At 52.4% G+C, this 125,815-nt stretch overlaps 2 protein-coding genes across 11 annotated transcripts; both read left to right on the top strand.

Annotated features, from left to right (window-relative positions):
• The first annotated feature begins 12,157 nt into the window (after positions 1–12,157).
• DGKZ (diacylglycerol kinase zeta) lies at positions 12,158–101,410 on the top strand. Of its 9 annotated transcripts, none has more exons than XM_089778560.1 (34): positions 12,438–12,571; positions 55,282–56,158; positions 57,408–57,516; positions 58,563–58,658; positions 59,618–59,695; positions 60,027–60,083; positions 65,921–65,989; positions 66,597–66,668; positions 67,270–67,386; positions 67,474–67,545; positions 67,933–68,028; positions 68,314–68,396; positions 68,970–69,030; positions 70,250–70,363; positions 71,102–71,242; positions 72,017–72,095; positions 72,510–72,565; positions 73,454–73,516; positions 73,690–73,763; positions 73,876–73,987; positions 78,903–79,102; positions 79,596–79,696; positions 79,999–80,078; positions 82,170–82,214; positions 82,504–82,573; positions 85,994–86,034; positions 87,404–87,594; positions 90,787–90,818; positions 92,530–92,573; positions 93,113–93,233; positions 93,998–94,034; positions 94,309–94,408; positions 96,939–97,216; positions 98,000–101,410. In XM_089778560.1, exons 2-34 carry the CDS (start codon positions 55,308–55,310, stop codon positions 98,082–98,084), a joined length of 3,825 nt encoding a protein of 1,274 aa, XP_089634686.1. In that variant the 5' UTR covers positions 12,438–12,571; positions 55,282–55,307; the 3' UTR covers positions 98,085–101,410. The 9 variants fall into 9 exon arrangements, with proteins under 9 accessions (XP_075783704.1, XP_089634688.1, XP_075783705.1 ...); XM_089778559.1 differs by lacking the exon at positions 12,438–12,571 and adding an exon at positions 37,933–38,166; XM_089778561.1 differs by lacking the exon at positions 12,438–12,571 and adding an exon at positions 37,942–38,166 and having other exon boundaries at positions 55,282–55,771.
• Positions 101,411–105,688: 4,278 nt separating this feature from the next.
• MDK (midkine) lies at positions 105,689–120,022 on the top strand. 2 transcript variants are annotated; one of them, XM_075927591.2, is made up of 5 exons: positions 105,689–105,879; positions 114,952–115,031; positions 115,421–115,582; positions 116,985–117,146; positions 119,000–120,022. In XM_075927591.2, the coding sequence occupies exons 2-5, from the start codon at positions 114,953–114,955 to the stop codon at positions 119,023–119,025; spliced, it is 429 nt and encodes a 142-aa protein (XP_075783706.1). In that variant the 5' UTR covers positions 105,689–105,879; position 114,952; the 3' UTR covers positions 119,026–120,022. The 2 variants fall into 2 exon arrangements, with proteins under 2 accessions (XP_075783706.1, XP_006117348.2); XM_006117286.5 differs by having other exon boundaries at positions 105,689–105,875.
• Positions 120,023–125,815: the final 5,793 nt, after the last annotated feature.

The following is a 125,815-nucleotide window of genomic DNA, read 5'->3' on the forward strand; positions in this document are numbered from 1 at the left end:
GAGCTGGGGACAGGAGGCAGTGGATGTGGGGCCGGGATTCTCTCCAGATGCTGCAAGGCCTGTGGCAGACCAAGTGCCTCCCGTTTACCCAATGCCAGGCTGTGTGCTGCCGGAATGTGCCAGCAGTCAACTCCTATAGATGCTGTGTACTTGCAGGTGACACCGTCTGCCTCTGGAGGAGACCTGAAGTAAGGCCTGGGCTGAAGTCAGAATAGGAGCTTCATCTGCATGGTCAACATACTAATTCCTGTAGTTACTGTAGTAACAAATGCTGTTACTGCTCCCTGTATGGGTAACAGGCTGGTGAAGACTCTGCTAGACCATTGACTGTTATAAGTGCCTGGAGTGTGGGGGATTGGGTTGTATTCATTCACGCAGTTAAAGTCAGCACTACTTGGTCTTTTTTAAAGTATCCCATGCTTACACTGAGCTCAGGGAACTGCCTTCCCTAGGAACATGGGCATTGGGTGACCCCATGGCTTGGGGAGGCAAGACCCCTCCATTCTGCCTGAGGGCCCACCGATTCTGTGCCCACCAGAGCTCATCTTCACCCACTGTGCCTTCTGCTGGCCCCTGTCCATACCCCTGACCCCCATGTGGCTGCTGGCCCTTTCCCCTACCCAGGGTAGTGCCCCGAGCCGGGGATAGTGCAGCCCCAGCTTTCCCCAGCTCTAGAGCTCTGGGGTGCCAGCCTCCTCGGATTATTTCTTCAAACCAGACCCCTAACCAGGAAGCCCCCTCCTCCACAGCTGAGCCACTAGCCCCAGCACCAGGAGGACCGGGGGAATGACAAGCTGGCACCACAACAGCAGGATGTGGGAGAGAGTCTGGGGGACTCTGGTGGAACATGGGCAGGGCCGGGTGAGGCAGTTTGGGAAAGCAGTGTCTTCACCTAGCTGTGATACCCGCCACCTATGGCCAGTAATTACACGGTGGTCTAAATCTCTCTCCTTGATTCTGCTGGCTGCATTAGCAACATAATATAACAGCTGTCTGGGTAAGGGGGTGCACACCACTGCCATCATGTGGGTGGAAAGATAGCTGCTCAGTTGTGTGTCAGAGATCCTGTACTTCTCAACAGGTGATGGAGATTCTTCTTTAACTCACATGACTTATGGAGCAGGAGCTCCTGAGCTCTGTCCCTGCTGCTCTTTGAGAGGCTCTGAATCACTAGTGGGCAACCTGTGGCCCATTGGGGTTCTATGTGTGGCCCAAGAGACATTTTCCTAATTGTTTCTCATGCGCAGGGTCACTGGATTCCACTGGTTTCCATCCACACACATTTTTTTTTCTACCGATATTACTAAAGAGACACAGACGTAACGCAAGAGCACGTGAAATGAGGTGCATGCTGATTGCACACAATGCTGACTGAGTGCCTTGTGCTCCCTCTCCAGCCAGTTAAACCGCTGCTACAATTCAGTAGGCACACTCCACAATTCTAAGTAGGCATATGCAGTTAATGAAATTACGTAATCCCAGGAGATTGTCTTGATAACAACAATCTTGCAGCCCACTATGGCCTCTCACATGGCCTACTCACTAGCCTGGGTTCTCAACACTGCTCTGAGTAGTCTTGCTGTGCAGCTCCTGGTCTGCTGTTAAGTCCAGAGTAGTGCAACATGGAGCAAATGCTGGCACTGCTATCATTGAATGTGGGTGTGAGGAAATGAGGTGAAAGAGTACCAGTTCCCAGTGCACCAGCTCCCTGCATGAGGCCTGTGCACGGAAGGGTGAACGGCTTCTTCCAGCTCAGCCTTTCCTTCGACTGCTGTGTGCTTGCCTTTTCATCACATTAATCAGGCTGCACAGAACCACGTAATCACATTCCCAATTGTTCCCACCAAGCTGTGCCTGCAGCTCTTTGACAGACCCATCCATCTCCGCCTCCCTCTGTGCAACAGGGAGAAAGGGAGCCCTGATGCTCACAGGCACAGCTCACGCTCCTGGAGTCCCAACAGGGTACTGCTGCGGGGACATGCACTCTGCCAGACTCTCAGCTAGACTCTGACAGGAAGCCCTTGGTAAACTGTTTGCTTGCCGTTCCGATCTCTGAAGAATTTGGGGAGGTGTCCCTGGGTTTCCCTTGTTCCATAGGGATGGATGAGTTCACTTGCCAATGTGTTCTCCTCCCACTTGCCCTGCTCTAGTTGCAATCCTGCCTGAGGGGCTGAGGGAGCTGACAAAACATCCAGCAAGTGCTATGTGCTGGAGCTCAGGTGGGCACACTTACTGCCACGCCTGCTCTGGGGCTCAGCTTTTTGCCCAAGAGTTTGTTCCCCTCCCAGGAGTAGCACAGAGCTAGGCAGGTATTTACTTCTTGGGCTCAGCATTTTAAGAACTCCCAAGGAGCAGCATTTTTGAAAAAAATCATGGCTAAGCTGTGTCAGAACACAGTGACATTATATCCTGGAAAGCTGGGGCGGGGAGAAGTGGAAGACCTAATGGAGCATATAGACTTATGAAAAGTCTGGGAGTGGGCAAATCCTATAGGAAATGAGGCCCCTGCTCCTACATGTATGGGGTAGGAACTGACTGCCCCTTTTCCTCCATGCTGTTTTGAGTGTAGCCCAGGGCCTGGATTGGGAAGTGCAGTCATGAGTGAATTAAGTTGCTCTCGGAGGCAGGTGTGAACCAAAGCATTCACCCTGCCCTCAGACCTCCCTGCTGCTGGTCACTGTAGCCCACCTTTGGGAGTGCAGCTGGTTCAGGCTGATGAGAGCAGGGGCAGTGAGTCTGGGTCAGCCTTTCTCAAGGGCTCTCTTCTTTCTAGAAGCACCATCTGCTCTGTGCCCATGGAGTGAAGGGCTGTTGGATTTTCATGAGCGATTCCCCCTTCCACACTAGGCTGTAGCCTGCCTCGGGCATGGTGATTGCTAGCACTAGGGGCTCAGCTCCCAGGCAGGGATGCAACTTTGGGGAGGGGCAAGTGGGGCTTCAGAGGTGGTGGGCTATGATGGAGCCTGGCTGCATTGAAGGCAGACATGTGCCATTCCCACTGTCCTGCTCTAGTCCTGTCTGCCTCCATCCTCCCTCTGTGACACGTTCTCTGAGCATGCTTTAGTACTCATGCAGCATAGAGGAGAACCTGCTGGCCGGCTCCTGGAAGCACACAGTAACACAGGAGCTGGCCAGGGAGCCCTGGGGCAAAGAGATCCCATGTCAGGGATGCTGTGCCCTTGGGTCTGTTGCCTGCCTGCCTGCCTGACAAGTTAGGTGCAGACACAAACAACTGCATGGTAGGGAGGAGTCAGCAATGTCAGGTCCTCTCATATGGATGTTAAGACAGACTGGCTTGCTGAGTCTTGTAGTATGAACGGGAGCCAATGAGGTACCTTTTCTGGGATGTGTCTGTAATAGTGTCTCCATTTACCTGGCCATAGTTCTGTAGGAACAGGTCCTCAAAATGCCCACCATTTTCCTGAAGTTATGTGGCCTAAGTAACTGGAGGCTATAAAGGGTACAGGAAAAGTTGGCTTGTGTTAGCCCTACCAGTCCATTTTGTAATGAAGGAAGGGGCATAGAAGGGAGGGGTTACAGAAATGTGGAAATCTCGAAGAATAATGGGTTCTTTTGTGTGGCAAAGTCTTGATCAGTGGAAATGGACTAAGAGGGCCACAATTCCCTGCATATTGTCTGGTGGAATTATCATCCCAAATTCTGGTTCAGAGACTGACATTCTGTGCTTGGCTCTTCTAACTTGTAACTGTGCTCAGCAAGTATGGGCTATGTTGAGCCTCTGCAGGTATATGATAAGAGCTAAAGGTTTCCTGACTCCTGAGCAGATTCATACTAAGATGAGTACTAGGGATCTAAGCGACTAATCGATTAGTCAACTAGTCAATAAGCAAAAGCTTATCAGATAGGTGACACACTAGTTGACTAGGCGCTTCCCCCGCCCGCCCCCCTTGCTGCCTCTATCATAAAGAGGAAGCAAGGGGGAAAGAAGAGCGGGTGCTGGGTGGGGACCTGGCTTAAAAGTCGGTTCACTTCCAACTTTGAAATGTACAAGAGTCCCTGCTGGGGCTCTGGGACTTTTCAAGTTGGAACACGTGAGCAGCCCAGGACTCTGAGTCCCTTGCTGTCTCCAGACTCCTTGCCGTACTTCCTCTTTGAAATGTACAAGAGCCTCAATAGGAGCTCTTGTGCATTTCAAAGATTGAAATGCTGCATGGAGCCCTGGGGCCACTGAGGAGTCCCACTGAGCCCAGGCTCCACACAGCATTTCAATCTTTGACATGCACAAGGCCAAATGCACTAGTCCTCATCAATTAACCAAATAGTCAATGGAAATCTCATCAACTATTCAAATGTAACATTCCTATGAAATGTCTATGTGTGTGGGTAACCACTTAGAGGCAGGTTTGAACCTGTGATCTTTGGAGCTTAATGTAGGGGCCTGTACAGCTTGAGCTATAAAGCCAGTGCTGTCTTAGTTTAGGCTGTAGAGCTCACTCATTCTTATCTCTCATTGTAAGTGGTCTGAGTGCCACTTCATGGGACAGTGAACCACACACACGGGGGCTACGTCTACATTGCAGGCTTCTTGTGCAGGAACTTTTTGTGGACGAGAGCTTCCGCAAAAAGTTCTTGTGCAAGAGCGTGTCCACACTGCCATGTGCTTTTGCGCAAGAGACGTGCCTTTGCTCAAGAAAGCGTCCACACTGTCATGGATGCTCTTGCACAAAGAAAGCTCTGATGGCCATTCACAGAATGGCCACCCGAGCACTAGAGCTTTTTCCAATAGGGGTTTCTTGTTGTCCGTCCACACACGCCTTTTTACGCAAGAATTCGTGCACAAAAAAGGCTTATTCCTCGTAGAAAGAGGAATAACTCTTGTGCAAAAGCCCTGTCTTCTGACGATCTACTGTACTTTTTCTTGCGCAAATACATGCTTGTAGTGTGGACGTTCCGTGAGTTTTTGTGCAAAACTGGCTGTTTTTGTGCAAAAACTCTGCAGTGTAGATGTAGCCTAGGTGAGTGAGTTACATACTTCCCCTAGCTGAGGGCTTCAGAGACCCAGTTGAAATCCCAGATGAGCCCCCCGCTTGTAACAGCCACCAGGCAGATTTGAACCTGGGACCTTGGGAGCGTTGTGTAGGAGCCTCTACCACTTGAGCTAAAAAGCCAGCTGGCTCTCAGCTTAGACTGTGGAATTCACTCATTCTTATCTCTCATTGTAAGTGGCCTGTGCCACTACATAGGACAGTGAACCACACCCACTAGATATGTGGGTTACATTTGTAAAAGTGCTCATTCTTGTCTAGCTCTCTCCATGTTACAGTGGACAGTCCCAGAGGGTGGCTGTGAGTTTCAAGTATGAACATTCCTCATAAGAAACATGTTCATATTTCCTCATAGTCGAATGTGTGTTTGCCATTTCTACAAAGCCTGTAGCTTGTTTGCCGCACTGCCTTCTGAACTGCCGCTGCCAGAGACTGGCTCAGTGTTAGCTGGTGCCATTTTGAGTGAGAACAAACCAGCTGTAATAACAGACTGAGTAGCTGTAAATGTGACTGCTGAGAGTTTTATTGTGTACTGTCCCTTTAAATAGCTCAGGTCTTTCTCTGCCTGTCTTGGGCAGCTGCCATTTTATGTGACTGTGATGGGGGGAGAGGCCTACTCTGTGTTCTGCCATGGTGACTTTACTTTTGTGCTTTCTTGTTTTGTTGGTCTGTTAATCTGTGGTGAAAGTTTTTGTCTCTGAAAGGTGCTGGGGTCCCGAGGGAAGGTAGGATATAAGAACCTGGAGAGATAAAGCATGGTACAACTGTCCCTACAGTATGTATTGTGTGCTGCTTGCTGTGTCTGGCTCAGTCCTGAGTCCAGGCAAGCACTGAGTTCCATTCAGTGCATTTGCTACTGAGGCTGCCTCTTTTAGAGTGTCAGGCTGATCTGAGGTGCTTTGCCCCTGCGGGACTGATTTCTCTGTCCTAGAGTCCTGAGCACCGAGGCTTTTTTCCTCTTGCCTCGGCTGAAGCAGGGGTTTCTCTGGAAAGGCATGTGGGTATCTATCTCACCTCTGCAAAGGAGCCTGGCTTGTGATTTGGGCTGCCCAGAACTAGAGCATTGTTTAGCACGGTGCAGCAACAGCTGTGCTTTCAGGAAGTGCAGAAAGAGGAACCAAGTGGAGAGAATGAACAAAGCCTCTAGTCTCCTCCGATTCTGATGGTGCAGAGCTGGCAAGGACCTGCCCGTGGAATGACACTAAAACAAAGCCCCAAGGGGAAGCAGGAGAGTGGATCCAGGGCGCAGTGAGGAAGGAGCAACCACCTGCACTACAGTAGATGTGGCGGCACCAGTCATGGGACGTCCCTCAGCACTCATCAGAGGCCACAAATATACGGTACCCACTGTGCCTGGTCTGTGTTAGATTTCTCTTGCTTGCTGAGCTGATGTCCTCTGCTTCTAGTGCTGACGGCAGCCACTTACATCTTTCCACCTTGAGGGAGAAGGTTTCCTTGGGGCTTGCCATGTTCCAGATCCTTGCTGGAATCCCCTTCCCTTTTCCCATTGTCTGTGGTAGGGTACTGAGCTTTCCTGGCTCTAGCACTCAAAGGGCGTCTATGTAAGCAGCCAGTTTGTTCCTGCATCTGATCCCGTTAGGAGAGTGTAGTCTGTGGGAACAAGCTGACAGGGAAGGACATAAGACTGTCTGCCCCTTCACTCCCCACCTGCTTGAGTCTGCTAGAAATGGGTTGTGGGTGAGACTCTTTAACTCCTGCCAAGAAAAGGTTGTGGGGACATCCAGGCCTAAGCATATCTGAATGGTGCCTGGCCCACAACAACAAACCCCCAGATCTCCAGCAGGGGAGCTTCCCCCTCCCAGTCTGTATGCACTCAGTCTGAGAGAATGGTAATATCTGAGGCAGCTGTCAGATGAGCTGGTTTAACCCACATCTCCTTGGAATATGCATTAGCTAGGCTGCTCTCTCATTCCCAGCCATCAAGGAGATGGGATGGGATTTTTGACTCTGAACAAAATGCCGTGACCTGAAATCAGTTATAATGGAGAATGTGGTGGGTGGGTGGAGTTTCCAGCAAGTTCCTGAGCTGCAGTGAGATCCTGCTCCCACACACTCAGGTGCAGAACAGGAGGAAGCCTCATTGGCTACCAGCCCATCCTGTGTGTGTGTGTGTGGTGTTGCTGCCCATTCTTCAACCAAAAACAGAGGGATGTGGCTAGAGCTGGCCAAGCAGCAGGTGCCCATCCTGCATGTGCAAGGCTGGAGTAGGTGATTTCACCGGTCTTTCTAGCCGTACAGAATATGAGATACTGCTATTCAGAACTTTTGCACAGAATATTGCTAGAGCTTGGTGCAAAGAGGGGGAAATTGTACTGGAGAGCAGAGCTTGGTGAGTGATACACTTTTATAGCTCCATGCTTCTTGCACATGTCTCGCCATTTAGCAAGTATGATATGGCCCACAGCATGCTGCTAAGATGGAGAATCTGGTGTTGAGGGACCAGTGCTCACTGTTGGTCACAGGAACATATTGCTGGAACAACTTGTATGGTGGTTTGGGCAGGGAGATAAGCAACTCACCTGATTTAGCAGGCTGCTGCCTTTGGCAGGATCATCTATCTGCTGAGGAACTCGAGAACTAGTGTCCAGGTCGCTCTGTGGCATATGGGGGATAAAGAGAGAAGCGGACATGGGGTAGCTTTTAACTTGAAAGCTCCTAAACAGTCCCTCCCATATCCCTGGGGCTTTCCTGAATTGATGTGCACGAAGGGAGCTGATTCTAAGGCAGGGGTGTCCAAACTTTTTTCAAAGAGGGCCAGATTTGATGAAGTGAACATGCGTGAGGGCCGACCATTTTGCCTGACATTCTTTGAACCATTAAAATTAAATGCAAATTAACTATTTTGTGCAAAGTTTATTGCAAACGGCATACTTTTCATTTAGTCACATGGATGACAAATCTAAACAGGTGTTAAATCACTCTGCCTTTCATATCTGAAGGCCAGATGGAAAAAAAAAATCCAGGAAGCTGAAATATATGTCAGGAACATTGTAAAGTACATTACATATTATTGGTAATAAAGGTTGTCTGTCAACTTTTAAGTTCAAAAAATATGAACAGGAACATAACACCAAGTATACATGTTGTGTCAAATATATTTATAACTGATTTAGACCAACTGACATTAACTGAGATTTTACAATGTATTCATCTCAATACATATGGATTCGTTGGGGGCCAAATAGATATTGCCAAATTACCTGGGGGGCCGTATTAAACCGGAACACGGGCCGCAATTGGCCCGCGGGCCGGACTTTGGACATGCCTGTTCTAAGGCCTAAGCAGCTGTTCCATGGGTCACAGCCATGGAAAATTCAGATGGTTCCTTTGGGGAGATGCACAGTCAAGAATCTGGCCTCACTTTCACCTTGCCTTGATTTTTTTTATCATCATTATCTGTATCCAGAGGCCCTAATCGGTACTGGGCACCATTGAACTGGACACTGCATTAATACAACCCTTCCCAGAAAGACTCACAGTCCAATTTTAAACAGGATGCTACAGTGAGTGTAACAATAGAGGGGAGGGAAAGCTCTCTTGTTTTTGAGGTTGGGCAGCAGCTTCCTGCTAGTAGTGACAGGAGTGTGAGTGATGCTGCTTTACTTCCTGAGCTGTCTGGCTGAACTGGGAGAGGGCTCAGTGCATAACAGGCCCTTGCACTCTAAGATGCTGAACACACAGGTGAGGGGCTGAATCACTTGTGTTTTAATTCTGGCTCTGATCATGATGCCCTATGTGATCTTGGGCAGGTCTTTTCCCTCTCTACCTCTGTTTTCCTAGCTGTAACATGGGAGAGATGATCCTGGTCAGGGCCGGCTCTACTAAGCGTGGGGCCCGATTCCGGGGGCGAGTCCACACATGCGCGGGGCCCCAGGCAGCATGGCGCATGCGTCGTGCGCCAGAGGCACGACACATACACTGTGCGTCCCGGACGTCACGACGCATGCGCTGTGTGCCCGGGGGCCCACGCATGCACCGTGCCCCATGAGCACAACGCATGCGTGGCCCCATGCGCCCAGGACGTCACGACACATGTGCTGTGCACCTGGGGGGCCCCGCGCAAGCATCATGCTCCTGGCGCATGGCACATGCGTCGCTTCCGTGGGTGCGGGGCCCCCTCAGGCGTGGGGCCCCATGCTGGGGAATTGGGGGAATCGGTCTAAGGCCAGCCCTGGTCCTGGTCCTCTTGGCAGAGGGCTAATGAGGCTTTAGGACAGTGGTCTCCAACCTTTTTAACCACAAGATCACTTTTTCAATTTAAGTGGAATGTAAGAGCTACCTCACACCCAAATACCCTTGTCCCGCTTTCTTTGCGCCCCTTCTCTGAGGCCCCACCCCTGCTCCACCCCTTCTGTGAGGCCTCACCCTGCTCACTCCATCCCCCTTCCTCCCCGATCTCATTCACTTTCACCAGGCTGGGGTAGGAGGTGGGGATGCAGTTTCTGGTCTTGGGCCAAAGGGTTCAGAGTGTTGGTGGGGCTCCGGGCTTAGCCCAGGGTGGAGGATTGGGGTCTGGGGGGGGGGGGGATCACGGTGCAAATTCTAAGGCAGCAGGTTGGGTTCAGGGCAGCAGGTTGGGTTCAGGAGGAGGGTCAGAGCTGGGACAGGGGTTCAGGAAGCAGGCTCTGGCTGGGCACCATTTAACTGAGATGGCTTTCAGGTGGTGGAGCAGTGGAGTTAAGGCAGGCTTACTCCTGCCCTGGCCCTGCACCACTCCTGAAAGCAGCTGGAATGTACAGCAATGGCTCCTTGGCACCATGTGCTGCCCCTCATCTACAGGCACAGAGTCCACAGCTTCTACTGGTCATGGCTCCCCATTACTGATCAATGGGAGCGGCAGGAGTGGTGTTTGCAGATAAGGACAGCCTGTGGAGACCCCCTGCTCTGCCTTTCTCAGCGGTTGCAGGGACATGCCAGCCCCTTCCAGGAGCAACTATTACCACAGGGGTAATTACTCCAGTCATGACAGGTTCACCATTTTAGAACTCACTACTTAAAGAATTAAATGTAAGCATAAGCGAGAAAGGAAAACTATGAAATGCACAGACCTATCAAAAACCAAAAATAGCACACTTTGCAAGCAATAAAAGAAGTAACAACAACCCGGCACGAATGTGTTGGGTTGGGAGATGAGCGTGAAAGGACAGCGCTTGAGAATGACAGAGACATACATAGTGTGAGAGAGTGACAGATATTTGCATTACCAAGCTCCCTCCATCTTTCTAATAAAGGCAGCGGGGGGGGGAGGGGGGGGGGAAGAGAAGCGACTAGTCAACTAGCCTGTCAACTATTCAATGAGCATTTGCTTATCGGATAGTTGACTAGTCGCTCACATCCCTACCTCAGACAGTCTTCAAAGTTCATTGTCTTGTTTGTGCTACTCCCAAAGTGACTGGTAGGGGACCCAGGCCCATCTTCTACACTGGGTTCCAGCCTAGGGACCCTACAAGCAGCAGCTAAGGTCCAGATGGTTTCAGCCTTCCGTTTGTTTCCCCTAGGCTTCTTCCCACTCCTTCCTCTCATCCCTGAGAGTGACTGCTAACTCTCTCCCCATGGAGCATGTCCTTTCTGCTCATCTCTTCGTGCCTTGCTGGGCTTCAGATTCAATTAGGGCTGTGTATCCAGTGTATATCTCATCCAGTGCAGCCCATCCTGTCAAGCAAGTCCTTCTGAGCCATTTTAACTCCTGCAGAGGTGGTTTGGAGTGAATACCTCCTCACAGAAGTACTGGATAAATGTTAAGCATTAGTCCTTCTCCTCCCTTTGTTGTATAAACACTTTGGCGTTTCCACAGACCTTGCTGTGGTCCACAGGCCAGTAATAGTAGTAGACACAGGCATCAGGCATGGGGTGGCCCACTGAGAAGCAATGGGTTCGTTTCAAAGCTACCTTTTCCAATTGATACCACTCCCATTCTAGCAAGGCCTCACCATTCAAGGTGGCTAACAGCTTCTTGCTATGTGAGTTGCTTGCAGGTTACAATGCTCCAAAGGTGAGTAGCAGCAGCGGTTTCCACTTGGGGAACCAAGTTAACTGTCTTGAAGACTGTCCATGGATAATACTTTCTTCCTGTTTGGTAACTTGTTAAGGCATTTCTGGGACATGTCTGACATTTAGACAGAGAATGGATGAGATTGGAGCTGAGCCTCTGATGATCCTTGGGATGATGGGGACCAGGTAGCCTGAAATCTAGGATAAAAACAAAGCACTACTGCAAGGAAGTTCACACAGCTAGAGTCACAGATGGTGCGGACTGGCAGTGCTGTGCGGAAGCTTGTGCAACGGGAGTCTTAGTTAGCTCTTACTTAACCAGAACAACACCATCCTCATTCTAATGAGGATCAGTGGGGTTGAGTGTTGTCCCTGTGAGGCAACTTTTCGTCTCTGAGGTGTTAACTGTTGTCATGTGAGGCTGATTTTGTGTCAGATAAGGCTTCTTTAATGGGTTAAGACAAACAAGGTGTTGAGACAATTGCATGAAAGTGAAAGGGCTGGCAGGATGTGGCTTTGCTGTGATGAGCTAACCCAAATATGACAGAGGCACTGCTGAGAAGTCTTTGTGCTGGCCTGGCACCAACGAGACACTGCTCTCAGGAAGTTCAGGGCAACAGACGCTTAATTCAAGCTCAAGAGGGTCAGTGCTGGGTGGCATGTAGCTGTCAGGCCTACACGGAACACGTTCAGTTGTGTTGGCGCTACAGCAGGTGGCACTATTTGCACAGTCAGCACCACACTAGCTGCCCTGCGCTGTGCAGGAGTCATAGTTTTGATGAGCCAGCGGAGCAGCGAGGTCTTGTCCACCTGTGGGGGGGAGGGGGCCCGCAGCGCTCCTTGCCCGGGGTTTCACTCAGCTCCCCGGGGGCCGCCTTAAGATCCCCCCCCCCCTGCAGCTTCCGCTGACTGATCGGTCTCCCTCGCGGCCTGACCCCTGCTCGGAGTAGGATGCGGCGCCCCGGCCTTGGGAACTGTCCAGCGTGGGGGCGGTTCCGAGCTCCCTCCCCGCAGCCTCTCCCCTGCGGCCCAGAGCGGGGAGGCGAGAACCCTGCACCGGCCGCCCCGCTTGCAGCCCGGGGCCGCCGGGGGGCGCTGGCCGGCGGGCGCGCGGCGGGAGGCAGTGGCGCGGGCAGCTATCGGGGTCCTCGGGCGCTACCTTGCGCCGCTCACCGCTGCCTCTTCCTGCCTCGCTCCGGCCGCCCGCCCGCTGGGACGCGCCCGCGGCCGGGGCATGAGCCAGGCTGGCGGCGGGGCGCGCGGCGGGGGCGGGCCCTGCGTTCCTAGCCCCGGCGCGAGGCTCTCCGCGGCGCGCTCCCGCCGCATGGGCAGGTGGCCCCCGCTGAGCGCCGGGGCATGACAGGGGCGCCCGGCGGCGGCTGAGCGCAGCCCGCGCGGGTCATGGAGCCGCAGGAGGGGTGCGCGGAGGCCGGCGCCTCCAGCTCCCCGTCCTCCACCGGCTCGGAGATCTCGCTGGAGCCGGAGAAGGGCCCGGCGCCGGGGCGAAGGCACAGCAACAAGAGGTTCACGGGGCTCCGGCTCTTCGGGCGCAGGTGAGGGGCCAGCGTGGCCCTGTGGGCAGTGGGGCAGGCGGGCAGGGGCTCCTGCGTTCCCGGCCAGGCTGAGCACACAGCCCCTCGCCTGCCTGCTGTGTCTTAATGTGGACTCTGGCTCAGGGTCCTGCGGACGCTCTGACACAGCCGCCCGCTGTGCTGGTGCCCGGAGCTGGCTCCTTCTCAGCGCTGGTCTTAAGGTCTACACTTAAGTGTTGTGGGGATAGCTGTGTGGCTTGGGAGGGGAAATGAATCATGCCCCCAATGCCCGCAAAAGCCCTAGCCAAGTTGTAGCTGCAAGAAAGTACTTTTGCCTTAGTTCACGTGGGGAACTGGCATGAGCTATACTGGCAAAAGGACTCTCTTGCTGGGTAAGCTGCATCTCTGCCAGAAATGTTTGTCAGTATAGCTGTGGCTTTGTTAGTGCAGACAAGGCCTGAGCCTTTATTGTCATACTCCTTATGCTACAGCTTGTCTCCTGCAGAATGTAGAGTTTATCTCCAAATGCCAATTTAGCACTTCATAAATCGAGGCCCAACATTTCTTCCCCTTCCCATGCTCTTGCCATTGGATTCCTTTACTTTGCTGCTTACCATATGCTTACACTTTGGAACGCACTGCTGCAATATACTGTTGGTCAGGAAAGGCAAAGACTTCTTAGTACAACATCAATGAAACTAACTTTTGTGCAAGTGATATTGATCCTCCTACTTCAGGGCATCAGTTGATCACAAGGTAGGGTCAGCAAGAAATCCTAGCGTACAGTGTCATCAAATTGGCATCTACTGTTGGAAATAAAAGAGGAGGCTAGATGGACCATTGGTTTGTTCTGCTGTAGTGGGAGGTGATATAAGGAAAGACTATTATTCCATCACCCCTAGACATACCTTTCCATTACTCCTGAGACTCTCAGGTTGTATTGCATATCCTCTGGTGAGAGAACTTGATCCAGTGTGGTTGCTGGTTCTCACTTCCTGCTCTTTGCTGATTCCTATAGAATTTAGACTATATGCTCTTTGGGACAGGGACCATATCTTTGTATTATTTGTGTATGTACAGTGCCAAGCACTGTGTATACCCAGTCCTCACTGAGGCCTCTGGCTGCCCATATAATAGAAATGCTAAATAATTAGATTGGGAATTCTCTTCACAAAAGTAGTGGAAGAGGTTCCATGTGTGGGTTTAGGTGGAGAGTCCAGCAGCTCCTAGATATAAAGCCCCTGTCTCTTCCTCTCCTTAAATTGTGAAAGGAATTCCCTCCCATCTTTGCACTGAATCAGCCTGCCCTGGAGTCCTGAGAGGAAGCAGGACTGTTTATAGACTATAAGGCCAGAAGGGACCATTGTGACTATCTCACCTGACCTTCTCTGAAACACAGACTATAGACTTTCCCCTGAAATCATTCCTGGAACATAGCTTTTAGAGAGAAACAGACAGATTTTAAAATGTTTGGGATTGGTGAACCCACCATGACCTTTTGTTAAAAACAATTTTTAATGGGGTAATTAACCATTAGAACAATTTATTTCCATTCTCTTGCCCAGTTAGAGATAAGAGCATGGCTGAAATGGAGACAGCTTGGCTATTGAAGAGATGTGTTAGGAGTGATATCCCAGGAGCTGGAATTCGAGATGGTACGCTTGACTTGTTTTGAGACCTACAGCACAAGCCCAACACTGTAGATACCTATTATATACTGCTATTTTGATCCCTGTGGTCAGTTGTCCTGGGCTCTGAGATTTGCTGCCACAAGTTATGTTGGGTTGTTTTGTTCAGCAATGTAGTTGTAGCCATAAGAGCAGGCGTCATGTCTTCCTCTGTATCTTGTACTACTTTCTAGCTCATTTCACTGGGCCACAATCTTTCCTTGGACTGAGGAGCTGCATTTCAGAAAAAGAAATTTGACCTTTCTGCTTCCTCCTTGACCAAGTAGCATCATTACAGCTCGCTCTGATGGGGTATGTACGGAAGGTTTGAGTGGGTCTGTGCACCTGGCAAGTAGGATGAAACTGCTGTCCTTAGACCCATGGATTCTGTGTTACACAGATGTATCCTTGCTGGGCTGAGTAGGGAGCTCTGCGTAGGAGGATTATGGTGTGGATAGGAGCAGACCATAATTTCAATCCTAGAGATGTAATTAGAGGCTCCTGCCCATAAGACAGTGGCCTGGTGTCTGATTAGGTAGTAAACAATGTGCAGTGATGAAAGGCTGGGCCAGATGTTGTGGTTAAAGTTGGTTGGATCCTTGTGTTATCACACAGGTCACTTTGGAAGATGCACTTAGCTTTAGGTATACCAAGGAAATCCTACCTGTATGATACATGTTGCTATGCTGTTGTCAGCTTGGTTGCAGTTTGCAAATAAAAGTGTGATTCAAATGCACCTTGTTCATTCCCTCCTGGCCTTTGCTATTGCAGTCCTGGGCAGGTCATACACAGCTTTGACAGTGCTTCTTGATCCTGACATACCAGCCACACCCCCGCCCCCACTCCAATATTCTAGGCCCGGTATAGCTACACAAATGAAACTGTCGTCTGGGTGAGGGTGAGTATGTGAGAGTTATTTTCCCTGGTAATGTCAGAAGTTTTGAGACAGGTGGCGAACCGTACAGGTGAAAAGCCTAGCTAAGCTGTGAAATGGCCTGGAGGTGAGCTGGACATAAGGGAGATGAAGATGGAGATATTTGGGCTCTGACTGAGCACTGTTTCCTTTGACTCACTGAATGTAATTTGAGTAAAGGGAAACAGAATCATCCCTCCTTCCCTGATTTGTTTCTGCGCGTAGAGCTGAGTAACGTCTCTTTTTCCTCTCCAGCTGTCACAGGACATTCCTGCAGCCCTTGGGAAACAGGTGAAAAATGAGTGCCATCTACCCCCTGCATAGCCAGCCTGCAACCTACCAGGCCCTTCAGGCAATGATCATGATGTCCCCTGGGCTGCAAGGAGCTTGTTTTTTACCCTACGTTCCCGTGTGCTGCTTCCTCCCTCATTGTCCACCTGAATTTGCCAGATTTTGTGTTTGCCCCATTCCTCCTTAATGCTCTGGAGCACTAAATTATTGTTCAATGATCTGATTCTTCCGTCAGGGCCTCAGGCTGAGGTTCCATGCAGGACAAAGAGGCATACACCCATTTTGTGATTCACATGCTATAGTTAGGAGCCCCCTCTCTACCCCCCTTTGCTTGCTCTCTCCCATTCCAGCCCTTATATTGCTGTGAGCAGGCCTGATGTGTTGCCAAGGTTACTCCATCAGAGTCTGGCTCTAAGCAGAGGCTGAGTGACAGAATGGGGCTGCTTCCTTCTGCTCTGGTTTCAGATTTGGCGGCAGCGGATGGCATAGTGCATGACACCGTGTCTTGTCTTACTCCCAAGATTAGAAAATGTCTCTCCGCCTTTAAAACTGCAGTATAGTCTGTACGGCGACAATTATGATGTGTGCGAACCTGTTGGTGAGAGAAAGGTGGGGTGTGTCTTGCAGGACAGTATAGGAGAAGGTGCAGTGGGTAAAGGGGGTATCCTCCGTGTTCATGACATTGTGCTGTTCATCATTGCTGGAATCACTAACCTCTCTCAGCAGAAGCACTGTGCTGGAGGAGTAGATTGTTCCTGACTGGCTGGGGATGATTTAGAGACATCACTTAAGAACATCAGTCATGGGCACTGCAGAAAAAATGTGTGTGTGGGGTAGACATCTTGATGTGCCTTGGAGAAAGGGGAAAGTCCTTGTACAATGATCCTTGAGGTGGGATGTAGGACATCAGCTTTGAGCTGCTTCACTTGCTATACAGATGGCTCCCCTCTGAATTTCAGAGTGGAAAGTGGGTTTGAATCCCACGTAATTATAAGTGAGGTGGGGTGGCAATTTAGTGTATTAGGAGCAGGATTTTGGGGAAGATTATGCTAGACAGCCCTTCTTCCTGGGATGTTCTTCCTTCTAATGGGGATTGCCTGAGAAGCATACACCTCGTTTAGGCTGGAATGTGGCCAGTACATTGGGTTTAAATCCACGAGGCCCTTTCATGACCACCAGTGATCAGGAATTTGGATTTTTATCCTATCTGAAAGATGTCTCTTCTCCCCCCCCCCCCCCCCAGTAGCACAGTGCCCTTAAGCATTTGGGTCAGTCCTCACTTAGACAGGAGGGCACTCACTGCTGATTCACCCACACCACTCTCAAAAGCTCCTGATTGTGCCTTGAAAGTTTCCCATCCTAGCACTGCCCAGACCTGACACTGGTCATTTTTTTAGATTATCTTGTAGTCTCAGGTAACATGGTTACAGCTTTCCTGGGCTCAGTCAGGTAAGCACTGAGTGCAAAGAACTTCAAGCAATACTGTATAGGAAAGACTGATCCAATGCCAGTCCTTCTGCCCCACAGCTATGCACGTATGCCCCAGATATCCGCCCACTCACATAGCTGACACCTGATTTGTCAACACCACTACCTCACTGAAATGGAATCCTGCGGGTGGATTGCAGCATAGAGCAAGCTGTTTACAATCCCACTCGGAGCGCTCAGAAAAATGTGGTGTCACTGGAGGGGCAACAAATCCAAGTTGTAAGGGTATTCCCCTGACTTCTCACTCTTTTCTCTGAGATCCAGAGCAGGCTTTGGTGGCACACAATACCTGTTAACCTGGCGCCACCTCTAATAAAGTGTAGCCTGCTCTCTGTGGAGCGCTGGGTATGGGCCTGTTAGATGGAAGAGGCAGTGGCACCAATTTTCTCTGAAGGCCAGAACTGCAGCAAGTGAGGTTGATGTGTTCTGAGAACAGGTTTATTTCTGTAACTTGTAATTTCCTTAAAGGGAGGGTGGAGTAATTGGCTCCGGAACGGATAAAGACAAATGCACAGTGCATGATCTGGACCCAGAATGGACAATTCTTTTAATTGGGTTGATGCAGAGATTGGAGCCGAGGTGATAAGGAATTTAATCCCCACCACCTTTCAGGCCACCTCACTCGTGCTGTAAGTGAGCAGCGAGAAGTCCCTCCCACAGTGGATGAGTGTGTACATCTGATGGGGATTAAATCTTTTCCTGACCCTCCTTGCCCTAAAGATGAGCAATTGAAATAGCCTATCCATGGGGTGTAATGGGTTCCTTGTGAAAGGAGATAAATAACATGATCAGACCAAAATGCTTACAAGCGGTGGGGATGTTACTGATCAGCAGTGATGGTGTACAAGCCCCACAGTGGAGCTGCCAGCTGGCTTGTGGTTTGAATCTGGCTGACCTCCCTCGGCACTATGCTGTTGCACTGTGACCCTGGGGATGGGGTAGGGAGAGGAGCAGCTACACTACAGAGCATTTCTGAGGTGAGGCAATGTGTGGGCAAAAAATGAAACCAAAACGAGCTCCTGCCTACGCCTCTCTGAGGTGTTACTCAGTTTGGGGACTTGGTGTCTCTTTGTTCCATGTATGTGTTAATGTGTGTACAGAGGTGGGAGAGAGGAGTTGATGTAGCCCTCATGTGCAGTTGTCTGTACTCTGCTGGGCTGTCTCCTTGTTTCCTTTTCCCATTGCACAAACTGTATTGTTCACTGTGTTTCTGTGTATATGAATTTATCTAAATCCATTACCGAATTTTCAGGCTGTAGCTCTTGTGTCAAAACAAAGGGCCTTGCCACAGAACATGGGCCCATTTTGCTGCAGAATACATAGGGCCTTGTATATACATCTCCATGCTGTGGCAGGGAGAGGCAGCTAAAGGTGCAGGGGTCTTGCAGTGGAATGGATCCAGGAACCAAGAGACCTGTACAGCAGTGAGGGGCAACCTAGGTTAGTGAATGGGCCACATGAGTGGCCCTCCTTCATCTCAGTGGGCCACAAGATTGTTGTAACCAAGATGGTTCCCTGGGATAGGGGTAGTTTTGCTAACTGCACTTGCATACCCAGAATTTGCAGGGTGTGCCGATTGAACCGTGGCAGCACTTGCTTGGTTGCAGAGGGAGCACATGGCTCTCTGTTGTGTGCAGTCAGCACACACCTCACTTTGTGTGCCCTTGCCTTAAGTGCATGTCACTTTAGTAATACCAGCAGAATCTGGCAACCTTTTGTTCATGGGCAACGGTAAACAAAATGTCTCGGGGGCCAAACAAACCCCAGTGGGCTGTAGGTTGCCCCCCCCCCCATTGCTGTACAGAGGCCAGACCCCAGACCATGGGGGTGACCTAGAATTTAAAGATTAAAGTCTGCAAACTGCTGTGGTCCAAGCACAGTTTACTTGAAAAATTCAACACCGAAGTCCTATTAGAGACTTCAAAGATGACTGCACCTGGCAGTGGCTCTGGAGCAGGCGGGTGGGAAAGGATTACTGCTCCCCCCCCCCCCACCCATCCACATGCACTAGCTGGGGCCCATGGTGAAACCTCCAACCCTCCTTTTCTTCCCTTTCCTTTCACTTCACAGATAATGAGCATGAGCAAGTCAAAGTGAAGAAGGGCTTTGGCTGCAGCTGCTTCTGCTGACACTTCTGTTTGTTTGTGGGGGAGGTGGCAAACTACAGCTCCTGCTTTGGCTGCCCTGCAGAGCTCAGAGAAGTTGCCTGCCTGGGTCTCTGTGCTCACAGCTGTAGAGAATGGGGAAGGTCTCCTAATCTGATTAGGGGCAGAGTGCCCCTTCCAGGAAGATGTAATCCAATCAATGGGACAGGAAACCTAGGGGTAGGCTGGACAACAAACCCCTTGGTCCTGGAGGAGTGGGCTCTTCATTAGAGGCAGGAGGGGGACATTTCTGCCTGAGCCTGTTTCTCATTCCAGGGGGCATTGGCATTATCTATTGGTGATGTGGGCATAGGGTGCAGCCCCTCTGGGAGCTAGAGGTGCTTGGGTTGGTGCAGGCCATGTCAGGATGGCGAGGTGTCTGTAATGAACTCGGGCTGGGCATTGGGGGTGTGGGAATGGGTCCTATGAACTCAGGGGCTGGGCATTGGGGGTGTGGGAATGGGTCCTATTGGGGCAGAAATGCTGGGTGTCAGGGTACGTAAAATGCTGTATAATCAGGCTGGATCTCAGACTCAGACTTTAAGGTCAGAAGGGACCATTATGATCATCTAGTCTGACCCCCTGCACAGTACAGGCCACAGAATCTCACCCACCCCTCCTAGAATAATCCTCTCACCTGTATCTCAGATATTGATGCCTTCAAATACTTTGAAGACACCACGATGCAGAGAATCCTCCAGCTGTGATCTGTACCCCATGCTACAGAGGAAGGCAAAAAACCTCCAGGGCCTCTGCCAATCTACCCTGGAGGAAAATTCCTTCCCGACCCCAAATATGGCGATCAGCTAAACCCTGGGCATGTGGGCAAGACTCACCAGCCAGACACCCAGAAAGTTCTCTATAATAACTCCTATTTCCCACTGATAATGAATGGTCAATTAGTTACCAAGATCATGCAGTGGACAAGGGGCTGCTTCAGCCCCCGCCAGTTAACCATAACCGATAAGCATCACTGGGTGATGCTTACTGGTTATCCATTCACATCTGTAGTAGGGATCTGAATTTTAACTGGTTAATGGGTAAGTCTCACATTTAATGGGTCAGGCTTACCAGTTAAGGGTTAACCAGTGGGGGCCTGGAGCAGCTCCCTGCCCACCACAGGCAGGGGGCTGCTCTGGCGGGCTCAGGTGCCCCATGATCAGGGGCTGCTCCAACTGGGACCCCTGATCTCCCTTCCTTTTAACTGGTTAACCAATTAAATGGGATTTTACATCACATGCCTAGTTAGGGGTAGGCCTGGCAAGGAGCACAGGATCTTGGATAATGCAGGGGGCAAAAGTGCCAGGAACAGGAATTGTTGGAGTGATTATGGGTCCCTTAGAAGGGGATTAGAGAGATGCTGGGACTGTGGGAGCAGAGGCATTGGCAATAGTGTGGAGGGGATAGGGAGTAGTACTGGGTGCTGGTGGAGAGGATGTAGGTCAGGTAGAAGTTCTGAGGATTAGCAAAATGGACACAGGCCCTAGCAAGACAGCAGAAGTGCTTGGTATCAGCCAGGCAGGGGAAGAAGCTCTGGGGACAGTAGTGGGGTTGATTGCAGGTGGTGAGGTGTTGTGAACTGGCTGGGCAGGCCTGGGCCTGTGAAAAAGTAAAGGCACCAAGCCATGGTGAGGTGGGCAGGTGAAGAACAGGGAGGTGCTGTCAGTGTGATTTGGCTGTGGAAGGAGGGCAGAGACCTGAGTTAGGACTGGTCTCTCTTGGTGTAATGCAGAGGAGCAGTCAGTCTCTTTGGAGGCTTCTGAGCCCCCTAAATATCGTTTCCAGTTCTGCTCTTTTTGGTGCTCGTTTCATTTGTTGCTGTTCCCAGGTCCCCCTCAGAGCTGACTCTCGGGAGCCTGTTCGAGCCCGCACTTGCTCGCTTCTGTGGTGAGAGATGGAGTCTGTTACCTCCTTCAGGTGATTGATTTTAGTGCCAGCCTGCTGAGTGAACGTCCTTGCCGTCTGACAGTCAGGTTCTCAGTCCAACTCTAATGGGCAAGTGTCAGCATTGCTCTGGCCAGCACCTCTGGGAGGACTCGTTAGCCCCAGTCCATAGCCTTAGCAAAGAAACCAGATACGTTTGGGGACTTGAATGCCCTTCTCACCTCTGTAACTGACCCATCCCAGCCATGACGGAAGCATGTAGGCAGGATGCAATGTGTCCCACAATTCTGTGGCTGTCAAATTCACTTCTTGCCACAGACCTGTTTCCCGAAATCTCAGCTGTAAATAGTTTCTAGCCCTCATGCTGGTGAAGGAAACCTCAGTAAGGTGAACCCAGGGTAACCAATAGTGTTGTTTTACTGAGCTTGTGGCGAGGCTGAAACAATTGCTCAGAGGTGCAAACTGCTCTTTCATCTGATGAGCTTGTCATTAGGTAATCCTGCCCAGAGCATCCTCCTTTAGCAGGCCACTGCATGATAGGCATGCCTGCCTCTGTTTTCCCCCTCAGGTGACCCTATACCTTCACTTCAGGCTTTTTTGTCTCAGTGCTAGACATCCACGGTGTTGGTTTATTACAAGAACATAGTTCAAATAATCCATAACAAAAGCCCCAGACACACAATCTGTTTCTCACCCTGCTACAAGCTGTCATTAACACTCAGGACATATTGTTGCTCATTGCTGTATGTAATAGGGATGTAAGCGACTAATTGACTAGTAGACTATGCAATAAGCTAAAGCTTATCAGATAGTCGACTAGTCGCTCCCCACCTCCCCCAAAGCCAGGGAAGAGGAAAGGGTGCTAGGGGCAGCCGGCTTAAAAGCCCTGCTGGGGCTCTTGTATATTTCAAAGGCAGAACAAATGGCGGCACTTCCACCTTTGAAATGTAGCAACAGCCAGGTGGGCTCTTGCTAAATTTAATATTGGAAGTGCCCTTATCGACTAATCAAATAGTCAATGAAATTCCATCAACTATTCAATTAGTTGATTAATTTTAACATCCCTACTATGTACCCCACACTAGTGCCTCCAACCACAGACTGTCAGTCATCTCTTGTCCTTATGAGGATGCCCCTGTCCCCACCCCCATTCTAAGGAGAGTGCAATATGCGGTTTGCAGGAGACATCCCCAGAGCATCCTCCCTCATTTTGTTGTACCAAATAAAAGCAAGCAGGATCTTATGAGGGGGATAAGGCAAAAAGCCACATTTATTGTAAAGATAATAAAAAAAAAAGAAAAGATAGAAGCAAACAACATTGTTTAACTACTTAACCCTTATACATATAAACATTCATTCATCCATTCATTCAGGTTCTGTGTATTTGTTATAGTTACCAGCCTGGAAGTTGCTTGTGACAGAATACTGGCCAGGTATTCTGTACACAAGTGATGGTAGTGGGGAGCAAAGTCCTGATCAGATGTGCATCTGAAGCTCCTGGTAGGCTGGCAGCAGAACCTTGGACTCTGATTCCATAGTTTTTTAGTCCAGTTCTTATAGGAATTTCTTCCCATGCCACTCTATGGAAATTGCTGCATCATGCTGATGTCTCCAGGGTGGCTGCCAGGTGCTTGTCGGTGATCTCATGGGGTGGACCTCCAGTACTTGGGTTTCTCCACTTGACACCTTTTGGTTGCACTGGCACCTGATGCCTTCTTCAGCCCTTTGTTGCTGTATTCTCAGGCTGGCACCTCTCAGAACCATTCATTCATCATCCAAGCACACTCTCTCTCTTACATACATTCCCTAATTAATGTTTCCCATACAGTATTTTGTATAATAATAAAGTTGTAGTTACAAAAGTTTCTGGGTGGTATTGCTTAAAACATTCTCTGAGTGCTGAGTAAAGTTACAATGTTTTAAAGAGAACAGGCGTCAATTATGTAACAATGCCCTTAGTCAATTACAGGGCTTGGCTCCCATAGCAGAGTTAGTGGCTTGACAATGCATTGTTACAATGTATCTCTGCAATGTCAATTTCAAGCAGCCCCTTGCACAAGCTTGAGCATGCCCTGGGACAGAGGGGGGGGGGGCTGTTTCTGGCTACATAGGATTATATTCTTAACAGTTCTAAGTTACATGACCTAATACGTTATATTCTAAAGGGGCAATAATAATAAATCTAAACATTTAACAATCTTAAATAATAATAATAATAAGAAGAATTAATAAATCTAAACACTAAGTTGTGGGGAACAAATTATGGGGAGTCACTTCCATTTGGGGGAATCATTTTCAATACATTAATATGTTATCCCTACAATTTTACCTTTTCCAAGTCCTCTAGGTCCAGCTGTCTGGCTCCAAGAGTCAGCAGGCATCTCGCTGCTGCTCCCAGCTTTCATTCCTTTCCAGCTTATTCTGGCCTTGGTTTTCTTGCTTGGAAGGACAGCTGGCTAGCCTCTCTCTGGCTTCCTAGTCCATGGCCCTTTTCAGCCTCCCAGCACTGCCTTTGGGTCTGTAAGATCAGTCAGTAAGCCCCCCTGCTGAATTCCTGACAATTCCTTCTTTGCAGGGAGCACCTGTAAAACTTTCTCTTTCTTTAGTCTCCTCCCACTGCTCTGATTCACCAGGTGCAATCACTCCTGACCTTTTTAGCCCCCAGGTGCTGCGTCACTCTCTTAATTGACCAAATTGGGAGCACCTGTTTACAGGGGCATCAAAATGAGTCTTTGAGGACAGTGTAAATCAGGGCCACCTGATTTTGGAAGCTCCAGGGGCCACAATGATACTCACAGCACATGCCGAGGGCTGCAACTTAATTGTGGTTGCATATACATGCAAATATATATGCAAATAGCTTATTTCACACTGGCGGGCATGAATACAAAGATTAAGGCAAGACTACACAACATGCAGGCCCCATTTAAGTCAGTTCTGCTGATATTAATAAATGCAATATTTACCCGGTTTCCGCCCATATGACAGCACTTTTAATGAGTAATGACATTCCAGGAATTTAACTACTGAAACACACATTAACAGAAGACCATCATATTGACTACTTTTTTGTTTTGGCATCACAATTTTAAAAAAATCAAACAAACTGCTTCTTATTAAAAAGAAAATTGTATACCAGTGTTTTGGGTGTTTAGCTTGAAGCTTCAGGTTGTGCATTTCTTGGAGTGATTTTACCGTAAAAAGAAAAGTTTCCAAGCCAGCCACAGGTGGGGAGCTGGGCAAGTCAGGCCAGACAGGAAAAAAAGGACAGATGCCTAGATTCCCAGCAGGGCAGATGTCCCCACATGGTAGTCGGTTGTGCCGTGTGGGATGGGAACCTCTCCGGCTCTGCTCACAAAGCTAAGCAGCCTGCACTTCCCACAATGCTCCAGTGCTCCTGACACCTCTTTCCTGGGGGCTAGAAGCACTGACACGCTGTACCCGTTTATTCCAGCCAGTCCGTCTGCTTGCGTCTTTCATTGTTCACCCTGCCTGGGAGACACCTCGCCATTGTGATGCGTGTTCCCAGTGGAGGCCATGTTCAAAGGATCCCTACCTGGGGGCCACGTGTTGAGCTCCATGTAAATCCAAACCACACTGTGCATGCAGCCTGCGGGCCACATAGCCCTGGTGTAAATTATACTGAATTCAGCATCAAAACAAGCAACTTGGATGGCTGCAGTGATTGTTTAGACACTTCTCAACATGGATCAGAAGCAGCTGTAGAATGCTGAGTCTTTCCACTGATGGATCTAGGGCTCTTGCTTCAGCATTGAGATCTAGCTAAGAGGAAGGTTGAGTGTGTAGGAAGTATGCTGCTTGTGCTGTCCCCAGTCTGGGAGGAGAGGCCTCCATTTCCTGGGCTCTGAGTCAGGCACCCTTCACCAAGCCAAAATTCAGCACTTTTACTTAAAAAAAAAAAAAAAAAAAAGGGGGGGGGGGGAGAATTCTGCCTGGTCTTGCTGTGCAGGTGGCCACTGTCTCATGCAGGGGAGCTGAAAGCCCAGAAGAGAGAGAGGAATGGGGAATGGAGGCTCTTCTCTCTCTACCTCTACTGGGTATATTCAGTGAGACACTGCTGTGAAATGCCTGCACTCAGCTTATATTTCATTGGCATGGCAAGCTTTATAAACACAGCCCGGTCTATGCCTTCAGCAGAGCTTCCCCTCTGTTGGGGGTTAATGCCCAGTGGTAGGTAGCTCTGTAGCTCCCTGACGGTTCCTTAACTCTCCCGTACCCAGGCCCAACTCCTCCTTGTTGCTTTTTGATTAAAAGCCTCCTCTTGTCCTGGATCATGTGGACTTTTTGGTTCCTTCGTGCGTGGACCCTCGAGGAGAAAGGGCCCACGACTTGCCTCTCCTGTTACTGCTTGCTGGTTTTGGATTGTGTTTTGTGACTGTTTCCACCTTTGGTTTATGACCACTGGTTCTGCATCTGATGAGAGCCTGCCTTAGGTTTGCACATCTCCCTGCTATGAGAGATCTGCTGGGAGAAGAGAGCCTCGCAGGCCTCTCTAGTTGTTTGTCTATCCCTATGATTGGGATGTTGGTCCAATAGGTTGAGCATCCTTCACCTTTGGCAGAGGTTGTAAGCTTTCCGGGAGGGAGGGGGGGCCAGGAGGTAAGACCTGATTGTGATGCTGTAGGACTGGAACATGGCCTTGTTAGAATTTATTCAAACATCCCAGATTAACCCGCACCAGCTGTCTTGAGCAGTCACATGTGCATGCATGTGCCTGCTGCATCATGCTTATAAAGGCAACTGAAAATACCTTCTGTGGGCCCTGCAGACCATTCCCTGCTGTCACTAATGGTCATTGCTGAGCTATTAATGCAGCTCTGCCCAAATGACTTATGGAGCAGCAGCTAATGCCAGACCTGAGTCACAGTGCAAAGGTGATCACAACCCCACGTTTAGATGTGTTCTGGTAAATGCTGCCCAGATGCCATTCCCTTGGAGCACGGAAATACAGTCCAGGTTTGTTTTCTCCTCGCTCCAAAGGGGCTTTACCCAGGTCCATTTTGGGGGGGAGGGGCACCCAATGCTAGCCTGCAATCATCTCTTCCCAGGGCAGCTGCACTGGGCTGGAAGTCACAGGAGTCCATGGCCTTCTATCCCAGGAAGTCCATGAAGCTAACAGTGCACCTCACTGCAAAGGGGTTTCCCCTCCTGTGGTGCAGCGAGACTCCACAGGAAATGCTGGTGCCACAAACAGCCTGTTGCTCACCCGCTGCTGAAGCTCTGCTGTGACAGATGGCCCAGGTGCAGTTCAACTGTGTGTATCCAGTAGAGTTGATGCTCCAGCGTGTGGAGCCTTCCTCCCTTCCCCTAGGTCCCATCTGCTTTCCTTCCCTCTCCCGATGTCTGGCTCCGGAGCCCAGGGAGCCTGGTGCTGCATGCTCTACTGCGCGTTGGGGAGCTCATTCTTCACACTACCCACACAGCCGAATCTCAAGCCTCAACAGATATTAGGCCTGAAGTACTCAAGGAGCAGGGGTCTGTGCAGATGCTGGTTGGGACCCCTCCCCTTCCCTGTGTAGCCCTCAGGAGAAGGGGAATGTGCTGGACCACTATGTGTGAAAGTTCTTGTCCATCAGATTATTTGGTATCTTATCTTCTAGTCAGTGCCGTCAATGACCAGTGCCTTGAGCTGACCTGATGCTGCTTTATGCCTCTTACTGCATAATCTGGGGTCACCATTAAAAAGCACATCACACCTGGGAGCATTGCTGCAGGCACTCAGCTGACTGTTGAAACATAGGAAATTCTCCATGGATTTTGCTCCCCTTAGGGCAGTGGTTCTCAAACTTTTTAGCCTGCAGTCCGCCCCGCTCAATGCAGACCTTTTTGTGGCCCACCAGCCAACCATCCATGGTGACAAAATGGGTGCAGGAGGAGGTGTGGAGTCTGGGAGGGAGGAAGGTTGGGTGCTGGAGCAGGTGTGATCTGTGTGTGAAGTTGGATGTAGGAGCAGGCTGAGGGGATGGGGATCTGTATGGGAGGGTGCAGGAGCAAGGTGGAGATAGGGGGTCTGGGAAGGAGGGAGTGTGCAGGAGCAGGGTGGAGGTGGGTCTTGGCGGGAGGGGTGCGTGAGGGGAATGGGGATGTAGGGTCTGGGCATGAGTAGGATGGGGGACACTTGCTTGGCTTCATGCTTCCTGCTGCTCCCATTGGTCATGATTCCAGCCAATGGGAGCAGCAGCGAAAGCCTCCAGGTGAGCGGTTTCCTGTGCTGCTCTTCCCCCAGCCAGTGAGGAGGGGGAGCAGCAGCAGCCGCAGAGCCAATTCCTTCCCCACAAACTGAATCAGGCTCACAAGGCTCCCCATCCCCCCACAGCGGGAGCCGGTACTGGTGCGCCAATCTTGCAAGGGGATGTGTATGGCTGGAGTGCGATTGTATGCTCCACGTTGTGGTGGGAGAGCAAACCCGGGGCCCACCTGTGAGATGACTGCCAGCCACACTTCAAGAACCACTGCCTTATTGGTTAGGGGCTATCCCACTGTCATGACCAGCTAACTCCACTTGTAAATCCATCTGCCTTTCTACCTACCTATCTACTTATGCAGTCCTTGCAACTGCAGGAATCCCTCTCCCCCAGCACACACACACTGAGCCTGTCTTGCTGTTCCATGTTTTCCAGGGGCATGTGACACGGGTTCTTTTCTGTGCTTTTAACCCATGAGCGTCCTCCTTTCTCCTTCAGTAGGGGACATAGTAACTGGGGGTACAGTGCCTTCAGATAGGTGACCATGTGCTCATCAGATCAGTGGGAAAGGCACACAGGTTCCTGGGCTGTGGAGTCTCTGTGGGATAGGCATGGTGCTGGCTCCACAGCACAGGAACCTGTGTGCCTTTCCCACTGATCTGATGAGCACGTGGTCACCTATCTGACGGCACTGTACCCCCAGTTACCGTGCCCCACCCTGAGGGCTGCCAGGCTGCCCGAGAGAGTCTGAAATGTATCTCTGGCCTGGCCTGTGTGGTACATGGTGGGAGAGGGAGGAGCAGCAGAGCAATGTGTTTCACATTTAAGATGGGGAACACTGTGGTCCTGCAGCTGCCTCATGCTGTGCTGGAGGCTGCCTTGTAAACCTTGCTTTCAAGGGTATGTCGTTCAGGCTTAGAGCTTGGAATTGGAGCTGTCAGCCCAGGTAGGGGCTTTTTATAGACACTATTGTTCATTGGTGACTTGTGTTTCTGTGTACACCTCAACCCTGCCCGCCCGCCCCCCCCACCGCCCCGGAAAACAAAGGGGTCAGGAAGACGTCACAATCCTTGACTGAGGCTACCAGAAATGACTCAGTTGTACAACTGCGTTATGTGAGGCCATCACGTGCCTGAAAACTTGGACTCTAATTTGAATGTTGTGGGGAGCAAGCAGCAGGCTAAGTGGGACCTAAGAAGGCTTTTCCACCTTGTTTCTGTGGTGACGAGCCCACTTCACTCACAGGCTGCTCATTTGGTTAGGATATGCACTGCTCACCAAAGGCTCAGCATGCTGTTCCCACTGCCCCTTCGCTAGGGTGGAAGTGTAACTGCTTTTCCCGAGGGCTGGTTGAGCTGTCATGGAGTGTGGGGAGCAGCTATCTTGGCTCCTGCTTTCCCAGCTGTCCTCACTAAACAAGGCTTCATTCTGGTTCATGCAAAGTTTGTCAGGTGCCTTTATCCATTGATTTGAAATTCAAATCCATAGCTGTGACTAGCAGCCAAAGTGCTGGAGTGAAGGCTGCCAAGGGACAGGAGCCTGTGTGGTGCTGTGGGTGGCGGTGGGGGGAGGAGCCAGCTGTCAGATCAACCACCTGACTTTCCTCCCTCAGCATTGTCAAAGTATCTGGGTCACACACTGGGGAAGCAGTTTGAAGCACATTGACACAGGCCCCTGCACTCTTGCTGCTCTGAGGGCTCTGCTGCCACCTGGTGGTGAAAGTCATTCACTGCGTCTACTCTGTTATCAGAGCTGTGCCTACAGGAGCTGTGAAGCAACGGAGCAGCATGTAGAAGAAATACGGTCTAATCCCTCCCCTGCCCCCCGCCTCCCTGTTCCTAAGGTCCCCACAGTGTTTCCAGGAGTGCATGCATTCAGTACATGTGGGACCTGAAGCGCATCTTGTCACCCTGGCTAGAGGTGATGGGATCACATGCAGAGGGTCAGTGGTGCAGACATTCAGACTTCACCCCCTGTGTTTGGTTGCGGTGAGCACAAGGCAGCTCTGCTGCCCACACCTTCCTGGATAGTCCTGGCTGATGGCGGCAGTGGCCTGACTGAATTCTGTGTTTGGCCTGGGCTGGCTCTACAATGGAAACAGGGACCTTTCCCTTCCTACCTCGATGTAGCCTTTCGCAGTATCTACAGTGAATTTAGTAATGTGGTATAACAGCAGGGTAGCGGTATGGGCTCCAGTGACATGCTGCGGGAATGACTCATCGATTCCAAGGCCAGAAGGCACCAGTGTGATGGTCTCCTCTGACTTTCTGTGTAACACAGGCCATGGAGCTTCCTCCACATAGCTTCCCAGGAGTGGTGGTACAGGCAGTGAGGGGAGTGCAATCAGAGTGAGCCCTGAGCATGCTGGCTGTTAAGGATTGGAGTGACAGGGCAAGGTAGCTGTTGTGGTGGGAGGGAAAGCTGTGCAGGTGCGGGAATGTGGAGTTTGCTGACCACTCTCTTTGTGTCCCTAGACTCCACCTGCCCCACAAAGGGGCTCTCCCTTGCCTCCAGGGCAGCCTGCCCAGCCGTTGGGGATCCAGGAGGATAAAGCACAGGCCAGCAGTGTATAAGTATGTGGCATTTTTATTAGCTTGTCTGGGCTGTGTAGTTTTGTCAGATGTAGCAGCATCGCTGATCAAGAGCTCTCCTCCCTCCCGCCTGTTTCTTGCCTAACATAACCTTCTTGTGTCTGCACTAAACAAAGCCCCTGAAGACTAGGGGCTGCCTTTCTACCTTGTGTGTCACTAACCTTGGTCCAGAGATCAGCAATCGGTGCTGCACTTAAATTTGCTTATGTGGCAGCCTTGTCCTGGGTATTCTGTTACACTGAAGCTTGTGTCCTGACACATCATTGTCTGTGAGCATTTCTTCTGCCTGCTGCAGAAGTGGGGGACAGCAGAGTAGTCGATGGCTTTACTTCCAATGTCAGCCTGGGCTAATTGGTTAATCTTGTCAGCTACACACACTGTGGGGTAAGGGAGCAGGAGCCAGTGCCCCGAGAAGCTGGCTCCCCACAAGCTCTGAATCTGCCTCCCCCTGCTGGAGCCAATACACAGCCGATAAGCAGGCTCCCTGCACATGCCGGCTCTGCAGACCCGCCTACCCTCCCCCATTTGCTACTACCTATGGAGGTTTAAAAGCAAGTTCCCCCAGTACCAGCTCTCCAGTGTCACTTCCCCCCTCACCCCCATCAGAGGCAGCAGCACAGTGGTTGGAGGGAACAGAGGAAGCTGCTATGAAGTAGCCTGTCTGTGGCGAACCTGGGCCCACTGCAGACAGAGGCTGGTCTGCAGTAGCAGCAGCCCCTGTCTGCGGGGGGGATTAACCTCCCTGTGGGCAGGGGCTGTTCCACCTCCTATGAAGCAGCCTCTGTCAGCAGCAAGCCTGAACCTGCTGTGGACAGAGGCTGGTCTGCAGTAGCAGCTTTTGTCCACAGGGAGCTCAGACCCCTGCGGACAGGGGCTGCTGTCTGTCAGAGGCAGCAGTGCAGGGCAGCAGCAGCTGGTCTGCATGAGAAGCTAGTTTTTAAACTGGCTCCCCTCATGGCCTGGCTCCCACCAGCCACCCCGTGCTTCTGCCTCGGATACAGAGGCAGCAGCAAGGGTGTCAGGGAGCTCCCTTGGGAGGGGGCCGGGAGTGCACTGGCTGCCGGCCCCACCCCTGGGGACTATCAAATAGTCATGTAACTGCTAAGATTTCATGCAGTTACATGACTATTCAATTACATGATAGCTAACATCCCTGCTTCTCACTCCCCTTCCTAAAAGTCCTAGGTGCATGATCCATAGTGCCTAGAACCATGCCAACCAGAGCTCTAAAAACACCCAAGACTGGTAGATGATCTAAACTGGTGGTTGTCAACCAGGTCTTCCAGAGGGTACATTAGTTCTTCTAGATTTTTGCCTAGTTTTATAATAAGCTACATAAAAGCACTACTAAAGTCATTATGAACTAACATTTCATACAGTGACACATTTATGCTGCTCTGTAGACTATTCACTGAAATGTAAGTACAGTGTTTATATTTTGATTGATTTATAATTATATGGTAAAAACAAGACAGCAATATTTCAGTCATAATATGCTGTGACACTTCTGCGTTTTTGTCAGACTTTGAAAGCAAGTAGCTTTTAAGTGAGGGGAAACTTGGGGCTATGCAAGACAAACCAGATTCCTAAAAGGGATACAGTAGGAGGAAAGGTTGTGAGCTACTGATCTAAACAAGACTGTCCCAGGGGTTGTGGGAGGGCATTTCGGTCATGCCAACCTTCAGGAGAGCCTGAGCATGTCAGATGGATGGGTCAGGCCATGTCTGGTGTTAGGCAGGCTGGCCCCAGGAGTGAGACTCCAAACATCTCCCCTCGTTAAAGAGGGACAGGACCTATTTAGGTGAGTTCTGAGGGCAGATGCCATGGGTGAGCTAATGGGGTGTATTCAGGTCCTGGTCACACATTCTCTTTAATTGTTCTGTATTATTGTAGCACTCAGCGGCTGCCATTGTGCCTGCTGTGCTGGGTGCTGCAGACTCACTGGAGAGTGTAGCGGCTGCTCTGACTGTCTGTTTTCTGGTTTTTGTGCTTGTGCCACCCTCTCTGCACAATGATCCCTGGTGTCCATGTTTCCTGCTCTTTCCTCAATGCCTTGCCTGGTGGGCGATAGATCAGTGGTAAGTGGAGATACCAAAGGCTTAATCGGGCAGAGATGTAAGCAATTCACTGCTCAGTTTGAGGCTTCTTGAAAAACTTTTGGGTAGAGCAGTGTGGCCAGGATACGCTGGGGGACAGTGGAGTGAGCCCCAAATCTCTGTGAGGTGGAGTGAAGAGGTTTGGAAGGAAATGGAAGTGCTACCGGATGTGGGCACTCTTCTGTGTGGAAGTCTTAGAGGAATTTGAAATGGAGGATAGCTCTCCTGGGCTCAGTGCAGCTTTACTCCCACAGCACAGTTTTCTGGTGCTTTGTGCAGCCCAACTCTGCCATCTCTGGCCAGTGATGGACTCTCACCAGATGAGTCCCTGGACTTGCCCATCTTGCTATTGGGACATTTCTCCAGAGCTCAGTCTAGTTAGTAGACCAGGCAAATTTGATTTGACTTTATTTTTCATTATTTTGGTTCCTGACGTGAATGTTTGTTTTTAAGCATTTTCCTTAATTTTTATTAATCTAAATGTTCACAGTTACAGGAAGTTACGGATGATGGGTGGGAGGCACCAGGCAGATATCATGCAATGATAGTAAATGTTGAGTTCAGAAAGTTAAAGCTGTATTACCATTAAATCACACCGCCCATAGCATATATCCAAATGTTAGCCTTAAATCAAACTATGCTAAGCTCTCCTGTTGCATTTTTCTTCGCCTCGGTATGTTTTGATTATTATCAGTGAAAATATTTTTGATCGGTTTGTGTGTATACAGTGAAATCAACATTTACTAACAAAAATCGAAGCTTTCCAAGCCAACCCATTGTCCTTTCGTCTCATGCTCCAAAATCTGCCCCAGGTTTCTCCTAAGTCATCTCCCTCCTTGGAAATCTACCCCTCCAAATGTTTGGAGACTGTTCTAACACATGCTCATCTTAGTCCAGTTAAAGAGGCAGATTATTTAGCTTTTTAAAATGACTCCTCTGAGAGGAGGCTCAGCAGAGTCTGCACAAAGGATTATTTAGTTCTGGCATGGAGTGGAATGAGTGAGATCGATAGCATTTCCCCATTAGCTCTGGCCCCATTCCCTGACACTCAGGCCTGCCCCCTCTGGGCAAATACATAGCCAAAAGAAGCCATTAGCTAGCTAACTGGCTTCCATGCTGACAGAGGTTTTTGGGTCCCATTAATGTGTACATTAACTCTTTAGTAACTGTACTTGCAACATCCACGCAGCCACTGAGACACTGATGCCTGATGTTTGGATTGCTCTCCTAGACTGGGGCTCCCAGAATGCTTTTCCCCAGCAGTGCTGGAAACGAGTGAACAAAGGCAGCAGTCTGGGTTTGGAGGCACTAGCTAAGTCATCTTACTGTGGGCAAAGGCAGTATCCACAAGTGGTAGGCAAAAACCTGAGCCAGTAGCCAAGTGTCTTTATGCCATTCTACAAATGAGTGTTACCTCCTTGCTTGGAATTCTGGTCACCTAGTCTCCAAAAGAACAGCACAGCAAGAGAGACAGGCTAGAGAGAGTGTCCGTAAAAAGACTAGTGGCCTGGGGAAAGTTGTATGTGAAGAGAGACTGAGAATGAGGGTTTGCCTACACTGGCAAGTTACTGTGCTGTAACTTTCTCACTCAGGAGTACATACGCACCCCGATCCCCTCCCAAGCGTAGCTAGTTGCAGTGTTATAAAGCGGCAGTGTGGACAGTGCTATATCAGCTGCTTCCCCCTTGTGGAGTTGGCTTCCCTTCAGCGCTGGGAGATAGGATTGCCAGGTATCCAGTATTGAACCAGATAGTCTGGTATTTTTGCCTCCTGTCCAGTTAAAAAAGGGAAAAAAAGGCAGAAAATACTGGACACCTAAAATGATCGGTACTTTCTGATTTATTTTTTTTTCCCAGACAGGCGGTGAAAATCGCAGGCTGTCCAGCTCAATACGGAGGCAGCCTGGCAACCCTAGTGCTTACTGGGTTCTGCAGGGGAGCTGTCCAGCCCCGCGCAGGGAGGCAAGATGGTGGGTGGCCGCCGGCAGCCTGTGAGGGCTCACCACGCAGTTTTTTAAAGGGGCCATGTTGGTTTTTTTCCCTAACAACTCTCAGGGGTGTTTTTTCAGTATTTTTTTCTGAAACCATCTGGCAACCCTACTGGGAGAGCTCTTACTGTGACCATGCTGCTGTGGCTGCATTTTGGAGTTTAATGTATAGACAAAGCTTGGCAAGTTTAAAGAGGAGAAAAATAAGAGGGGCATGACACAGGTACACAGAATAATGAACAGTCTGGAGAAGGGAAATTGTTCCTATTGACCCTTTCTCATAATGTAAGAACAAGTGGATGCTTTGGGAAAGGCAGCAAATTCAAACCTGCTAAAAGGAATTAATATTTATGCTTTACCTGCTGACCTCACTGCCACAAGTTATAAGTGACACCAAAGATTAAAAATAGGGTTAGATGCTTACGTGCATAACATCCACAGTTACATTAACCAGGATGGAAACTCCTCCTGGGCATGGGCCAACGCATGCTGTGCTTAGGCTTGTGGTTAAAGCATGGGACTGGGACCCGGGAAGCCTGAGTTTCATTTCCTGGCTCTGCCATGGACTTCCCGTATGGCTTTGGGCAAGTTGCTTTGGGGCCTGATTTTTCAGAAGTGCCATTGATTTCTAGCTCTCCATGTCCTCTTTCCTTTTCACAACCCACCCTGCCAGCTGTCTGGGCACCTGCAGGAACTGCTGCTGGCTCTGTGGTTACAGGCACATTTCCCCGAACGGAGCCCAAGCTCAGTTGCTTGGAAAACTTGAGTCAGGGCTGTGCGACGGTGGTGCAGGGGGAACAGCCTTTTGGAGGATCATTGCTGAGATCTGTGGCTTCTGCTTGAATGCATCAGACTGAAACTGGTGACAGCAAGATAGAAGGCGAGAGAGCCCTTTAGTTTCCCCTCTCCATGCTGCACGTGGGGTTAGTCTTTCATATATGTGGACTTCAGAAAGAGATTTGCATTGTTGAGTCAGTGCAAGAGTTCTCTTTTTCCTTTGGAACCGCACTGGAGAGGGATGCTCAGTCTTTGTGGCTCTTTCAGTCCTTGCTCTGTGTTGCAATGTGAACGAGACCCTCAGTTATTCCACAATGGCCTCTGAGAATCCCCTGACTATGAAGGAACTTTGGAGCACTAGATGGGTCCACGTAGTAGGCTTTGGCTCCTTGGCTTTTTCCTGGTACCTAGGAAGTGGAACACGGTTTGTTCTTACCTCAGCAGGGGTTGGGCAGAACCCACATGGAGCTGAGCATCCCCTCCTAGGGCAGATGTATTTTCATCTGCATGCCCAGCTCCTGCAGGCCCAAAACAGGAAGTTTGCTCATGACATAGTTGAGAAACAGGAATTGATGTCACAAGGAGCCTCTGTTCTCCCCAAAGGCTTTCAGAGCCGCTGGGCCTGGAGATGTGCAGTGTGTCAGCAGGACACAAGTGCCTCTGGCTGATCTCTGCAGGGTGAACATCACTGCGTAAGTTGGAGACCTAGAATGATCTGTGCTGCTGCTGCACCCAAGCCCCCTGACCTGGCATCTCACTGACATTTGAGAACAATGAAGGCCAAATACATCTCCGTTTTTATGTCTTAAAAAATACATTGAAAAAAATAATCCTCCCTTCCCCCTCCCACTAGGTGAATCAAGAAGGGTCAGCAAGTGGCTTGGTTCAGGAAATGGCCAGGAGCCTGAAATGGACTGGGGGTGAACTGTCAGGAAAAGGGGTTGTAGGGGAGTGGAGTGGACCTCTGTGTGTGATCAAGGCCTGCTTTCTGTGAGGCCCTTCCTTGCAAGAGCTCTCTGCAAATGCCTTTTGGCATCAGAAGGGCAGATGTAAGTGATTGCGTTTATGCAGCAATTAGGAGGAAGACCAATCCCTCCCTTGTGTGCGAGCTGGGCTTTAGTGGAGAGGGAGTTGAGCACAGGTTCCCTGCTGTTTTTCCCCTCCCTCCTTGGGGCTTCTTCACAACTCTGTTTCACTTCCGGGCCAGCAAAGCAAAAACAGAGCTGAAAACAGCCTAATTCGCTGCAAAAGCGGCAGTTGTGTACTGCCGAGTTGAAGAATGGCTAATGTTTCATCCTACCAGCATCTCCTGCTGCTGCTTTAAGAGTGTTTGTTCCCTTTGCAGTGACTAAGCTCTTGTCAGGATATGTAGTTGCATGTAACCGTAGCTGCTGCTCAGCCTTTGGTCCCCGGCTCTCCTCTGGTTAATGGTTTCCTGTGAGCTGCTTTCTAGATACCCATCAGCAGTAAGGCAGCTGGCCCAGTACTTGACACTGTTGCTCTGGCAGAAAGCACATTTGACATTTAGTAGTTATGAATATGTCAGCCCCCAAAGTGTGCTGAGTGCCGTTCAAACAAGTGCAGAAAGCTCTCTCTCTAATTTTAGATATGACATGGTGAGGTGAGGGGACAAACCGAGAAAAGAAACAAGGTATGAGTGGACATGGTCTCAACAGCAGGATCACACACAGACTCAGTACAACTGTGGGCATTTCCAGAGGCTCTTGTAATAAGTGGTTTTATCTTAAATAACAGCAACCACTAACTCACTTCTTACAGCTATCGTGGGGAGAGTGAGTCCTCAGTGCCACTCTGTTCTGCAAAACGACTGCTGAAATGGCCCCTTCTTATCCCAGTGGTCTGTTGCTCTTGTATGTCAGTGACAGTGGGTCAGATGAAAATTGGGAGGGAGCCCTGTAGGTAGAGAGCAGCATGAAGGAGCTTGCGGAGGGTGTGTGTGTACAAAATGTCAATAACAGGTAACTTCATGCAGCCCTTGCATTCTCTATACTCTCTCCCAGAGTACTTTCTGGATGTTGCGGGTGGACATATTCAGCATATAGGCAAAGCACAATCACACTTCTACAGGCCACAAGAGAGAATCCTGAAGAACTGATAGGCTCGAGTGAACACTGATGGATGAAGGGCTGTCACCCTGGAGGACACTGATTCCAGTCTGGACCCTGATCAAGGAGACAGGCAGGCTCAGGGACTGGTGAATTGGATACATGGAGCCTTTTGCCTCTAGGCTACTGGTTCTAGTTCAGTAAATGTCAGTAGTGACCAAAGGCTGTTCCCATCTGATGCTTGCTCTTTAGCTGATGTCTGAAATGCTGTTTCAATCCACAGCACACCTCATACCACCCTAGCCGGGACACTAGTTTCCCTCCTTGTTGATAGACCCAGCAGAACCGAGAATCGAATGAGCTGTGGCACTGCTTGCGCCTAACGGGGGTGTCTCAGGTGGGGATGCAGGATGCTGTACTTGACCAGCGGTAAAACATAGGCCTCTGTCTACAGGGCTGCCAATTTGACACCTTTCAGGAAAACTGCATTTAGTGTTGTAAAAAACGATTAAATCCTAAGTGAGCAGGAAATCTCTTCCACATCATCCCCCACTCCCACCTGTCTGTGTCACTGCCTGGGCTCAAGAAGATCCCTGCCCTCCGCCAGCCTCTACCCCAACGTAATGCCTGAGGGCGGCGGGGGGATGTTACTCCATGAAATCACATCTGAATGCAACAGCAACTTCACTGCACACAGGGAAGGCAGCACAGTCACTGAATGCAGGGGTAGGGGCTCTCCCTATGAATGGAGTGTGCCTATAACTGGAAGCCAATGTGACTAAGTCTGTTTAACTAGAAAAGCTATAAACAAAGGGAAGGAAATGAACTGGGAGGGTGACATTTACCGGAGTGATTGGCTGCAGGCATGTCAGTGCTCTGGCCAAATGGCATGAACACATGGGAGAGAGAAATGAGGGTTACTGGGGAAATGAGGGTTACTGGGGAAATGAGGACAGTTATCCAAGCTGGTACTGGGGTGTCTGCAACCTTTTGCTATGTGTATTTTCAGGGGATGCTTGGAGCACGTAGCAGCTTGCAATTGGGTCAGAAATAGATGCTAATGAGAGTGGGCATGAATTGGGGAGGAACCTTGAACATGGGGAGTAGTCGTGCCCAGGCAGCTTGTCCCCACCTTAGATACAGAGCTCTGAGAGATCATTCTCTACCTTGAGCTTGAGTTTCAGCCCAGTAAAGTATCTTTGCACTCCTGTGTGTGTGTGGCGGGGGGGGGGGTCCTGAGAGTTACAAGGCAGTGAGAGTCTCTCTCTCCCCCCGCCCCCTCCCTGGAGAGCTTGCCTTCGGGGCTGCTTGAAGAGGAAGTGTGCAGTCAGTTATTTTAACAGGCACTGTCACTGTTTGCAGCATGGGGAGGAGGCGGAGGGATAAACAGAGCCCTCGCTCTCCAAACTAGGACTTAATCTGTGCAGCAGGGCTGGCTCTGCTCCTCCACTGCCACCGCCGCTGGCTCTTCACCTGCAGAAACGCGACTCCTCTGCGTCGGATCAGGTCACAAGGGCTTTTCCCATCCGTTCCCCTTCCTCCTCCTCTCCCCTAGTTTCATGTCTTCCCTCTGTGTGGTGGTGTTTGGGGGAGGGGGAGGAAACGAGGACTTTGGGGAAGGGAGTGAATATCTGGCACACTGGGTATAATCTGAGCGTGTATCTCACCCCACCATGCTGGTTAAAAGGCAGGGAGGACAGGTCATGGACAAGGGGAGGCAACAAGATCCCAGGGTGAACTCTTAGTCCTTCAGCTGAATCCTTGCTGAGCTGTTGCACTGGGGAATGGAGCAGGTCAGAGCTGCTCTGTTGTGCTAGCAAAGTTTGCTTGCTGTTGATATGGAGCCTCTTAGAGCTGAAGCTTCTAGTGCATGCAACTTTCGTCACAATGCCACCCTGCTGCACACAAGTGTAAACTGACCTCTGGGGGGAAGGAAGCGGTGTCCAGGGGGACATGAGCCTCTGGCTGCATGACCTGCCTGGTGGTTTATTATTGCCTGTGTGCCATCAGTGCATCCAGTATGCTAATGGGTCCCAGGAAATAACAAAGTGAAAGTCGTTCCGTGCAGCCGGGAATTCCTTTTTCCTTTTTAAAAAAAAAAAAAAAAAAAAGCCCCTGCCATGAAGAGCTGATAATCTCACAGGGAATTCATCCGATGGGAGTGCGGGACAAAGACATCTAGGCTCTCTGAAGCTCCCTTTTCTTTGGCATTCTTGAGCCGTTTCCTTGTACTGTGGTTCAACTAGGAGCCGTAGCAGGGGTTGTCACTATGCCATGTCACAGGGAGACCCATTGCTTTTGTGTTGGTCTCTATTTTCAGTTGCTTGTGAGTTGACCAGCTGAATGACTAGGGCTCTGTTACCTTTCCTTCATGCTCTCAGCTAGTCCTTCCAGTGTCCCTCATGGGAAACATGGCTGTTCATACACAGCCTTTGTCCAGCTATAATGTTCTAGGCAAAGCTATACTGCTCTGTTGCTCTTTATCCTGGTCATATTGCATCCATACTAGGCAGTTGTCACAGTGGTACAAACAGCTCTCCAGATGGAATTGCGCCAGGAATTTTTCCCTCTTGTTCCTGTCCGGCTAGGGGAAAATGCTGGAGCCCAGCCAGGAAGCTGCAAATCAAATGGCTGGGCTGTAGGACAAAGTTTTTGTGAACAGTGACTGTTGAAATCCCAGTGTGCGCGCTATAGAGCTACACAGCAAGCCATTATTTCAAAATAAATGTCGAGCTGGAAGTCTTCTTACTCTGAAATGAGGGTTACAGAAGTCATAAGGAGTAAGGGAAGTCAAAGGAAGAGTGTTCTTCCTCCAGCTACATAGCAGGAAGTTGTACCCTGAGATGGGATGGCCCTGAGGCATAACACAGGAGGCTGCTACAAAACATCAGCTCAGGTCCATTTTAGCTTCCCTATGTCCTGCATCTCAGGCCTGGCAGTACACCCAACATGCTGAGGGAACTGGTCTAACTTCCACCATGCCTGCCTTTGCTCTTTTGCATGGAATTCTGTAGGGGGCATTTTGATAGCTAAGAAACAAGACTGTCCTTCCCTCCCTGCGTCTCTAGTAACTACTAAAACAGTAGTTTTCATCCTTTTTTCTTTGCGGAGCCCTTTGAAAATCTTAGCCATAGTCTGCAGACCCCAGTGGATTCACAGGTCACAAGTTGAAAACCACTGCCCTAAGATGACTAAAACAGAAACTAAATGGTCATCTTCCCCCACCTCTGCTGCCTACCCAGTTTTTACACTTCACACCACTTGAAGAGTGGAATTGGATCAGTCGTTCTTGCTTTTTGGATCTCGCACACCAGCCCAAAGCAGCAAAGTTGGTGTTGCAAACACAACAGGCGATTGTTTCAATTCATACAAAACACTTATTTTTGGACTTTGTTTAAAGAAATCCAATATTGTACCAGAACATTTCCATTGATCTTGGGGTTGTCAAACCCTTCATTTTACAAGACTTAAATGTAAGGACTAAGTCGGTTTGGGATCCCTTTAAACAGGCTGAGAACTGATCTTGGGCTGCTGGCAGAGCATTGAAAAGAGCATAGCTGATAGGAGAGGACTGAGAGGCTGAGGCAGCCTGACTATCTGAGCTGCATCATCTGGGGTTGGTGCATAGCTATGGGGACAGTGGAATGCTCTGCTCTTTGGCGCCAGCCTGTGTCTTGCATTGCATGCGGGACACCTAGGCAGAAGGGAGTGAGGACGTTCTTATCTGATGACTCTTTACAAGCACACATGCTGAAGTTGGTGAGGATGACTGTGTGCGCTGGGGGTGCAATGGAGAAGATGGCCAGTAGAGTTTCTGAGGCATTGCAGTGTAGTTTGACAGGGAGCAAGAAGTGATCAGTAAAATTCCCAGCTAGTTTCTGACTCTTTCTCCCCCACTATCCTACAGATAGAACCATGAAAGTGTTCAGTTCCTGTGCAGACTAGTGGGGAGAGTAATCGCCCGTTGAGCAGTAACCCAGCCCCACGGCTCTTACTCTGTGTTGCCCGTAGAAGGAACTCCCTATAAGAACCACAAAGCCCCTGTAACCTGCTCCTCAAAACTGGCTTCTGCTGTGATGCCTGTAATGCTCAGTGATGGCTAGGCAGGCAGTGTGCTGTGACTGCTGTTTATTACTCCAACCCTCGTCTCGCTGTCACCTTCAGCTCCCCACATCTGGTGTCTCCACCTGTTGTTTTTTTGTCTTGGACTCACCAGAAAAATGTGAGCGACTTTGTGTTCATTGGTTTAAAAAAAAAGTGTGTGTGTTTGCGTGGAGTTGGGCCTTTCAGTGTAAAGTCACAGTGAGAACAAGTCACAGGTGGCTTTGTTTTGATGTAGATAGTGGAAGTAACGCTTTACTACCCCCACACACCTGAAATTTACTTCACATGATTCTATCCAGGTAAAAACTAACCATCCATTGGGATTTGACAGTGAAAAAGCTGTCTCGGTGGTAAAAGGGTGCATTTTTATACTGAAGACACAGCCAGAGTGCTGTGGGTGAGTGTTGGGTTGAGGGGATTGGTAGCAGGGGTTGGGGGAGTTAGGCAGAAGGTCTTACCAGCACTCCTATGAGTCAGATCCTTACTGCATGAGAGCGGGAGGGAGCCTGTCAGTCGGGTGTGCAGGTCTGGGTGGTGGGTGTCTGGAGATGTTATGTGGCAGGAGGTGATTGGAGGGAGTCAGCAATGTTTGTTCAGCTTCTCTTCTGGCCTCCTCTTGATTAGGAAGGTGTTTGTTTGCTTGTCATATTAACCCTAGGCTGCCCCTTGGTATAGCAGGCCAACTAATGTGTTTTTTCAGTAGCTCCTCATTAAAATGTCATCCAGCATTATTTTAAACCAATATTTGTGCTGAGATTGGGTGGTGGGAGGGAGGGAGAGATTGTCAGTCTTCTGCCCAATCCTAGATGTCTGAAATGGGCCTCTAATCCCTGGAACAGAGAAGCCACAAAGACAATATGGGGCAAGGAGGGAGCTCAGTCTGCTGAGCCAAGTGTTTCCCTTTCCTCCCTGATTCTCTGAGCGCATGAACACCTGATGAGTAACTTCCTCATAGGCCCCCAGGTGTGTGTAGGAGGCAGTGTTGCCAACCAGCTCTTTTAAGAGGTAGATTGCAAAATACTTTACAAGGGAGGCTGGTATCAACCCCCATTTACAGACTGGAAAACTGAAGTGCAGGGAGTTGAAGTGAGTTGCTCAGGGTCAATTGCAGGCCATTGGTAGTACTAGGAATATAACCCAGGCCTCATTCATCACAGCCCTGTGTCTCGTCCATTGGCTTTTTGTGATCTGGAACTCTTAAGAGGCCATTCTGATCTCTGTTTGTCCCACCCCAAAGAAAGCAAGGAAGGATGCCCAAGGACCCCCAGCCACTGATGCGAGCCCTGGGCCCTTTTAAATCACCCAGGCAAGCTGCAGAGCCCCTAGAAATGGCCCTGCACAGCCACCTAAGGGTGTGTGGGACCCGGGATATATTCTAATCTGCTGGGGCATGCACCCCCTGGCTCTGCCCTGGTGCCATCCCCACTTCCCCCAAGGCTCCACCCCTCACTCAGCCCCATCCCTGCCTCTTGCCTTCCCAGTTCTGCCTCCTCCAAGCACTGTGCGCCTCTTCCCCCTCTTCCTCCCAATGCCTCCTGACACTGCAAAACATCTATCCAGGCAGGTAGGAGGCACTGAGGGGAGGGAGAGTTGTTAAGGGGGGCTGCCAGTGGGTGCTCAGTAGCCACCATTTTTTCTCATGCCTCCTCTCCCTTTCCCACCTGCTTACCTGTCGCTAGTCTCCCCATTCATCTTCCAGTGTGTGCACATGGGGGGGCCCAGCACTGCTGTTGGCAAGCCTGGTCTGGATGAAAATTTTGTACAGACCAGGGCTTTCTCACTGAGCTGCATTTGATAGTGGAAGCCTTACTTAGTGGTTTGCTCCTTTTTTCCTGGGAGTCCACATGGTGCCCTGTGGCACAAAAAACGTAAAGGTGCATGAGGAACTGGGACCACAGAGATGTCAGCAGAGCTGTGTTGTTCCTGGATCTTTACCCCTGTGTAAGGTGTCCTGGACTTCAAAATCACAAGTTATTTTGTAATGCAGCCTTTTCACTGCTATGGGCCAGGGATGTTCATTAGGTGTGCTCGCTGTGCCACGAAATTCCTGTCCTGTGAAGTAAATTGTGTGAGTTAGCAGCTTCTGCACTGACAGTGCATGTCCCTGCTCTCCAGTCTGTTCCATTCTTGGAGTGACAGTGAGAGTGATACAGTGAGAGTGACAAGATTACCTGTCTCAGGAGAATGTCATTGTCTCTGCCCTTTTTCCTTATTAGGTGGACTGGGCTGTAGAAAACATCAGGAACTAGGTGGGAGATGTAAGCAGGGTGTGGGAGAGATGGGGAAAGAGGAGGAGTGGCAGACTGGGATGGGAAGAAGAGCCAGACAAAAAAGGCAGTCCCTGGTTATTGTGTCCAATGTAATCACAGCAAATCTGGGGATGAATCTGCTCCACTGATCATGCTGCTTAAGACCCTAGAGCAAGTGTATTTTTATTTCAGAACTAGCGTGAGTATCTTGTGCCTAGTGCTGCATATTTAGCAGACAACCTACATCTGCAGCTAGGAACCATTGACTACCTATGACTAGCAAGAGAGGAGGATTCCTGTGACCAGTGAAATGTTGTCTAGAGCAATGGTTCTCAATTATGGGTGCATGTACCCCGGGGAGGTGGAGTACACAAAGTCTTCCAATGGGTACATTGACGTCCCTAGATATTTGCCTATTTTACAATGGACATAAAAAGCACTAGTGAAGTCAGTGCAATCTAAAATCTCATTCAGATAGTGACTTAGTTTCTACTATGTACTATATACTGAAATGGAAGTCCAATATTTATATTCCAATTGATTTATAATTATGTGCAGGGCTTGACAAGCGGTGGTGAGCCCTGCTCGCCAGTCACGTGGTTTGGTGTGCTGCGCATGCACTGATCGCACTGCAGCGCCATGCCGGGCTAAAATCTACTCGCCACAGGCAAGTAGATTGCCCTAATTGTCAAGCCCTGATTATGTGGTTAAAAATGAGACTATTACCCAAGGGTGGCTAACCTGCGGCTCTCGAGCCATAGGCGGCTCTTTGCTCATAGAAATGCGGCTCTTATTAGAGTTACCATATCTCCAGCTTTTCCTGGAAATGTCCTTGTTTTCCCATGTTAAATGGCCATCCGGCTGGCTTTTTTAAAACAAAAAATGTCCGGGATTCGGGGAGGGGGCGGCGGCACCTGCCTTCAAGGGAACATTCGACTGTTTTTCAGAGCCGCGCACCTGGACAGTTCACAGCTGCTCTGTGCACATGCCCCAGCGCCTGGAGGGAAAAGTGCGTGGCAGCAGCTCCAGTGAGACCCAGGGTGTTGTTAAAAGAATCTGGGGCTGCCTGGTTCTGGGGGAAGGTGGGGTGCGTTGGGTTAGAGCGGGGAGGACTGGGGGTGTCTTCGGGTTATAGATATATTTAAATAAATATATAATACATAGCTTTTTGCATCATTGTCCTCCACTATTTTGGCTCCTAGTCGCTAACTGGTTGGCCACTCCTGCTATAACCAATTTTTCAGTAATGATGTGCTGAGACACTCTTGCATTTTATATCTGGTTTTGTAAGTAGTTTTTAGGTGAGGTGAAACTTGGGGTACAAGTAGTCTAGAAAGACTGACAGCCACGGGTCCAGAGCATCAGGAAGGAGTGCCTGTGATGGGCTGGCATATTGGTATGTGGCGGAGTTGGTTTCAGTGGTTACAGCTGGGTGTCTGAAAGGCCTTCACTGGGTACTATGAACCATGGGGAAGTTATTTGCTGCTTATGTGGCTTCAGAGTCCTCTGGATTAAACCAACTGGAACCGAGGATTGTCTAGAGGATCTTGCTCACCCCCTTCTTTTCATAGGAAAGAGGGGGATCATACCACTGAGAGCACCCTGGTCACTGCCAGCCTGAGGGATGGCAAAAGGCGTCTGCATATTATAATTTCATGGCACTCTGTGACTAGGCACTGAGCTTGAAGGGCAGCAGCTGCACCCATTCCTCTCACAGACGTTGGCACTTGTTGCAGTTCATCAATTGAATGAAACTTAAAATAGAAAACAACCACTGCCAGGAGCCAGCCCCCTCAGCAGTTGCTCCCTGTGCATTAATTCAGCATCTCAGTTGTGGAGGCGGGGAAACCGGAAGGGGTTGAGACCTCTCGTCTGTCAGCTCCAGTGTATTCCACAATCCTCTGTCCTAGCAGCCCTTCCCCTTGGGTCAAATGGCAGATAAGGAGAGGCAGTTGTGTCTCTTTAAGGGCCTCATCCTGCAAATGCTGAGGGCTCATTTCAAGGTCTCAGGGTCTGTGTATGTTGTGTTATTCATGCACTGTCTGTGATGATGAATGGCAGGGGTAACGAAGAGCTGGCTGGTGTACACAAGGCAAGCTCTCAGCTAAATTTTTGATCCCTCCATGAAAATGGCTGAAGAACTCAGTAGCGTGGAGATTTTCATCTGCTGTCTTAGAATCGTTGTGGAGTTATGCGCTGTGTGTTTACACTAGGGATGTGAAAGTGTAACCGTGTACACTGTTAACTGATGAGCCTGGGCTCATCAGTTAATCTTCATGGTTACACATGGGCTCCCAGTATGCACAGGGAGCTGGCTTAAAAGCCGATTCCCCACATGCACTGGCTCCCAGGGAGCTGCCTGCTCCCCACACCTCTAGGTGGCTGCCTCTGTATCAGAAGCAGCAATGGTGGGGGCAGGTCAGAGCTGATTGCTGCTCTGCGTGAAACCAGATAACCGCTGAAAGTTTGGTGGTTACACGGTTACTTAATTACATGCATTTTTAATATCCCTAGTTTAAACTGCTGCTACATCCTGCCCCAGAAGTATGTGCAGTTCAGTGCTGTGTGAGGTAGTTCTTGTACACTCAGTATAAAGTTGTTAGTGCTTGTGTCCCCTCGCGTGACCAGAGCTGTATATGGAAATGTCAGTTGATGCTCAGATTATTTTCAGACTTTGCTGTCCTGGGGCCTTTATTCTGACTGAACTTCCCCCGCAGGCAGCTTCTGGCTCCCTTTAACAGATGATGGGAAGCAGATTATTTTTACTGGAGATTTTCCCTAGCACTAACCCACAGAGTGCGGTGTCTCCCTACAAGCTCCATACCCTTCTTCCTGCACGCTGGCTTTCCTGCACCATATCAGACTTCTGGCTCATCTAATTGGGTATCTGGCCTCTCATAATGACCAGTGTGTGGTACTTGGAAGGAAAATAAATCTCCCCTGATGCACCTGTGTCGTTGTGCAGCACTGCACGTGGACTGACGAAGTCGTGGAGGAGGGAGTTGGAATGGCTTGGGACAGGAAAGGATCTCAGCAAAGGGGAACTAAGGCAGCATTGTACATGAGGAAATGAAATCCTCCTGTGATTAGAGGGGAATAGGAGATTCCCATGGAAACTGAAGCTGAAGGAAAGTGGTGGTATGTAAACTAAGCGGGAGTCAGAATGGCCTCCCTGGACAAGCTCTCTGGCCTGTGCCCCTGGTTCCTTCAGCATCCTGATGGCAAGGAGACAGCAGAACCCAGATGGTAGTGTGTGCTATTAATAGCACTCATCATACTTTGTATTTTCCTGAGTTGAGGAGGCTGGCAACCCCCCTCAGAGACAAGCCACATCTAGCAAACTGGACAGGGGTTTTTATGCACCCAGCCACCCCATTACTCATAGACTCATAGACTTTAAGGTCAGAAGGGACCATTATGATCATCTAGTCTGACCCCCTGCACAGTGCAGGCCACAAAATCTCACCCACCCCTCCTAGAATAATCCTCTCACCTATATCTCAGATATTGAAGCCTTCAAATACTTTGAAGACCCCAAGATGCAGAGAATCCTCTAGCTGTGATCTGTACCCCATGCTACAGAGGAAGGCGAAAAACCTCCAGGGCCTCTGCCAATCTACCCTGGAGGAAAATTCCTTCCCGACCCCAAATATGGCGATCAGCTAAACCCTGAGCATGTGGGCAAGACTCATCAGCCAGACACCCAGAAAGTTCTCTATAGTAAAATCATCAATCTTCTAGAAGGGCATTACCACCCTGCCCTCCTCTCTGTTTGAAACAAATTCTTGTCAGATCACTAACTGGTGGGGAGGAGATCACAGGAACCCACACACGCCCAAAGACAGGTGTGTCCTGTGGGTGCTGCTGGTCTGAGCCTCTGGAGTGCTGTTTCCTGGCAGATTTAGTGGTGGGAGGAAGGGTGCCAGGACTGGCAGGGTGTGTAAAGTGGAATGCCATTTCCTCAGGTTCTGGGCAGCTCAGTACCAGGAACACATCGAGAAAGTGGAAGGAGCTCAAAGAATAACACAACTCAAGTAGTGCTAGAGGGATAGCAAAGGGTGTGCAAAGTAGCAATCTGCTAGCTCAGAAAGGCGTACAGGGATCCTTCAGTTTCATGTGCAGGGCTTGTAACTAGGGAGGGAAGGAAGGCAGGGAAACTCAAGCTGAAACTCAGGCAGCATTTCTGGACAGAGATGTGCTCAGCCCTGGAAAATGTGCGGGAGGGACCCATCGTGCCTGAACTCCAGGAAATGGAAAGGCTGATTTCCCAGGCCCTTTCCGTCTCTCTCTCTCTCTCTCTCTCTCTCTCTCTCTCTCACACACACACTCACACCCACCCCCAATGGTCTTGTATTAAGTGAATGATTTGCACTTGTGTATGTTGTCTTCTGCTGAAGTCTGCTTGAACAAAAGGCAGTTGTAGTTCAGTAACTTCGTTGGTGCACATCAGAGTCATCCTTCAGTAAGCTTGTATGGGACACAGAGGAGAAAGTTGGGTTGACAGCTTTTGGGATCTTCCAGTAGTTTTCCTGGTTTCGGAATAGCAATGACCTTTGCCCTGCATGAAACTTTTGAGATGTACTTTTCCTGGAAACATCGGTTGAAGAGCCAAAGCAGCCAACTTTTGGGCCTGGGTGAAGTAGGAACTCTGTGGATATAATCCAGACCTGAAGTCTTTCTGGTTTTGTAGCCTGATGCCATTTTGCCTGAAAAAAAGAGCCCTCAGATTAGAGTCTACAATAGGAGCCTGCTACCTCTCTGTAAGATCAGTTTTGCCTGCATGGTGGAAAACTTATCCAAGTTCTGTGTGTGAACCACTAGCTGGGATGCATTTGTGGTGACTGAAAACTCCTTTTTTGGAAAGGGTAGAATCTCTTAAAAAATCTTGTGATGATTTTCTAGGCTCCCTGGCGAGAGTGAGTAAAGTCAATCTTAGTCACTCATCCCCCTCGCTATCGCTCACTCCTGATTTGATCTAGCAGTTGAATGAATTTCTGTTTATTACTAGCTGATTTTAATTCCTGATAGAGCTTAATTGCCTCTGATGACCACCTATACCGTGGACAATAGCCTCTAGGGTTCTATTTGCAACAGCTACCCAAACTAATTCACAGAAAATGTAATAAGTGTAATTTATATTGGTTGTACCTGTCAATTCCAACCTCAGCCAGCACGCTGACATATGCGTCTACATTTATTGTTGATATCTGCACTCCTGTGGTGATCAAAGATGGCTGATGTAAAGACTTTGGAAAAGCTTTAAGCACCGTCTGCTGTATGGCTCAGTGGTTCTCAAACTCTGGGTTGGAACCCCAAAGTGGGTTGTGATTTTTTTTTTAATGGGGCCGCCAGGGCTGGAGCTTGGGGCTAAACCCCACTCCCTGGACCCGAAGCAACTGGGCTCAGGTTATAGGTCTCCTGCCTGAGGCTGAAGTCTTTGGGCTTTGCTTTCCCCTTGCCAGGGCAAAGGAGCTTGGTCTTGGGCTTTGGGGACCCTTTGTCTGGGTAGCAGTGGTGCACATTGGCGTTATCTTCCAATAAGTCTGTATGGGACACAGAGGAGAGAGATGAATTGACAGCTCTTGGGATCTTCCAGTGGTTCTCCTGGTTTTGAAATAAGTGACCTTGGCCCTGCATGAGACTTTGGGGATTAACCAGCCTGCAGCATTGTGAGGCAAGCGGGGGAGTGGCGCTGGAGCAGATGCATGTCACAGTGGGCCGGGGGGGGCTGCTTCAGCTGGGCTGGGCACCAGTTACTCCGATAAACATGCCAGTAAGGCAGTACTTACTGGATAACTAGTTAACCCTTTACAACCCTAGCTTGGACTTGGTTGCCTCAAGCCCCTGTTTAGGCCTGCAGCCCAGGAGTTGGGTTAGGCCACAGCTCCCCAGCTCTGCCTGCCCTTCCCCAGCACTGGTTTGTCTCCAGTCTCCTCTCTAGACTACCAGGCAGTCAGGCCCTTCCTGTTCCACAGCTGAAGCAAGAGCATGCACCACCTCTCCAGGAGCCCTTCTTATAGTGCCTAGTCAGGCTATGATTGGCTGTCTCTAGCGCTCTCCTGATTGGGTCCCAGCCCCGGCCTTCAGCCAGGGCTGTTTTAATCTTTTCTGTATCCATGCAAGGCAGTCACCTGTTACAGGTGGGCTCAGGCTTCAGTCCCCCTCCTGGAGTTGGGTAATAATTGGTGTTGTCAGAAGAGGGTTGTGGTGCAGTGAAGCTTGAGAACTCCTGCCCTAGAAAGTGTCAGGTGAAGAACCTGTGGCCCATTTGTTATCGTGGAGGCTTGGCACTTGCTGGGGTCACAGAGGGGTCCTAGGTCAGCAACTAAGAGCTCTCCACTGGACTCTCTCATCTGCATTGTTGTCAAGGAATCCCCAGTTGTAACTGCAGTAGGGTCAACAGCCTAGGTTAATGTTTAGGATTCGTGATGTTTTTCCTTATTCCTCCTAGTGCCCAGGCAGCCTGGTGTGCCCCTCCATTGGCTGTCCCTACAGATCCATGTCCAGGGTGTGTGTAGGAGGGGAGGGCTTTGAATCTGAAGCTGCTTCTCTTTATGTAAACCTGGGCAGGAAACTCTCTAGGCCGGACTGTGGAAGTGGGTTGCCTAGGGGAAAAGACTCTTCCGAAGCTTACTCTATTCATGATCTCTTCCTGCAAGACGAGCCAGAGGACCCTGCCTGCATGACTCCACCAGCCATTTTATTATGCTGGGCCCCCATCTGCCTTTTGTCAGAGCGATATGGTCCCCATTAGGAAAGCTCATCACAACCCTGATCACAGATCATTAGCAGATCAAAGCCACCATGTTGTGGGCACAGAAGGATTATGAGAACGCAGGACGGTTTGAGACAAGAGCCAGGACCCTGGCATATGCCACATTATCCCCCCCCCCTACCCCCACTCCCTGTGAATGTCTGATTGCCTCTGCAAGGACCCTTTATCTAATATGTCCCGGTGATGTTTGCTCTGGAATAGTTACAGGCAGGCAATGAATGTTCCTTCCTATCTTGCCATCAAAGAATATTTTAAAAGGCTTCCAGACCACAGCAAAATCATATACATCTGAAAGGGTGAGACCGATGGCTCTTGTGGGGTCTCTCTCAGTGCTGTTAATGCCCCTCACTGCCAACAAACACACTTCTTCCAGCTACAGGCTCTGCCCACGGCTCTGCCCTTCAGACTTGGGCTGCAGCACCCCCTTGCTAGTCCTCCCCATCCGTCCTGGCCCTCGTGGTAGGACTACATATTTTGGAGCAAGCCTTCCAGCACAGGCTGAGAGATTTGGGCTAGCAGGGCTAGCACTCTAGTCATCTAAAACTAACCGTGCAGCCAGTGTTTTGAAATCATGGTTTGGGCTGGAGCTTGGTCTCTCAAGCCTGGTGCTAGGGTGGGCTTCAGAGTCTGCGCTGCAACCCAAGCTGTGAGACTGAAGCGCTAACAACACAGCTAGTTTTATACTGCAGGCCTGGTTAGCCAGAGTCCCTCAACTTGGGTTGAGGGAAAGCTTATTCCCACAGGCTCCAGTCAAGGACGCCATTTCAGAAGAGTAGGGGGGGAGGGGGGTGCAGCAGCCATGCGCTCCGGGACGTGGCTAGCTTTTCATCCCATTCCCCGGACGCTAAAGGAGTGAGGGGAAAGTGCTTGCATTCTATGCATGCCTCTCTCCTGGCTGGTGAAGGGAGCTCACCCCCACTCTCCCGAAATGGCGCCCTTGGCTCCAGCATGCTGTGTAGACAATCCCTGGAAAAAGCCATGACATGGTTTGGAAGATTTCTTCTGTTCTGCCATCCAGCTTTAAAATCCCCTGCAATTTCCACAGGATGTGGGATTCTTCTTCCTTCTAAGGATGTTAAAAAGACCCTGCATGTGACCGCACACCAGGATGCTAGCAACTCTGTAAGGCTGATCTGAGCTGCTCTAGATTCTGCTGGTTAAAATTCTGTTGGCTGGCTTACACTAGCCCTGCCATTGCTGCTAACTGTGATGGAGCTGCAGTGATGCTATTGCAATGGTAGGATAATATAAAAAAATTTGCCATATAGACAAGGCCTTTAGTATTCACTTTCAGTTTTGCAGGACTGCAGCCCACAAGACACCCATCCTAGAACTTCAAAGACCTCTGCTGTGCACAGTCATGCCTCCTACTTCCAACACAACACTATTGTAATATAATTATATTTATCTTAAAATTACAGGTCTAGGATTTTCACATGCCATATGCCAGGTGGAGGGGAAAGAAGAGGTAATCATATGCTCACTATCTCTTACTTACCAAAAATACAAGCACTTTATTTATAGTTAGTTACTTGATGGTTTTCCGAAATAGTTCATTAATACCAGTATTTAAAAGGAAAGGAGATATACAAGGCTGTGGTAACTACCACAGCATTAAACTCGTGAGTCACATGATGATGTGGGAGAAAGTTATTGATAAGAGACAGTGAAAAAAATAAAAGGTCAGTGGCAGTCAGTTTGGATTCATGACAGGCAGGTCTTCAGCGGATGCTGTCTTTGCATTAAGCTTGATTGTGGAAAACATAGAAGAAAGAGGAAAAGATTGCACACACAGTATTGATGGATCTTAGGGAGGCTTCTAGCCATGTTTTGAGAGAGCTTGCCTGAAGGTGTATGAGACTGAATGCCTACAGACGAGAGCAGGTTTGCCTAGTAGCTGGGCATTTGCGAGGGTGCTATCTTCTCAGTTAGAAGGCCATGTGGAAGAACTGAAGAGTTTCATTTAAGAGTTGGACTACGTCACAGCTCGTTGCTGAGCCGTTTTGTTTGCCTTGGTGCTAGATGCATTTACAAAAAACATCCAGGTGCATGTTTTTGCAGATGATGTGCTTGTCAGGGAGAGCAAAGGGGAAGTGGAAGAAGATTGAAAGAGATGGAGATGCATACTTGAAAGAAACAGCATGAAAATCTGCAGAAATAAAACCAAATGTATGGTCTGTAGATTTGATTATATCTTAAAGAAAACAATGGAACTGTAAGTCTGGGGGCCTAGCCACTATCAAAAACACAGTGCAAGTGCCTAGATTCAGCTAATACAGGATCACAGTGAACTCAACAACGAACTTTTAAGCAGACCTGGACCAGTGGGGACTAACTGGAGAGAAGTGAGCAGAGCTGTTTGTGATAGGAGAGTTCCTATCAAATTGAAAAGTAATTAGGCTTGCACTTTAATATGGCTCTGAATGCTGGAGACTGATAAAGAGATAGGGGTAAATCTTGAATATGCTGGAAAATAAAATATTACGGTAGAAACGTAGAGTATAAGGATGGACCATGTTTGGAATGAACACATTAAGGAAAGTGAGAGCGGTAGCACTTACAGAAAAGCTGAAGGATTCGAGGCTTAGATGGTTAGGGCATGGAAAAAGATGATTATATAGGAAACAGAGTGTCAAACTTAGAAGTGGAGAATGAGAGAGGTTGAAAAAACAAAAACTAGGTTGATGAATGTCATACAAAAGGTTTTTGTCTCTGGCAACCTAGCTGAGGAACTACTGTGGAATGGAGAAAGGCCCAACCTTCTAGCTGGGACTAAGGCTAGAAGAAATAAGTTAAAGCTCTCTCCCGCAGAAGAGTGACATTTCGAGCAGAGCGGATACAGATTATTTTCTCCGCCTTGTTCCAAGCCTCCTCATTTCTCCGCCTCAGCTTGTTAGCCAGTCCCCACTCTCTTTAAGTCCTAAGCAGGCACCTTCTGCCCTAAGTTTACTGTCAGTTTCTGTTTGTAAGCTAAGAGTGCTTAGATCTGGTATGTCTAGAATTTCTGTAACATCAGAAATGTCAGTGGTTAGTATTTACAAGTAGAAAACATGATGGGGGCGGTAAGGGAGGAAGGAAATTGAATAACTGAGGGCAGTGAGCAAAGGCGGGGATCTTCCCAAGATCTCCTGGAAGGGAGCTGGTGTCACCGGCGTACATCCATAGATGGTACCTACGAGGGTAGCTGTTCTCCTGCAGACTTTGGGAAACCCAGCAGGAATTACTGTGTAACTGAAGCAGAGAGTTCCCGGATGCCTGCACTGAAAGCATCCTGTGCCGTATGCCATCAGACGCTGCATGTTACCACCTCCTCATGTAGGTGGATGTCAGTTTGATTTACAGGGACTCTACTTTCAGCAGCACTAAGTCCAACATTTACCTGGCTTTAAAAAAGGTCACTTGGGTTTTTTTTTTTTACCATTTTTTATTTTCTGCAGAGAAATGGTTCTAGGAACCAGCTGTAAACTCAGTACTGTCAGGGCAGTTGCGTTTAAACAGAGATATAATTCAGCTTCCTCCAGGGTGACAACCAGATTAGTAGCAGCCTCAGCTACTTCCTGAGAAATAGAAATGGAAAATTAGAGCACGAGAGAGACTACAGAGGGGCACTCAGCTCCCATGCACTTTATACTGTATAAATGTTTGGGTCCTACCCAAGGGGTGAGTGACGTTTCCTGGCTGCATCTCTTTAAGGCCATCTCTATATGACAGGCACTACAGTAGCACAGCTATAGTGCTGTACCATTGTCACTCTAGTGCTGTAGTGTAGACACTTCTTAGAGCGACAGACAAGTTCTTCCTGGCATTTTAGATCAGCAGTGCCCAACCCGTGGGTTGCGACCCCCAAGCGGGTGGTGGCTGTCTTCTTGGGGGGGTCGCAGTGCTTTGATCGAGCCAGCTGGCATTTTGTTTTCCTGGCTCTGTGCCCGATGTACACGTGGTGGGGGCGGAGGGAATGGCAGGGGAGCGGATCAGCGCTTTAAATTAAAGGGGCCACAATACAATGTTCCCGGCGTGGGTTTTTTTCCCCCCCCTCAATAAAAATTTTCCCAGCTTCGGGGGTCACGAATGAAAAAAGGTTGAGCACCACTGTTGTAGATAATCCACCTTCTCCAGGGGTGGTTGATGAGATGACAGAAGCATTCTTCCACTGGATTTAGCACATCTGCCTGGGGGGGGCGGGATAGCTCAGCTCAGCTCAGCTGCTGTGCTTGTGGGTGGGAGTTGTTCACTCCCTGAGTGTTGTCGCTTTTAAGCATAGACTGGGCCAGAGAAAAGCACGTGGTTTGCAGAGTGGCATTGTGACTCTCCCTGAGGTGCTCTGTCATTGCACAACTGCTCCCAGGTGTCCCTTTAACCAGCATGTGGGGGGCTAAGTTTGCACCCAGGCCCAGGGTTCCCAGGGACTAGGGGGTATTAACTGGTTTTGGTTAATCGGTGAGGCCTCTCCACCTCCTCTGCCTAATCAGTTAGCCAGTTATATGGGATTTTATATCCCTGACGGCTCTGTTGGGGCTGAAGTTGGAGTCCTGTGCTCAAGAGGGTGCAGTGGGTCTCGATCTGTGGAAAGCTGCTGAAGGAGCATACATTGTTATTAACTAGGAGTGGGGGTCCCCTGTGCAGAGGCCTTGCTGCTCATTCCCTTTTCCAGCACCATCAGACATGCACTTTCTTTAATAGTCAAGACGAGTGGGAGCTTAGAATCTGTTCATCGCTCAGTGGATCTGCTTCATGGGGTGGGAGCTGTGCATCTTTGGTTTGGCCCCAGCTCTGCTCCCTGTGGTAGGCTGCTCATCTCTGCAGGGAGATGGAGTGCTCCAGATGGACACCGGCTCATAGCCAACAGCTTTCCCTCCATCCTGTCTTTGCCGTAGCCAGCAACCCCAGGCAGGGAGCAATGTTGTACACCCCTCAGATGGGCTGATTATGGTGCTTAGTCGGCTCCCTGCAGCTGCCTTAGAAATCAGAAGCTGGCTGCAAATCCAAGCTGTTGTCTCCTGCATGGAGAGAACTCACCATGGCTGTCTTCAGGTGCATGGTTGGGGCTCGTCTACAATTTGCCAGCTGGTCTGGTATGAAAGCTCCTCAAATCCAGGTGTTCTTCCTCATCGCTCATGGCCAACTCCTGAGCCACCAGAAAAGGCCTTTGGGCCTCTTACCTTCCTCTTCTCCTTTTTGGCCTTGCACAGGGATTTCATTGCCCTGCGTTGGCCTCAAATGTTGTAGTGTCCAAGATAGGTCTCTGGGCAGCAGCGCCCTGTGTTAGCTTTCCCCTGTGTCCCCGTCCCTTTCCATCCCTTCTCTCTCTGATGCCCCTCACGGCAATGCCCTTTGAGTGCCTCCAGAGCTCCCTCACACAGCCTTCAGCGAGCTCCTTCTTCCCCGCCTCTCCGGAGAGTGGTAGCACCTATCCTTCACTGGGGGCTTTGCAGACCTGGTAGGAGGCTTGGCGAGAGTCCCTCCCCCTTTAATTGCTGGTTTCTGTGTTAACAGCCACTGCTCGGGGCACCCCCGTCACTATGGAAACCTTTTTTAAAAGGCACTTCCGGAGGAATGCAGCGTCATTGGGCTCCCAGCGTGCCAGCGTCGTGTCCGTGCCCACTAGCAAGGCCCGGCGGCGCTCCACGGCAGGCCTGCCCTCGGCCTCGCTGGTACAGCGCCGCCGCAGGTCCAGTACCCAGCTGCAGAGCCTGTCCTGCCTGGGCTCCCCAGACAAGGGCAGCATGAGCCCCCGGCGACGCTCCAGCACCACCCCACCCCATCTCAGCCCCAGATTTGCTGTCCAGAAGAAACGTGGGGGCCAGGTGCGCACCATCGATGTCCAGCTCATGGGCCCCTCCATGCTGCTAGCCAGCCTCATCCAAATGAGTGAGGAAGAGGAAGGGAAGCAGACGGCCTGTGCTGAAGGCTCTGGACCCGAGTCGCCCAGGGAGGAACTGAAGGAGGGCTGTGTCAGGGAGGAGAATGTCACCTCAGCAGTCAGGTTGGATCGGTGTGAGCAGCAGGCTAAGCTTCCCCCAAGGAGCAGACCCCCTGCCCTGCACCCTCTCAGCATGAGGCCTCTCTTGCGAGCTCCACGCTACCTGCGCCGCCGCTCCTCTCACCTCCTGCCAGCAGAGTTTGTGTACAGCAAGGCAGCCTGCGGGCTGCAGGGGTGCTACCGACGCCTCAGCCAACCACGGCTCTCAGGGGAGACCTCCAGGCCAGGCACTCTGCTCCCGCCATGCAGAGCACGGCTGGCTGCCAAGCGGTGGAAGGTTCCTCCTGGAGCCAGGCGGCCATCAGCAGCCGTATACGAATGCCTGGGAATGGAGCCTGCCTATTGCAACTATGCCAGTGCCTCTCCTGAAGCCTGGAGCCCTCTGCTGCTGTATGTATAGTATTCCCAAGTGGGGGGGATTCAGACAGGTGGCCAGGCCATGGGTTGGGCAATATTGAAGGGAGCGGAGACTGACATAGGGCTTGTCTGGTGTGGGGTGGGGAAGGTGAGGGCATGGTTGATTCATTGGCATGGCGCGCCATCCCTTCTGGCTTCGAGCTAGTGGTGGCAGTGAGGAGAGGGATCTGGAGGGTCTGCATGGGGCCTCTGGGTACGGTGAGGGAAGCTGCAGCTCCCACCCATGTGCTCTGTGAAGGCAGCTTGTGGTGCATTTGTGGATGCAGTGTGGCACATGCTGTCTGTGCACCAGTGCTCCATTTCCTTGTCTCCTGGGCTGAGGGTCATAGGCCAGTGAGCCTCTTGTCCATCTGTGTGTTTGACTGGCTGCTGAGTCTGCTTCCAGGCTGTTTGCAGTATCCCTGTGCTTGCTGGCTTCTCCCAGCTGCTGGTGCCAGGTGCAAGCGTGAATAAAGAGGCATCATGAGAAAGGATTGGGAAGAGAGAGGAAGGACGTGTCTGGTTTCTCCAATTGTCATGCTCTGCCTGGCTTCACAGGCTGCTGGGCTCAGAGGCTGCACAACTCCCTGCCCAGGCAGCTATGGGAAATGGCACTGCCATGGCGGGAGGGCTCAAACTCTTTGACGGGGTCGCTGGTCCCAGCACAGCAGGTGCTGAATTGGAGACTTGTGAGCTGCTTCCCCCGCTTCTCACACACTTTGCCCCACTTCTCTGGCTTTCGATGCTCTGTCCATTTGTGATGCTCCAGTGAGAAGGGCCATCTCTGGGAAGGGTCTTCAGAAGGGTCCCTACCTCTGACCTTCGCCCACAAGCTCAAGTCTCAAGCTTTTTGGATGTAGCGTGATGCCCTAAGTGGGCCTCCAGATCTAAAAACCATGAGTGCCTATTGCCTGAGCGAACCCTGATCTGTTAGCTCTGGGCCCTGGCAGAGTCCCAAATTGCTCTGTGGCCCAGCCACCACAAGAGGGGCCAGATCATGTAGATATAGGGCCCTCGACTTCACCACTGGAAAGAACCCTTCACCAGCTCATCCCCATGGCACATGCAGGGAAGGTGGCTATTGCCGGCATGTGGTGATGGTGAATTCAGCCTCAGCCCATGTTGCTGGTTTTGAATGCTGCTTTGTCCCCCTTTAGTGTTCCTGTCTGAAACGCACACAGAGCCTTGCATGCATTTATAGTCCCATCCATTTTTTATAGCCACCCCTCCCTCTTTCTTCCAGGAAAGCCATTGCCAAGTCTGGCCTCCAGCACATGGTAGCTCAGCCGAACCCCACGCTAGCCCTGAGGAGTGAATCAGAGAGGCAGATCCGCAACACTGTGGACTGGAGTGTAAGTTGCCTTTAATTTTCTTGGTGCTTGGGTGGGGACTCTGACATGATAGTGACTGCACTTGGCTTGTGGCCATTCCCAGGGGGGCTATGAAGCTGTACCAGGTAATTCCTGCTTTGACATGCATATAGCCTTGTAGCTAGTAGCTGGCTCTTGCTGATGTTGCTGGGCAAAACCCCTTGCTGCTAGGAAAAACAGTGCATTCACCCTGACTTCCCACTGCTGCTACACAGCCATCTATTCTGTTCCTGGGAATGGAGACCAGGTGGCGTGTGTGGGGAGTGGTAGGAGGCACTGCTCTCTGTCTCTGAGATGCACAAGCACCTCTGCTCCACCTTCTGTTCTGCACTGGCAAAATTGAGTCCATTGTGAGCTGCGTCCCCAGCGACCTTGAGTGAAGCGTGGGGACAGTCCCTTTGTACAGCTCTGGGGACACCTAACTGGGGTCGCGCCTTCTGCTCTGTGTTCCTCATTCCCAGAGGCCTTGTGTTTGGAAGCAGGGAGTGGGGGGATAGTTCGACCTGGGACATGGAAGGGTGTTCAGAGCAGGAGGGACTGACCTGTGAGGAGAGAGCTGTCTGGTTCAGCTCAGCAGTGAATGGGGATTTGACCATCTGCCAGTAAGGCTGGGGTGGGACACAGAGGCGGAGCAGATGATGGGAAGTGAAGGAAAATGTAAGCTGAATCTTAGGAAAACTCTCTAGCAATGAGGTGGATTTTCTCAAGAGACTCCTCTCCTGGACAGCCCATTGTTTACAGCTAGATGGGACAGCATCCTACATACTGTACTTTTCCATTTCTGACATGTCTGGACCACAGTGAGATTCCTAGATGTGTCCTCTCCAGAAAATGAGACCTCCATGGCAGCCAGTGGTGCTTCATAAGCCCCCTGCAGCTGACTAGAGTGTAGCACAATGTATTTGTGGGCCTGGGATGCTCAGCTGGGTTATTCATGTTGGAGGTGACTGCTGGGATCCCTGACCAGGTCCTATATTGGGACTCTTGTGACCTATTGGAGAAGTGCAACAGTATCTTGTGCCTTCCAGGAGACTGCAATCTACGGGGAGCACATCTGGTTTGAGACCAGCGTCTCTGGGGACTTCTGCTATGTGGGGGAACAGAACTGTGTGGCCAAGATGCTGGTAAGTCCAGCTCAGTGATCCCCATCGTCAGCTCAGCTTGAGCTAAGTAAAAGACTGCGCTGCCACCTAGTGGAGAAATCTGGGGATCCCTTTCTGCACTCAGCCTGGGCTTAGAGGAAGTTCTCAGGCATTCTGGGGTCCAGCGAGGGAGATGGAAAATGTTCTGCTCCAGACTCTGCCTGCTGCTTTGAGTCTGGAAAGTTGCTGCCTCTGTGCTGGCAGCTGAGTATCTTTGCGACTAGGGTCCAGCTGGCTGAGTTGATGCAGAGATTCTGCTCAGGGCTTTAGCGACCCCCGATGCCCCAAAAGAAAATTTGATTCCAGAACTTTCCAGGAAGAATAAAAGGAAGAGCCGCAGGCTGGAAGCCTGCACCCTGCAGTGCCTTCAGCGACACTTCAGCCGTCCCTCTCTAAGGGCGGGTCGCTACAGCTGTGAGGACAATGCCCATCCATGTCCATTGGTCTGGGTGAAATGAGTTTGGGGTTTTGGTCTGAGGGACAGTACCAACACCTCCCCAGGTGGCAGTGATGGGCTGCCTGGTGCCAGTGTCAGAAGAGATTGAGGTCTGACTGGTCCGTGGAGAGTGCCTTCGCCTCTTGTCCCAGGCGGGGCTGGGGCATTCAGTTCAAGGGAGGAGGTTTTCACCTGCAGTGATCCTAGGGGCACGCTTGTTCTTTATGGCTTCCTCATCCTGCAGAGCACTGAGGTGCTGCTCTCCGGAGCACCTGCCTGGGAATGGAGAAGTGAGTGAAGTTCCAGCACTTCTCAAGTGTAAATTAAAAACCCGCGGTGCAGCGGGCCCACAAGGAACCACTCCAGCCCCGCTAGGCCTGCCGCACCGCGCCACGGATGGAGGCCATTTAAGTGGTTAACCAGGCAAACGTAATCTTTAACTGGTTTACTGATTAAGCGAGATTTTTACATCCCTAATTAACATGGGATCTTTTCCATTTTTCAGCAGAAACCCCTGACCAGACGCAAGTGTGCAGCCTGCAAAATCGTAGTGCATACACCCTGCATAGAGCAGTTGGAGAAAGTGAGTAAAGCCCAGTACAGGCCACTCCTGAAGAGCTGGTTGCCACTTACCTGGGCAGCATTCAGGGTGGGGCCAGCGCTGAACTCCATTTATTCTGGCTAGCCATTGTCATGACAGGCAAGTGCTTCCTAACAGGACAGTCTAGTGGGGAAATAGACTTTTAGCAGATTGCTGAGTGTTTTAGGCCCAAGGGCCGGAAAATTGTTCATTCCGTAGGGGGTCAGATGAGGATCAAATATCCCAAGTCTCCCAGGCCAGAACTCAGCTCCAGTAGGTCTCCTTTAGCAGATGGTTTCATTGACTCTTCTCTTGTGTGTGTTACATTTTGCAGATAAATTTCCGCTGCAAGCCTTCCTTCAGGGAGTCAGGATCAAGGAACGTTCGGGAGGTGAGAATCGCAGAGCTGCTTGCAGTGTTTGCCAGGGGGAAGTCCTGTCATCATCTTCTAGTTTGGTGGCAGAGGGCACAGGGTGCCAGTGAAGGGCTTAGCTTGGTTTGTTGTGGAAGACACAGACAGACTAGCTGTCTTCAAATGTGACAAGCCCCTGAGTTTGTGCTACCTGTGAAACCTGGGCACTGAAGAGGCATAGTCACCCATCCTGTGGGGCATTTCTTTGAAATGGATCTTCACAGGATTGCTACTGTTGTAGGGTGAATCTCAGATCATTCAGGGAATATCTGCTACTGGTCAATCAGGATCTGCATTCTCAGAACCTCGTTGGCCTAGAGGCTAGGCCTGAGACACCTCAAAGACAAACTTTTCCAGGAGGAATTTCAGACCACCTAGTGCTGGCCCTGGGAGAGTGAAAGAAAACAGTTGAACTTTTGCAGGCCTTCGAGAAGGTGTGTGGAGGTTTCGGGGAAGAGGAGAGTTTTTGCTTTTCTGCCCCAGTTCGGTTTAGCTGTACTTATTGTCAGAGGACTTGAACTTGACCCTGGTTAACCCCTGGGTACCCCTTACCTGTAGGGCTTCTTGATTGTATGCCCTGTTAAGTCCAATCCATTCCATTTCTTCCAGCTAGGGCACGATTGTCCCCTATAGCCTGTACTGCAGGGCTGTGTCCAGGCCAGGTTAAACATGTACTCTAGCACGTCAAACCCATGTTTCTCAAACTGAGGCCCATGGGCCCTACTGATCATTTCCTCCCTCACCATCCCAATACCTCCTGCGGCTAATGCAGGCTCCCTATCTGCCCTGATTCTATTTCCTCTATGGTACCTTTTGCTGCCATCTCTCCAGCGTGCCCTACCCTGCTACCTAGGAAGGAATAAATGGCTGCCTCTCCCTGTCTTCTGGAGAAACACAGTAATGCCTCCCTCAAGAGCTTTCCTGCAAACTAGGGATGTTAGATATCGGGTAATTGAATAAATTCTTAGCCCCCATGGACAGGGGCTGCTCCTACCCTCCACTGCTGCATCTGTATCAGAGACAGCAGTGTGGGGTGGTAGGTGGGAGCTGGTCCACAAGGGAAGGCCGTTTAAAAACCTGCTTCTTTTGCAGACCGGCTGCCACCCCACACTGCTGTCTTTGATACAGAGGCAGCAGCAGAGGGTAGCAGCAGCCCCTACCTGCGGGGGTCCAGACTCCCCATGGACAGAGGCTGCTGCAGAGGGGGACAGGAGGCTGCCACGAAGCAATCTCTCTCTGCCACAAACCTGGGCCCACCACAAATAGAGGCTGGCCCCAGGGAGCAGCTGCAGGGGCCCAAACTCCCCATGGTCAGTGGCTGCTCCACCTCCCACAGTGAGCTGGGACACCCTGTGGATGGGGGCTGCTTTTTCTGGGGTGGGCCCAGGCCCACTGCAGACAGAGGCTGTTCTTTGGGAGGTGGAGCAGCCTCTATCTGCCAGGAGCTCGGACCCCCTGTGTCCCTAGGGATATGGAGCTCTCCGTGGTGCTGAAAGCTGGGGGTGGTGGGAACTGGTGAGTATTCACACAAACTAGTCCTAGGGCAATTGCAAACTTGTAGGCATGTGTAGAGGAGCTTTTGGTAGGACACAGGCCAGGGATCTCCATGGGAACACACATCTAGGGTTCACCTGAAAAGCTACTATGGTAGCTTTTAGATTAGAAGCATAGCTGGAGATCTTTCCTCTGTGGTCCCCATAGAGAACCTAATCTAATCTGTTTCCAAGGTGCCCATCCTTATGGTATCTGAGCTCCCTTATTCCTCAAACTTACCTTGCCAGCCTTTAGCCAGGAAATAGGGGTTAGATCTCAGACCCTGACAGTGCTCTGAAGCCCAGAATTCATTGGTCCAGCTGCTCAGGAGCAAGGGGGGCAGAGAGTGCTCTTGCACTAAGCAGCAAACTCAGCCTTCCCTGTGCTCCCTACTCTGTGTCCCTTCCTTCCCCCTTCCACATGGAGGCTTAAAATTGGGGGTGGAGGGAGAGGAAAGAAACAAGCCTTCCCATCTCACCGTCCTGTAAAAGCTGGGGGGAATGCCTCCTCCTTTCATCTCCCTAAAAGTACTCCCCTGGCTTGGGAAGGGTAGATTGGCCACCGCGCGGCCATTAGGCGCTGGCACAGGGCTGCATAGGCAGCATTTGTTGCAGTTGATGAGGACACCAATATTATGGCAGCTACAGAAGTAGCCATGTTGAGGGGCTCATAGCTCCAGGTTTCAGGCTTTCCCTACGAGGTGCAGTGAACTATCCAAGAGCTTCCCTTTGAGAGTGAAACTCTTCTCAGAGAAAACTGACAAGGCTAAACAGCTTTAAAGAGTCTAGAGCAGAGTTTCCCAACCTATGGATCGAGACCCAAATATGGGTCACCATTATATTTCAAAAGGGTCGCCAAGTGTCTCCTCAGTTGGCTCTGCCCCCTTTCCTCCCCCCATTTTTGAATTGCCTTGGGTCACCAAGTCTTCCTGAATTGTCAAAATGGGTCCCCATCTGGAAAAGGTTAGGAATCACAGGTCTAGAGCAGCCATTAGGCCTCTACACTCTGTCAATCCAGAGGAGACACTTCCTTCCCGCCCCCTCCCCATTGTCCCAACAGTGTTTCGGTCAGCAGAGCCATCAGCATGGCTTCAGAAGGAGAAATCGTAGTGGCAGGAGGAAGTTGCAGGAACCCTCTGGCCAGGGCTCAGGTTACCCTAAGTCATCTTCAGGGGCCAAACCGGCCTTTTGAAGGCAGAGTTGTGGATGATGTACCACACCACAATCTGGATCCACCCTGCCTTGCCTTCTCATCCCGACTGTCTCCTTTCTACTGTGCATGGCCCTGTATCACCTCAGACCTTGCTGAGTGTTCCATGTGGTAGACAGAGGAATGTCCATTCAATCCATTATGACGGATACGACAACAGCAATGTTTTGTATCAACAAAGAGGGTGCGTGTTCTTCTCCCCTGTGCCTAGAAGCTCTCTTGCTGTGGTACTTCTGTGTAGAATATTCAATACAACTGCAAGCGTTGTACCGCACCAGGGTATATAATGAGCAGGTGGACCACCTCAGCAGCTTGTTTCATAGTCACAAGTGGTCCCTTTGCCCAGACATCACAGTTTCAATCTTCCAGAGGTTGGGCTTTCCCCAAATAGACTTATTCGCCACGCGACACAACAGGATATGCCAGCAGTTCTTCTCCTTCCAGAATCGTAACCCAGGCTCCACTGTGAATGTGTTTCTCCTCCATTGGGGAGATTCTCTTCTGTATCCCTTTCCGACCATACTGCTCATTCAGAAGGTACTGCTCAAGATCTTGGGGGAATAAACTCAGGTCATATTGATAGCACCTGCCTGGCCCCATCAGCATCTCTCCTAGACATGTTCAGGGAGGCACCAGTCACCTTGTCACTTTTCCTGGACCTTCTCATGCAAGATCACGGTCAGCTTCAGCACCTGAATCTCAGGTCCCTTCACCTCCTGGTGTGGAAGCTCCCTGGTTGAACCCGATAGAGCTTTTTTGCTCACACCAGGTTAGACAAGTCCAGGAAACTGCCAAGCCACCTACCTGACCACATGGAAGAGATTTTCAGTCTGGTTGACGCAGCACCTGAGCTACCTCCTACATCTGAAGCAGCAGGGGCTTCTCTTATCAGTAAGGGTGCCACTTAGCTACCATATCAGCCTTCCACCTGAGTGCAGAGAGCCCCTCAGTGTTTACTAACTCGCTGGTGAGAATGTTTTTGAAGGGTCTCGACAGTCTGCACCCTCATGTCCATTATCTAGTTCCTGCCTGGGACCTTAACCCGGTCTTCTCCAGACTCACGGAGCCTCCATTTCAACCATTGGCAAAGTGCTCCCTGTTCTACTTCTTTTTCAAGGTGGCGTTCCTGGCAATGATAACCTCGACTGGGAGGGTGTCCGAGCTCAAGTCCCTAACATCAGAGCCTCCCTGCACTCAGTTCTATAAGGACAAGGTGTAGCCTCATCCTGCTTTCTTCCCAAAGGTTGTGTCAGTTTCACATCAGCCAGGACATCTTTCTTCTGATATTCTACCCTAAGCTGCTTTCTAGCATCATAGAGCAGGAACTCCACTCTTTAGATGACTGAAGAGTGTTGGCCTTTTCCATTGAGAGAACAAAATCGTTTAGAAAACTAGTCCAGTTATTTTTGGCTGTGGCAGACAAAGTGAAAGGTCAGTCTGTGTCCTCTCATCACATCTCATCATGAATAGCATCCTTTACTTGAGTGCTACAGCTTGGCAGTAGTTCCTGCATCTCCACTGTCTGTGCGCACACGTGTGTGCGTACACACGCACGCACACACGTGTCCACAGCATTCCTAGCACAGGAAATATGTAGTGTGGCAACTTGCTCTTCCATCCAGACTTTCTCCGCACACTATGCAATTATCCAGCAGTCCAGAGACAATGGCCTTCAGAAGAGCAGTGCTCCAGTTAGTGAAAGACTCCAACCCCACTGTATGAATTTGGGCTTTTGAGTCACATGATTGGACTGGACATGAGCACGCACTCAAAGAAGAAAAATGGCTACTTACCTTTTTGTAACTGTTGTTCTTCAAGGTATGGTGTTCATGTCCATTCCAATACCTTTCCCATCTGTCAGAGTAGCCAGCAAGAGGGAACTGAGGGGGTGGCAGTTTGGCAAGGCTCTATATTGGGCACCATGAAAGTCTGACTCCAGGGAGTGCTCAGAGTGACCCTATGGCTACTAGGGGAAAAAATCTTCTGGCTATTGCGCACATGTGCGCGCACACACCTGAGTGGAATGGACATGAACAGCAGTTACATGGAGGTGAGTAACTGGTTTTTCTCTCCTTGGTGACTGTTCTGGTGTGGAGTTCAGCCCTTTCAGTCCTTTGCCTTCATCATCTTTGTTTAGGGCTGCAGGTAGATCCAGGGTATCTGCTAGGGCCATGCGCAAGGTTGATCTGTTTTCCATGAGGCCTTTGGCAGAGAAATGCTTTGCCATGGGGGAAGCAGCGTGGATTCACCACATCTCCTTTTTTTGATTATTAGTCAGAAATGTGACATTTCCCAGGATACCCAGCACTGTGAGGCACTAAACTATCACCTGCCCTTAGGGTGAGGGAACCTGGTTTGTGCCTGCAGTCCGCTCCCTGACTCCACCAGCCTCCAGCAAGGCAAACACTTCCCTCCAATCCTCTGCAGGCCTCATTTTCTCTCTACAGGTTAGTGATAGGCACATGCCCAACCCCCTCAGTCCTCTGAGCATTTTCTGTAGAGTCCTTCCCTTGCTCCACTGGAAATAAAGGGTTACATAGGATACAAAATCACAATATGCTCGCTAGTGACTAAGCGTAATGAGCATGTTACCCTCCTGTCTAAAGAAGCTGAGTTCTCTCCAGCATTTTCAACCAAGCCTGGTTGAGGTCGTTTTTCATGAAGCAAACTTGCTGTCTGTTTAGGGAGAACTGGGTGTCTCTCGTTGTTCCAAAAATATACCAGGCCAAACCTGGGATGTGCACCTGACAATAGGGCTTCCTCCATGCCTGCTTGGATTTCTCCTGGGGGTTGTTGAGAGAGGCATTGGGGGATGAGGACCCTGGCATCTCAGTCAGGTGCCCGCTGCTGAGTGCTCATATTTCTGAACCTCTCCGGTATCTGGACTAAGATGTTCTCAGGGGCTTCTGCAGTGTCCTTTCGTTGCTAAAGGGGCTGCCAAGGAGATTCTGTTCCATATGGGCCGGCGAGGAGGTCAGAACACTGGGGGTCCCAGCTGAGCAGTGTGCTAACAGGATTATGTCCTCACCATTCTCTGCATTCTCTTTGAACCTGGCCCTTGTGTTTCTGTTTAGCCCATAGTCGTCCGGCATCACTGGGTGCACCGGAGACGCCAGGAAGGGAAGTGCAGGCAGTGTGGAAAGGTGAGAGGGGCTGAAGAAGAGCTGCGGTCAGGTGGGGAAGTGGTCGGGGTGAGGAACTGACAGAAGAACCATGTGGAGCAGGAGACATTCAGTCTCTGATGGGAGGGGGCAGCTCCCTCACAGCCAGGAATCCTGCTGTTCCATGTATCGCGCCCTACTGGCAGCACAGACAGCACTCCCTCAGTCCCCATCTTCATCCAGTCATAGGATTTCCACAGTGGTCTCCCAGGGGATCCAGTCTGTCCTGGAGGGGGCTCCGTGGGCATCTTTGGCTGGCTCCTTCCCTCTGTTCCAGGGAAGCTTGCCCCAAGCACATGGAATTCCCCAATGCCAGGCCTGTGGACGGGGAATACTCTGACAGAGACAGAGGTACACTAGCTGCATAGGAAAAACTTAAACAACATCAATATACTAGTAGCACCTTAAAGACTAACAAAACACGTGGAGGGCAGCATGAGCTTTCGCAAGCACAACCCACTTCCAGAGAGACTCTCGTGGCTAACATCTGCCCTAGCTGGGGAGCTGAAGTTCCCCGTCCTGTGGGCCAGTTGCTGCATTGTGGAGGGTTGTCGGGAGCTTCACGAGACCCACCTCCTTCTCTCCGCAGGGTTTCCAGCAGAAGTTTGCCTTTCACAGCAAGGAGATTGTAGCCATCAGCTGCTCCTGGTGTAAGCAAGCGGTGAGTGCAGCCCTCCCCTGGGTACATCGGCCAAGGTAATGGCCTAAATTCCAGCTGTTGCTCCTGCCCCCTTCCTGACAATGCCTCTTACTGAGCAAGGCTGGGATTGGAGTCGCTGGAGCTATGTCTAGACTACGGGGTTTTTCTGGGATACAGAATCCCAGGAAAAACTCTGCCTCGTCCAGGGAACGCATCTGCGCTTCGGCTTTTTTTTGCGGAAGAGCAGATGTGCTCTTTCGGAAGCCCCCTCTTTCTCCTCCCACGAGGAAGAAGGGCTCTCCCGAATGAGGGTTTTTTTCCGAAATTTGGCCCAGTGTAGAGGGGCCAAGTTTCAGAAAAGGCTCTTCTGACAAAACTATCAGAAAAAGTTGCAAAGCGCATTTTCTGTACCTTTTTCCAGTAAAGCCTCGTAATGTAGATATAGCCTCTCTCAAGCAAGGTTCCCACCTTTTCCCTGCAATACCTCCTGTTGGGAGCCTTCACGCTGTTAGGCTCCTGGTGCATTTCCTGCAGCGTCCCCTGATGGTGCTGTGGGTGTGCAGAGCTGGGCTCCCCAGAGCATGCTTGAGCAAATAAGTGCTGCGTTCTCTCTCCCTTGCAGTATCACAGTAAGGTGTCGTGCTTTATGCTGCAACGCATCGAGGAGCCATGCACCCTGGGGGCTCATGCTGCTGTCGTTGTCCCTCCAACCTGGATTCTGCGGGTCCGGCGCCCCCAGGCTAGTTGCCCCTCGGGCTTTGGTCCCATTTAATCAGTGACTCCTGCTCGACCAGCAGTTGCTGACGTGGTTTTTCTCCTTTACTAGAATACACTGAAGTCCAGTAAGAAAAAGAAGAGGACATCGTTCAAGCGGAAATCCAGCAAAAAGGGAGCAGAGGTCAGAGAATGAGGCTGGTGCTAATTGGGAATTGGAGGGCAGGAATGGGTGTTGGTGAAGGACAATCTCTGTTCACAGAGCATGGGCAAATGAGGTGGAGGGTCATTTGCAACTGTAAGATATCTCAGAGGCGTGTTTGACAAGAGAACAGAAAGGCTGGTATGTGGATTCCACTCCCACTGGAGCTGGATCCCAGTTCTAGGGCACTGGAGAGGATCCTGCTCCTGCCTCGCAGCTGGGGAGGGTGATCTCCATGCTGGGACCCTGGGGATGGTTGGAATGTGCAGTATTTTGTCTCCAACTTCAGACCTCAGTGACTTTACATTGTGGCAGGTGAGAGCTGGTGTTTGCCCGAGGTTGCTGATGGTGTTGTGTTGTCTCTTGCAGGAGGGGCGCTGGAAGCCTTTTGTCATCAAGCCCACGCCAGCCCCACTCATGAAGCCGCTGCTGGTGTTTGTGAACCCCAAGAGTGGTGGGAATCAGGTAGGAACATTTTCCAGCGTGTTCTGGGGAAACCAGCTCCATGGAGGCCTCACATCCCAACTGTTGAGAATCCAGCAAGTTCAGTGATGTCTCAGCTGCAAATACACACGCAGGCAGGGTGATGCCAACTTACTCCCTACCATCTCCTTTTGAGGCCAGGCCTGGCCCGACTGCCCAGGACTGTCGATTCCCATCAACTCTGTCTGAGACTCTGCTTCCTCCGAACCCCCATCACCCCATTGGTATTGTCTGTATCCTCTTGCCTGACATCTTTCCTCCTTTTAGGGGGCCAAGATCATCCAGTCCTTCATGTGGTATCTCAACCCACGGCAAGTCTTTGACCTCAGCCAAGGTGGCCCCAAAGAGGCGTGAGTAGTGACACATCCCCTTCTCCCACTGAGTCTCCCAATAGGAGCCTTGGGCCCTTCCCTTCCAGCTGGCCACTAGTGAGGGACTGACGCTCCAGGAAAGGCCCTTGGGGAGAGCTCTGTGGCTGCACAGCAAGCGCAGGTTCAAAGTGTCTTTGCGGACTGATCCCATTTGACTTTTCAGTCAGCCCTGGCTCCCTTGTGTTCCCAGGAGGAGGGATGGCCGAATGGCTAAGTACCTGGGTTTTATGCCCACCTCTGCCCCTACCCTGCTCTGTGACCTGGGGCCAGTCCCATTCCCTCTCTACGCCTGCGTTTCTCCATCCGCATAACGGGGGTAACGCACCTGGGTTCCCTTCCCAGAAGCCTGTGATGATCCGCTGATTCGAGTGTCCAATGCCATGAGGCTGTAGGGTGAAGAGAGGGGGCCACAGACAGGCATGGAGTTGTGACTCCTCCAATGGGCAGCCTGGCAGAGGAGCCCATTGCAGACGCGGGCCAGTGCATTTTCATAGCTGCAGCTTCAAGCATCTCAGTGACTCTCCTGCCTGATCCCCTCCACTTTCCCTGCAGGCTGGAGATGTATCGGAAAGTGCACAACCTGCGCATCCTGGCGTGTGGGGGGGATGGCACGGTGAGTGACCTTGACCGCTCAGTGCTTTCAGAGCTATTGAGGCACGTGGCTGGTGCCTGAATCCATCTCCTTTCCCTTCCAAGAGAGGTGGTGGCTTCCTTACTCTAATCCAGAATGGGTCTCCCAAATGCTACTATACGGCTCTCGGCCCTCAGACACTACAGGTGCCAGCATGCCATGCATCTCAGGGAATAGCTGCATGGGTTGTTAGGGCCAGTAGTTGTTGTGGGCTGCGTCTCCACACTAGAGATGAGAGCGGCTGTACGTCTTCATTTGATGCCATTAGCTGCAGCCTTCAAGCTCCTGATGAGCTGCTAACGCAGCCATTGGGTAGGCAAAGTTTTGGAGCCAGAATTCAGGCTTCCATCTGGCTCTGGCTCCAGCAATCTGGAAAGATTAACTATCACGCTCCCAGGCTGTGTCTAGACTGCAGGCTTCTTTCGAAAGAGGCTCTTTCGAAAGCATCTTTCGAAAGAGCCTCTTTCGAAAGATCGCGTCTAGACTGCAGGCGGATCTTTCGATAGAGGAAATCCGCTTTTTCGAAAGAGAGCACCCAGCGAGTCTGGATGCTCTCTTTCGAAGACGGCCTCTTTACATTGAAGAACGCCTTCCTTCGAAAGAGGAACTTTCGAAGGAAGGCGTTCTTCCTCGTGAAACGAGGTTTACCGCCATCGAAAGAAAAGCCGCGTTCTTTCGAAATAATTTCGAAAGAACGCGGCTTGAGTCTGGATGCAGGGGAAGTTCTTTCGAAAAAAGGGTACTTTTTTCGAAAGAACCCCTGAGTGTGGACACGGCCCCAGTGTGGTTAGGTACAGAAAGGTGCAGATCAGCCTTTGGGGCAATTGCATTGGGGATTCTCAGCCCTGTGGGTCCTGGCAGCATCCACTGTACGGGGGCAGTGACACATATTTGGGCACCAATAGGGTGCGAACTGTGTGAGATGCCACCTCTGGGAAGCATCACTTGTGCCATTTGAGGCAGGGCAGGGATTTCCCCAGAACACTGGGTAGAAAGATGGGGTTTGCCCCCTCACTCTGGAGCATTGACAGGGAATAGCTGAGCATCTCCTCTAACGGTTGGTGCTTGGGGAGTCCCAGTCTCCATGTCCTCCTTCTTTCTGGCTCTTGGAAACACTCTCTTCCCCCCGCAAGCTGGTCACTTCATAGGGCTCTGAAGTAACCAGCTTCCTCTTTGGTGTCTTCCCTGTTTGTTTGGCCAGGTGGGGTGGATCCTCTCCATCCTGGACCAGTTACGCGTGAACCCACCTCCGCCTGTAGCCATCCTCCCTCTGGGGACCGGGAATGACCTAGCCAGGACACTGAACTGGGGTGGGGTAAGTGACTTGGGGGAAGGGTGCAGCGTGGGGTGCTTGCACTGGAAAGCCATAGAACGCAGTACCCTGGTACTGCTGGCTCCCGAGCTTGGGCCCAGGTAGCTGGAAGAGGGGAGGGAGATGAACTATGATGGCCAGACAGAGGTTTGATGTGTTGGGGAAGGGAGCTGAGCCCTGGGATCAGCGTTGGGGGGGAGGGAGATAGAGCTGAGCTCTTTTCTCTGGCGTGGGGAGCTTTCTTGCTCGTGCTCCATGCTCTGCCATGTGGGAGCCATGCGCAGTGTGCTAGAGAGCTCCCAGCAGCAGAGGCGAGTGCGGCAAGGGGCAGGTGGGGTTGTGTGCTGGAGGTGCGGCGCATATTCTAGAAGGCTGGGACTGGCCTGTGGTTGCGCATGAGGATCCCTGTGGTGTGGGCATCACCCAGAGGCCTGGTCTCTCCCCAGATCACCTCCTCTTCCGCCCCCCCTCCCCAGGCATCAGCTGTACGTAGAAACCCACTCCCTTGTGAGAAGTAACCAATTGTGCCATCAGACAAGCCACTGTGGTGGGCTGAGAGTCACCATGGCAAACACCCCCTGGCCCCAGAGATGGCACCTCCTGGGATGCAGGTTACACAGTAGTGTGTCCCAGCCCTGCGTTCTCCCCACTCTTTGCTCTGCGGCAGCTGGCCCCGCACCCCTTCTTTCCCAGTAGGGGAATCTAGTTGGGCGGCTCACTGAGTTCTGCTTTGGCCTATAGGGTTACACGGATGAGCCCTTGTCAAAGATCCTCTCGCACGTGGAAGAGGGAAACATTGTGCAGCTCGATCGCTGGAATCTCCAGGTGGAGCCAAACTCCGAGGTGAACCCTGAGGAAAAGGATGAGACAGCCACAGACAAGGTGAGATTCCCGCACCTTGGTGGGTGGTACTCACAGCTCCTCCACCACGGGCCAGCCTTCACCATCTGTCCCCAACCCAGCCAGCTCTCTGCTCCCTCAGGATACAATACAGGGCAGGCATCCCTCTCTTCCCCCCCGCCCCCGTTTCCACTTTCTCACCTCATGGCTCAGAGGTTTCTCCCTGCTTCCTATGGGCTAGGGGTGGCCACAGCTGGCCCAAAGAGGTAGGTCTGCATGAGTTTTGGAAGACTCACTGTGAGGCCATTCCTTTTGGTGCAAAGATCCTGAGAACAGCAAGTGTCTCAAGGAGCAGAGATTGCCTGACTCCTGAGTCCCACTCGGTGTGGTGAGCCAAGAGTGACCCTGCAAGAAGGGGTACAGAGCAGCTGGGACGGGGTTTGGTGAGGGGGAGACGTATATCCCTCTCTGGGTTCCTGAAGGTTCCTATGGAAACAGGCCCCAAGCAGTTGCTCATTCTGGGCTGGACACTGCATCCCCATTGCCTGTGGGGATGCTGAGTCTGGGCCAAGGGCTGAGCCTGCATGGATATTGTACTGAGGGCACTCAGGGCAGCAGAAAGGGTTACTCCCTCCCTCTCGGTATATCCCTTTCTCAGGCCAGTAGCTGCCTCTGCCTCACTCTGTTGGCAGCGGCCCCTGTACATGGCTTGTGGCTGGCTAGTGACGTGGGGTCACTCCCTTGTAGTAACGCACATTCCTAGCCCCATGCCCTGGTACTAGTGTTCCCAGCCTCAATCTTCTCTTCCCCCTTCAGCTTCCCCTCGACGTCTTCAATAACTATTTCAGCCTTGGCTTTGATGCTCGTGTGACGCTGGAGTTCCATGAGTCTCGAGGTAGGTGGGGGCTGGAGCGGAGCTGGCTGGTACCTTCTATGCAAAGTGGCAGGGCCGCACAGTGGGAGAATCCCAGGATTTGGAGGGAGCAGTGAGCAGGAGGGAAGCAGGGCTGTAAGCTGGGGGTGCCCATGTGTGGTCACTTGAAACACTTTGTGGCAGGGAGATGGCAATAGGGGAACCAACTGAGGAGAGGGGAAGGGGGAGTGGCTAGGAAGAGGGTGTGAACAATCAGATAGGGGAGAGCGTGCAAGTCAGTGGGAGGGGAAGAAGAAGCCAAGGAGAGTGGGAAAGGTGGCTAGAGAATTGGGGCGGGCGGGAGCCTGAGAGAGTGAGGCGGGGTGTGGGGCAACAGGCAGCTGAGTTGCTCCCAGCAGTGCGTGAATGACACTCACTTTTCTTTTCTTTCCCCAGAGGCCAATCCAGAGAAATTTAACAGCCGGTTTCGCAATAAAATGTTCTATGCTGGGGTGAGTGTGTGGGACTCCATGGAGACAAGGGCTGACTGTCTAAGCTCCAGCTACTCTTAGGTAGTTCCAAAGCTACGTTCTTTGAGTAGTTACAAACAAGATTTTTGAGCAACTCTTTTAATCTCCCCCGGTCATTCTGTCCCTCCAGACCCATGATAATTGTTCTAGTGTGTTCTTGTACTGAGGAGCCGAGCCCAGACTCAACCTCCCAGACCTGCATTAGAGGGTGACTGTCCACTTCTGCCCTAGGAGGGATCGCCGCATACGCAGTCCCCAGTTTGCATTACTCTTTGTACAACCCTATTGCAGTGCAACCCACACCTCCACCCCCACCAGCTAATTTGCTCCTTCCTCTTGAGTCTTGGCTGCTTCTGCTTCCCAGTGCTGTCCTTCCCATTAAGGATCTGGGGATTTTGGGGGACTAGCTGTGTTACCCTAGACTGCATGTCATGTTGTTTCATGCCCTCCCCTAGTTGCCTCCCATAGAGAAGGCTGGTGTTGCTCCTGTTCTGGGCCCAATCACATTTGCCATGAATAATTGGCCATCCAAGCCCCCAGTGTCACTGCCCACCTGGAGAAGAAAGTGCCCTAGCCCTAGATCACAGCAGCTCCTGGAGGCCCAGCCTCGACACGAGGTGGGGAGGCTGCAAGTTAGGACTGGAGTTCACTGTCAGCTGGGAGATGTCCCGAGATGTGGGTTCTCACAGGCGTGAGGTGCATCTGCAGCTGTGCCAGATGGGCAATGTGAGCACTGGAAGAAGATTTGCCCAACCTCAGAAGCCTCGGGGATTTGACTTGAGACCCAATAAAACTTGAAGGGTCTGGGTGATCCAGCTGCTGCTCAGAGACGGAGTCTCCAGGCACTAACCTTCTCGCTTGTATTGGCAGACGGCGTTTTCCGACTTTCTCACGGGCAGCTCCAAAGACTTGGCAAAGCACGTCAAAGTTGTGGTGAGTGTCTGGGATCATCCCCCTGGGGCTGGTGACATGGCTTGAGTGCGGCAGGGCGACAACTCCGTTTCTGAAGGCAATGGGGCTTTCATTCCCCCAGGCGACTTGGGCTGGGCTGGGCCCTTCTGCAGCCAGCCTATGTGTCCGACTGCAGTCTGTCTGTCTGTTTTCAGTGTGATGGAACAGACCTGACGCCCAAGATCCAGGACCTGAAGCCCCAGTGCCTTGTCTTTCTGAACATTCCTCGGTGAGTGGCTCCAGTGCCTATGCGTGCTGCACAGCCTGGGCTCACTGCCTGGCATTTGAGGAGCCCTCCTGTTGGTCCCAGGTGGTACTCTGCTCCCGTTGTCTCTCTGCAGGTACTGTGCGGGCACCATGCCCTGGGGCAACCCTGGGGAGCACCATGACTTCGAGCCCCAGCGCCATGATGATGGTTGCATTGAGGTCATCGGCTTTACCATGACATCCCTGGTAAGTCAGCTCAGCCACTGGCAGCAAGCAAGGGAGCTGTGGGTTCTGGCCTGCAGGATGCTGCATTCTGCCTGCCCCCAGTGTCCACCTCCTTCCTTGGGACCTTGATGTGAAATGCATCTGTGCCTGAGCTCCAGGCGGGACTCGTTCCCTGAGTCAGTGGGACCTTCCAGTCTGCAGCCAGCATGGCTCAGAATCAGCACCTTGGAGGGGCACCCGCCCCCCATCTATAGCTTTGCGGGGGACCTCTGCCAGCAACAGAGGAGCCTTGTGTGCAGGAGCAGCCCTCCCTAGAACACTCGCCAACCTGCATCCTGTGCCCATGTGGCTAGCAGTGGGAGAGAACTAGGGATGTGAAGGACTAGTCAACAAGTTGCTTCCCCCACCCCCGCCCCTATCAGATAGTCACCAAGTGGGGGGAAGAACAGGGGGTTCTTCAAAGCGGCAGTGCCACTTGAAGCCTGGGGCCAGACCTTGGGTTCCACACGGTGCTGCTGCTTTGAAAAGCCCCGTGCAGCCCGGGGCCAACTAGGGTGTTCCCCAGGCTGCACGCTGGGTTTCAAAGCAGCAAAACCTCACAGAGCCCGGGATCAGCTGGGGAGTCCCCAGCTGCCCCTGGGCTCAGTGCTGCGCGGATGCTTTGAAACACCGCGGGGAGCCCAGCGTCCGGCTCCTTGAGGCGATTCAAAGTGGCAGCGCCACAGGAGCCCAGGGACAGTGGGGGAGTCCCCAGCTGACCCTGGGCTCCACATGTCACTTTCGCCTTTGAAGTGTAGCAACAGCCCTAGGGTTCCTCTGGCGCCTGGTTCTGAAGGAGGGGGATTTGGTTGGGGGAGACACTGGGGGTGCCTGGCTCTGGCATCAGTTGGTAGAAAACCTGCCAGTCTCCAGCAGCAGCCCCTGTTCGGGCAGGCCAGGGCCAGAGGGCAGGAGCAGGGGGTGAGGGGCCAGAGGTGTGTAAGGGCAGGCAATGACAAGGGGAGAGCACAAGTGGGGGGTGGGTCTTGGGAGGAAGAGGTAGCTCAGGAGCATTTTGGGGGGGTGGGACAGTGTTTGGGTGGGGCCTTGGGGCAAGAACAGCAGGGTGGGGGATCACAGGTCCAGGTGCTTGTGCCCCCCAACCCCACTTTTTGGGCACTTCTGTGATTCTGGGCTAGGAGAGCCAGGTCCGCCCTGGAGCAGTGCCCAGCCAAGGCAAGGGACAGCACGTGTTAAGGACCCCGAGTAAAGTGATAGCTTGGCTGGCGGGGAAGCAAGAGGAGCTTTGTAATTTGTGAACTCCGCCTGCAAGAGCTGGGAGCTGAGGCGTGGGGAGCCCCCTTCCCTGTACACTGAATTGCCAGTGACCTGCCACCTGGCACCCGGTTCCCTGCCCACTGACTTTGTCATTCACCTGCCTGTAACTGGACCACCTCACTGGGTTTCATATGGACACAAAGTGCTGTCAAGCAACTGATGGCACCATCCGCCCGCTGGAACGGTACCAAGCCCACATGACCAAAGCTAATCCTCACCAACCCTCACACTGCCCATTGGTAGTACTCAGAGGGCTTTCCCAGGGAGGCTAGTATTGTTCCCATTTTACAGCTGGGGAAACTGAGGCACAGTGGGGGCTGTGACATGCCTGAGGTCACACACCAGGCTGGACTAGAAGCTCAGTTTCCAGTGGTTCAGGGGCTGTCTACATGGGTAGCGAAGATGTGATTGCAGCACAGCCCGGCATAACCTGGCTCGCTGCAATCTGACTAATGTGAGGAACAACCGTGGGGTGGGGGGGGACTTCAGCAATCACACCCTGTCTAGCTCGTGCTGCAATCAAGCCGCCTCTGCTCAAAGGAGACAGTCCTGGGAGCTGCCCACCAGCCCATGGTGCAGCCCAACTAACGGCAGTGAGGGGCAGAGACTGATACCTGGCAGCCATCCCCTGCCCCCACTTCTCCCACCCGCTCAGCCCTGCTCCCAGGCTTGCTGAGCCTTGTGGGGGGAATGCTTCGGACCTAGCCAATTCACTCCCCTCGCGCCGCAACACCTGCCTAGAGGCACCACAGGGCCCGGTCCCAGGGACTCCACAGTGTGGGAGAGAATAGGGCCTGACCTGACCCCCAGTTCAAGGGATCCACTTGAGGGAGTGGCCTGGCACAAAAATCCCACTGGTGCACAGGAGGCTAGAGGGCCTCTCTAAGGTACGCTGGCTCCGGTTCAGTCCCAGGGCAGTGGGCACAGGCTGGCTCACAGAGAGGTATGGATGGGCTCTGGGGACCCGTCCCCTCTAGGAGGCACCAGCCCCTATCTAACCCCATGCAGGCAGCATAGAATCATAGAACACTAGAGCTGAGAGGGACCTCAAGAGGTCATCGAGTCCAGTGCCTGGACCTCACAGCAGGACCAAGCACCTAGGGCTACTCAACACATGGCCCGTGGGCCGCATGCTGCCCATGGCCAGTTTGTTTGCGGCCTGTGGTGAGGTTTGGGTTTATGTGGGGATCAACACACAGCTTGTGGGTGGGAGCCAAAACAAAAAAGCAGTCAATGTAATGGTCTTCAGTTGAGATGCGTTTTAGTAGTTAAATTCTTGGACTGTCATTGCTCGTGAAAAGTGCTGTCATATGGGTGGAGATCGGGTAAATGTTGCATTTTATTAATATCAGCAAAACTGACTTAAATGGGGCCTGTGTGTTGTATAGTCTTGCCTTAATCATTGGATTCATGCCTGTCAGTGTGAGAGAAGCTATTTGTATATATATGCTTATATATGCAACCACACTTAAGTTGAGGCCCTCAGCATGTTCTGTGAGTATCAGTGCTTCCAAAGTTGAATTGCCCTAGCTCATCCCCAGGGCTCACCGAACCACGGCGAGCCCCGCTCAACAGCCGCACCGTCCGGCGATCTGCGCATGCGCAGATTGCCCGAAACCGGCTCTTCCAGGTTGCAATCTACTCACCACAGGCAAGTAGATTGCATTATTTGTCGACCCCTGCTCATCCCTGACAGATGTCTGTCTAACGTGCTCTTAAATATCTCGAGTGATGGAGAGTCCACAATCTCCCTAGGCAATTTATTCCAGTCTTTAACCACCCTGACAGGCAGGAAGTTTTTCCTAATGTCCAACCTAAACCTCCCTTGCTGCAGTTTAAGCCTGTTGCTTCTTGTCCTTGGCCATCCTCAGGGGCCAAGGAGAACGATTTTTCTTCCTCCTCTTTATGACACTTTTTAGATACTTGAAAGCTGCTCTCCTGTCCCTTTTCAGTCTTCTCTTTTCCAACCTAAACAAGGACGGTTCCTTCAGCCTTGCCTCATAGCTCATGTTCTCTAGACCTTTCATCATTTGTGTTGCTCTTCTCTGGACTTTCTACAGTTTCTCCACATGTTTACTGAAATGTAGCACCCAGAACTGGACACAATACTCCAGCTGGGGCCTAATGTAGATGGCTCATTCTCTGTGTAGATGGCTCATTCTCTGCCTAGGGGACGTGAGACTAGGTGGGTTAATTTCCAGTCCTCCTATTTGTTCTTTTCCTAAGCCAGGAGAGCACAGTGGTTCTGATGGGGGCTCTGCAGGAAGGCAGCCTGCACTGCCCCCTGCCTGAAACCCCTTGTGCAGGTGTTAAACAGCTGTCCAGCCCACCCCAGAGGTGACTGCATTTCAGCATACCTGAAGCAACACAGTACCAGCAATGGACAGGGGAATGGCTCCCAGGCATGGCTTGTGATGACTGCTTCAGTCCCGTTGACTGGGCCTCAGCCCCTTTCCTTCCCCTCCCGCACTTTGCAATGGGGCTGTAGACTCTGGGGGAGAGGGCTGGAGACAGGCAAGGGTGTCTCCCTGCAGCAGATGTAGATACGTCTCTGTATTAATCATTCTCTCACTGAAGTTTTTAGCTTTGTATTGAGTCCTTTTACATGGAAATTTTGTATTACGTCGTGGTAGAATAGTCCCTAAAACAAGTGAAGTAGAGACTGTCCCTGTGGAGTGAATGAGGTGGGGATGGATAAGGTGGAAGGTGAGCATCTCTAGGCAGTTGCAAGGGTTGGAGAGGGGATGGAAGCCAGATCCAAGACCAATGAGTCCTGGGAAGTGGGCCCATTGAAAGGAGACTGGACCTGTGGATGTCTTGGGGGTCAGCAGCAAGGGTCTGCTTTGGGAAGCCCCCTCTTTGGAAGTGAAATGTGGCAGCATTGAGACACCCCGCCCCCCCCCAGAAGCAGGTGCCACAGACACTAACTGCAGATCTGTGGGATGGCTCTCACAGATCTTGCACATGCATAAGATGATAGATCCGCAGGAGGGGGGAGCAGTGGCGTAGCGTGGGGGCCGGAGGGGTCAGTTGCCCCTGGGCACCGTGCTAGGTAGGTGCCAATTTAATCCCATTCTGCTCCCCCTGTCATCCCTCTCCCCTGCTCCTACTCTGCCTGCTGCCGGCAGCTGGAGCCTCCTCCCTGCCTCTCTGCTCCTAGCCCAACCCTCCTCCATCTCTGCTGGCAGGTTAGTGCTTGTGGCAGCCTGCCCCAAACTGGAGGGAGCGGGGGAAGATGCGGTACAAGTTCCCCTCTGCCCTCCCCCCACCCCCTATCCCAGGGTCAGACTCAGCTGTGCACCAGGTTCAGGGCCCTGCCACGTGGTGGCGGCAGGAGTGGGAAGTGCAAATTTTTCCTTTGCCCCTGGGTGCATAACACCCTCACTACGCCTCTGCTCCTGCCTCCCCATTCAGGGCCTCTCCAGAGCTGAGAGCGCAGTTGAGGGCTCCAGTGTGTGCTAGTCTCTGTGGATGATTCCTTTCACTTGAGGCTGTGAAGATGATTCCTTTCACTTCCAAGCTCAGTGTGGTTGTGACTCCAAGTGGTGCTGCTGTGAGGTGTGACTGGTGAGCCTCTTCCCCGCAGGCAGCCCTGCTGTAACCCTGGTTCTGTTTGCAGGCTGCCTTGCAGGTGGGTGGACATGGAGAGCGGCTGCACCAGTGCCAGGAGGTGATGCTCACCACAGCCAAGGCCATTCCTATGCAGGTGGACGGGGAGCCATGCAAGCTGGCAGCCTCCTGCATTCACATCTCCCTACGCAACCAGGCCAATATGGTGCAGAAGACCAAGCGACGCAACTCCATGCCCCTGCTCAATGAGTACGTTCACCTGGCGCAGGGAAACCCTGGGAGCCCCAGACGCAGCTTCAAAGGGCACAGGGGGGTTGTACCAGTCCAAGGGGGAGTGTTTATTCTGGGTGGCTTGAGTTATGGCAGCCATCAGCTGCAAAAAAATGTAGCCCTTCCCCTTCTCACCTGCTTTTGGAACTGGGTTAGCAAGGGGTTCTGCCGCACAGCCTCCAGCACCACTCCTTGGGGGAGTCAAGTCCTGGGGTGGCTGGGAGCGCTGCCCTGTGTCCCTAGCCAGCCATAACAGTGCAGCTCCGCTTCTGCTTACAGTGCTGCTGGCTGGGAGAGACAAGTGCTGCATAGCTGGGAGCTCCCTAAGTTGGCACCTGAAGCCAGTGCTCTTGCCTAGCTTCCTCAGTTGCCTCTCGCTGGAGGAGTCAAGGCTAGTGTAGCTGGGTGCTCCTGCCTACACTTGTAGGGCCTCCTTTCTAACCCTTTCCCTTTTCCTCCGGCCTGCGTGCAGCCAGCAGCCAGTGCCTGAGCGGCTGCGAATCCGGGTGAACCGTATCAGCATGCACGACTATGAGGCACTTCACTACGACAAGGAGAAGCTCAAGGAAGCCTGTGAGTGGCCAGCCCAAGTGCCTGGGGACTTTAGGAGTGTGCCATCCCTGGGGGTGGTGGGCGAGGCCTCTTGAGCACTGAACACAGGGGCAGCTCTGGCAGGCTGCAGCTGTGCCCTAACCAAGCCATGTGGGCTGCAGATAGAGTGTTGCATGCTTGAACTGTAGTCTCTGGGTGGCTGTGGCCAGCCCCATGTTATGTTGTTCTCAGCATGTCTCTGGCGAGTGGCCGTGCTCTCTCAGGGACTAGGTAGAAGCCCTAGCAGCAGGCAGCTCCCTGAGATGTCTGTGCTTTGCTTTCAGCTGTGCCCCTAGGGATCATTGTGGTTCCGGGCGATAGTGACCTGGAGGTCTGTCGGACCCACATCGAGAGGCTGCAGGAGGTGAGGCACTGCCTATGGGGTAGGAGCTGCTTGCTGAGGGGAGGGAGGCTCAGGGGAGGGGTCTCTTGAGCTCCTGGTTATTGTAGCCTCACACAGTTGGCATTCTGAGCCTCCCGCATTGGCCTTTGATGGAGGCGGGATCCCAGGCTAGAGGGGCCATTGATCTGTTGAGTCTGACAGCTCCTGTGTATCAGCCTCACTAGTTCCCTTCCTCCATCCTGCCTTGTAGCCCTCCTCCAGGCATTGGGCAAGGAGAGGCCAATAGGTAGGTGGAAAGAGAAGGCGTTTGTCTTGCTCTGAATATCAACAAAATCCTAGTCCCTCCCCCAAACCTGGGTGCAGTGCAGTGTCCGTCTCCCCCTGTTGGGTGCCCCTTTCTCTCCCCTCTTGTACTAGTGTGAGCTCCTCAGCCCCCACCTCGGGGGGCAGAGAGTTTTGTTTCTCTTAGTGCCTGTGGATTTATGCGTTTCCCCTGCCCAGCTCTCCTCTCTCTCACAGACTGGGGAGCTCCAGGGGTGTGCCTCAAGGCACTGCACCAGCCCTGGACCCTGGTTTCTTTCTTCCCTACCTCCTGCAAGGGATTTGGCTTCACCTGCAGGGGCCCTGCACAGCCAGAGAGTGGGCTACCTGTGACCTAGGAAGTGCTGCAGGACCCTTGTCTGGTTTGTTAGGGTACGTCTAAACTACATGCCTCCGTCGACGGAGGCATGTAGATTAGCCAGATCGGCAGAGGGAAATGAAGCTGCGATTAAAATAATCGCGGCTTCATTTAAATTTAAATGGCTGCCCCGCTCTGCCGATCAGCTGTTTGTCGGCAGATCGGGGCAGTCTGGATGCACCGCGCCAACAAAGAAGCCTTTCTTGATCGGCACAGGTAGACCTGGTTTCACGAGGCATACCTGTGCCGATGAAGAAAGGCTTCTTTGTCGGCGCGGTGCGTCCAGACTGCCCCGATCTGCCGACAAACAGCTGATCGGCAGAGCGGGGCAGCCATTTAAATTTAAATGAAGCCGCGATTATTTTAATCGCGGCTTCATTTCCCTCTGCCGATCTGGCTAATCTACATGCCTCCGTCGACGGAGGCATGTAGTCTAGACACACCCTTAGTGACCACAGAGAGAGGCGCAATCTGCCATGTTTACTGACAGCACAGGTTGTGTGGGCTGGCATGCAGGAACCTGCCTATTCCTCTCCTGCTTGTCTTTATTTCTCACGTGCCAGTCCCTGCAATGCCTGGATTAGGTGTCTGGGGGGGAGGAGACACTCACAGACACGTGGCTGGACAGCCATAGTGATGGGTTTGGTGAGGGCCTAATACAGGGGTGGGTAATAAGTTTTGGTGGGGGGCCATCCAAGGCTTTGGAAAGTGGTCAAGGGCTGCACTTTTCTGTGGAGGGGTTGTGGGGTCTGGGATGGACGTTAGGTGCAGAAGGGAGCTCAGGGTAAGGGATTGGGGTGCAGGAGAGGGGGTGGGGTCTGAGAGGCAGTTTGAGTGAAGGAGGGGGTTTGCAACATGCAAAGCTTGCCCCTTTTCCCCCAGCATAGACGGGCAGATGGAGCAGCGAGCCGCTCTGAGCCCTGGGTCTGCTCCCTGCCTGTGGGTCCAGCGCAATAGTCTGTGGACTGGATTGAAAAGCTTGGCGGGCCGGGGCCGGCCCCTGGTCTGTATCTTGTGCTCCCCTGGCCTAATATCTCAGCCCTTACCCAATCCCGTCCCTCTCATGAAGTCATGGGAAGCAACTCTGGCTACATCCTGGGGAAGTTCCTGCAGCTGGAAGGGATGGGGGCCCTAGGAGTGGCCTGGCCTGTCTCCTGGCTTATGCTTTTGATGATGTGTCTGAGGACACAGGAGCTGGGCAGCTTGGGACACCCAGTTCTCGGGTTTGGCTGCTGCCTTTCTGCCCCCCTTTCATTTTCCATCTGGAGCACGTCATGAAACTCTGAACCCAAGGGGTGTGGGGGCTCAGTGCTGAGAATGCATAGATCAGGGCAGGTACATGCTGTGGCAGGGGCTGGCACCTCATACAGGTGTGTGCTGAGAGAGGAAGGCAGTTGAATGAATGTGATAACCCCCCCCTTACCTCTTCGCAGGATTTTCTTCCATGCCCCCCTTCCTTACAGTGCCTGCTCCTTCAGGTGTGTATCAACCACCTCCCTTCCCTCCTGGATTATCGGTCCTGTATGTGGTGCCAGTCGTGTGGGCTTGTGAACACCTCCCCAGTTAGTTTGGTGTATTTGTCTGCAGCTGCACCCTATGCCGTGCCTGTGTTCTCTGCCTCTTGTGCCATGGCCCTCTGTGTCCCACTGTCTCCCATGCCATGCCTGGGTGCAAACCGCTTCTGTCAAAGGGCCATAAGTCTGAGCCTGCCCAAACTCCCAGTGCAGGAATGAATGGAGGAAATGTCACTCGCTTCTCTTTGTGCAGGAAGGGGATGGAGCCAAAGTAAAGACGCTTTCATCTCAGAAGCTGTCTCCCAAGTGGTGTTTCTTGGACTGTGAGTATCCTCGCCATACGGCGCCATAGCGTGGTCTGCCCTGCGAGGGCTGGGATGATCCATGCTAGGAATGTTGCAAAAGTCCCAACCAACAGTGCTGCCTGCAAATGCTCCTTCCCCGGGACGTGCTAGCTGGGTCGCCCCATGGCAGCATTTCCATTGTCCTGGTGCTGTGTGCGCGTGTCTCCCAGGCAGGCAGGCAGTTCCCCGTTAGGTGCCTGAGGATTGCAGGTTAGGGCCATGGGGAACATGCCTCCCCTGCCCCCAGAGCAGCAACTGTGCCCATTGCTGCTGGTCATGTGGATCCCGCAGAGGCTGCCAGGTGGGGAGTGTTTGCGAACAGCACACCTGGCCGCAAATCTTTACTCCTGGCCTGTGTGTGGAGTGGGCTCTCCAGGCCTGGGCCGAGGTGCTGTGCCTGGGTCTGACTGACAGGGGTCTCCCTCAGGCAGGGAACAGCCTCAGCGAGGCACTGCACAATCTCCTGTGGCTCTGTGTGCAGTCCCTGGCTAGAGCTGTGCTTGGCTGATAGACCAGCCTCTTTGTGCAAACAGTCTTCTTCTCCCCAGCACCCAGGGTGCTACCCCGGTCGGAAAGATGCGCTGTTCTCCCTCTGCCTGGGGGAAAGGACGACAGGTGGCCATTCCTAGCCTTCCGAGGGGAGTTCCCTGCAGAAAGCACTGTGCTCTTTCATGAGTACTGCTAGCCCTGAACTAAGAGTTTGGAGCCTGGGGGGTGGGGAAGAACCGAACTAGGAGCCCAGCTACTGCAAAAAGACTTGTCACTGTGGGTGGGCCCAGAGGGAAAGTGAAAACCAGGAGCTGGTCCCAGATTCTTCCCCCAGCAGGAGGCACTGCAGTGAATAGACACGTCAGTCATGAGGGAGCTGCTGCAGTGGCAGACCTCTCCAGCAAGGGGCACTGTAAGCAGCACAGCGGCTGCAGTGAGAGATGCCTTTGTGCAGCTAATTCAATTACAGGCGGGTACATTGGTGCCTTGTGGAGCAGGAAGAGAAGAGGGCCTGACGTGCTAAGCCTGTGACCCAACCGGCTACGTTTCCAGGAGCCCCTGAGTGCTAGGGCAAAGCAGTGGGGACTTGTTTATAAACATGGCTTTGTTCCAGCTCCTTTCTCAGCCCCTTCTCCCCTTTCCACCCCCGCCCGAGGTCGACTCTTTGTTCCTGAAGCTCCAGGCTGCGTTTTTGCTGTTACTAGCATAGTTTTGGTGTCTCTGTTTTCGGTTTGAACCATTCCCTGGGAATCCCCCACAGCCTGGGACAATAGGGGCTTTTGTGCCTGGTAATGGTGCTGGAGCGAGTTCCCAAACACACAGGGAGAAGCTCATGAAGGGGCACCAAGCAAGGCAGGCTTGTCTCCCTGCACTGATCCTCAGAGCTGGCAGGGCTGCACCAGGCGCTCACTGGGCACCTGCCTCCCCACCTGAGGAGCCTGACTGCACATAGACAAGGTGGGGATCACTGGGAGACCAGCATTTCACTCCACCAGGGGAGACACTGGAAGGACCAGGGGAACAAAAACGCCAGAGCCTTGCCCAAGATGCTGTGAGGACAGGTTGCTCTTTCCTACCCAGGTTCTGAAATTTCTGCTCCTCTCCCTGTTTTTCTTGTGTTTGTTTTCCTCTTGCTCTGCCTCCTTCCAGGGTCCCCACCAAATCTCGGATTTCAGAGCACACCATCGCCCCCTCACTGCCACAACATCTGGGCGAAGGGCATGTCAGGAACAATCCCCAGCAAGGGGGCCAGCGTAGCCCTTGGAGTTTGGCTAGCGGTGGCAACCCAAGCCAAGTGAACCCGCAACCCCGAGCTCCAGAGGCTGATGTCTTATCCATTAGACTAGCGGAAGATCCACCTCCCTCCCCACCCTACCTTAAGAATGTGGGGTCCCACCCTGTGGGAGTGGGATAGACACCACTCACATGGTCCCTGCTCCCAGATATTGCTGCTGTGGGTTATTTCCTCCTTTCGCTGGTTTCCCAGCAGCAGGTTCGGCACTGAGGAAAATGTGTCAGGAAAGAGGCTGGAGCTGCATTCAAGGGCAGCGCAGGCTCATTAAAGTGGCTGAATTACAGACCTTCGTTAGCAGCTCTGTGGCTGTAAATCTCTTGCAGGGACAGGATAAACGGGCCCTTTCACTCCTCTAATCTGCTCTGGCTTGTGTCATGGACACCCCTCCCCCACATTCTGTTCTGTTCCTAGAGAGAATTCCCCAGTCCCTTTAGGGCCCAGCCATAGCAACCCCAGCCTGGGCAGCAGTCCTCAGCCCAGTGGGGGGGCACAGAGTCCATGGAGAAAATGCCCGTCAAGTACTGGAGCCCACTAACCCTGGCCTGTCCCCGCCCTACCCACCATATTGCAACAAGGCTTAGGAGCCCCCGCTCCCTTACTGGGCTTCCTTCACCTCGTGGGATTTTGATGGTGATTTTCATAGTTACTGTCTGCATCCCAGAATTGCTAAGTGCTTCCCAAACATCCTCTCTTCTCTCCCCCCCCCCCCCCCCGCCCGGACCACTCTGCTCCTCGTGCCCCAGTATATCAGTGGTTGGGGGGGAGGGCTCTTCTGTCCCTGGAGCAGGTGCTCAGCAGAGAGAGCTACAAGCACCCAGGACAGAGGGACAAACTGTGGACCCACTTGAGTACAGTTCTTAGCTCCCACTAGGAGAGTGGATTTTGAGTGCTTGTTTTAGACTGCTGTCATCCAAAGGGACAGGGATCAATGTCCATCCCACCCGCCTCTGGGGAAGTGTGCCATATCAAAGCCAGGGACAATATAGAAGGCCTAGATCCAGTTTATGAGCCATAGTCAAGAATGAAAAACGTGAGAGGCACCAAGTCCCTGAGAGTGGAGAACAGAAAGGCCTGAGCTCTCCATCTTGGCTGTTCTCTGTCCCTGCAGCTATTGTGTCACAATAAAAGTGGCCAGGAGTGTGTTTAAGCAGAAGGAATAATCTCTCCCCGGTCCAAGTCCTGACAGTGGTGGGCTGTCATCTCCGCAGCCTGCTCAGGGAAGGCTCTGCTATACAGTCCCCAGACAGCTGAAGGCAGCCAGGTGTTGCTTGCCTCTGCCTTGCTGCCTCTGCCTACTCCAAAAGGTGATCAGAGCCTAGAGCGAGGACTGGCTGCTCAGACAAACTGGAACGTTGTGTGCTGCAGTCTGTAGTCTGTGAAGAGAACCAACTTGTCTTTAGGGCATATTGCAGACATTGATGGGCTGTTCCTGGTCCGGAGTTAACTCTGTTCCTGTGGTTACGTGTCTATGCTCATTCAGGGGTGATAAGGTGACTGAACCGTGTCATGTTGCCCAAGAGTGGGATGCAGTGATTATAGGCAGTCCCTTTGCTTCCTTGTCGCTTGCTAGATTCTGGGGGCCCGAATCACGTTCTTTCTCTCTCTCTCTGTTGTAGCAACTACAGCGGATCGGTTTTACAGGATAGACCGGGCACAGGTGAGTGCAGCCTCGTTCATAGGGATGGTGGGGACCAAGGCACTGTTGTGCTGCTCTGCTTAGCCAGCAGCGCTCGTACGTTCAGACACATCTGTGCACCAGGCCCGCTGCTTAGTCTGCTTTGTCCCATGCTGCCCATGTCCTGTGATCACGTTATGGACAAGGGGATACAGTTTCCCGGGAAGGTTGTAAGCCTCAGGAAATAGAGATGCTCTTCCCTGTGCAGTCAGGCACTCCTGGGATCAGCTGGTATTAGATGCTTCAGGTGCCTCTTCAACTTCTTCAGCCTCGGTCCCTAGGTTGACTTTAGCTACCTCTGTACCACTTTGACTCTAAGGCTATTGGAAACTAAATCAGCCCCCATTATAAGCAGAGGAGTCCCAGAGACAGCTCTAACTTGCACCCTAGATACAGCTGTCCCTGAGGGGGGACTACATGGCATCCCACAATAGCTAGAGCTTAAAGCATCTCCAGACTCCCCTCCTCCCTCACACACATGGCCTGAGGACAGCAGAGGGACATGCTGCTGGCCCCACTCCCTGGAAAATCCATCTTCTCCTGGGTTATTCCCAGAATGGAGATCTGATGGGCACCAGGCCCATTATGCTGCTGGAATGATGTAAAGGGGCTGGGGCGTAGCCCAGGCGTAGGATCAGCGTTTCGTAGTCTTAGTGAGACTCAGCTGGGGAAATGTAGATACTGCAGCTGGGAAAAATAACCCGAAACCATGATCTTCAATGGAGGTGAACACAGAGCGCTGGAATGGGTGAGAGACAGAGAGAGAATAGGGACCAGTCTCTCTGTCCAAGGCTCTGGAGAGACCTCGCCTGGAATCAGCTGTGAGTCTCCCAAGCCAAGAAGCCTCACGTCAAGATGCAGGGAGATAGTCCCTTCCTGTGCGGTTCTTGCACACCCACGCAGGGCACGTCTGGCTCAGGAGCGCTCGCCGTTTGCAGACAGTCTGCAAACATCATCCTGGGGTAACAGCTAAGGGTGGAAAGGGATTGCATAGGGTCCTAACAAGAGATGGGGGCAGGGGTTTGGAGAAGGGATGTTGCAGTGGAGTCTTTGGAGATGCCCTGGTGTGAGATGTGCACGGCTATGGAAGAGTTGGCCAGGAAAAGGGAGACAGCTTAAAAGTCAACTAGAAACAGCCTATGATCTGCAGGAGGCTGGAGACCCTGCTAGTCACCATGAGCAGCTCTCCTAGGTGCCATCCCATGGCCCAACCCCACTCCTAGCCCCGTTGAGCTGTCATGGTCCATCACCCCAAAGAGTATTGCTCTGGCCGCAAGGGGGGTGTTTCCCCAGGGTGACTGGCCTGGGGTGGGTGGATCCCCTCTCCAACAGGCTGATCTCTGCCTTTCAGGAGCACCTCAACTACGTGACTGAGATTTCCCAAGATGAGCTCTTTGTGCTGGACCCGGAGCTGGTGATCACCCAGAACGTGGGCACCTCGCCCGCCATGCCTGACCTCGATAACTCGTCCTCCATACCCACAGGACACCATTTCGCTTTCCCTTCTTCCTCATCCTCTCCACCCTCCTCGCCAGCCCTCAGGTGAGCCTGACCACTCTCGTCTGCAGGTGAGAATGTCCTGGTGGGATGGAGAGAAGAGTCTGAGGGAGGAGTGGAAGAAGGACCAGCTTGAGAGGTCTGACCCTAACTTAGCAGCTCTGAAGCATGAGCTCCAAAGTGAAACAGCAGTTCTGTGTGACATGCGAGCAAGAATTTTCTCTTCAGGTTGCTGCAAAAGACAGCTGGGCTGGTCTCTATGGAGACTGGCAATCTTCCCTTTCCTCCCCCACACGTGTCCTGCCCTCACAAGGGGTGATTGTGGGACAGTGGGACTGCATTGCAGGTTTGCACCCATGGTTCTAGCTTAGCTGCATAAGCCCAGGGTTGACTCAGACTCCAGAACTTGTTAGCCAGCGCTAATGCATATGGCAAAGGAAGATGGCTCCTTGGAAAGCATGAGAGTCACAGAGCTGGGATAGGCATAAGTGTCACTGACAGCTGGAAAGGGAAGAAATAGGTGATGGAGGATGGGCCAGGCAGGAGAAAGAAACCCAAGTCAAGAAAAGGCATGAGTGTCGTTGCTGAGGCATGGCTAATTCCCTCAGCCTTTCAATTGGTAAGCATTGGGAAGATAATAGCATTTTCAGCAATAGCTAGGATGGGTTTGTCAAGAACAGTCATGCCAAGTGAACCTAATTTCCTTCTTTAACAGGGTTACTCATCTAGTGGATAAGGGAAGCAATTGACATGATGTATCTTGATTTTTAGTAAGGCTTTTGATGCAGTCCTGTGTGACGTTGTCATAAGCAGACTAGAGGAATGTGGACTAGATGAGATTACTATAAAGTGGCTACACAACTGATTGAAAAACTGTACAAAATAGTAGTTCTCAATGGTTCACTGTCAAACAGGGAGGGTATATCTAGGGGGGCCTACTGAGGCCATTTCTGGGCCTGGCACTATTCAATATCTTTATTAGTGATTGGATAGCAAAGTGAAAAGGATTCTTACAAAATGGGCGTATGACACCGAACTGGCAGAAGATGGAAGCGCCTTGGAAGGCATGATGAGAATTCAAAACAATCTCGATTGGTTAGAGAATTGGTCTGCAATCAGTAAGGTGACATTCAATAAAAGCAAGTGCAAAGTACTTCGTTAGGGAGGAAAAAAATGAGATGTACTGCTGCAAAATTGGGAATAACTATCCAAGTGGCCATACTACTGAAGGAGCATCTGGGGGTTCTAGTGGTTTACAAATGGAATACGAATAACAGTGTGATGCAGTTGTGAAAATGGCTAATGTCTTTCTGGGGTGTATTAATAGGGGTGTCCTGTGTAAACATGGGAGGTATTTGTCATGCTGTACTCAGCGCTGCTGAGGCCTCAGCTGGAGTGCTAGGTCCAGTTCCGGGCACCTCATGTTAGGAGAGATGTAGGCGAATTGGAGAGAGTGCAGAGGAGAGCAGCAACAATGATAAAAGGTTTTAGGAAATCTGACTTGTGAGGAAAGGTTAAAAACACTGGGCATGTTCCATCTTCAGAAAAAAAGACTGAGGGGCGACCTGTTAAGTGTTACAGATATGTTCAGGGCTGTTATACGGAGGATGGCAATCGGTTGTCCTTCATGTCCAGTGAAGGTAGACATAAAGGGCTTAATCTGCATCAAGAGAAATTTAGGTTAGATAGTAGGAAAAACTTCCTAGCTCTCGAGGTAGCTGGGCTGTGGACTAAAGCTTCCAACAGAGGTTGTCAAGTATCAGAGGAGTAGCTGTGTTAGTCTGGATCTGCAAAAGCGACAAGGAGTCCTGTGGCACCTTATAGACTAACAGATGTATTGGAGCGTAAGCTTTCGTGGGCAAAGACCCACTTCATCACTTAGTCTATAAGGTGCCACAGAACCCTTTGTTGCTTTAACAGAGGCTGTGTAATCCCCATCACTGGAGGTTTTTAAGGACAGGTTGGGCAGACACTTATCTGGGATGGTGTAGGTTTGTTTGGCCCTGCCTCAGCACGGTGGGCTGGACTAGGTGCCCTCTGGAGCTCCCACCTAGGCTTCTAATTCTGTGATTCTCTTCTCCAGGGCTCTGACAGGGGGGCTGAGTCAGTGCTAGGATCCCAGCCTTGGAACAGTATCTGGGAGGATCCCCTTCAGTGTGCCAGCCCCCCAAAGGGTGTCTCACTTCCCCCAGGGTAGGCCACACAGCTACACACCTCCACAAACTGGACCTTTGGGTCCGTGGCACTGCTGCTTCGCACTGTGAGCACCATTTAGCAAATCCAGCTGCAGCAGGAGATTTGTGCATGTCTTGGGGATTAATGCACCTTGCCAGGCATGTGCAGCAACACTCATGCAGCACTGTCAAAGGGGGGTTATAAGTCATCTGGAACAAAGCATAGCAAGCCCTTAGGTGAGCATAGAAGACCAAAGATTAAAGTCCATCTGGTTAGCCCAGAGCCTAGCCATGCTGAAGTGAACCTCCTTGTTCAAGAGCTGTGTCTCTCTGTCCTTGGTCAGACTCCAGGTGAGAGCCTCCCTGGCTGCCTCCAGCAGCCAACACTTACCCCTCCATCTCAATCTCCCCCATCCTTTGGACCAGACCTGGGAATATGCTGTTCCACCTCCACTCCCCATGAGGCAGGGAAGTCTACATCTCTTGGTTGTCAATTATTAGTAGGGATGTAAAATCTTGTTTAATTGGCTAACCATTTAAACATATCATTTAACCCTGTGTTGTCCTACACACTAGCCACTAGCTACACGTGGCTCTTTGGCCGGTTGAGTGTGGCTAGTTTGCTAGAGTTGCTCCATGTCCACTGGTTAACCTTAACCATAAGAGTGAGGCTTACTGGTTAAACCTTCACATCCCTAATTGCTAGGTCTCAATTCAATTTACCATTGTCTTTTCAGAGGCTCCAGTGATGTAGGGACCGAGCCCCAGACATTCAGGCAGCACCCATATCTACATTTGAGCAAACAGTCCTTTTCTACCCCATATTTACCAGAGCAGCACATAGGGGAAACTGAGGCACAAAGAGGATTCATAAAATATTAACGAAAATTCCCACTTCATCACAAGAAGTTCCCAACCAGTCCAGGCCTGTCCCAGCAAAGATTGCTAGCAGGGGCTGTGCCTGTGGGGAGGAGAAGGGAGGGGAGGGAATTTGCTGTAGAAGACTTGCTTATCATGGCCTTTGGCAGCATTAGTTCTCAATCTCTCCTTCTCTTATCTTCAGCTCAGAAGAAAAGGGCTGCTCCTGCCCCGAAGGTGAGTTTTTCAGTCTGCACAGCAGGCCTCTGGCATGTCTCATGCCCCTGTCTCACTAGTGGATGCTCCTGAGTCTCTGCCCTGATTCTGTGCTGCTCACAAACCAAAAATTATCTTCATCTAAGAAAACTGGGGTGATGGAAGTCTGGAGAGACCAGCCCCTGCTGGCATCTCATGACACTGCTGAGACACTACACAGTCTATGGGGTGGTGAGGGAGCAGGTCTCACCTGGGGCTGCTGTGACTGCACCGTGCACAGCCATTCAGGGGGGATCACATTTTCCTTCCCTGCTGTGGCAGGGGCTGAGAATATAGGGGAGGTGCCCCGAGGAGAGCAGCAGGAGTGACCGGTTGGAGAGGCCCAATAGACATTTGCTTGCACAGCAGAGCAGAGCAGGGCAGGGAGCCTTTTCCCAGCCTGCTTGTGAAGTGTGGCGCTCCCAGTTGCAGAGAGCAGGAAATGACAGGGTGGTGAGGTTAATCTCCCACCTGCAGAGCCCAGGCCTGGAGCTGTGTTGTTGGGGGGTGGAGTTTATCTCTGCCAGGCACCAGTTGGAGCTCTGGGAGCGGGAGCACAAGGTCAGGGGCCTCCCTCAGCTGAGCAAATGGAAAGAGTTTCCTGGAGCTTGAACAGAGCTGGGTCCTGAATGTGTGAGTGAATCACTGGTGAGAGGCATCCCAGCTGGCCAGCTCCCTGGGGACCTCCACGTTTGCCCTTTACCCTGCTCCTCCCCCTGCACCTCAGGAGTTCCTTTTCCCAGGGCTTTGCAAACATTCCTTCTGGACTGTGTCCGAGCTGGGGCCTAGCCTTGCCCCCAAAATGTGCTGTGATTCCTCCACTCCCACAGGTGTTTCTCCCCTCACATCCCATCCCATCAGCTACCCCATTTTCTCCTTACCTCTCCCCCAGCCCTAGGGCTACCCCTTGTTATAAAGCTGACCTCCCTCTCCCACACACACAGACCCTCTGGTGCAGGCCATGTTACAGGCAAAACCAACCTGTCCAATGGCTGCTGATCTCCAGACTCCTCCAAACTGCTCTTTCCAAGCCTTGCACAAGGGATTGGACTCGTGGGAATTCCAGGCCCAGGGATGCCACGAGGCAGCACCTTGATGCTCAGGAGAGGGTGGGGAGATTTTTGGCCCTGCTCATGCTTGGAGCAAGGCGTCGGCACAGACTGGTGCTGGAGTAACTTGCCTCCAGCCACTCCCATTGCACAGGTTCCAGAGGGGTGGCCATGTTAGTCTGTTTCAGCCAAAACAACCAAGGAGTCCGGTGGCATCTAAGCTCTGTTCTGGCCCTGCCAGCCCCAGCTGTGACTCCTTCCTCTCAGCAGTGCACAGCAAGTCCTAATGAACTGCTTAGTCTTTAAAGTGCCCGGGACTCCTTGTTGTTTTCCTGTTGTACAGGCACTAACAGGCTGAGAGCTGTGTCCCTGCGCAGCTCCAGAAGTGCATGATGTGTCCTGGCCTGGGGCGGGCACCATCACTCTGCCATTAAAACGGCCTCTTATGCCCTGGCCACGCCCAGGAGAGACCGAAATGGAAGCCTGGGAAAAAGCGGCTGCTCCTCACCTGCCCTATTGCAGGATACATGGCAGCTCAGCCCTCAGTGTATGTGCAGGGAGAGAGAGAGAGAGAATCTCTCCTGCACTCTCTCCCCAGCTCCTGCTTGGCTTCTATCATCCTGACCAGCGTCTCCTCTTTGCAGATAATGCTTTGATAGCTGCTGCCAAGAGTAATGATTTCCAGAAGGTAAGAGCTGCCAGAGGCCATGAGCCCAGCCTCTGAGCTAGGGGTGTGCCGTGCCTTTCTCCACAGCAGCTAGCTAGAACCCCAGTGTGGTGTGAGCCTCCCTTCTCCAACACCGTAATGGTGCCTCCTAGCCAGGCTCTGTCTTTGCCCTGCCAGCCCCAGCTGTGACTCCTTCCTCACAGCAGTGCGTGGCGAGTCCTTAGCAGTGTGAGCTCCCCCCGAGCAGTGCCGGATGGGGTCCAGACAGGCTCACAAGAAATCCTGTTGAGGGAGGAGCCCTGGCACATGCCGTGTTAGATGAAGGCGGCCGTAGCCTTGTTGGTAGAGCTTAGCAAGTGGTTCAGTCCCCTTCACGGTTGGAAATATTTGGTCATCTTGCTGTAGGTTCAGCTGGCAAAGGCCAGCCCTGCAGGGTCTGATGGGAAGGGCCTTTCCGCAGGGTCTGATGGGAAGGGCCTTCCCACAGGCACGGCTGTTGCTCAGGTGCTCAGAGGCCTGAGTAGCAAAAGTTAACCCAGAGCTGACTTATGCTCCTGTAGTTCCAAGAGCTGCACCAGGCGGGAGAGGACCTGATGATGCGAGACCCCTCGGGTCAGACCGTGCTGCACCATGCCGTTAAATCGGGGAGCAAGGAGATTGTTAAATACATCCTCAAGAATGGTAAGTGGGACCTGGATCTGGCTGGTGGAACAGCTTTGGGAGGGGGGCATCCTGGCCTCTAGAGCTGACACAGAGGGATGGAGGCCAAATTCACTCAGCCTCCCTATGAGTCTCTGCTCCAAAGGGATGCTGCTAGTGTGCAGATGCCCCTCTCTGCCTTGTTGGGTTTGTGGTGACCTCTGTCCTCCCTGCTAGGCTTGGGAAATTTCCCGTATCCTCCTCTTCCTGTTGTATGTGTTATTGCGGGCAAACAAGGCCAGGTTCAGCCTCAGGCCTGTATAATGCCTTTGGCTTCGGAGAAATAACTGAGGCTGCAACATGGCCTGTGTGTGTTGGTGCATTTTGAGTTTGGCTGCCTGGATCTTCTGTCTGTGCACTGCAGCATCCCTGTTGATACCCCTCTCTCTGGGAAGCATGTTTGCTAGTTACCTGCTTTTGCCAGTTCACAGGGGGCAGCTCACAGGTTGGGTTTTGGTGGGTCTCACCAGAATGAGGGTGGATTTTTCTTTTGCATTTATCTGTATTTGGGTCCAGAGGCAGCAACTCCTCCCAAATCCTAATGGCCAGCTCCTACCACTGTTCCCAGGCAGCTATCTCCCTAGCTGAGTGGGACTCGCTCACATACCAGACGAGGTCTCCACAGTGTTGTGCAGGAGACCTGAAGTGTGTGAGAAGAGACTAGCCTTTGCATTGCTGAGGAAGTGCGCAAGAAATTCTGTCAAGCAAGCCGGTCTCATGGCCCTACATTATCTCTCTCTCCCCAGCCCCTGCGGAGATCCTGGATGCAACAGAAGAAGAGAAGTAAGTTGCTTGCTGGTTTGTATTATTTGTTGCCCAGACCCTCTGTGTTCTGTAACCACCTGCCTTCACTGCAGCCTCCAGCCACCACCACACAATCCCAGGTACTGAATTCTGCTCCCACCCTGGTGTTCTTTGGGGCAGGAGTAGGGTTTGCTGGTGAAGCACTGTGGCCAGACTGAATTCGCCTCCCTTACCAGACTGGCTTCCTCCCCGCAGCCTGTGTGTGTGTCACTTCTCACTTTGCCTGGGAATCTCTCTTTTCTCTTCTGCCCAGTGGTGAGACCAGTTTGCACCAGGCAGCTGCCCTGCGCCAGCGCACCATCTGCCACTACATTGTGGAGGCTGGGGCTTCACTCATGAAAACAGACCTGCAGGTAAGGTCAGAGGGGCTGTGAATGGGAAGTAGGAGTGCTAGGAACAAGGGTGTACATGGGGCATGGGTGAGTGGCTGGCGCAGAGATGGAGAAGACTGAGGAGCAGTGAAGGGAACATTAGAGCACGAGTTTGGAGCCCAGTCAAATGTGCCACATATTCCCTGCATGAAGGGGGTTCCTGGGTCTGTCTCACCTAGCCCTTTCCCCTCATGGAGCAGAACCCTGCAGCTGCATAAAGGGTTAAATATGTCTTCTCCTAGCTCTTGCCTGCTGTCCCTGTGGCAACTGGCTGGAATGCTTTTTCCCCCTTCCCACTGTCTGAGGTCATTGCAAGGATAGTCTCACCAGACCATTCCCTGCCCAGCACCACTGTCAGCTCTCCTAAGTGTGGGGACGGGGATCTCTGAGAGATGCTTTGGAACAGCCCCACAGAGTGTTAGCGAGTGGCTCAGGCAGCGCTACTTACATGCAGAATAGATTCAGTTGTGTCCTGGTGCCAGCAGCGTGTGAGGCCCAAGCCGTAGGGACTGGGATGAAGTCATGTCTCTGCCAGAGGACTTGCATCGAAGAGGGCAAGGTTATGTTTTGATACAAGAGGTTCCCAGGGACTGGCATACGGTGGCAGGGAAGCAGAAGTGTCAAGCTGTGAGTTGGGATGGAGCACAGGGAACATAATAGCATCTCGGTGCCGGGCCAACTCGGGGAGTTGGTGGCTAGCCAAGAGGTGCAGTCATGTCTTGGTGCCAGAGGTTCCCAGGGGCTGGGCCACAGCGCAGAAGCTCACCTGGAGAGCCAAGTCTAATGAGGCTATACAAGCTTTTAAATGCTTTAGGCCAAGATCAAGCCCTTTGCCAGCAGCCAGGGAGATGTTTTACAAATACTCACCAGCAGCTGCCCTGCTTTCCTGACTTCCAGCGAATGGCTCAGGCCTCGGGATGTGCCTGGGTCAGAAATGGCTTTGGTGGCTGCACGTTGAGTGCATAGAAACAAAGGAGAAAGGGACCAAGGTAGGCTGAGGACTCGGAAGACTTTGCCAGGGCAGTTTTGCTAAGGTCGCACCGCAAGATTTCTGGGCATGGAATCCTCTTTGAAGTGAGAAGGGCCCGGATGTTTGTTACCTTGAGTTCTCGGGGACAAGTGGCCCCTCTGAGTCATGCTGAAGAGAATTTGTTCCAGAATTGACTGCCTAGCATAGGAAAGTGGGCCTGCTGGGGTGTATCTGCTTGTATAAATGCATGTCTGGGCTTGTGACTGGTTTAGGAAGTCCTGCATCCTCAACAGCACTGACTGCTTAGAACTTTCCTGTAGTAAGGACAAGAACAAACCGCATTCTGGAAGCCCATACGTGAACCCTGATCCTTACAGAGCTGGAATACAGTTTGGTAATGTGTGTACAGTCCAGTCTGATCCCCCACACTGCCTGGTTTGGCAGAGCAAACCAGGGTAGAATGGTCTGCATCATGTTACATGAATCAGTTGGGCCGTGCGGAGGGCCCCTTGCAGCTCTTGTTTCAGGCTGTGTCTGCAAACTCCAGCAGGCAGCACAGCATCGGGACTTATGCAGTCAGAAGGGAAACCTAGTATTTCCTTTCGGTCAATGAGTGTTTAGCTTCTGCGTACTGAGAGGAGACCCGTGGAGGAGCACTGGGCAGTGAAACACAACACCCTAGCTCCAACCCTATCAGGGGAAAGATCTTTGAGATCCTGGGGGGGGGGGGTGCACGCGCGCGCGCCGCAGACAGACACACAAACTGCAAGTGGCTGTGTGTGCCTTGCATCTATCTGCCTTTGTGCCTCTGTGTGTGTGGGCTTGTGCCTGCAGCTGCATCCATGTTTGTGAGACCCTTGCGTGTCTGAGCATTGTTTGCCCAAATGAAATATAAATGTGGGTAGTCCCAGAAGCTTGTTCCCTTCCCCCTTGTTCTGGCTGCCATCACCCTGCTGAGCTCTGCGAGCCAGTGTGGGTAAGTTGCACTCTCCTTGGAGAGGGGGTTTTCAATGGAAGCGGCAGAGTGCCAAGGTTTCCTTGGCCCTGCTCAGCAGAGGGTTTGTTCAGCCGGAGAAGCTGGGGCAGTTAACGAGCGGGAGGGGGAAGGGAGGAGAGGGGAGATGGAGCTGAAAGCTGTTAACAGATTTGCTTTTTATGGAGTGCGGGAGTTCATTAGTGGACACAGTCCAGATGGCTGCAATAAGCTGGTGAAATGTGAGCCTCCTTGAGGAGCTGGAGCAGTTACTGGGGGGGTACCAAAGGGGAGGGATGGTGTTTCAAAGCTCTCCCCAGACATACACCTCGTTCCTCCTTCCAGCTCTTTCCCCCTCGCTCCAGTCTGACTCCACAGAGCTGGGAAAGCAGCAGGTTAAAAATGATTAGAGACCCCAGTTTTGGTCATCTTTGTGTGCCGTGCTTGAGGAGGGAGATACACAGGACAGTTTCTGTTCCATCCCACAGGAGATGGAAATGGCTTGACTGGGGCTTATCTAGCTAGCATCTCTCCTCGTCTCTTAGCAAACATCTAAGTATTCTTTCCAGAAGGCACCCACCTCTTCCAGTCCTGCTTCCCCTCCCTTTCTGGCAAATCTGTTACCAGCGGACATTGCACTGCACATCTGCCACGTGTCCTGTGGGGAACCAAATATGGACGGCAGCAGTTTGACCCTGGATTCTGCCCTCTCGCAGCCTGTGGCTCTGGGGGAAAGCAGCATTTCTACAAGTCCCCAACAGGACACAGAAGTGGGCTGCACCTTTCTCCTTGTGCTCCTGCCTCTGGACCTACCAGAATCATCCCAGGCCGCAAGCACCCGACTCTGGTGTGAGCCATGGCACACATGTACAAGAGCCCATGGGGGCAGGGAGCAATTACATCCCTCAGGGGGCCTCTGTTCATCAGTCTTGGGAGAGGTCTGTGAGTTGAGGGCCCCTCCAACCTTTCAGCCTGGCAACAGCAGCTGGAACAGGAGAGGCAGCTGGTGGGAGGAATTTTTATTTTGTCAACAGGATTTAGCGGAAACAAGACAAAATTCTTAAGCAGCCAGGTCCTCGCATCCTCCCAGGAACTTAATGGGGCTCCCCACCAGGGTGCATGCCCCACAATTAGAAAACCAGCACACTAGGCTACAAGATACACTCCCATGAAAGGGGAAGCCCAGGGCAGGGGGCTACCCCAAGCACAGAGCTGCTAGGCCAGGGAAGGACATGGGCGTGTGATAGAAGAAGAGCAGCGTGATACTCATGCTGAGCAGAGGCCGAGAGAGCTCTCCCCACACAGTAAGATAACCCACCAAGAGTAGAGACAGCAGCTCTTATGCCCATGGTCAGCCCACAGCACATCCCATGGCAGGGCAGGGAGAAAGGGCTGAAAGCATGGTGGCCGCCATCTTGGACTGAGCTGGGGACAACCAGAGCTGAAAGTACAAGCTGCTACAGCTTGAGCTGTAGGTTCAGTGCTCTGTGATTGGAGCTGTAACAGACTCACGTATGCTGACCCTTGGGTGCAGAGAAGCCCCGCTGACACACACTTGTTGCAGGCTGTGGGGCGGGATCTCCTGGGGATCTGTTCGGAGTTTCACCTCTGCTTTTCTTCCTCTGCACAGGGAGACACCCCCAAGCACAGAGCCGAGAAGGCCAATGACTCTGACCTGGCTGCCTACCTCGAAAATCGACAGCACTACCAGATGATCCAGCGGGAAGATCAGGAGACGGCTGTGTAGTGCTCAGTGTGCCTTACCCCGCAGTCCTGCCAGTGTGGGCAGGACAGGAGGGCGACCACCGAGCTATGGGTCCAGACCACCCCTCCCTGGATCTCTGCTTGGTCCCAGGAGGAGGGGAAAGAGGTGGCAGCAGCTCTGACCCAGGCCTGGTTGAGGCTGTATTCATTTGTATGGAGGACATTTGGGACTCAGAGCCTGGCTCGCTGCCTTCCCCCATCTCCAACCACATTCCATATCCCCTGCACTGGATGGACTCTGCTCCTGCAGCTCTCCTACCTGTGCGTCCTGTAGGAGCCATCTCCATGGCTGGGAAGAGATGGAGACTCTGTGCCGCCCTTGTAGGCAGGAGTAATGGCTGGTGCCCCCTCAACAGCCTCTAGCCCTTAGGTGCTCGCGTTCAGCCTCCACCTGCCAGCCCGTCGTGGCTCCAAAGTGCCGCCTTTGCACTGGACTCATCACCACTAGCACTGCCCTCACTCGTCCCCAGGAGCCTGCCCACACCACGCCTGGCAGAGCCCCAGGGAATCTCAGAAAGCAGCTCTGCTCCTGCACTTGGTGCTAGCTGGCTCTCCAGATGGCAGAAGAGGTGGGGATGCTTGCGGGCCTGAGTGGTTAAGTGCTACTGAGTTCACCTAGCCAGACCTAACACCTCTCCCTCCTCCTGCCTCCCTTTGCCCCGAGGCTCGGTGCAGCTGCCGGAGCCCCTGGTATGTCCAGTGGAGGCAGGCAAGCTGTCCTCTGGTCGAAGTTGGAACCTGATGCTGCAACAAAATGTCAGCGATGTGCCCGGATCTTCCAGGCTTCCTCTTCCTGGCACTCTCCTCACTTTCCTGATTCCCCTCTCCAAGCTCATCTCCTGCTCCCCTTCCTTCACATGTGTTTCTAATTTGCTGAACACCAGCAGGCTTTGAGTGTGGGTAAAAAAATGTGCTGTTTATGCAGCAGGGAGGCTGCCAGGCTGGGGGGAGAGCTTGTAGTTAACCATAGTACTGGGTTCTTCCTGTACCAGCACCCCCATTGCAAACACTTGCCCTGGGCCCTCTGAATGTACAGCTGGGGCAGTCACGTAGTTTGGAGTGCACCATAGACTAGATGCTCCCATACCGAGAGCCAGCGCCTGCATCTGTACAAGCGCCCCAGGGTGTGTGAGCCACAGCTCTAGATGTAAGGGATAGAAGATGCCCTGTTGAGCCCTCTGGACCCATGGCCAGAGCAGGCTTAGTTCTTAAAATCTATTCCCAGGGCTTTGGCTAAGCAAAGCCCACCCCAGCTCCTATCAGCATGCTTCCCAAGAAGCAGCCTGTGTCCCTTGGCTCGCCTTGCTGCTACTCTTCCCCCTCTTCCCCCCACCACCATTTTGCTCCCTACTGAGCCCTGCATACTTCCCTCCCCTTTGCTCGGGGGCTTTCATGCCCTTGCCTCAACAGATTCCTTGTCTGGGCTGGTGCCCCCAGTTCTCTGTGCATGGCCCCTCCTGTCTACTCTGAGCTGCTTTGAGCTGTGTGCTCACCCAGCAGTATGCGTCTTCCCTGGCTCTTAGCTACTTCGTTTGCCACCTTTGCAATAGACATAAAAATAAAGAAGGGGAGTCGGAGCCTCCTCACTGCAGTGGCCCCAATTCCAGGTGAAGTCTGCCCCACACATTCCAGAATAATAAGGCTAACCCTTCTGCTGTGTGGGAAGCCCTAATCCTGAGTGTGGGTGATGTACCAAGGAGGTAGCCAGCTGGCCCATACCTGGCTGTATGCTAGGGTGGGAGCAGCAGGACTTTCCAGGCCAGAAGCTGAGTAGTTCAGGGGTGAAACTCAGATGTGGAGCACAAGCAGCAAAACATGAAGATTCAGTGGGGCCATTGTGTGCCCTGAAGGAGCCAGGAGGCGAGAGCCTTCCAGTGAGTTCATTTCAGCCTTGGGTACCGAGACCGCTCTGAGAAACAAGGCACGAGGGAGCTCCACTCTCCTAGCAGGTCTTTGAGCACTGGGGCTGTGGGAGCCTGTGCTTGGGGCACAGGAGGGGAGGGGCAGCTTGTTCATTTGGTTTACAGAGCTGGGGAAGGGGAAACCTGCTTTTTAGCATGTTTGTTTTCAGTAGTTCACTCTTCCCAGCATGAGTGGAAGAAAAGCAGAATTGTACTGCCCCCATCCCGTCCGCTGTTATTCCTGTTGTGGTGGAGCTTGTGTCATTAGGAGCTGCTGTAATCTGCCTTGAGCCTGTTTGGGCACTGTATCAGTGCTGCTACCAGGGAGTCCCCCTCCTGTGCTGTGGCTATTCATCCTCTGCTTGGACAGCCACCCACCCCCTACATGAGGACAACTGTGTGGCAAAAATCAACAAGCCTGGCTACCACAGGCACAATGCTTGATGAGTTGCGAGCCAGATGGCCTGGTTTGGAGGCAAAGGTGGTATTTGGGCCTGCAGAGATACGGAGGGAGGGGAGCCCACAGCTAACCAACCAGCACTCACCATCCTTGCAGGGGAGATTTTCTTGCATCCAGCTGTGCCCCAGGGTACAAGTGAACAGAGTGACCCATCTGTCCAAATGCATGGGGTGAGATGGTAGTTTTGCAAGTCTGCATCCATAAAACAAGTGCTACCCAACTACATAGTACAGCAGCAACCCCCGGGAAGTAAGACGCTGGCATGCAATGGGGCCAGGCTGCTTGGGTCAGATGAACCATCATGGCCTTGCCCTTGTCCATTCAAGAGAAAGGTGATTCTGAGCCAGTTTAGGCTGGTGATCATTTGCTGGGCACCACTGGATGACGTTCCATGTCCCTCTTGCACAGATGCAGAGGGTCAGGATAAAGGGCCTCATCGTCCTGATGGGGCTGCCTGCTAGCCCACAGCAGGACAGACCCACTGTCTCATTAATTGCACAAGCTGCTCTCTCTGCGGGGACACTGAGTCTGGCCTGAAAGTGTTTACACCCTGAACCCATCCTCCCCGCTCCGTTTTGTACATTCTCTTAGTCTTTGTACAGATAGTTCAGACACACGCTGGTCACTTCCCCCGTGTCCCTGTGTGTGTCCATGAGCTGAGTTGCGGTGCAATTCCAAGCCTGGCTTGTTTTTATGCGAGGGGATGGGTATTTTGTAATACCAGAGGGTGGAGATTCTGTGCAGTGCCTGGTTTCTGTCTCCTAGACTCTTAGGATTGTATATTTGTAACTGTTGGGACTGTGGCTCTGGCAGGCCAAGTGCCTGGACAGCAGCCTTCACTCCCTTCACTTTTCATCTTTGACAGTTTGGATGTTGTAGTTTCTTGCCATTAAAATAAAAAGGACATTTTACTGCCTGTTGATGTCCCCCTCTCAGTCTGCAAGGATGATAGATGCTACAGGAATGAGCTAGCCAGCCTCATGTGAAGCTAAGGTGGCCCTTCAATAACATGCCTCCTTTCTAAACCCTGGCCTGGAGTGCAGAAGGATGAACCAGGTCCTCCCTCCCTAGGCCCAATGCCTTTCTTTGCAGAGGACCCCTCCCCACTGATGTGCACTTGGCCAGTGATCCAACAGTGCAGTGTAAGGTAGCATGGAGAATTTCTCTCTCCCCCTCCCCACCCCCACTCTGAGGATCAGCATGAACTGCGAGCTCCCAATTTTATGCCTGTTGTTTTGAGCATTGTCTTCTTTCTTTTGGGGTCAGGTTCTTATGGGGTTTGTGTCCCCATAGTCGGACCTTCCTTGTCCTCTGCAGCTGCAGGGTTATTTGTTATTATGTGAAATTGATTTGCTTTGAAATTGGAAGTGAGGATTCCTGCAGGTGGGGGGTCAGGGGAATCTTGGAGCCAGGCTTCGTGGGTTCTGTTTGCAGTTCTGGTATTGATTCATTCATATGAGTGTGAACAGTTCATCTCTGTGTCTATATCTATGTAAAATAGAGAGAACAAGCCACAGTACTTTGAGCTATGCCTATTGAAGATGTTACAAATGGACACAGAATTTGCTCATTCATGAGGTAGAGTGAGGGCTGGGAAATTTATTTGCCTCAAATTCAGACCCCCAAAGGCTGTGTAAGTAATCTTCCCCCACTATATTCTGTAGGTTAGCTGGAATTTCCAAGTTTCCCTTCTTCCACCAATACAGACTTCCTTCCCACCCCTAGGAAGCCTTGTGTCACTCACAGCCCCTCTTAAGCTAGTGGCAGGATTTTTGTGGCTGGTACTGTGCATGCTAAATTGCACCAGCCCTTTTGTTTCTCTGCTCAGTGATCAAATATACATGCTGGGATTTTTTTGGGGGGGTGAAGGGGAATAGTTCCATATCAGTGTCCAGACCCCTCAGCATTTGAGCCACTTCTCCCCAGTACTGTCTGTAAGGAGAGAGACCAGTTTTCCAGCTGCCTTGGTGTCATATTTTTTGTGGGGAGAGAGAGAGAATTCAAAAATCCTATTGCTCTGATGAGAGTCTGTAGGATTCTGCATCCAGTTCCTTGTGGGAGGTGGGGAGGGTGGAAGAAATGTGCAGTTCCATACAGAGAGGTACTGGATTTCTGAAACTCTCCCTGCCTGCAGGACATGGCCTCCAGAGATTCCTGTAGAATCCAATGGGGAGGGGGGGATGGAATTGGGACGGGGTTGGAAGTGTGTAAGTATAACAAGTACATTGGTATGCTCATAGATGGAAGACACCTGAGTGCCCGCTGCCTACACTGCTAGCATATGTATGCCACTGAATACACACACAAACCCAGCTCTTAGTAACTAGACCCTGTGCTGAGTGCTGGAGGGTGCACACATGGGCCGTGTTAATCATTACCCTCGTCAGCTACTCTCTATCCCAGCTACCACCAAGACAAGGCTGCCCGTCCATGTTCTCACAAGGACAGGTTACAACCAAACAGTGCCACCTTTATTAGGGGCCCATGCCATGCTTTTCCAGGGCACCTTTAAAAGTCAAGCCAGTAAGTGGTGGATTGTTTCTGTGGGATTTTTTGCATTACATCTATCTACACAGCTGCAGGGAAGTGCCCTTGGGTTTGTCCCCCCTTGGAGTCCCTCCGCTTGCTTGGAACAGGCAGAGGGCTGTCCCCTCCCTTGCAATTAAGTGATCCTTACAAATGCACTCTGCTTCCCAATCACCAAACTGTCATTACCATGCTCTAGTCCCTAGGTGGACAAGGGAATATGGGAGCAAGGGGAGGAGCAGCAACAGCAGGGAGAGAGAAAGCAAAGAAAGAAAAATACTATTGATTTTCAGTATCTAAGCATGTTGAGAAGATCAAGCATGAGACACTAGCAGGCTCCTGCTGCAGTGGCCTGGTACCTCCTGTCCTCACACTCCATAGTCCAGAAAAGACTGAGCAAAACCAGCAGCTCTTTCCTTCGGAACAGAATATTTCACAGATACCAGGAGCCAAGGTCTTTTACACCACCATTCATACCCATGGGCTCAAGTTAGAGACTTGCAAGCCCTACCAGCTCTCCACAACTGGTCAGGCAGCTCCTCCTGTTCTTTGAAGTTGAACTTTGTCCTTTTCAGGCTCTGTTCAATCTCATTTTAAATATCCAGGGATGGGTTCTTCATCCTGGCCCCTTGGGAAAACAATTCTCCAGTCTCCAAGATGCTTTTGGTGAGATGCAGCTGGAATGTTCCCTTGCATAAATGCACTCCTGTTGCTTTTCTCTGCATCCCTCTGAAGGACTCTTGTTCCTCTTGGGGGTTTCCCTCTTCAGATGCGTATTGCCTTGTTCTCACATCTCCCCATGCTGTCGTGGCTTGGTTAGACACCACGCACCACGAGGCCCCGGGGTAACTGAATGAATCGGGAAGGAGGCCAGCTTATTGTGATGGATCTTTGCCCATTAGTGTCTGGGTAATGGACAAAGAGAGGAGACAATGCAAAGGAAATGTGCTCAGCTCTGGTTTGGAGGTTCTTTCACCCCCTGTATGCTCCAGACATCATGCCAGAATCATAGAAATGTCAGGCTGGAAGGGACCTTAAGTCATTTAGTCCAGCCCCCTGTGCTGAGGCAGGGTCAAGTAAAGTTCAGGTGTTTGTCCAACCTGCTCTTAAAGACTCCCAAAGATGGGGACTCCACAACCTCACTTGAAAACCTAGGCCAGAGTGTAACTACATGTGAGCTTTGTACTTACACATGAATGAGCGTGGCATGATCCTGGACAGTCATTCAGGAAACTGCCAGCAATGTGTGAGTTAAAAGTGGGACTCTCTTGGAGAGTTCAGATTCTGAAGTGGTTTATAAAATCTGTGGCTTCTCAATTCTCTCTGCAGCATCCTTCCAGAGGGGATGGTGGAAAAATTACTTCATTCCCCACCACAACCCCATTCCTTAGGCATGACACCAGCCCTGCTGTCTGCTGGGCAGCAAAGCAGGAGAGCTGGCTTGGCCCCTGAATTCCTCTCCTCACTGGAGATGGAAGGTGGGTGGGGGAAGAATCACTGTCACCAGTGTCCTTTTATTTCCCTGAATTTTTTCAGGGGGGAAGGGGACTGTGCCCAAAATGAGCAGAGGAGGGAAATGCATCCAAGGATCTGGAGCTAGAACAGATTCAGAGATGGTTGTGCATGGGGCCATGTCAGCCTAGAGAGGAGCTGGAATAGTGCCTGTATAGTCTGTGTTGTGTCACAGGATATAAATGATCCTGGGCAGTGGTGGGTGGGCCCTCAATCAGCATGCAAGGGCTGTGTGTGTGCAGCAGGGAGAGAAGGGACACAGGGCTGGTGCTGTAGCCCAGGAGAAAGAGACATGAGTGAAGGAAGGGGGAGGCTGGCTCAGCACAGGTCTGGAAGGCTGCATTGGAGCCTAAGAGATGGTTGTGGAGTCAATGAAATCACTCCTAGAACTTGCTCATGCCCCAGAGATGCCACCACAAACTGTCTACAGATAGGACTTGGAGCCGGTAGGCCCAAAGGGTGGATCTGGCCCTTTGTCTCAAGTCCTATGGGGGTGAGTGATGCCCCTTTGATCCACTCTTTGATCTGTAGCCTCCCCTTGCCCTGCCACATCCCCCTTGCATCTCCCCATCAGTTCAGTTCAACTCAAGAGAAGTTACTGGCGTGACCAGTACTGCAAAAGAAACAGACCCACTGGAGTCTGTCTGGAGTGGATACAAGCCAGGCAGATAAGGACGGTCGGTCACTGCTGCCTGTGCCTGATCGGCGACAGGTTGCGGTGAAGCCCTCTATCTCCCCAGCTGAGTGAGCCACAGGTTTTCAGCTTCACTTTTTCCACCAGGTGCTTTAACGGGGGTTTCAGGACACGGGGGTAGAAAGGCTCTGGCAGCCTCCTCCCCCCGTCATGCTTTGCCTTGGCCTTCCGTGCTACATTTTGACTGGGCTTTGTCTGCCTCCCTCACTTGCTGATGGGCTGGGAAGGGGTAAATGATTCCGGGCACCACCTCTCTTCGGCCGCTGGCCACTGTCTTTACCACCAGCTCTTGGAAGAGGCTTCCAGCCAGCGGGCCCGGGCTGGGGGGAGCGGGACAGTTTCTTCCCTCCCCGAGCCCAGGCGGCCCCGGGGGCAGGATTTGCCGCTGGAGCTTTTGTTCCCTGCCCTGGTTCTCCGCGAAGGGGGCGGAGCCTGCGAAGTTTGGGCTCGAACTACCTTTTGTTGTCAGCTGGGAGCGACGTCAGGGGCCGCTGCGCTCCGCGAGGTGGTGTCCACATGTGACCAGCTGAAACTAGTTCTAAGACACAAAGGGAAGCAGATAGGGAGCGCGGCGGCGGGGCAGCGAGCGCGGCCGAAGGATTAACCCCGGGAGACCAAGTAGCGCAGCGAAGCGAAGCTCGGCGCCGAGGCAAGTGAGTGCGGAGCCGGGGAGCGGGGCCGCGCTCCCCCGCTGCCGGCGGCTCTGGATGGGCAACGCGAGCTAAAGCCCCCGCCAGCGTCCCGCGTGGGCAGCAGCCCCCGCCCAGGCCGGAGCCCCGATCGCACTGCTGGGGAGCGGAGCTGCCTGTGGGGGGAGCCGGGGCAAGTTCTCCCCGCGCGGTTCTGCCCCGCAAGGGCTGTCATCTGCCAGGCACTGTGGGACCCTGCGGTGCTGCTAGAACGGGGGGGGGGGGGGTAACTAGCTGCCCAGCCCCTTCCGCCCAGAAAAGAGGGATCGGGCCCTGGTCCCTCCTGAGAGCGCACACGCAGTGTCCCGGGCAAGACGCCGCCCCGTGCCTCAGTTTCCCCCGCCCCACCACTAACGTGGTCGTCTCTCGTGGCGGCTGGGGGCTCCTGCGCTGCAGGGGGCCCGGGAAAGGAAACGGTGGCTCTGCCGCCCGAGCCCCTCTGCCCGGCTGGACTCCGAGTTCCCGGGACTGCCGCGCCTCAGTCCCGCTAGGACTCCCCCCCCCCCCCCCCAGGCACAGTCCGGGGGCGTCGCTGGGAGTCCCTGCGCGGCTCATCCCCGGCTCTCGCTCGTGGCCGCTCTCCGACCAGCAGCGAGCCGAGGCGGCGCTTTCCCCCGCGCTGGAGGGACCCGTTGACCCCGGGCCGCGAGGCTCGGAGCAGGCGGGTTTCCCCTGCTGCGGCAGGAGCAACAGCGCTGCAGCCGGGACTCCGGCACCGCGAGAGCCCCGCTCCCCAGTAGGAGCAACCCCCCCCCCCGCCCGGCTGCGGCTCACGGCCCCCCCCCCCCCGCCCTACTGTGACCCCCCCAACTCTCCAGCATCCTGGGGGGAGGGGCGGAGCTGGGGCTGTGACTCCTCCCAACCCGAAGGCTCAGGGGCGGGCTGTTGGGGCTCTGGGGCGGGTTGCACTCTCCCCCTCCCCCGCCCGGAAGGGCTGGGGGCTGGGCCATCCCGCTGCCCCAGGGGTTCCCCACCCAGCTGAGTTAAAGGGGTGTGGGGCGCACCCCAGTCCTTGCTGGGCAGAGCCTAGTTCTCCCAGTGCCTGCAGCTCCTCCCCCGGCTCTGCTGGCTGCAGTCACCCTGCCTGGTGATCACCTCCCACCCCTCTGCTGCACCTCTGGGGCTCCCCAGCTGTTGCTTGGGCCAGTGACAAACTGTCTCCTTAAAACTGCCCATGGAGGGCTCCTACCAACCTCGCAGCCCCAGCCTCTCTTCTCCCTAGCACAGGCCTTCCCCCTCAGTCCTATCAGTGCTCACCAAGGGTGGGGAGACCCTCCTTCTCTGCAACATCTGGTGCAGCCTCCCCGCCTTCCCTCTCCTAGCACCCACTTCGGCAACAGCCCCGGGTAGGGCCAGCCCCCAGTGATTGGTGGTTGTGACCAGCGATCTGTCCAGGAACAGGCACCCAGGAGGTGCCTAGATGGAAGGTAGGAACAGAAGAGAAGAGAAAACATGCCCCAGCACAGGAATCAGTAAGGCCAGGGAGCCTGAGGAGGGAGCTGCAGGTTAACTGGGGGCAGTTAGGCTATAGAAGCGCAGACAGAAATGGCCCAGGAATCTGTCTGGTAAGTGAGGTGTGCTGCTTTCTTATCTGCTGGTGCTGAAGAGAGGAAAGGGAGTGAGTAAGCAGCAGAATGGAGAGGGAGAAGGGGAGAGCTGGGAAAGGTTGGAGGGAAAGAGGCTGCCCACATCTGCAGTAATGTGGGAGCAGGAGCCAAAGGGCATGCGAGGGAAAGGGTGATTGGACTGGGTCCTGCCAGAAGCTGGCTATGCTGGAGGAGGAGATACTGTTAAAGTGCCCTTGAGAACTGGGACAAGATAGAGATGGCCATGGATTCCTTTGCCAGGTGGTGATCAGGGGAGAAAGCTCTCAACAGATTGGCAGAGAGAGCTGGATGCTATGGAGCTGGGGCATTGCTGGTGTCTGGATCTGCAGGGAAGGTTAGGTTTGGATGGGCCAGATTTGCAAGTCCGTAGGAAGGCGAAGTGGAGCCATGGGGACAGGTCTATGTTGGAGAGAGCCCTGATAACACAAGTGAGCAAGGAAAGCAGGTAGCTCAGACACTTTCTGCTCCATTCTGCAAAATCCAAGGAAGCCCAAGAACAGAGCTGCTCTGTGTCCTGGGCAAGGACTGAGAGTAACTGTGGAAGAAATAGCCTGGGATGATACAGCCTCAGGCTACAGAGCAGCTGCCCCCCAGTCAGACATGGAGGCCAGTGCATGCTGCACACATTGAACGCATCTGCCCTGACCCCTGAGCCGGGACTATTCGAGCAACATTAGCACTTGTCCTGCCACAACATTATGGGAGGGGAGGAGCATCTGGCACTATGGGGCAGTGGACAGAAGGGAGTCAGGGGAGAGAAGATTAAAACCAAAGAGAAACTGAAGACCCCAGTGGGCTACGTGAGGAGGAAGGGGTGGGGGTTAAGGCAACAAACCTAAGAGCGTGTGGAGGGAGAGGGCACAGGGAGTTCTAAGGAAGAGAATGGCTCGGGAGAACTAAGGCATGTGGCAGCTCAAGGGGAAGGATATCTGTGGGGAGAGGAGGGAGGAAGATGGCCTCAGAGCAGGAGGCTGGTTTCAGCATGGTAGAGAAGGTTAGTGGCCTTGCCTGGAAGACCATAGGCAAAGAGTAGCCAGGCAGGCAGATTCAGCTGGTGGTGCACGCAATGGATGGGGAGGCAGCAAGCCTCCCCAGTCTCCTTCCCTGCTGCAGTTTTAACCACAGGCAACCTGCTGGCTCCTGCAAGCCAGGATTGAAGGGGAGTCTGTGGCATGAAGCCCCCTTCCATCAGGAATGGGCTGAAACAGGCAACCTCTCTTCCCTCAGTATAGGTTATCATGGTCCCTGGAGAAAGCTCACTGCCCCCAGAGAACCCTGCTGCCCAGCCACACCCAAGGCCTTAGGGTACTGTACCAACACTGTTGCACATAACGAGTCAGTGGGGAAGGGTTAGTGAACCCTGTCCTGGCTCCGTCTGTACTGAGATCCTGGCCAGGAGAGTGTGCTACTCCAGCCTTGGGGAGTTGCTCAGCTCTAGGGAAAATTTCTAAAGCGGCAGGGGTTGGTTAACTCCTTTGTCCCCCTGCCCTGTGCTTCGCAGACTCAGGGAGTCTCTGCTACCTGACCTAGATATAGTGTGAGCCAAGCGGAGGGGTCCCTGTATTGAAAGCAAGGGGCGCAGGTCAGATTAGCAGGAACGCAACATTCCTCACTCCCTAGGGTCACTCAGAGCCTTTCGAGGCCGCCACAACAGGAACCAGAGGTCTAGTGGATGCAGAGGAAGCCGGGAAATATGCTGCTGTGCCTGCTTCAGGAGTGGCAACTGCAGCTGGCTTTGCCTGGCACAGAGTGCAGATCAGATGAGGTCCCAAGGCCCCTCATTGTTATGTTTGGCACTTTGGATCCCATTTCAATATCAGCCTGACATCTGAGCCAAAGTGAGTGAAATCCTTAGCAATGGAAGATGCTGCCAAAATCAGTATAAACTCTCTCAGCTCGACACGTGCAGTCTGCCTGGGGAGAGAGCAGACGTGGGGGATAGATGCCTTGGATCAGCAAGGGGGCCGCTAGATCCAGCTGCAAAAAGAACGACAGTTTTGCAAACACACTTGTGGTCATTTTCAGCTGGAATTGGAACCATGTGGGGGGCTGAAATTTATTCTGAACATTTATGTTCCCTCCCTTTCTCGGTGGAATACTGCAGACTGAATGATGTCTCCAGAGTTTCATTTATTTTTCTTTCTGACTCAGGCACAGTGATGGAAAGTGATTTGCACAGCAATTCTGTAGTGAAGCTTGGAATAGAACCCAGGCCTCCTTGCTCCAGTGCTAGGGCTTTAGCCAAACCTGCCTTGTTTTACTTGTCTGGCAGCAGGACAGCATTCTGCAAGAGTGTTTAGCTGATGGCCCTGCAGGGGGAGCTCAGGCACAGAGTTCTGGGACATCGCACTGAAATGAGGATTCTTGGGGTGTGTGTGTTTGTTTGTTTCTTTTATAACTGTTTCCTGGGGTTTTGCTCACAGGCAGAGGACTAGATTAAGGATGTTAAATAGTGAGTAATTTACTAGTCAAATAGTCGATAGAATTTCAATCGACTAGTCGATAGGCATTCCTGCATTCCTACTGGGGCTCTTGTACATTTCAAAGGAGGAATGCAGAACTCTGCATGCAGCCTGGAAGCCAGCAGGAAGTCTTGCTGACTCCAGGCTGCAGGCAGGTGCCAGCCAGCTTTGAAATGTACAAGAGTCCCCAGCGGAGGCTCTTGTGCATTTCAAAGTGGAAACGCCTGCATGGAGCCTGGGATCAGCAGGGGACTCCCCAGCTGAGACTGGGTTCTGCACGGCATTTCCCCAGACCCTAGGATCAGCTGGGGAGTCTCTGACCCGGGGCTCCTCGCAGCACTGCACTGTGGCGGCATTCCAAAAGGGCAGCGCCACACAGCTGATCCTGGGCACAGCGGTGCAGCACTGCCGCTTTGAAGTACACCCTCTTTCCCCCTTCTTTGCTGCCTGCATCTGATAGAGGCAGCAAGGGGAGGTGGAATCAACTAGTCAACTGGACTATCCAATAAGCTTTTGCTTATTGGATGGTCGACTAGTTAGTGCATCCCACCTTCAGAAGTTGGCGGACATGCTTACCATGCACCAGGGAGGGCAGTTGTACCTGCGTGTTAGCCCACAGTGGGAGCTACAGAGAAAAGGCTCTCACACCCATACTGGGGAGAAGTTGAGGGGTACAGCAGAAGAAGCAGGGAAGTAAAGACCATGATGCAAAGAGGACTAACTCCATGGAGACTTTTAAAAGTAAGGCCAGCCAATGGGCACCGAGGAGCCAATGAAGAGGTCTGTGAAAGTTGCAGGCTGGAGGAGAGACAAGCCAGAGGGAACAGAGGGAGGCTGTATTACCACAGCCATGTTGCAGAGCTGGGCTGAGGATAGCCAAGGCAGAAGCAATCCTTACAGAGTGGAGGTGAATGGGAGAGTCTGAGTAAGGGGCGATAGAAGACTGCTCCAAGAGCCAGTAGGGAATTGGATAGGAACTCTGTCTCGGGAGGGGGGTGGGGGCGCTTGGTTACCGTAGCCTCATCCACTCCTGCAGGAAGTGCTGTAGAGATCAAGGCAGAAACATAGGCTGTGCAAAGCTCCTTTTGCTCTAGTCCCATGGCCTCCCAGCAGGAGGTATTATGGAACAGGGCAGAAGTGTTGGCTGTAGCCAGCTCCCAGCCTCTGCCTCCGGAAGCTGGGCTGCTTTGGCTCCTTCTCAATGCTGAGCTCTTGTCTTTGCAACCTCTTTGAGGAGAGTGTGGTGGGAAGGCGTTTGAGCTGTGATCTGGCTGGCATAGGGCTCCCCAGATAATTCTCATCTGAGGTGGGGAAGGCGGCTCTAGTCCCCTCAGCTCTGCCTTCAGCCAGCCGGGCTGTGTAATTCTCTGTGACACTTCAATTCAGAGTGAAGCCGGGCGCTTCACAGCAACGACACACAAAAGGTGAGTGCACTGGAGCCTGAATAACGAACTGAGCTGCTTCACCCAGCGTGCTGCCAGGGTGGCCGTGTGGGGGAAGGGAGCGAACACTGACCAAGTGTTTCTCCCCCTCCACACCATACCCCGCGTGTCCCATCCTATAGCTGGCCTGCCAGGAGGGTTTTGCACCCAGGGCAGGATGGGGGAGCCGATTCCCTCGAGCCAGGGTGGACGTGCTGTTATCAACTTGGGAGCTGCCTTGTCATAAGTAACAGTGGGACGGGGTGTGTCCATGGTTTACTAGGCCTTGTACGTGGGGGAGAGGCCCACAAGTGTGAGTGACTAGCTTAGCAATGCACTTGGGATGGGCAGAAGGTGAAGCCAAGCTGGGCTGTGCCCCCTGCATATGGACCTAGTGAGAAGCATCACATCCATCAAAACACATTGGCTCCAAGCTGCTGTAATGTTCAGCTAGTCTAATCCCCTTTCCTCCTAGTACCCGGATTTCACCTGCTCCCTGGGTTGGCAGCTGCCATTTTCTGTATAGGAGTTTTCTCCCTCTTCTGCACATACTGCCTGGCACCAGTCCACTCCCATTTAAGCCTGGGCTTCAGTTGCAACCTGTATGGCTCCCCCTGGTGGTGAATTTGTACATTTGTTTAATGAGGTGCACACATGATAACCCCCCCGCCACTGCCACCCACCATAGAGGCCCCTTGTGAGTGTGGGGGAAGTTGGCTTTGTCACTGTCTGTGCCAGCTCAGCATAAGACAGTGGGTCAATTGCTGTCCTTCATGGAACTGCTACCAGTGGGGAAACCATCAGAGGAAGTCTCATTGGTCATGGGAAGAGCAGGTAAAAAGCTGTTGCCCATCCCCCCCAAACAGGACCACTGCTCTGCCAAGGTCCTTTGTTCACACCCACAGTGCTGCGGGATCTCCTGGAGCTAAAAGGGAGGGACAGATGCAGTGATGTCAGCAAAAGCTCAGACCCCACAAAATAAGGGGCAGCTCCCGCACCACTCTAGAGGGGGCTCCAAAGCCAGATTTCAAACCCATCAGATTCAGGGGACTCAGCTCAGAGTTCAGGTTCCAGCGGATACAGGTGAGGTGGGGAATTCCGCATCTGGATTCTGTGTCCCACCAAGTGTCTGATTTGGGGTTGGATCTATTTCTAGCCACCGTATTTGCTGGAAACTAAGGTGCGTAGGCAGTCACTGACCTGCCCACACAGGGACACTGCCCCTCTAACTTCAATACTGTTCAGGGGCCCTCTTAGAGGAGCTAAAGCTAGCACTGTGGAGCTAAAATAGTAATTGAACAAATGTATGCACTGTCCCATAGCGTGCACATACTCCCTCATGTACTCCGTGCATTCACTGCCTCTCCATGCGCATACAGATGCACGTACACACATGCTCCTCCGCTGTGCACAAGTTCTTGCCTTGCACATTCAAACAGAGAGGCATGTGCATGCACACCCATGACTCCTACTTCCAGGTCTTCTGTTCCCTCCTTGTCCCCCCACCCCCAGACTGGCCTTCTGCATCCGCAGTCCCTTTGTGCCTGTATGGTAATGGGCTGACATTAAGGGAACCAGCAGGGGGAGCAGCTTTCACTTCTAAAGCTCCACATGAGCTCCACATTGTATGGGCTTTTTTTAATCTTCTGTTTTAGTTTTCAAAAAACGATGGTCGTGGGGTTTTTTTCTGCCCTGGATTCTTTTGGAGCCGGATAAAGCTTCCATGGCAGCTGCTGTCCCCATGGGGATTTTTGGCGTGGGCGAGAGAGCCTGCTGGGCGTTGGATAAAAGAGGCACTGGGAAATGTGGGCATGGAAGGGGGCTGAGGAATCACTGGGGTTGGGGAGTCGGGGGGCAAGGCCTCATTACTGCCAGCAGACAAACAGGAGGCTTCTCTGCTTTCCAAGGGCCAGAGTGGCACAACCCTCCCCCCCCCAGGCGGATTGGCTTTCCCAGCCTCCTTTTTTTTCTGGTTTAAAGCTGGGGGTGGGGATTGTGATGTTAATGTGCCTACCCATGCCCTGTAACAAGAGGCCTGAGCCCTCTTCCCCTCCTGATACTCACCAGCAGGAGTCCCAGCAGCTATTCAGAGACAGACAAGGTCACGTGGGAGAAGCTGTAATGAAGAGCGTAATCCTGCATTTTCCTGCTGCCCTGTGTCATTGGGTGTAGGAGGACGGATCAGGCCCAAATGTTGTGCTTAGCTAAGGGTCTGCTGTAAGTTGCACACGGGGCCTTAGTTTGCATGTGACTACAGAGTAGCCTGTAGAGCCCAGAAGAGGTGAAGTGTCTGGTGGCCACTTCCACACACAAACCTGACTCGCTGCACAGTGAGGCACATGGAGATCGTTACAGCGTTGTAGTCATCTGTGATCCTCTCGGGGTGAGCTCTGCGCAGGAAGCTGCGAGCCGGGCTGGTGTGGAAAAGACTTGCTTGCTACCTTGGGCTGCTCCAAGGATGGGGAGGGCAGCATTTATATGACACACAGGCCTGTGGTTGTGAGGGCCCATTGCCTCATTCCTGCTGGCCTGGTAGTGAGGACAGCAGCAATGATAAAAGGTGCCGATCTGCTGAGACGCCCCAGTTGCTGGGCAGCTCGTTATTGGAGATAAGGCTCCTCCTCTCACCCCGCTAGGATGGGGTCTCTGGGGTCACTGTATCCGTCCTTTGCTCTGGAGTGGGAAGGACTCATGCGCCTCTATAACCAGAAGTCCCGTCAGCCAGCCTGCCGGGAGCACTTTCCGCCCGCCTTGGAAGGGGAGGATCGGGCTGAGAGCTGCACTGGGCCATGGCCCCTCTGCTGGTGTGGTCTGGCTGAACGTGCCCTAGCCTGGAGGGAGGGCTTGTAAGTTGAGTGCACGTAAGATGCTCACCAATGTGCACACAGGCTGGGGCGAGTCCCACTCACTGCTGAGCGCTGGTGGGGAGCCAGCCTGACTTCTCTCAAGACTGCAGGGGTTGGCTGTGTCCCAGTCCTGTCCCTGAGCCTGGCTTGGGAGCCCCCCAATCCTGCAGCTAGGGGAGGCTCCTGCTTGACCAGGGGAGCCAACAGCCATGCTGGGCCCCTGGGCAACGTGCGGGGGGATGGCTCCGTGCTCTGGGAAGAAGCAGGGCCTCAGGTAGAAACACTTGCTACATGGGACCTGTTCCCTCCTGCTAGGCACTACGGTGATTAGCACTCAGAGCAGTAGTGCCTCCCCCGTTCCTGTCCCTCGTCCAGCCCTGTGCCTGGCCTAGGGAAGAGACACAGCTCAGCTCAATGTTTGGGGCTACGTGTTCCCTGCTCCCCTCTACCCTGTAGAGTGACACACGGAGGTTGTGGGGAGAGTGCAGAAGGGGCTTCACAGCCCTAAGCAGGAAGGGACTGAAATCCCTGGGACTTGGCCCATCTTGAGCCCAGAAGAGTGACCCAGGCACCCTCCCCTGAGCTCAAGCCTGCCCATCAGCATCAGAACCCTCTTTCCCTCCCCAACACCAGCCTGGTGTCCTTCTCCTCTCTCGCCTGGGTCCTCCTCCAGGCTGATGTATCTCCCTCTTCCATGCAGAATGCAGGTCCACGGGCTCATCCTTCTCCTGGTGCTGATCCTCATGACTGCAGCCTCTGAGGCTGGAAAAAACAAGAAAGGTGAGGGACAAATTCATGGCTGCTTAGGAAGAGGAGAATTCATCCCTCATCCTCTGCTCCGGGACTTGCTATGCGTGGAGGGTAGGTCAGGGGTGGGGAACCTAAGGCCCAAGGGCTAGGTGTGGCCCTTAGCTTGCCTGGATCCAGCCCCCAAGGCTCGGGACTTCCCCTCCCCCCCCCAGCATTGGGGAGCCTGTGATGGTGGGTGCTCCAGCTCTCCTGCCGTTCCACCATGGGGCTGGTGCACACATCTGCCTCTCTAGGTTCCCCACCCTGGGGGGGAGGATGGTTCATGTTTTTGGCTGCAAGTGAGGGAGGGGAGAGCCCCTATCTAGGGGACCTACTGCTGTTCTGTATCCTTTGGCGTGACTGTCTGCTCTGCACTGCAGACAAGGTAAAGAAGAACAGCTCTGAATGTGAGGATTGGCGCTGGGGGCCTTGCACCCCAAACAGCAAAGACTGTGGCGTGGGCTACCGCGAGGGGACCTGCAAGGAGGAGACAAAGAGACTCAAGTGCAAGATCCCCTGTAACTGGAAGAAGGAGTTTGGAGGTGAGTGCGTAACCCCATCCCAGAAAGAGTCACCAGGCTCAGGGGGCAGCCAAGGGAGATCTGGAGTCTTTCTGTGGTGGTAGCCCCTTTAACCTATGAGAACCCCAACATTACCTTTCTCAGGTCCATGCAAGCCGCTAACCAGGAGCCCAAGTGTGCATCTAGGACCTGACCTCCCACCACCTTTCACCCAGTGTCCTAATGGATCTGTGGGCCTCTAGAGACAGCAAGTCCCAGAATGCAATGCCTTGGCCTGGCCATTCCTTCCTGACAGAGGCCTGCACAATGGGCATGTAACCTCTGCAGACTACCCCTCTGTGAACGGCTGGGATGGCTGCAAGTGGCACAGTGGGCACGTCCGTGTTCAGCACCTCCCCGGTGAGAGAGGCAGGGGCGTGTCTCTTTCCCTGCCAAAGTGAAAAGAGCAGTGCATTGTGGGTGCAATGCAATGGATGAAAGGCTAAACGCTCTGCCATCCGAGCAGTAGCTGCGCTCTGAGAAGACAGGGCATGGGGCCGACACAGAATTTGCTACTGGAGACCGGTTAGCCTGAAATGAGCAGACGCTCGTCCTGGCTGGAGGGTTCCAGATTCAACTGCTGCTGTTGGACTCCATTTGGGAAGGCTCTGCAGGCCACGTTTGGCCCTTGGTGACACCTAGGGACAACAGGCTGTATGGGCCATAGATGTGACCCAGTGCTGCAGGGCAGGTTAGATAGACCAATGGTCTAATGCAGAATTGGGGGCCTCACACAGTATCTCACAACTGAGCTTTGCTTTATATTTGCCTGGCCGGTGAGGCCTGCCCTTCTCAGTTCAGACCTGGCACCCCTCCGAGACTATGGCAGCTGGTGCTGCTGTCTTCAGAGCTTGAGCTGGGGTTCAGGGACTGGGGCAAGTAGCCTCATCTGCTTTTCCCTTCCAGCTGCCTAACTGTGCCTCACCATCTGGGTATCGGGCCTGTTGGCATGGCCTGTTCGGTGAGACACGCCCGTGAAGAACAGAGTTGGGTATCAGGTTCCCCTGAGGGAGCACGAGTGCTGTACAGATGCTATTTGGATGCTGTGTCTGTGACACAGGGATCAGTTCTGGCACCACATGCTGTGTATAGCTGGGTGCTGATCAGTCAACTAGGATGACCAACTGCCTTGGAGGGCCTGAAGAGCGCGACTAACCGGCGCAATGGGAATGCAATGCAAGGTTGTCCAATAGAGCAGCATGAACACTGTGTATAGTGGGGGTGCTGGGAGCTCTTGAACCAACGCTGTGTGTAATGGAAACCAGTGCAAGCCAGGGGTGGGGCAGCCCCCCTCGCTCCAGCACCTATGGTCCCTGGGGCTCCCATCAGGCTGCCATTTACTCTGGGCCCTGCATAGAACTGATGTCTCCAACCTCTCTTCCAGCCGACTGCAAGTACAAGTTTGAGAGTTGGGGCGGGTGCGATGCGGCCACAGGTCTGAAGGCCCGTTCGGGCACCCTGAAGAAAGCCCTATACAACGCGGAATGTCAGGAGACCATCCAAGTGACCAAGCCCTGCTCTCCCAAGTCCAAGTCAAAATCCAAAGGTCAGTCCCACCACTAGATGTCCTTATCCCACCTCAGCGTGTGGGGAGCCAGTGAACGTCGCATGCATGACACGTTCAAGAGGAACGGAGCCATCCCAGCTAGGCACGTGACCATGCTGGGTCTTACAGACTAAGCTAGGTCGGTTGTGATGGTGTTTCCAAGGACCGTTCTACCACTGCAAAGTGGTGCTGGTGATTCATTAGGAAGGGCTCCAGGTCCATACTGGGCCTGTGCGCTGGCATGGTGCTGGGCAGCTCTCTGCCACTGCCAGAGTAACTGTTGGAGGAAACAAAACACTGAGGTCCTTGGTACTTGGGCTCCTTAAGTTCCTGGCTCCGCTCATAAGAGCTGGGTTGTTAACTCGAGCCTGGTGAAATTGCTTTTTGGATCCTTACAGTCCATGGGGCTTCAAATCCCACTGCTGTTTCAAATGGCTACAGGAGTGTCCGTGTGAAATCCTGTTGCCACTAGCAACACTCCCAGGGCATGTCTACACTGGGAAATTATTTCAAAATAATAACACCCGAAATGCGTATTTTGAAATAGGCGTTAACTACTCCTGCTTGTGAAGAGGAATACTTCAAAATAACTAGCCCATTATTTTGAAATAGCGGGCCTGGCAATGTGGACATTCATCTTGTTGTTTCAAAACAAGGGGAGTTATTTTGAAATAACTCCTCGCTGGAGACACGACACGCCCCCAGGGACTTCCATGGAGACAGATTTCACCTTCTTTCTTTCCCTTAGTTGGTGAGTTGCAGTACAGCACACTCTAGAGAGAGCTGCATTTCAATGGTGCTTTAGCAATCTGCCTATAGACAGGGGTGGGGAACCTTTTTTGGGTCAAGGACTGCTGAGCTACAGAAAAATCAGTTGGGGGCTGCACAAGTGTGAAGAAAAAAAAACACGACTGAGAAGCAGAAAGACACTCTCCACATTCCCCTCGCACACCAGAGCTGGGGGGCCCAGGCTGTGCTCTGGGGTAAGGCCAAAATGAGGGTTGTGTGTGTGGGAGGGAGCTGCTGGGAAGCAGCCTACGAGTGTAGGGTCTGGGAGGGTGCAGAAGCAGGTTGGGGGTGGCAGGGTTGGGCGGGAGGCAGGGTGCAAGAGGGGAATAGAAGTGTGGGTACTGGGAAGAAAGGGGGTCACAGAGCTGGAGCACAGCTCCCTGAGGCGGGGCAGTGAGCGCTGAGCCTCAAGAGCCAGATCAGGCCATAGGTTCCCCACCCCTGCTATGGAGCCTGTGAGGCATGTTGGGATCTTTCAAAGCATGAAAGGCCCCTAGTCCATTCTCATGGCTAGTCATTTGAGTCTTGATACACTTTGCTTGTGCCACTTGGAGTCAATACTGTAGCTGGGAACTGCCAGCTGTGCTTGCCCTCTGCTTCTGAGTGCAAGTCAGTGGTGTATAGGTCATTGAGCTGGTACAGCAATGCCTGGGCAGCCTCCCTCCATTGGTGACCAGGGCATGTCCAGGTGTTGGATGCTGGCCCCTGCTTTGCTCTGCCAATCGTACCTAGTCACTGTATCTCCAAAGCCCAACTGAGTTAAAGCAAATAGTAAAGTGCCTCCTGGTTTGTCAAAGGCCAGGAGGTCTGGGATCTGCCAGTAGCACCATGTGGGACTCACTCAACAGGCCGTCTCAGGCAATGCACAGGCTTGCAGGATTTACCCGGCTTGGCTCTGGCTAGATTCAGTGCAGCTGCCTGACCCATGTGCCACTGCAGCCAGAACCTGAGCCAGAGGTCTGCAGGAGGCTTTGTGCCCTGTTAAGTGCCCACTTCAGATACCCCCGCTGCAGCTTGTACCCGGGTGTGCGCTAACTGGTCTCTTGTTCTGTTGTTCCAAACAGCCAGGAAAGGGAAGGGGAAGGACTAGAAGGCATGGCCCGACCCTCCTATCTCCTAGACACGGTGCCTGAACCCATTTGGACATCCACCACTCGGAGCTGCAGCACGGTCCCCCTGCTCGGCAATGTTTTGCCAGATTCCATTCTTCCTCCTCCCCCAGCCCCCTGCAACTTCCTCCTTAACTGAGATGCCTTTTCTAATCACTAGCTGTGTAGAGACCAAACCCGCCCTTGCCTGAAGGAGGTGCTGTTTACCTTCCCCAGCCCCACTCCGTGCCACTGTCAGGTGCCTTTATTTGGACCCAGTGTTCGCTTCCCTGCATCTGTTTTCAGCTGTTCAGTGCCATGTGCGTGGGGAGCTCTGAGCTGGGAGCAGCTGGAGCCCTTCACCTTCTGGACCCCTTGTTGGAGCTCAGTGGCCTCCGGCACATCTGTGGGAAGCTTGTGCCCTGTCTGATTCACAGGGGTGCTTTAAGGAAACAGAAAAGCTAAAGCGCTGACCTTGTTGATGGCCGGGTCACGGAGGGGAGGTGTAATGAGCAGGAAGGGTGGAGCCCAGTGCCTGCCTGGGCTCATGTGCAATGGAAAAATGTGGAGCCGTCCCCTTAGCCCCTTCGTTCTGGTTGCCTTGACTTTGCGAGAGGCACCATGCGTCTGTCCCAGCAGTGGGCTGCTGTGTGCCTGCAGCTTCCCCTGCCCTGCATTTGGCTCACAAGTTGCTCACCCAAGGCCTGGCCTTTTTGGCCAGGGTGACCCCTTCCTGCTGCCTGCATCTCCACCAGAAGGTGCAACCCTGAGACTCCTGCAGCAACCAGGAAAAATTCCCTCCCCTGCCACCCCCACCCTCCCCGCCACCCAGGTTCATGGGCCTTTCCCTTTTCCTTTCCCGTCTGTTTCTTCTAATCCATGTCTGTGCCGGGGTGCTGTGGCCTCTCCCTGTTTTCCGTGCTCACACAGGTTTTGGGTCAGCCCTCACCACTTTTGGATTGTTTTTCTTTTCCAATAAAAGTCTTTTAAAAAAACAAACCCACCTATAGTCCCATGTCCTGCTTCAGTTCTGGGAACTCTGGGTGGTGCCAGCCAGGAAACACTGTGACATACTAGCTACGGGATCAGTCCTGTGGCTGCTGCCTAGCCTGGCGGGTTAGCCAGGGCTCCGAGGAGAGGGCTGGACCAAGACTGTGTTAAACAGCTTCTGCATTAATTAAAGTGAATAAATCAATAGTGGGGTAAGACAGAGAAAGTAGAACAAGAATTACAGGCCACCTTGGCACTGCAGCACTTGGGCTCTACCCAGGGCATACTGGGAACAAAACTCCTAGGCTATGTCTACACTGCAGGCTTCTTGTGCAAGAACTGGTTTGCGCAAGCGTTCTTGCACAAAAGGTCTTGCACAAGAGCACGTCCACACTGCCATGTGCTTTTGCGCAAGAGCGGCCATGGCAGTATGGACGCTCTCTTGCGCAAGAAAGCTCCAATGGCCATTTTAGCCACGGCGGTTTCTTGTGCAAGAAACCTGTTGCCCATCCACACTGCCTTCTTGTGCAAGAAGGCTTATTCCTCATGGGGAGAGGAGTAATGCTTGAACAAGAAGCCCTCTTTTCTGCTGCTTTACTGTAAATTCACTTGCACAAGAAATGCATGTGCAGTGTAGATGCTCCACAAGTTTTTGCACAACAGCTGTTCTGCAAAAAGCCTGCAGTGTGACTTAGACCTAAGGTTAAGCCTGGGCCAGGAGAGGATTTGTAAACCAGGTAGCTATAGAGGGAGGTGGTCGTGGTTGCAGTTTATGGTGCCAGTCTATTACTGCTAGGCTACGTCTAGCCTGGCCCCTTCTCCGGAAGAGGCATGCAAAGCAAGCAAGTCAGAATAGGGAAATCCACAGGGGATTTAAATATCCCCCGCGGGATTTAAATAAACATGGCCGCCACTTTTGTTCCGGCTCGGGGAAAAGCCGGAAAAGAGCGTCTAGACTGGCGCAATCCTCCGGAATAAAGCCCTTTTCCGGACGATCTCTTATTCCTACTTGCAAGAGGCACGTACTTGCAAGTAGGAATAAGAGATCCTCCGGAAAAGGGCTTTATTCCGGAGGATCGCACCAGTCTAGACGCTCTTTTATGGCTTTTCCCCAAGGAGGCTTCCTGGCTTGACTAAGGATTGGCATAATCCTTTGCGCCCCCCCCCCCCCGGGGGGGTGAAGCATGAGCTGGCTGTAATCTGCCCTGAGATGCATTTGCACAGGACAGCTTGAGCCTATGCTGAGAGGACTTCAGTATGTGTGGTTAGGGGGTGGGCAAGTTTCTGTGGCCTGTGCTGTGCAGGTGGTCAGAACTGCTGATTGTGCTAAACCCTTCTGGCCTTTAATGGCTGAGGCTATGACGGGGGCTCAAACTCCCGGCCCACAGGCCAGCCTCGCCCAGAGAGCTTGCCAGATGCAGCCCAGCAGTCTCAGTGGACTTGCACTGCTTCCCTGCTGCCATGGAGTACAGGGGAGCCTAACTGCTGCTGCTGCCCGGTGCCAGGCTCCCCGTCCCAGCTGTAATCCCTGAAACTACTGGGGGGGCTGGGGCAGGGGTGGGCCTCCCCCACCCACTGGAACGCCTGGGCTGGATTGTACAATGGCACTGGTCGGGGATGGCCTATGCTGTGGGCGGTTGAGAGCCCCTTGCCTATGCAGTCGGTCTAAGCTTTGTGCAAAGCTGGTGAATTCCCTGCCCTGACACAGGCCTGTAGAGCTTTCACCATCCTGGCGAGGGGCCAGGCTTCAGACACATGAAGTCCCGTTTCTGCTTGTCTGGGTGGAACTGGCTGGTTTACTGTGCTGGACTTCCGCCTCCCCACGCCTGCAGGCGATTGGTTATGGCCCTTACCCACAAGCTGGCATCTGCCACTAGCTATTCTACGCCTGGTGTGTCCCACGGGGTGGTGCAGAGAATAAGGCAGGAGCACTTGTGATGGTGGCACCCACAGTTCTTCCCAGTGTCAGCCTCTCCCAGCAGATGCTGTTACTGCCCATGCTCTGATCCCCACAAGGGCCCCCTGGGCAAGTCACCTAGGACTAGTGCTGCATGATCCAGGCCAGCATCTCAAGGCCAGCATGGCAGCAGCATGTGGCGTGGAAGCCTGGCTGTGAGGAAGCTGTGGCTAGTCCTGGCATAGCCACTCCCTGCAGGACTGGAGAAAGCAGCAGCAGGCTTAGCCTGGGCAGACATGCCAGGCAAGGCAAGGGTGCAACTAGACTTAATGCTGCCAACAAGCGACTTAATGAAATAGCATCAACTGCCAGAGAGCTAACAGCTATTCCTCGCTGAGGCGCTGACAAGACAAATGTGTTCTAGGGGGACTGCCCACAGCCCCAAGGCCTGTGTTAGCCTCCGCAGGGCACCAGGCAAAGGGAGGCCTTCTAAGGAGAGGGCATATGGCCAAGCCACAAGGGGCTGCTGCCTGGCTCCTCTCTGGGTGTGCTGAACCCCACCCCAGAGGAAGCTTGTCTCTCCACTCTACCCAAGCATCTGGAAGCCCACCTGCCCCCAGAGGTGCAGCCTGTGAGCTGCTCTAGCCTGTGCTACCCATCAAGCTGTTGGCCTGCCCTTGGATAGGCAGAATGTGGATGCCACATTCCACCTTAAGAGACCAGCAAGTTAAATGCCTCAGCATCTGCCTTGCAGCACCTGCCCCACTGACCACAGCTGTACAGGATAGGAACCTGCGCCTCATTGCAGCTGGCTGTAGCAACCGCACCAGCCATTTGACGCAACCCATCAGGAGGCGCAGGTGAACCAAACCAGTAGGCCTTTGGCAGCCATGTAACACGGGTCCCTTTTTGTGCAAGTATTCTTTAAATCCACCCACTGCATTCCCGGCGTATGTGGCTCTGGTACCAGTTACACTGCCCCACTGAAGAGAACTGCCCAGTCAGACAGGAGTTAGCCACTGCACCAGGCGATTGCTCCACATGTGGTGGGGAAAGCTCTGCAGGCAGGGGCCTTCATCCCGCTAGCCAGAGATGCCTCAGCTTAGCTTTCAGAGCTTTCACAGAAGGGCAGCTGCCCGAGTCCGTCCCTCAACACTTCCCTGCACCTGCAAGGGAGAAAAATCCCTAGCACAGAGGTCACCAACCAGTAGACCGGGCTCTACCGGTAGGTCTTGGAGCCGCTGACCGGTGAGCCTGACTGAGCTCCACACAGGGAGAAGGGGCTGGTGGGAGCGTGGCAATGTAAACCTCTGTCCCGCTCACACACTGTGGCTGTGTCTACGCTGGCGCGATCTTGCGCAAAAACTTGCTGCCTGTCCACACTGGCCGTGAGTTCTTGCGCAAGAACACTGACGTTCTAATGTATAAAATCAGGGCTTCTTGCGCCAGAACTCTGACGCTCCCGCTCAGGCATAAGCCCTTTTGTGCAACTGTTCTTGCGCAAGAGGCCAGTGTAGACAGGCAGCATGAATTTCTTGTTCAAGAAAGCCCTATGGTTAAAATGGCCATCGGAGCTTTTGTGCGCAAGAGAGCGTCTACACTGGCATGGATGCTCTTGCACAAAGGCACATGCCAGTGTAGATGCTCTCTTCTGGAAGAATTTTTGCACAAGAAGCTCCAGTGTAGACGTAGTTATCCTTCACTCATTGTTATTACTTTCACTGCTTGCCAAGTGGATTAGTTTTGGGTTTTGACTGGTCTGTGCAATTCATCGTTTTCATTTCTCTCTTACACTTAAATTTAATTCTTTGCGTAGTGAGTTCTAAAATGCCGAACCTGTTGTGGCTGGAGTAATTATCCCTATGGGAATTGCTGCTCCTGGAAGTGGCTGGCATGTCCCTGCAGCCCTTGAGAGAGGCAGAGCAGGGGGTCTCCACAGGCTGTCCTTGCCTACAGCTACCACTCCTGCAGCTCCCAATGATCAGTAACAGGGAACTGTGGCCAGTAGACGCTTTGGGCTCCGTGCCTGTAGATGAGGGGCAGCACATGGCACCATGGTGCCATTGCTGTACATGCCAGCTGCTTTCAGGAAGCAGGAGTAAGCCTGCCTCAACCCCACCGCTCCACTACCTGGAAGCCATCTCAGTTAAACGGTGCCCAGCCAGCGCCTGCTTCCTGAACCCTTGTCCCAGCCCTGATCCTTCTCCTACACCAGACATGAGTCCCCCTGTACCAAACTCCTTCCCAGAGCTTGCACCTGGAATCCCCTCCTGGACCTCAATCCCCAACCCTGAGGCCAGAGCCCCCTCCCACACGCCATCCCCTTGGCCCAAGACCAGAGCCTGCCCCCAACCTCCTACCCAGACTGGTGAAAGTGAGTAAGGAAGGATGAGACCTCAGAGAAGGGGTGGACTAGGGGCGGGACAAGGGTATTTGGGCGTGAGGTAGCTCTTACATTGCACTTAAATTGAAAAAGTGATCTTGTGGTTAAAAAGGTTGGAGACCACTGTCCTAGTACCTGTGCTCGCTGGCAGTCATAGCGTCACAGAATACTAGAACTGGAAGGGACCTTGAGAGATCATCAATTCCAGGCCCCTGCCCTCACAGCAGGCCCAATTCCTCATCTATCATAGCGTAATGGCTGCCACATCAGCACAGGGATGGAGCTAATTGAAACCTAAGAGCAATGTGAAGTTGCTTTGGGCATATGCTGCTGCGTAAGGCGGCTCCCCCCTCTCCAGGCAGGGTGTGTGCTGGTCCTACAGGCCTCAGTGTTCCACAGAGTCCTCCCCTCTCCCCCCCACTTTTACAGTGCTGCACCTAGACCCGACTTGCCCATGTAGGGGTGTTGGGCCCTGTGACTGACAGGCCCCTGATCATAAGCCACTGGACCAGGAAAGGATAAACGTAATAGAATCAACAGTCATTTGCCCTAATGCAGCAGCTCCTCCTCCTCTTGCCTGTAGAGCCAGCCAACCAAGCAATGCCCAGAGGTGCCCCCAGCTTGGTGTGTCGGTTTCAGCCCTTCATGTGCACCACTGACAGCACAGTGAAGGCTTTGCTAGAGCGGCCTAGGGACAGCGCCTACTCACGGAACGGCCTCACACCAAAGGGCCATGAGGAGGGTGGCCTCTGGAGCTGGCTGCCTGAGCATGAATTACTCACTGCAAGGCCTTTGGTTTCAAGTTTGATTCCTTTATTCATTTAAGTGGGTTCCACTGGAGTTGTTACGATTAAAAAAAACAAAACGCAAGGCATTTTGGGTAACACTATGCAAATTAGCCAAAAGGCAGCAGCAGCGAGGCTGACGCCATTGCCGGTCAAAGTAATTGGCCTTTGTCCAAGTTGCACAATATCCCTGGGGGAGTGGCAGGGAGACCCTCTGTATAGACACGTAGAATCGCACCCAGCCCCTGATGGACTCTGCTCACCTCTGTTCCCCTTCCCCCACCCCAGTGCAGGACAGCCCCTGTGCCCCACCCAGCTGTCTGACTGGGCCCAGGAGGGCAGACAGCGTTTGCCTTTGGGAGAAGCTGAGCAACAGCATGAATTGGTTTGTCCTGTACACAATACACTAGGGCTTGGGCTGTACATTTACATTGAACCCCACATGCTGAGGACTCCATGACAACACTGACGAGAGGATTATTCCATTTACAAAGCTCTGTGGCCAGCTCCTTCTCCCACCCCTGGTGCTTCTTGGCACCTGGGACAGCAGCCTCTGGGGACAGCCACGTTGTCACACCTTCCTGTCCCCTGCCCAGGTCCAGAGCCCCAAAGGTGGAGTGTCCCTTCTGCCAGAGGAACACACGCACTGCAGCCCACATGACCCTAACGGAGCCTTGGCCACCCCAAATAACTCCACAGCCTCTTCCTCCCCACCACTGAGCCGATTTTCAGCAGCA

This window comes from Pelodiscus sinensis, chromosome 5 (assembly GCF_052426305.1).
Source record: "Pelodiscus sinensis isolate ZL-2025 chromosome 5, ASM5242630v1, whole genome shotgun sequence".
Taxonomy (NCBI): domain Eukaryota; kingdom Metazoa; phylum Chordata; order Testudines; family Trionychidae; genus Pelodiscus; species Pelodiscus sinensis.

Coding starts and splice junctions, on each gene's coding strand:
- DGKZ (XM_089778560.1), top strand. CDS start 55,308: ATGGAAACCTTTTTTAAAAGGCACTTCCGGAGGAATGCAGCGTCATTG. Junction 79,103..79,595: donor TCCATGCCCCTGCTCAATGA/GTACGTTCACCT, acceptor GCCTGCGTGCAG/CCAGCAGCCAGTGCCTGAGC. Junction 92,574..93,112: donor AGAGTAATGATTTCCAGAAG/GTAAGAGCTGCC, acceptor ATGCTCCTGTAG/TTCCAAGAGCTGCACCAGGC.
- MDK (XM_075927591.2), top strand. CDS start 114,953: ATGCAGGTCCACGGGCTCATCCTTCTCCTGGTGCTGATCCTCATGACT. Junction 115,583..116,984: donor CTGGAAGAAGGAGTTTGGAG/GTGAGTGCGTAA, acceptor CCTCTCTTCCAG/CCGACTGCAAGTACAAGTTT. Junction 117,147..118,999: donor GTCCAAGTCAAAATCCAAAG/GTCAGTCCCACC, acceptor TGTTCCAAACAG/CCAGGAAAGGGAAGGGGAAG.